General features: G+C 45.2%; 1 protein-coding gene across 1 annotated transcript; it reads right to left on the bottom strand.

The window, feature by feature from the left end:
* Positions 1 to 21,300: 21,300 nt before the first annotated feature.
* Positions 21,301 to 84,454, bottom strand: SMAD1 (SMAD family member 1). Its single transcript, XM_028520867.2, has 7 exons — positions 84,180 to 84,454; positions 56,770 to 57,365; positions 37,914 to 38,171; positions 35,338 to 35,454; positions 31,899 to 32,120; positions 26,015 to 26,271; positions 21,301 to 22,698 (listed from the first exon to the last, which is right to left on the bottom strand). The coding sequence occupies exons 2-7, from the start codon at positions 57,167 to 57,169 to the stop codon at positions 22,555 to 22,557; spliced, it is 1,398 nt and encodes a 465-aa protein (XP_028376668.1). The 5' UTR covers positions 57,170 to 57,365; positions 84,180 to 84,454; the 3' UTR covers positions 21,301 to 22,554.
* Positions 84,455 to 142,599: the final 58,145 nt, after the last annotated feature.

The raw sequence follows: 142,599 nt of genomic DNA, 5'->3' as shown, positions 1-142,599 counted from the left end.
AAGTCTTTTTTAAAAAAATATTTTCTTGAGATTCATAGATTAAGCTAGATTAATTGTCTTTAGATTAATAGGTTGTCCATGTAGCAAATCTTTTAAATCTACTGGAATTAATCATTGAAATTAGCCCTCAGGATAAGAGATCAGTATATAAAAATCAATATTTTATGTATTAGCAAGCAGCAATGAGAAAATAAAATTTTAAAATAGACCATTTATAATAGTACTCTAAATACTTAGGAATTTAATGAAAGACACGAAGGAGCTATACTCAGAAACTGCAAATCATTGCTGAAATGGAAGATCTAAATAAACAGAGAGATACACCACATTCACACACACAGGACGTGGACCAAGAAAGAGCGTATTCTGGGCTAAACAAGTCTCAATAAGGATTCATATCATGCAAAATATGTTCTCTGGCCACAATGAAATTAAAATAGAAGCCATTAAGAGGTTTCTGGAAAACCCCCAAATTTTAATCATCGAAGGCATAGGTTGTTTGGACTGCTGGCCTGAGTTCAGGTTGACACCAAAGACGTTTCCCTTTGCACAGCCAGTCGGATCGCAATGGACTTGATCATGGCCATGTTAACGCCACAGTCTGACCGGCCGCACCAATCTGGCACTGCCCTGGGCCTGGGGTGTGCTGGGAGCCACCGCAGATGGCTGTTAGGGACTTGAATGTCACACTGAAACAGAGCATATTGGGAATTCATGAAGTCTTTCCCATTTCTTTTTTTTTTTCCCCCATCAAAGTCTGAAAAAATACTGATGAAAAATCTGGGAACAAGACTGTGGGTGTAGTTGACAAAACAGAAAATCTGTTCCTGGACAGCCGTTGATGAATTTAATAAGTAGGAAGATAATGAGCACAGACTATATTTGCATAATGACATAACAAAAATTCATTAAACGATGCTAACTGGGAAAACTGCAGTTTGGAAACGGAATGCAAGATTCTGGTGCTGGCACTATTACCCATTCTATTTAGTGATGATGGATGGGTTGAGGGGGAGAAATAACCCCGCATGCTTTATTCTCACTGATTTTAAATACCGTACCTTCCATCCTATTTTTCCTAAGAAAATCATTAAAATTCATTTTCAACTAGAATTTCTAACATCCAGATTTGTCCTGAGTGTAGCTTTTCAAAGGATTCACAAAATTATACTTTCCTCTTTAATAGAACTTGGAGAGGATTTAAGACTATAAATCATTTTTAATGTTAAAGAGTTTTTTCCACCCTTGAAAAGGATTTTAAGTTGTTTTCTCCCTTAAGTATTTACTTGACTGTCAGTTATGGTTAATTTAGCCAGAGAATGTTCTGATTTTATTTTGTAAGTACAGTTTAGAAGACTGTTCTTTCGAGAAGTGTTCTTCCTTTTTTCTAAAAAAATAAAGTATTTTGTGTGTGTTTAATATCTACCTTTTGCAGTTTCTAACATCAGACTGCTCCTGATCATGCTGAAAATAATTGACCATTTTGGTGTAATTCTCTAAAACCCAGAGGAAGTCTTCTTTTCTGATATTCTTTCTGCTCTGGGTTTTAACATAAAAGGAAAACAGAATAAGGTGGTTCGTTAACAGTTCATCATAGCTGATACTATAAAACTATTTGATGGCCATCGTGCTATTATCATAATATTAATCATTCCTCTCAACCTCCCTGTGAGATAAACTATACTGGAGTCCTCATACTTACAAGGAAACCGGCCTCAGGGTGATTAACCCATGTGCCCAAGTTCATAGAGGTGAGTGGGAGAGGAAGGGTTTGAGTTCATTTATGTAATGGAACTCCAGTGTCCGCACATTTAATCATTGGTGTTTACTAGCTCCCATTTTGCTGTGCATTTACTAAAGTAACAGGATTATTTCAGATTCCCCCTCCTTTTATGAACTCTAATTTCAGTGTTTTCTCTATAGTGGAAAATGCGATATAATGGCAGCCTGTCTTAATATATGCAGCGATTTTCCAGTGTGATGCACAATTTCAGCCACATGATGGTGCCAATGAGGTGGGAAGCCTTGAGCTTCTGGTGTGACATTAGGTTCAAGCCTAAATATAAATGTCAACAGAATGTAATTAGAGGCGTTAAGAAATAAGATTTTTTTTAAGCAGCCACAAAGAATTAGTCTAGAGGGGTTTTTTTTGAAACACAAACAATGAGAAGACTGCAACTATAAAAAGGGAAGAATAATTGACTCACGAAAATTAAAAATAAAAGATAAAAGATGAGCCCTTGTATTCATAAAGAAGTATGTGGGACAGATGTCAGATACTTCCCACAGGAAGGAAAATACCAAAGGAAATGAACTAAATGAGAGCAGGTGACTTACCCCAAAAAAAGCAAGAGAGGCCAGCTGCACAGTGATGCAGCTCCAGGGTCGAATGGAGATGGGTTTCAGTAGGATTCCACAGTAAGAACGGGTGGGTGAGCAAGGGCCAGTGACTGGAGGATTGTAGAGAGCCTTTTAATAGACATCACTGCTTCCTTTTCCAACCAGGATAAGCACTACTAGTCCTTTTCCCTGCAATATCAAAGATGCAGCCTACTGAGGAAGGAAGAAGCACTGTTTGTCGGAAAATTACCGAAACACATTCTTACACATTCAGCCAATTACAGTGATTTCAGGGACTGTCAAAAGGATGGTAGAAGAGCAAGCAAAAGCTCTTCCCTGAGCTGAGGTGAAAAGCAATGCAATATATTTTTTATTACATTCGGTGATGAACTTTTATTTCAAAAAGAGAAGGAAAGAAATTTTAGAAACAAACATTCAAGTATGAGCAGTTGCCTTGAAGCATATTCAATGTTTATCAAATCCTTTGTGTATTTCTACTGAACTTGGAAAGAGTTGCTTTGGGCTCAGATGGCCAGTATTCAGCTGTTTATGATAAATATTCTTGGTCCTATTTACAGTACATCAAATTCAAATATGTTTGTTTCTTTTCAATTTCACAAGAGAGGAAGACAAGACTGAACTGCCGAATGTTGCTTTCTTGAATTTAGGCACTATTTCAGCTTCTTAGGATAAATGAAAAAAAAGTATATTTAAGTAAAAGAACTCAGGTGGCTATGTTAGCCCGTGTCCATACTGATAAAATCAGAAGGTGTGGGTTCATTTCCCCCCGACAATTTCCTATCTTACCTTGACAGCTCTTGGGAATATCAACCAATTTTTTGAAAATGGTTTATTATAGCCCTAGCTAGGGTAGCTCAGTGGATTGAGCACCGGCTGCGAACCAAAGCATCGCAGGTTCGATTCCCAGTCAGGGCACATGCCTGGGTTGCAGGCCACAGCCCCCAGCAACCACACATTGATGTTTCTCTCTCTCTTTCTCCCTCCCTTCCCTCTCTAAAAATAAATAAATAAATAAAAAATCTTTATAAAAAATTGTAAAGGGAGATTACAATTAATAAAAATTGTAAAATCTGCAATGCCTGATATACCAGTTCCATTTTAGGCTTTTATAGCTTCTACATTGCTGATCACCAGTTGTGAATACACACACACACATACACACACACACACACAGGATGAAACATTCAATCAGATTACAGTCGAGTATTGTCCAGCAAGGGTGTATTTCTTACCCCAGGGTGCTCTTGCGTTATTGATGAAATGATGCTTCATAAGCTTTTTAAATAGTTTACTCTAGTGTTTACCTGTATTTTTCTCTTTTCATATTTGGAGGAGCATCTTGACTTGGAACAAAAGCTGTGTGAGAACAGAAACCTGGTTTGTCTCGTTCACAGCCACCCCAGAGCCTAGAACAGCACCTGCAACACAGTCCGCACTAACAGTAACTACAGAATGAACCAGCGGACCTTGTCTCAGGGCCTTCCTACGCGACACGGATGTTATTATAAAAAAGGCTATGTACAAACAACCCATGGATTGTTCCCCTTTCTGAGGATGTCAGAGGAAATTGCTCAAAAGCTTTTGCCTTTGGTCTACCAATTTAAATCAGACCTCCCCACACCCACTCAGCACTTTATTTTCTCTTTCTTCTTTGTTTTCCTTCAGCGTTTTCAGAACAGTTGGCAGTTTATTTGTATTTGTTTGTTTAAAGTCTGTATCGTGAGCTCCAGAAGGCAGGGACTGTGTCTGTTTTATATAGAGACAATATCTACAGCCTACGCTATGATGTGGGCTTCATGATATTTACTAAAATTCACCTTGAATTTTATGAGCCAGAGCTACCTTGAAGTCATGGGAGAAATGACTGATGACTTGGGGACTGTGGATATCAGGATGTTGGGTGATGAGCTATTTTTGAGGGTAGACAGCTACCCCAACACCCTGAAATCATAGCCCGTGGGGCGTGCTGCTCACAGACAGACCAGGGATTGTTGCTGTTCCCCAGGCTGTCTGCAGTAGGAAGGAGCAAGAAGACAGTTAAGTTCACATTCATCTTATAATTTGAAGGTTAAGATTATTTTATGAGCCATGGCTGGTGTGGCTCAGAGGACTGAGCTCCAGCCTGTGAACCGAAAGTTTGCTGGTTCGATTCGCAGTCAGGGCACATGCCTGGCTTGTGGGCCAGGTCCCCGGTTGGGGGCATGTGAGAGGCAACTGCTAGATGTATCACTCACATGTCCATGTTTCCCTCCCTTTCTCTCTCCCTTCTTCTCTCTCTAAAAATAAGTAAAATCTTTTTTAAACAATTGTATTTTATAGAAATCACTGTGTTCCTAAAAAAGTTGTCATCTCAGCTAACATTCAGTTAATGGAGTGCTTTGCCTTGACTATTGAATTTTATGTACTGAAATGCTATGTACACCTGTTAATTTTACATTTGCATTGTGCATTATGATAGCCAATTCACAGAGCTAAATCAGGTGCTGAAAGGCAGTTACGTGTAAAAGGAGCAGTGAAAATGGTCATGCAAATGTAACAGAACAACACTGTAGGTGTAAACCGGGACCCGGGGTCCAGTGTGGATATCAAATGTGAAGCTGCATGTGCTAGACCAAGTGGATCTTGATGAATATGTGAAAATTGGATTTTATCAGAACAGCAATCAATTTGCCTCTAGTTTCTATTGCATTGTCTCTCACGAAACTTTGTTAAGGAATGGCAAGAAGCCACAGGAGCTTTTGCATTGCTTTCAAAGGACTGTGACCTTTCTGATAAACCAATTGAGTTTTTCCTGAACAAGCACAAAATAATGCTTCCTAATAGGAAATGGATAAATTTTGTCATTTGAAGGTGGAGAAGAGACCAAAACTAAAGAAACATTATTCAGAGTTGTACCCCACCCCCCCCCACACAAATAGACGTCATATTCCTGTTAAAAGTTTAAAAATCCAGCCAGAAGGTTAATGAATAATTACCATGCTCAGGAAGAAACTTTAGCTACTAGGAGCCTCACAGTCCATGTGGACTGTGGCACATCATAGGATGTTAACGGCACATAACCCAGAAGGGCAGTGTCTGTCACAAGCGCACACAAGCAGGTATTTGCTTACGTTGGGAAGGAATCACTGATGTGCAGAGCGACAGTCAACACTTGGCAGGAATATAAGAAAGGGAAACGCTCAGTGACTTACTGGTTAGTTCACGGCTCCAGCCCCATGCTAGAGGAGGCTTTTCATGCAGTTGGCAATTATTCTGTGAGCCATGATGTAGGCTGGAAAGACCGCCAGCAACAGGGATGCATTCGATGAGGAAGCCTTTACTTGTTTGGAAAGAACCGTTGTCCCTCTACGCATTGTTTCACCCCTGGAACGTTTTTGGTGAAAGTAGTTAATACATTTACACTGTGGTCAATGAGTGAGTGTTTTAAGCATGCTTGGTGAGGACATTGGCAGTAAGTAGAAGCCTTCTGGGCCACACAGAAGTAAACTGTTTCTCGAGATGAACGTGTTTCAACAAGCTTTGAAACTTAGGGATGGGATAAAAGCATTTCTTCACCCCACTAGTAACGCTGACTTTTTTTTAAAGTAGGTTTCTCAAGTAGCGTATTTCAGTGGTGTATTCTATGTTTTAGTGGCCTCTGTCTATCGGGTCAGAGTATGTGTTTGATCATTCTAAATATTGTGGCTATTAGCATTTCTGAAGACCAAGCTATGGTACAAATATCTTAACCAACACGTTTGATTTTAACACCTGATGTTTTTCATTCATTGGAGAAATCCAAGACAGTATGGAATGTGCTTATATGTCATATCCCCAAAAATAAACAAACAGAGAAATTAATCCAAATGCTGTCCCCAACACTGGAGAGAACACTTTCCAGAGCCAGATGAGATCAAAGCGGCATAGGACCCCACTTACCGTCATCTCTGAGGTTGAAACAGAGGACATTCCGTGTATTGTGGCCTGTTTTATTCTAGGGCCTGACTTGGTACTGAGAGAGAACTGGTTACACGTTTGAGCCGTATATTTTAGAATTATCAGACCGATTCCTGAACAACTTTGCCAGTCCCGATGGCCAGTAATCACGACCAGGCCTTCCGCTCTCAGCAGAAATGGAGTCGAGGAAAGAAGCGGACCGGATGTGGGCTCGAACCTGCGCCTCGAGCTGTCTGTCTCTTACCAGGTTACGGAAACCTTGGCAAACGATTGCAAACAGCATCATCCCTTTCACTGATACGAAGTATTAATAATTATTATTAATGGAAAACTACTGTGTTTTGGAGGAACCCGGAGAACATTATGCTCCGTGAAATAAGCCTGACACAAAAGGACAAATATTGTATGATTCCATGGATATGAATTACCTAGAACAATCAGCTTCATAGAGACAGAAAGTAAAATAGAATTTACAGGGAGCTGAGGGTGAGAAACAGTTTTGAGAGACTGAGCTCTTAACCTTTGGGATCTTATCCCAGCTCAAGGTTAGTGTCAGAAAGGAGTTAAATTATAGAACATCCAGCTGGTGTCAGAGAATTGCTTGGTGGTGGGAAAGAAAAACCCCACACATTGGAATTGGTATGAGAATTAAAGGAACCCTTCCTATTGTTATTTCTTTGCTTCTCACCCATGTTTTTTGTGATCATCCCACGTTATCAGTGGCTCAGTTGCTATCAGATGATCTTAACCCTTTTTGTTGCAGCCTGTTCACACTAACATTTATTGTTTTTTATTAGAAATGTAAGCCCTGGCTGGTGTAGTTCAGTGGATTGAGCATGGGCTGTGAACCAACGGGTCGCTGGTTCAATTCCCAGTCAGGGCACATTCCTGGGTTGCAGGCCAGGTCCCCAGGGGGTGCCACCTGAGAGGCAACCACACACTGATGTTTCTCTCCCTCTCTTTCTCTCCCTTCCTCTCTGTCTATAAATAAATAAATAAATAAATAATCTTTAAAAAGAAAAAAAGGTAGCTTCCTTTAAAGAAAGAAAAGTAATGCAATCTTATTGAAGAAATATTGGAAGACACAGATCAGCCAAAGAATAAAATTAAATACCCATGATCCTACTGTCAGGGGTATCCACTGGTAACAACTTCTAGATATTAATTCAGCTCTCTTCTTCTTATAAATATATACACATTTATTTACTACAAAGAGACCATTCAGCACACATTGTTTTTAAATCTAATTTTAAGTTAATAGTCTACCACAAACTTCTTCCTGTGCCAATAAATATTCACCCACAGCGTGATTTTTAATGGCTAAAAATTCTGTATTTGCTTGTGTAATATTAAAATGCAGTCCTGAACGACTGGCACAGACTTTGTAGGTTCAGGAAATTCACTGGTGCCTTCATTTTCTCTTCTGTGTTGCACTTTAATGCAATTTTTAAAAAGGGATTTGATCAGCCCTTCCTAATCTCTCCCCAGCTGCATTTTGAGTCTTAGATGTAGCCACAGCTGATCAAGGTTATGTGTGTCACTAACATATTTGCCTGGTATATATAAAAACTATATATATATATAGTTCCTAGCCGAATCCTGAAAAGCGACTCCAATTTCTAGCCCCACCTGTCAGCCGCTCACGTGTGCTCATTGATGCACTGACCGCCGCCTCCCCCGGCACTGCGGACTATAAATGACGGTCAGCAGCTGAAGCGCAACGTTTAATATAGAAAATGGGGAAGCACCTCTTCCCCAGGAAACCTCTTCCAGGAGAGGAATGTGGCTTCCGAGCTGAAATCTGCAGAGAACACCCCTCTCTCCCACAGTCGACGCTACCCAAGTGTTTCCACGTGCCTCTGAGCCTTGATTGGTAATTAACGTTCCTCTAGCGGAGCACCCCAGAATCCGCAGGGGCGGGGGACCGCATCCTGCTGCAGGAACGCTGTGTCCCAGGCGGGAAAGCATGTGTGGGTGGAGGGGACACCTCTCTCCCTGAGCCTCTTTCAGTGACCCCGGGGAGGCTCCCCCGATCCTCCTCTCACTGCCTCAGTAGCACCCAAAGGAGAGCAGCGTTACCTGTGAGTTCAGCCGAACTACACCTGAGTTCTCGCTCTGACTATGGGGAGGGGCACGGGCTCCTCTGGTGAACTAGCAAACGCCCTTGAATCTGAGGACCCGCGGGGTCACCAACTCAAAGTTCCTGGAGGCTACAGGGTTTATTTCAAAGTAGGAATTAAAATTATGAATATAATCAGGGATACTGTGAAATTAAATTGAAAGATGGAAGTGTACATTTTTATTTTTTAAATATATAGGCAATTGATTCACTGAGAGATATTGCTGTTTTGAAGCCAGAAGCATTTCTAATCAAGTATAAGAATAAGCACAAACTGCCCTGGCTGGCGTAGCTCAGTGGATTGAGCGCGGGCTGCGAACCAGTGTCGCAGGTTCGATTCCCAGTAAGGGCACATGCCTGGGTTGCAGGCCACGGCCCCCAGCAACCACACATTGATGTTTCTCTCTCTCTCTCTCTCTTTCTCCCTCCCTTCCCTCTCTAAAAATAAATAAATAAAATCTTTGAAAAAAAAGAATAAGCACAAACTGATCAATGATTAGGGATCACAAGCTTTGAAAATTTGAGAAGGAGAGCTAGCAAAATTTTTAAAACCTATTTTGGTTTCATGATCACATATAAGTTTCCCTTTTCAATTTGTCAAATCAGTCAGGCCATTTCTAAGGCTATTTCTATGGACTTAGAAAATAGATCTTGTTTTTCCCAAAGAGGGCTTTTGTTAACAATCAATAAACGACACACCATAAAATAAGAATAGAATCCTAAAAAAAAAAATAGTTCTTGGAAATTGAAACATGACATCTGAACTAAAGCATTCAACTGAAGGTATGGATGATAAGGATGAATAAATGTCACACAAAAAAATCTGTATTGCTTTCCTATTGTTGTAACAAATTACCACACATTTAGTGGCTTAAAACGACACAACTTTATTGTCGCACAGTTCTGGACGTCAGAAGTCCAATATGGGTCTTCCTGACAAAAGATCCGAAAGCTTTCCGTGGGAGAAAAGCAGCAGCTCGTCTCTGAAGGACAGACAGTCAGACAGCGCTCAGTTTCTCACCAGCAAGCCCAGAGAGCAAGCAACAGCTCTACCTCTTCAAGGTCCTTGGGGGACACTAACTTCACACTGGAATTCTGCACCCAAACTGTCCATCAAGGGCAACGGCAAGATGGGAAACATTTTCTCAATGTTAACCTTCATTTCTTTCTTAAAGGAAGTGAATTTCAGCTGCACTTCAACAGAATGAGGACGTAAACCAAGAAAGAGGTTGATAGGGAGTCCAGGAAACGTAAATTCAACCTATGAGAGCAGGGAAGGTAAAGTCCTGAGGAGGTGTCTGTTCAGGCCTCCAGAGCGACTTCTGTGGATCGGAGCTCCATTGGGAGGGCTCCAGGAAAAAAAAAAGGCTCCATATATGATGAAGACAATTGGTAAAAGTTTAAGATGTGATAAAGGAACAGAAGGTCGAAGGAGAACATCAGAACCAGATAGAGATGATGGAAGATGGAGAGATGGATGGATGGATAGAGAGAATGACTGACTGAGTACAGGTGCTGGTTCACAGGATTGCTAGGGCTGACTCTGCAAGTCTGACATCCACAGGGGAAGTCAGCGGAAAGGGAAGACCATGGCAGGCTTGAGTCCACAGGCTGGAGCTGTAATCACAGGTGGAATTTCTTCTTTCACTTTGAGGGAAACTTCAGCCCTCCCACTTTAGTCTGCCTGACTCAGAATCAGCCAATTAGGGATCTTAATTAATAAGTCTTCAAAATCCCTTTACAGCAACACCTAGATTAGAGCTCAGGAGAGGACTCTAGCCAAGCAAGTTGACATATCAAAAAACTCATTATGTACAGCAAAATAAAAGGAATCAGAAAGTACAAGGAAAAAAAAACATATCAGGAAGTTATGACCCAAATAAAAAGCAAACTGAAATCAAATGTTGTATTGGTTACATGGCAGAACACACAACAGGAGAATCCATTTGAACTTGACTCTAGAATCATCTTCCACTGAGGGGCACATGTGTACACTGGAACCAACAGAGGAGGATGCGTGAGCTGAGCTCAACCCTTGGCTCTACATGGATACTATTTACATATTTATGATTATGTAAATGCTACATATTCACTTGGAATACTTAAAATCAACCCCTGGGCCAATCACAGGAGACTTAACTCTGTGTAAGGAACACCATGTACATGCCATCAACCTTGACATTGTACAAAGAGAGGTTTGGGTTACAAGGTCTGGAGAAATTGGGGGCACACTGATGGAAACAAGAATCACTGGGAAGAGGCAAGAAGGGGGTGCAGGAGCCATATAAATTAGCTAAATCCTCCATCACAGGGAGGGAATCAATAAACGAGGTCTAAAATTGATAAATCAAGAAATAGAAGCAGAAGCTTGTTATTTAGAGCTGCGGAGATGACCACCAAAAAAACACCCCCAAACAAAAAGCAACAACAGATACAACAACGGTTGCCTGGGGCAGCACAGTTAGGAAAGGGGAAAGCAGGGTCCAGGACTTTTGCTTTGCAATGAGAAGACCTTCCGTACTCTCTGATGGTTCCTGAATCATGTGCACATGACCTTTATAAAAATTTAAGTAATTGTATTTGTAAACAAAAGTTTTAAACAGAAACAACAAAGGAAGGCCCTTGTGAGAGATGTAAGAGATGAAAGTTAGACGAAAGACAGTGCTGTAGGAACCATATTATTTACAGTGGGAATCCAGGATCACCACCCAGTCTCCTGCCTGTGTTCTCAACGAAGCCCCCTAAGGCTGGGGTTTTGGCGGGCAGCGTTCAGCACAGCAGTGTACACAGCTGGCCTGGAGATTGGGAAGAACAGAAGAGAGCGGGTCAGGCATACTGTCGTAACATAACAACTGACTCCTCCTATCACAGGGCATTTCTCCAACTGCCTGGCGTCTCGGGCCATCTGCCTTCCGTCCACTCACGCTGTCAGTTCAGAGGAAATGGCGACTGGTCTACCGTGTGAAGGAGCCTGGGGAAAGGGGGCCATTGGGCCAGCGTCCCAGTACTATTTGAATGTAAGCACGCACCATAGGTGGTTCAGGCTCTCGCTGGAATGGTCCCAGGATCACTTCCCCACTGCCACTTCCTGGCAGCCCTGCTCCAGGGCTAGATGAAACCCTGACTCCTGCCAGAAGCCCTTCGCTATAAATGTTTGCTGAGTAAATGCTCACGCACAGGAATGATGAGAAGCTGGAGCAACACGCTTCCCAGAGGGGCCTGGAGATGGCAGGGCAGCCGGTACCTAGGGTATTTTTGCAGGTGGAGGTGCAGAGCGGGAGTCCAGGAGGGTTGAAGCAGCAGAGAGCTGGCTGCTTTGCTCAGTCCGCCTGTTCCTCTGTTTGCTCTCAGCTCTGAACTGTCCTCTTGTTTTTCTCCGGTCGGCTGCTTTCTCTGCCCTGACCTGGGCTTTCTCGCCTCTTTCATGGTCCCTGCTGCCCCGCTGGGTTCTGTTCTCCACATGCTAGTACATGCACTCGACCCTCCTGCATGCGTAACACTAATGCTTTATTTCTCTGCATTCACATAACGTTCCTATCATTTTCCTACTGGCCTTTCCTACTCTGTACCACCTCGTCTTTTTTAGGATATCCGAGAGAGGGAGGACAGGTCTCCCCCCCACACCCCTACTCTCCGGTCCTCCTCTCCATCCCCCCTCCGAGTAAGGGGTCTCATAACCACGGCAATACGTGTCATCGAGCTCCTCCGCAACTGGGAGCTTGTTCCCCCTTCTCCCACCCTGCCCTGAGCACCCTGAAGGAGACTTTTTCAGCAACAATTCCAAGCTTTCAGTGTGAGGCCTACAAGAAGCTCCTGTTCTCCTTCAGGGTTATTTAAAAGCCAAGGAAATGGTCCTCGATCCTCAGTGATGGGCCATTGCTGTTGCGCTTGTCAGCAATTGCACCAAGGCAGCAATTCCCAAGGAAGAGGGACACATTCCATGGGAAACAGGGATCCACGGGAAACAGACACACAGCCTCCTTTCCCCCGTTCCCAACCCAAGGGCCCAGATGCCTCGCTTTTGAAAAGCATGAAAATGGAGTCGGGGGCAGAGAAACATGAGGGTGTTTTAGAAAGAGGGTGTAGCAGGGGTGTCCAACCTGTGGCCTGTGGGCCGCATGCAGCTCAGGATGGCTATGAATGCAGCCCAACACAAAATTGTAACTTTACTTAAAACAGTATGAGATTTTTTTGTGTGTGATCACATGTTGCAATGTATTTAACATGTGGCCCAAGCTTCTTCCAGTATGGCCCAGAGAGGCCAAAAGGTTGCACAGCCCTAGTAAAGGATGCGTTGGAATGTGAGGGAGGGTGGAGGCAGGTGAATTCACATCCTTTACACGTCTCTCTTTGTGTACCCTCTGGATAGAAGTTTTACTGATCTGAGCTCTATGCTTATAGGCCCATTTTTGCTATAGATAATTTGCTTTTCAGTAACCAACGTTTGCTGGGGGACATGGGTCACAACCTTTCATGATGATTTTTATTTTTAACCCCAGTTTGAACAAGATACCACTTCCGTGAGCTGTTCTACCACCCCAACTGCCCACAAATGTAGTTTAACCAAGACATGCCACACCTAGTGGGAAAGGAAGAGCTTGTCAAATGTCGTGAATGTCACCTTCAGGCAGCACTAGGCTACCGTCTCCGAAATGGTGAGTGTGGGGCCGTGTACGCACCCACGTGGGTTCAAATACCTGAACATTTTACTTCATCAGGCAAAGCTCCACTGCATTATAGGGTCCAGGGCTATGGGTAACTTACCTTTTACCTACCACCAAGGTGCTCTACCTGGCCTCCCCTCACCCATTCTTTCATCCCATGGGGTGGAGATCGGAGGAGGTCACCTTGTGAGAATGGGAGTGCGGGAGAGAGGCGGGCAGCAGCCCAGCGGGAGGCGGGTGGCAGGCTTCCCTCACCACTGGGCAAGGCATCTGAGTAATTACTCCGTTCAGAGAAACACTGAAGTTCGTGCATTCACTTCACTGGGCATATTTAATGGTTGACAACGCTGGTTTTGGCTTATGAACCAAAAGTTTGGAACTAATTGTCGTCATTTGTCAAAGCACGAGGATGTACGTTTTCATAAATTTAACATTTTCCAGTGCGTACAGTATTATGGCCACAACAACCCTACGACACAAAAGTAGCAAATAACGTTTGGATTAAGGACAGGCCACACAGTGTGTGCCCCAGAAACACTGCAGGTGAAGTCCATTCGTCAGGATTTATCGGTCCCCTTCAGAACAGGCTCTGAGATGTTTCCGTTTAAAAATCAATTTCATGTGTTCTAAGGGAATATGGTAGATTCCACTTTCTGAATTTTAAAACTCTTTTTTTACAGCTTTGTTGAGATAGAACTTTCACACCATAGAGCTTTAATGTCTTTGAATTTGAAGGCAGTACGGTGAATTTTCAGTAGACATATATACATTCAAATATAAACCACCCTGCCAGCTTCACCAAACATAGTAATTGCAACTCCTGTCTATTGGGGACCGACTCAGGTGACAGGTACGACAAGTAGCAGTTTGTATAGTGGTTCCTAATCTTCACACCGTAGCTGAAGACAATGCCCCCCACTTCACAGAGAGGGAATCCGGCCTCCAGGCTCTGGAGAGCACCACAGCCAGCACTCATCGGGGCGGGCACTCGGGGGGGCGGGGTGCCAGGCTTGGGGTGCAGCTCTCCGATGCGAAGTCTCCCTGCACCACCTCGCTCCCAGGCGCCCAAAAGGCGGAAGCTGGAGTCTGGAGGGTATATATACATGTAGATACCTCCACCCATTGTAAAGATAGATCACACCCATTGAGATTGGTATTTTTTATTTTATTTTTCAATTACAGTTTGCATTTGGTATTATTTTGTACTAGTTTCAGGTGTGCAGCATAGTGGTCGGACAACCCTATACTTTACAAATCGCTCCCCCCCGCTGTTTCCAGCACCCACCTGGCACCACACGTGGTCATCACAGTATCCCTGACTGCATTCCCCGTGCTGGGCTCTGCACCCCCGGGACTGCTTTATAACCACCGGCTGTACTTCCCAACGCCTTAGCCTCGTGCACCCGGTCCCCCCAACCCCACTCCCTTCTGGCAGCCATCGGCCTATTCGGCGTGTCTGTGAGTCTGTTTCCATTTTGTTTGTTCATTTATGTTGTTCTTTAAATTGCACGTGTAAGTGAAATCATATGGTGTTTGTCCTCATCTGACTGATTTTTCTCACTTACTATAATACCCTCTGGGTCCTTCCTTTTTTACGGCCGAGTAGAGATGGTTCAAATTTTAAAGCGTTTTACTGTAATATGGGGATTAGCTTCAGAGACATTTCGTAGTGGTGTTACATTTAATGCCTTGCGCTGAAGTAGAATTATCTATCCAATCAAGGTTAAATTGGCTTTTCTTGTCTCCTTCCTCTCAAAAGGACCTATGCTAATTGAAGTTTCTAAATATATTTAGGCAAGTGCAGGGGTGGTGTAGGGAAATTGGTAGGGACGTGAGTTAATGGCTTTTACTAGATACAACTGCGTTATTAATACATGGCGGCTGGCGATGGTAGGAGCTGCTGTGTGTTTAGGCAGGCACCCAGGGCCGAGTGGCTGCCGGGCCACCTAGTTAGACCCCAGACACCTCCCGAAGCAGAGAGGAGCTTTCCCTGTCCCAACTGGAGCGGAGAAAATCACTTGACCAAAGGAAATGTGTGCCTGCAGAGGGATAAACAATAATTCGGAATGTGGAATCACACAGAAAGGCAACCTCGGATGTCTCGGCGAAGGCACACGCCGGTGGAGATTTTCCGGCGGCCGTCCTTTCTGCAGAGGACGGCCAGTGTGTGTGTGTGTGTGTGTGTGTGTGAAAGTGAGAACTGGAGAAGAGCGTGAGTTCTGGGGGTTCGGCAGCACCCCAAGACGGCTGCAGGGCGTCTGTCTGGGTCTGGGGTCAGGTGCGGCGAACGTCCGAGGTAGAGGAACCCAGGGTGGAGCCAGGCACAAAGAGACTGTTTTAATGCTGGAGAGCACGAGGCTGACAGGTGTCCTGGTGAGCGGCCGGCCTGTGAACTAGAGGTGGCTCAGGGGAGGAATGTAAACCAAAAAACCGACCTTTATAAGCACCCTGAAAAGCACAATCACTTAGTAAATAGGATGAAACTTGCAATATAGTTAATGTCAAGATTATTCCGTTAAGAAGCCACACGTGGGACTCTTGTTGGAAGCATCAGGAGTAAATGGGTAAGATTTATGTTCTGTTAATATTTGCTGTGCGGCACGCTGGGCACCATTTGTTTGTTTTGTTTTGCTAGAACTCCTTGCATTTTTCTCTTTTTTTAAGATTTTATTTATTTATTTTAGAGAGAGAAGGGAGGGAGATAGAGAGAGAGAGAGACATCAGTGTGCAGTTGCTGGGGGTCAAGGCCTGCAAGCCAGGCATGTACCCTGACTGGGAATCGAACCTGCGATGCTTTGGTTCACAGCCCGCGCTCAATCCACGGAGCTACGCCAGCCGGGGCTAGCAGTTTTCTTTACCATTGCAAAATGCTTAGCATGGTTGTGGGATTCTTGCTGGGTGTCGAACCAGCCCCCACACACCAAAGATACTAAGAACTCCACCACCTCCATTCAGTGGAAGCTCACTAGGCCTGTATTTATGAAGCTCTCTATCACCATCCTGGTAGCCCTGCCACAACTGCCTTAAAACCCACCGAAGAATTATAAAACTGTGCCTGTTACACAGCCAGCAGACTCAATAAAAATGGACTTCTCAGTAAACTGCCTATTTTTTGTACAATCCCCGATTCTCCCTGAACAAGCAATGTATTTGTAACAAAGGAACCAATTAACATTGTGGCCCACAGTCCACCTCCTGTGTTGGGGGACGCGTCCTAGTAATGAAATGTAAATGTGGTGCAATAATTTGGAAAGCACTTGGCAAATTATATCTTTTTCGTTAAGTCCTGCTAGGATAAGAAAATGCTATGGACCCAACACAGGCAGTAAATGAAACCAATCTGTTCAGAAATGCCTACCGTTTCTCAATGACTCAGCTTGTATTGTATCAACCCAGAAACTACCCAAATGTCCCCGGAGCTGGCAGTGGGCAAGCAGCCTCTCAGTGATTTGCCCTTCTTCGCCGGCTGCTAGAATTCCACGCGTCTGGGGAGAGGAGTCTGCCCTCACATCCCAAAGCAGCTAGGACGGCCGAATTCTTGTCCTGCTGTTCTCTCTGGGGCATCTCACCGCCAGCCATCCATTCCCCTTGCTGGGTGTGCACCTAGTATGGACATTATTGTTTTCAAATGTAACTTTTCAATTACAGTTAACATTCAACATGACTAGCTTCGGGTGTACAGTGTAGTAATCGGGCATCTAGATCACTTACATACTGACCCACCAGGAACTCGAGTACCCACCCGGCACCATACATAGTTACAACGTTTCTGAGTGTATTCCCTGTGCTGTACTTCACACTCCTGTGGCTGCTTTACAGCGGTCAGCACGGACGTGATTATCGACACAGTGGAACCTGGGAACGCACCCAGTCTGCAGCATGAAGTGTGAGAAAGAAAGCTCCCGGGGGCCTCGGCATTCTGCCCAGGTTGTTCACCAGCCCCGTTCTCTTCCCCTGCACCTGCTCCTCTTTCCCGGGTTCCTCCTCTATTTAACTGCATCACAAACGCTCAGTCCTGAGCTAGAGGAAGTCTTCAGAAACCCTCCCCAAGCCCCGGGAACAGGGAATCTTGGAAAGACACAGATGATGTACGATCAGCGCCTGTGAGAAGCACGGAGCTCTGGGACGACACCAGCCTCTGCCACGCGCTGGGAGACGGAAGCCCCTCGCCTTCCTGATCGCTCCTGTCCTCAGGCAGGACGGGTGGGGACCCGTTCCTCTCTCTGGCTGTCTCTTCCACGTGCCTTCCCTTTCAGAGCATGTTCAGGCCATGGTTCTTGATGGTTTGTTTCTTCTCCCCCGTGCCTCTGGTGGGCCCCTGCCCTAATTCCACTGCCACCTGTCAGTGCCTTCTGCGTCACCCCGAGTGACTTCAGTGCCCATGCCACTAGACCGTATCATTTATTCATTCGATCATTCATTTGTTCCTTCCTTCCTTCCTTACGGAGTGCCTGCTATGAGTTAAGCTCTATCTGGTGATGTAATGATGAGCAAAACCACAGCTCCTCTCCACCTACGTCCTGGTTCCTTCATGCTCTCTCCTCCAGTGAATGCCCGCCACACCTCTGCACTGGATCAGCATGCTTCATGGAGGGCCTTGGTGCGGGATCTGTTGTCTGGGAGAATCCGGAATTTCTGTGAGTGAGGGAGTGAGTGAAGGCTGGCTCCGTTCACACCAGGTGCTCTTTGCTCTCCTCTCAGCGTCCCTGCAGCTCCTGCCTGGCTTCTTGTCCCTAGTTCGCATCTCAGCCTGGACCACACAGACCTTCCTTCCAGTGATGGTCAGGAGCCCCTTAGATTTCCCTAGGACTGTGTTGTCAATCCTCAACTCCGGGAATTTCATATCCCTTTTCTCTGATCCTGTCCCCAAGTTCCAGAGCCTTTATCAAGCCACACAGATTGGATCTGCTTCGAGGCCACATCAGCCAACCTCAGCCGGGTCACTGATGCTCTCCACAGTGCCAGAGCTCACTGCTAGTTGACTCCTGCCTTTACAGCAATGACTTTGACCTTCCCATTGTCCTTCAGCCCAGCCTCAGTCCCCCGTTAGTGGACGACCTCACCTGCAGGCATGCATCCTCTTACAGGTGTGTTACAGCCCTTGGTTGTGACCCAGCCTCCCTTCCATCCACTCCTCTCCAGCGACCAGGGTCCATGCCCCTGGTCGTCTTCTCCTCCCCAATAAACTTCTCTCGACTCAAGTGCTCATTGCCTCCACTTTGTCAGTCCGGGCTCTCTAACCCTCACAATGTGGCACTATATACCACCCCCCAAACTTCTAAGGCCACCACAGACGTCCTGCGGACCAAGTGTAAACCTTTTTGCAGTTCTCCTCCTTCCCAGTCCTCTGCTGGTCACCTTGTGCATCAAGCCCTCCTTGCTGACACTCTACCGTGGGCTTCTATGGCTCTTTCCTACTTTGGCGGCTGCTCTTCGCTCCTTCTCCGTGTGCTTCCCTGTCAGTTCTCTCCTGGACCCTGGAGTGTTCGATCCCTGTGAGACTGAAACTATTTCCTGGAGACACTTAGGACCCCAAATCCTACAGGGGTAAATTCCATTCCTTAGTGTAATATACACAAGATCTTTAATGACCTGGCCCCTTCCTACCTGGCCCCTCTTTCATACACCCTCACCGCTGGTTGCCCTACATGCCAGTGCAGGGTGTTACTGTTCCCAGATGTGCCAGGCTCACCCCCGTTCTGCCGGGAGCACATCCCCCTTCCCATTTTTGCCTATAAAATTCCCAGGTAGCACCTGAGCACGTAGTTCTCAGGCACCATCTGCTCTGAAAAGTCTTCAGACTCTTCCGGTCCAGTTCCAGGTTGCTGCCACGCCCTTGCTGACTCAGCGGCGTGCCACTGCCTCTCCTCCCCGGGGTACGGGCTCCTTAAAGGCGGGCCTGAGGATCTCGTCATTGTGATCGCCTCCCACAGCGGCTGGTACAGGATTGGTGCCAACAACTGCTTAACAAATGGAGCTAAGAGCCCTGGCTGGCGTAGCTCAGTGGATTGAGCGTGGGCTGCGAACCAAAGTGTCGCAGGTTCAATTCCCAGTCAGGATACATGCCTGGTTGCAGGCCATGACCCCCAGCAACTGCACATTGATGTTTCTCTCTCTCCCTCCCTTCCCTCTCTAAAAAAAAAATAAATAAAATCTTAAAAAAAAATGGTGCTAAGAAGACTAACCTTTAGACCTGAATTTCCTACAGCATGCTGGGATCTCCATGCTGAGTTGTCATAATCACCTAGTTCAAGGATAAACTAATTTAATTATCAAGGGTTAGTAGTACAGGTGACTTAATTTCTTCTTTTTGTTTGTCTTGGACTTAAAAGACCTTTAGTAATCAAGTACTGTTTTGATTAAAAGGAAGTTATCTATAGAAATGATCTATACATGGTAATCTCGTGAGATAGAATTTATTGCCTCTGGTTTTACAGATGAAGAAACAGGTGCAGGAAAGTTAAGAAATCTGCTGTAGATCGAATACTACAAACGGACAGAGTGAGTCCGCAGTAGCTGCAGGACCCTCCACTCCCAGTCCTCCATCCTGTCGTTTGAGGAGCTGCTAATACAGCTACTGGGAAATAGCTCACATTGCTGTTTTGTTGGAACTAGCTTAAGGTTTTTTTGCTAGTAATCAAACACATAGTTGCTTTGACTTTTTCATTCCTTCCGTTGAAACTTCTAAGAGACTTAATATAACCTCCTATGGCTGACGACAATGGTCTTCAGTGAGATTTTACCAAATACACAAATACCTGCACCTGAGCATAGAAGGCGGATTTATGCACCATGCTCCATGCTCCTAGGGCCCCAATCCAGTAGGTGTCAATGTACTGGATGCTCTTGGGGTTGTATCAGGTACAAGCTACCAGCATTCACTCCTACATGCAACTGGCATAACTGTCCCATCAGGCAAAAAGTAGCTGTTCACTGGGAAAAGGGTCAGAAATCCTGCCCAGAGCTCTTTATTTGTAGATGATTTTCAGTGACACCTCATTGCTGATGTCCAGTTGTTTTAATTTATTGATCTTTATTGTACCTCCCCAATTATGGTCATCGAACCAGATCCCCTGCACCAAAAGGACTTAGCAGGTAAGTGGGAAAATGGAGGACAGGGAGGGGTTCAAGAAGAGTGGCCCCTATACCTCCATGGCAGTTAGGTCTCTACGGTATTTTCACACAAGTTCCTCTTCCAGGAGAGCCTCACTTCGACTTTGTGGCAAGAACACAGCATCACCTGTTTCACAGAGGCGGAACCAGAGGTTCCCAGAGGCTGAGAGACCCAGCAAAGACGCGCACGAATTTGTGTTACGAGACGTAGGTCTCTGCGCGTTTTTTCCTGTCTGCAGCAAGGTGTCTCTGGGCACAGCCAGAGGCAGCAGACCCTTCTGCCGAGTCACAGCTTGGAGACTGAGAGGGGCCGGCAAGAATTGTGGGGAAGAGGCATAACCAGGTAAAGGAGAAAGAGTGGCATCTATTTGACCAAAGGAAAATCTGAGTCTCCTTAAATCTCCACCCTCTGTGGTCAAACTTTGGTTAGGGGAGCAGGGCCGGGGATGAAATAAGATCCCAAGCTGATAGACCGCAAAAGTCTAGTAAGTCCTCACTTAATGTCAGTGAGTCCTGTGACTTCAAGCACAACAGTATGAAAACCAATCTTACCTGATGAATTTTACCAGGTTCATTGATATAAACAGGAGTTAAGTTCCCACGGCATCCCATCGACACTACAACAAAGTGCTGTTGAACAGAACGATGTTCTTTGAGGACCTGAGGTGATTGTCTTCTCTTACTGCAGCTGTAGTTCCCATCCTGCCCCCCAATCTCACCCCCCTTCCAGTCACCTCTGCATCTCAGTGAAGTTTGGGAAGACCGAGGGGTGGGGGGTGGGGGGGGCAGTGCTTCTGGTTGACTGAACAGCATCCACCAGCAATTGCTGCTGCTGCAATTCCTCACATACAAGTGTTCATACATCTAGACTGGGAATTCTGGATTTTGTGAGTTTGCATATCTTTAATTTTTAATGTTCCACGTGTCCCTTTTTTTCTGATTCAAAGGGACGCTGCTCTCTTCATGATTCAGTGTCCCTGTCTGTGTCGGTAATTTAGTTTGTTAGTTTGGCAAATATTTAACAAAAATCCCTCAAAAGAGTAGTGAATCTCATGGGTCATAAAGTCTAGTGTGTGAAGAAAGGAAACAACACATTTTTAATCAAAGTAAGCAATAATGAGAGGTTTATTTAAAATTTCCAGTAGAGAAAACCCACTAGTTTTGGAATAAAAGTACTCAGTGTACAAGAGCATAAGTGAATATAAAAGATTAGCAGAAGAAAAATAAAACCAAACATAGTACAAAAAATTTTAAAAGTCTGAAATGGATTTCAGCAGGGATGTTCTTTAAATCCTCCAAATATTTAACAGAGTTACTAAGTTTGGCAAACAATTCCCTTGAAAATTAAAGCCTATATCTGTGCTGTAAACTCCATAAAAAATGCTTATTAAATTCACGCACTCCATACAATCAGTATTGAAAGGTTTTTGCAGTCAACTTCAGAAAAGCAGGAATTACCCATTTGCTCTCACAGTTATATGAACTAACCAGCTGCATAACTGCTTTTGGGAGCGAATGAAACAGAAGATGCCAAAAAAAAACAAAAAACAAGTAGGATAAAAATCTCTAAAAAAAATGGAAACACAGCAAAATTCAGACATCAGTTTGTTTTCAAACTTTGAAGCAACAAACTGAATTTTTACAGTATATTCTACATCTGTAGTTGTCATTTCCCTGGCCCCCACCCCCTCCAATACTCCTAAATCCACTAGTCTAATCAATTCTTTACCTCCAAATATTCTGTACATATATATTTAGCAAAGAGCATATGCCTAACATTATTCTGACAGCAGTATGGTCAGCATACGATTTTAGAAAGATTACTATGTATATCATCAAGATTAACCTTTACTTAAAAAAAAAACAAACAAAAACCATTACTAAACAAATAGTTTAAAAATATTATGAAAACCCATTAAAGAAGACACCACATGGGATCTAAACCTGATAAGAACACACTTCAGAAAGACTGTTAATGCTAAACTTCTGCCAAACGATGACCTTAAAGTGCCAAACACAGAAGAATCTCCTAGGACCGGATTTCCAATAGATAATTTGCCCCTGGCCTGGCCATCTCTCTTTAACTATACACAAAGTCCTGCTAAACATATGCATTTTTTAGGTGATTTTTTACAACAGAATGTTACAATGTAAACTAAACAGATTCTTGATATCAACAGTATGTTACCAAGGGTTTTTTTTTGTTGTTTTTTTTTTTTAAATCTCTGAATCCAACAGTTGGTCACAGAAGTCAAGTATTATCGAGGCTCCTTTGTCAGCTCCCAATCGTGTCTGACTCATCCATCCTTCAAGTACATGCAAAGGCTCAATAGTTTTCAGGAGGCAGAAGCCTGAGGCCGCTTAAGACACAGAGGAAATAGGATTATGGGGCGATCCCATCTGAGTGAGAACTTTATCCAGCCACTGGAGGGGGCCGTGCAGATGGATCTCGATCCAGCAGGGGGTGCTAGTAACATCCTGGCGGTGGTACTCGGCTCCCCAACCCTAGAAACAACAGTTGGAGATCATTGAACTTGCTTAAGTCAGTGGTTAAACATATTCAGTAAAAAGAGTTCCCATAATCAGACATGGAGATGTGGATGCTTTCCATGAGACAAACGCTAGGGCACACGCACACACACACACACACACACACTCGGTTTGGCAGGCGCTTTTGGGGGGAATGGGTGTGTCCACAGCTCCCCCAAAGCCCAGCCATGGACGCTGGATTAGTAACTCTTGGTCTTGGGGAATGAAAGGTTTAAAATACACTGTAAGTATGTTTTAATAGGCAGTTTTTAACTTTCATTTTCATCCCCATTATGTTACTTATAGTACTGTGATAGATACTATTAAATTCTCATTTTATCGAGAAAATGAGGGAAAATGAGGGAAAAATGAGGGTCTCCCGTGCATGAGACCAACAAACATTCTATGTCTCCCCTATTCAGCCCCTGAGGGTCCTCCTATCGACACAGAGCTCTTGAGCTTTTAATCTCCAAACAAAACTGGCAGGGGCACGTGCGTATCCAAAAGCCATTACGGACAGTTAATCACTGCCTTGAATCAACAGATTCCATTATTCTTTGGTACAAGGACCTAGCTGGCCAGACGGCTTCAGGTTTACTGGCTCCGGACGGACGCGAAGGCTGCAGAGGAGAGAGTCACAGTGCAGGGCAGTGGTTTCGCTGGAGGGAGTCGCCGTGCAGGGCAGTGGTTCTGCTGGGGCCGAGATGAAGGGCCCACTGGCTGGCGGGTCCTGAGGAGCCCTCGCGTCACGGGGCGCAGCAGAGACGACTGGGCTCTATGTCTCCGGAGGCAGGGCCAGATCTCGCTGATCTTCGATCACTCACACCCAGCGCCGTGATTGGGATGGAACGGGAGCTCTAGAGGTACACCCACCTGTTCGCCTGAACCGACTTGGGTTTTTCAGGTACGGGGGAGTTTACCATGCCAATACCTTACAAAAATATAGACTTTACACTCAAGTCTAAAAAGGGTCATGTTAAAAACAGGACAAGACTGGCTACTAATAGGAGTACAATGTTCTGTACCATTTCCTCAAGAGGCCAAGTGTGAGAGGGCGAGGTCTGCAGGGCTTACGACAACAAAGAACAGAGTTGCATCAACTTTTGTTGCTCACGGACAGTGAGCAGCTGCCCTTTATCCTGGCAGCGGCAGTTTTAATACAAGATGTGTTTTTCCTCCCTCTCCAAATCCAGCTTCTCAGCTATGTCCACTGCATTTTAGATAACTCCCCCATTCCCGCACTTGCCACAGTGTAACTCAACCTTTACCAGGCCAGCACCATCCTGAAGCTGGAAACTTTAGGTGCTTTTTCATCTTCGTATTGGTTCTCTGGAATAGCGCTCAAAATATTTGCTGAGGGAGTAAAATCTAATCTAATGCACATCCTTGCAATATAAACACTTTTAATTAGTGCAAAGGTTATTTTTAGGTGCAGAAAAGTAAATAATTTAAAATGTGTAAAAGTAAAACAATTAAAATTGATTGGGTAGTTGACAGGAAATGAGTTTGAGGAACACGCCAGGTGAGCGAGAGAGTCATCAATTCTTCTAGCGCGGTCCTTCAGTGATCACAGACTCATCGAGGGACCTTAGTAATGACCGCCACACACAACTCTCGACTCCATCTGTCCGCTTGAAGGATGAGGAACAGGAGGATCAGGGGAAAAAAAACAAAAAAAATCCCTGGGCCTTAACCACACGGCTAAGACGGCAGACAGAACTGGACCCTGGATCGCTTCCTCTCAAGGGGGATTCCTTCCTCCATAGCAAAAAAACAAAAAAACAACAACAACAACAAAAAAAAACAAAAAAAAACAGCAAACACAGAACACTGCTGGCCAGTCCCTGCCCTCATTCTAAAATTCACTTGAGCCAAAACGCCAAGTCAGAAATTAAACCTAAGTGTTACATAATGGATGAGAGAAAGGTCTTTGTGGTTATAGATACAAAGCATATAGGTAAACTTCCTCAAAAGGCAAAAACCTCCTTTAATACTAAAAAAGTGCCAGGCGCAGCAATGCAGAGCTGTAGAATTACGTTTCGAGAAAAACGACACGAAGAGAACACGCTGAAAACCTGCTAGCGACATTCAAAGGAGAAGGGGGGACAAAAGACATTCCGGGAAGGGTATCTGTGATCTCGAGGATGAGTAACCCAGCCAGGGGTTGGGCAGTGGTTCCCAGCTGCCCTCCCAAATTGCCCTCTGTGATAAATACGCTACAGAACAGGTTTCCCAACGAGCTGGGTGAGCTTCTGAAGGGAGGACATGAAAGGTGGTTGCATGCCTCACCCAAATATATAATTAATGCCGGTTCTCAAGGAAACAGAGGATACGAATTTATCTCTGAGAAGGCAGTGACAAGCCAGCCAAGTCACCAGAACACGCCACTGACTGACTCGCGAAATCTAAGCAGATGCTGCAGCTTGTTAAACAGTTCAATGGCATCATACACATGTTTACTTCTCGGAGGCAAAAGTGGAGGCGGCGGAGAGATCCATTACTGTGAGCGATGCCTTTAACTGCCCCCCTCCTCAAACCTTACAAGACGCTCTTAGAGCGAAGGCATCTATTTATCTTCAGGCAAAGGCCTTACTCCCTTTTGAATTCTAAGGAAATCATAGGGTTTACTGGAACCACTAAAAAAACCGACCAACTGAAAATGAACCCCCGTGTGATGAACTTTTATTTTTACCAAAAGATTACTCGCTGAGTGTTGAAACAAAAGCAAGAGCTGTTATCATGAAAGTACTAAAAACACAGAATGGGAAGAAAAGGGAAGGGGGGTTGTTTGTTGAATTGATCTTGTAAGACAACTGCGCGGTTAGACCACGTATGTCAAGTCTACAATGCGCTGCAGTGATGTCAGAACAGCTGACACGTGCTACCTGAACAGGCAGCGTTATTAAAGCCTGCTACTTACTACGGACATCCAGCACACACACTGGTATGTGCCCGTGACCCAGTAAGCCCCGACTCAGCGGTCTGAGACTTTAAGTGAAAGGACATATAACGAGACCAATTTCATCACAGGGTAATCGATACAAACAAGAGTGAAGTTTCCGCGGTATCTTGTCAATGTCATAACAAAACGATGTTGAATGGAATGACATGATTCAAGGACCTGCTGTATGTATTCTCCTCGTAACTGACATCCGTAAGTTTAAAAATGCCTAGGTAGTAAGTACAAGTTGACCTCTATGGACGCACACCAAGGACATACAGATCTCCACACGGGGAGAAAGCACAGCACGTGTGTGTCAAACCCCAGCCAGAGGAAGGAGAACTCACTCACCTTCACAAAGCTCATGCGTATAGTGCACATCTTTGTGAGCTCATAGACGGTCTCGAAGCCGTGGTTCACAGACTGAGCCAGTAACTGGGCAAACTCCTGGTTATTAAAGATTTTCAGACTGCACCCGCTCGGGATCTTGCAGACGGTAGTGGGGTGAAAGCCGTGATGGTAGTTGCAGTTCCGACTTTGCACGAAGATGCTGCTGTCGCTGAGGCATTCGGCGTACACCTCCCCTCCGACGTAGTACAGGTGCACTCCTGCGGGCAGACGCAGCACAGACTTAGTCATCGCCGTGGTTTAGAGCTGCTTCGCTACGTGAATTTACGTGCATTGGAACTCTGGCTAATTAGATCGGCAGATCATCTCCAAGTCTTGCACAACTGACAGAATCTTAGTGAACTGTATTAGTTAAAATAGGGTCCGTATGTCAACAGGCATGTCTAGGTTTCTAGGAAATAGTACGACAAAGTCTCTTAAAAATCAGTAACAAAGTACAGCAGTATCACTCTGGTAAGCGTTTCATGCCCTATTTGGCCATGGATTAAAAGCATATTCCCGTTTTATAATACAGCGCAATAAACCTGGACTTTGTCATGGGATGGATCCTGCACGCACTTATCACACAGCTCGCTGCATTTATTTTGCAGCTCAGCTGTTTGAAAACTCTTCGAGTGGGAGAAGGGAGGATCGAGAGACGTCAGAGGACGAGGAAGCCACAGGTGGAGGAAGTACTGCTGAGAGCTGCAAGATGTAAGGTCCGGGGGAAAAAAAAAAGCCTAGAAAAATAACTCATACTGTGCGGAATCTGATCTCACTGAACTGCCATCTGCCCCAAACGTTTTCCTGTGAGGTCCAGACTGCCGGGAGTGTAGGAAATTGATCTTACCCCAGCCTTTGAAAAAAGGAGAGGGGGGCAAACCATTCTGACAAAGCCCTGTACCACTCAGGGAGATTGCTTCATACAGGCCACCCAGCAGAGAGTCCCATCCCATTTGGCTTTCAACGATCTGTCTACCTTGCAGGTAACTCCTGCGTGGTTTCTTCAATGCCAAAACCACTGTCTCGCACAAAATTCCGTGTGTTGTGTTTTCGTGCACACACGATGGCTAAGACTTTCTGTAACAAGCTGCTGCTGGAGCAGAAGCTCCTTTTTCTGTCTGATGTCGAGAAAAACATTTAAGAGTGCACACTGTGTTTTTTCCTTTTTTTTTTCCTAATTGTAAAAATGAGCAATTTCCATTTTAGAAAACGTGGAAAGTAGAACAAAATATAAAGCAGAAAATATTTTCACTTCTTCGGTGACCTCCAGGCAAGAACTGCTGACACTGGGACACGCCGCATTAGGTTCTGAGTGTCATTAAACGTTCCTTGCAAACATTTAAAACACTGACATGACTGCACGGATACAGACGTTCCTTTAACGAGCCTCTCCCATTACCGGACCACCGTGTTCACACTCGTCTGCAGCTACTCTAACAATGCCATGATAGATCGCATCGTTTTTGATAATATCCTTAGGAGAGAGGTTCCTGGAAGTTAAATCACTGGATCGAACACTTTGATTCGCTTTGCCAAACGACTTTCCAGAATGCTGACATCCATTTACACCCTGCTCACCGGGAGTCTGGGGCCCTTTCTCCTCTCACCCGTGCCAGTACTGAGTCTGAGTTCAAGACAAAAACAAAACTTTCCTAATTAAGAGCTGAAACACAGCATTGTTTTAATCTGCACGTGTGGCTGGCACGATGATTTCGCATGTTTACTAGCCCGTCTGCGCTTCTCTTATGAATTCACTGTTCATATCGCTTACCTATTTGTTGCACCGGGGTTCTAGGAGTTTTGCTTTTTATGAATTGCACATATAAGGTATTCGTTTCCCCACTAGTCCTTTGTCTTTTGCTTTTGTTTCTGTGTTTTTATAACCTCCTGAAGTCTGAGGTCTTTACGTAGTCAAGTCTCTTGGGATCTTTCCTGTTGCTTTGTGCACTTAGACAGTTTCTACCACTCTGATCAAATATGTTTTCTTCTAGCCTTTTAATAGCTTGCCTTTAACAGAAAATTTCAACTCGTTCACTTATTTCCATACATGGAGTGAGGTCGGGGTTTCTCTCTGCAGGCTCACCCCAAAGCTAGCTTCATCGCCGCAGGACTACTAGAAGAACACTCTACTGACCTGTTATGCCTCACTTAACATACATTAAATTTTAAAATACAGTCTAGTCTGAGCTTAATTTATCCCACTGTTTTGTCTACACACTGATGATTTAACTGTAGCTGCACAATGTTTTATGAACCAACATCAAGTGCACTTTCTTTACTCTTCGGCTGAAAAAAGTCAGTTATTCTCACTTGCTTCTAATATTCAGAAGACGCTTTTCAACTTTCAGAAAACGTGTTGTGATTTTGACATGGATTATTTTAAGCTACAGATTGAATTAGGAAGGACGAATACCCTCAAAATGTGCTTCCAGTATCAGGCCTCCTCTTTAAGGAACACAGACCGCCTATTTATTCATTCAGATTTTCCTTCTCTTGCGGTAAAATTTGGTTTTCTTAACACAAATTCTCAAATATTGCTGGTCCAAAAATTTTATGTCTTCTGTTGCTATGGGGAATGTAATTTTCCCTTCTAGTGTATTTTCTAACTGGTTATTGCTGGATTGAAAGAAACGGACATATAATCTCTAGAACTAGAACACGGGAGGTCTCTAGATAAACCACCACATGGTCTGAGTCGATGCAGTGCCCATAAGTAACACGGGTGTGGGTGCAGGAGGAAAGGGGCTCATCAGCTTCTGGTGCACGTGGACACTGGTTCAAGCTTCCTGGAATGTGATTTAGCAAAATGGATCGAGAGCTTCTGACCTACTGACTTCACTTCAAGACTCTCTCTCCCCCCCCCCCCAAAAATCTATCCCAAGAATATTAGCAACCAATTAACAAGCCCTATCATCTGCAAATAATGATCATTTTGGCTTATTTCCATTATCTGTAATTCTACAATAGTCAAGGCATCTGGAACAATTTTAAATAACAGCATTCTCAGAATTCTTATCTTCTTCCCAATTTTCAATAGAAATGTCCCAGAGTACAATGGCTTTTTACTACTTTGGGGTAGTGGCCAAGTTTAGAACTTAATGAAAGATATGTCCCTCTGCTCCAAATGTATGCAAAATTGTGTCTATTACTACAATTTCAGAGGTTTACAGCCCACAGAGATATATTTGTATGTTATGAACCTAAGTTATAGCATCTCAACATTAAATGTTGTAGATGTTTTTTTCTTAATCACATCAATTCCTGCTTTAAGAGTTGCTTTTGAGGATTAAATGTTAAAATTTATCTCGAATGTGTGTTAAGCATCTATTAAATAATCTTTCAATTTGGTCCACTGTTCCAAATTTCATAGGTCATTTTTATAAAGATTTTATTTATTTATTTTTAGAGAGAGGGCAAGGGAGGGAGAAAGAGAGGGACAGAAACACTGATCGGCTGCTTCTCATCAGTGCCCGGACTGGGGACCAAACCCACAACACGGACATGTGCCTGGACCGGGAACTGAACCAGCGACCTTTCACTCTGCAGGACACCCAACCAACTGAGCCACACCAGTCAGGGCCACAGGTCATTTTTTAAAAACCTTTTACTCTGTAAATAGTTTCAAACTTATAGAAATAGAAAAACAGATCAAAGAACAACCATATAACCATTGTCCAGATTCATCTATTGTGACCATTCACTCCAAATGCTTCCTCATTCACACCTCCCTCCCCTCTATTCTTCTACACACACACACACACACGCACACACGCATGCAAATATTCTAACACTCATTTATATACACACTCATTGATATACACACACAGGGTGGGGCAAAAATAGGTTTACAGCTGTGAGTTCGTGAAACCCAGCTTATTCTGCCATTAGTATTTCTTAAATACTGTATTACTGATTTGTGTGGCCACTGTAGACTATGCCCCGCTCTGCGTGTATATGTGCACACATATGTACAATTTCTTTCTGAAGAGTTGATTTCATCATGGCCCTTCATCCCAAAACGCTTCAGTGTGTACTTCCTAAGAACAGGGATATTCCCTTACACCGGCCCAGCACATCAGTAGTGCAGGCACCTCTAACATCCGTGTAACAGTCTAAAAACCTGCCACTCCTATTCTGGCTTTGTGTGTTGGCCCCAATAATGGCTTTATAATATTTTCCCCCTGCCTAGGACAGGATTACCTCCAGGGTCAGGATGCATGACACGCAGCTGTCATCTCTCTTTAAACTCTTTTAATTTGGAACATTCTCACACCTTTGTTTTTTGACACTGACAATTCTGGGAGAACACAGTCTCTCCTCACCCTTTTAAATGAAACACTCCTTATTTTGGATTTGTCTGAAGTTTCCCGGTTATGAGATGCAGATCTGCATTCGCAGCTGGAATTTTCCATAGGTGATGTTATTTCCTTTGCAGGGCATCACATCTGGAGGTATATGGTATCCATCTGTCTCTCCCTGGTGATGATAATTCTGATCTCCCAGTCAAGATGTTGTCCAGTTCCTCCCCTGTATAATTACTGATCTTGATTCTCCCTTGAAACTAACAGGCTGATTGTGAAGAAACACTTGAAGACCACGCACATATCCTGATTCTCATTTAAAAAATTCTGTCTATATTTAGCATCCATGGGTGATTGTTCCCTGATGGCTACAAAATGATGAGTTTCCAACTCCAGCACTCACTGCATTTACCCACCAGCCTTCCCCATTCATGCGTCTATCTATTCACTCTAGGTGTGGGCTTCTGGATTACTACTGTTTTTCAGTGGTTTAAAATTCATCACGGTACTTATGTGGGTACTCAAATTATCCTAGAGGTGGCCAGTGAAAGTCCCTCCACTCTGGCTCCTGTGACATGCCCCCATCACTTGCACGAGCATTTCTCTGACGAAGTGTTCCAGGCTCCTCTTGTGTCTGCCTGACCCAGCCTGGGGGTCAGCCCTTTCTCCCAGGAGCCCCGGCTCCTCTGAGGGCAAACAGTGTTGCAGATGGTGGCCCGGGCACCACATGTGCTATTGCTTCTGGGTGTCTCTGCCTCTTGGCCCTTTCGGCAGACAGATCAGAAACTACCTGCAGGTACAGACACGTCTGTCTAAACACACATACACACACACATTTACATAATATACACATATTTAAATCATGACTTCACACTGACACTTCCACAGGGTGTATTTCTTTGCCCTCTTCCACACTTGCATGTCTCTTATTTCACAGTGAAAACCTAGGTTTCCCAAAAAAAAAAAAAATCACAGATTGAATATTAATCTTATAATAGAATCTGGAAATTTCAGGACTGTTTCATGCAGATAGCTACTAATAATGAATTCTACTAAAAACAGTTCAGGGTTTATTTATAATCACTCTACCCAGACAGGATATACAGCTAAGTACTCTACTCATAAGTAGTTTTGGATTAGTTTATTCTTTTTCTTTTCCCTTCGGTGAGTTATGGTATTCGTTTGAAATACATTAGCTTTACTTCATTTAATTTGCTTTTAGTTTTAGGTTGTAAGTCACTTTTAGCAGCAATCCTATCCTGCAGCTAGACCGGTGCTCCCAAAGAGCAAAGCACCATTCCTGTTAGTTACTACTAAATATTATGTGTTGGTAGCCTACAAAAAAACACTGACTGGAAGGTGAACCTCCTGATAAAACAAATTGGAAAAGTATTTATAAAGTGTAGCAAGTACATATTACCTAGCGTTTGCTGCAGGAGTTTGCTGCAGGAGTTTGCTGGAGGAGTTCACCACTGGGCAGTTCTGGGGGACCAAGGACACCACCCAGAAACAAACGCTCAGAAGAGGTGCGAGTGAAAACTCACCTTTTCCAATATGCCTCCTAGTGTTTTCGATAGTGGAATTCCGATTGACATTGGAGAGCAGCCCAAGGCAGAAACGGTTCTTGTTGTTGGAAGGGTCGGTGAAGCCGTCCACCAGCACGCTCGTGGAGGAGGCGTGGAACGCTTCGCCCACGCGGTTATTGAGCTCATAGTAGACAATGGAGCACCAGTGTTTTGGCTCCTCGTAAGCAACCGCCTGGACATCTGTGGGAGAGAACAGCTCAGAGTCAGCCGTGCTCAGTGCCCCGGGCGCGCGGAGACTGAAACTGTGTTGTCAGGTTGGCTCGCGGTCCCGGAATGAAGATGCGGCAAGGCGGCTGCTGTTTTAAGGCACAGAGTCAAATCTGCGATGTCTCAAGCAGGTACTCCCTGCTCAGTGTGACAGCCTCCTTTCACTGGAGAGCCATTCTCTCTAGGGACTGTCAGGTCCCCGAGAAGCCAGCTAGGCGAGCATACCCGCGGCATCTGTGAAACACTCACAACATGCCCCTACCAGGCCAAGGTGGAAAGGACTCCCATTGCAGACCCTGGCTCGCCCTCTGAAGGAGTGCACGGGCGGTACGTGCAACGCAACCACCAGGGGAAGAGAACAATAGCGGGCAGGCGACGTGCCAAAGGTGCTGGCACGAGAAGCAGGGCCCCTCAACAAAGCCCCGGTTTGCCTACGCTTTTTCAAAGCCATGAAAATCAGTTTCTAATTATTGATAAGAAGTGACTGCGCTTCACGTTCGGTTGCCAATAACCATCAGAGCCCCGGCTCCGCTCCGGCCCTCAGACGCAGGAAGGAGCCCTGCCAGCTGGCCGGCGCGCGCGGGGTGAATCATATCTCTCCGCTCCAGGCTCCACGCGGACTTCCTCACGCCCGCTTCCAGGCATGCACAGCAGGTGCGCTGCGGCCCCCCGCTCCCGGGGCGGCCCGCGGTGGAAATCACCCGGCTTCACTGACAGGATGCAGCTTGTTAAGTCAAATCTCTGAAGGCTAACAAACCTCCAAACAGAACGTGCTTCTAAATATTTGCGACTAGAAGGTTCTAAAGATAAGTTCCTTCTGTAGTAAAACCTCTTACACCGTTAAGACATTCCAGGAATACAGACCATATATAGCCAGTGTGCCAATACGTTAATGATCTGAGGTTTATGAAGTCTTGAGTGTACAATCATTTAAAAAAAAAAAAGAAAAAAAAACAGAAAGAAAATCCACATTGGAGGCATGAATGACAATTTTTAAGGGAAAATTACTTCCATATTCTTAACACCAACCTCCATAAATATTAACCTGCGCTTTAGAATTCGGTACAGAAAACAAGGATCCTGATCACTCATATGTGGGATATAACACTGAGAGCAACAAATGAACAAACAAGACACACAGATAAAAACTCATAGACACAGAGGATGCCAGTATGGTGGTGACCAGAGGGAAGGGGGTGGGAGGCAGGAAAGGGCGGAGGGGGTCAAACAGAGGGGGGTGGAAGAAGACTGGACTTTGGGCACACAGTGCATGCAACACACAGACCACGAATCACAGAAATGTACACTTGAAACCTACATAATCTTACTTTCCAAGGTCACCCCAATACATTTAATAAAAAATACAGAAAAAGAAAACCACATAAACATTAGCTTAATGAGCCCAAACACATGCCATCTTCCCTGTTGCTAAGTGATCATCCCGTGTCAATTTGCTGTATAAAGAAGAACAAAATTTTAGTGATCTGTAAGTGCCAAATCTTAAAGAAGGCTGCAACATTAACAGAAGGCTTTTTATCAGCTATCAGGTTGTTCAAAATACTGATCATCTAGGTCTGAGACTGACGCCCTTTTTTTGTACGAGGTTTTGTACACCATGTAGTCTCTATTCCACCTATTCAACTGTACCCTAGTACTGCAACAGCAGCCACAGATAACTAACGAATGAGCACAGGGTGTTCCAATAAAGCTTTATTTATAACAAATAGGCACCAGCCTGAAGGGACCTGTAGGCTGTAGTCTGCTGACCCCTGCTCTAGGAACACCACCAGAAACAAACTGGCAACAACAAAAAGGCCAGCATTCCTTCCTCAGGAAAACATTAACTATAAACTTATTCTAATGGGGAAAATTTTTAAAGCTATTTAAAGGAAAAGTTTTAAAACAATTTCAAGGTCAATTTCCTAAAATCAGACATTTTAGGCTGAAGAACAATAGCTTAAGGTCCATATGCTCTTAAGTGTCCATATGCCATGCCCATTCTTTCCTGCTCTCTTGTTCCCCAAATAAAAACCCCAAAGATGCGTGAAATGGGAGTTCTTTTCTCCAACCAGACTCCATCTGTTGGCTCATAATTATATGTTTGAGAGGATGTTCTACAGATCATCAGAGCCAACAAAAATGACAAGAAAATTTTTTTACAGATTAAAAAGGTGTACACTGCACAGCTAAAAAAGGTTCTTTGAGTTCATCACCCAATTTTAACGACTTCAAAAGCACAAGCAAGCCTGACAAAGTCTGAGGCATCCCCAATTTTAATTAAGAAACTGATGAGAATGCAGCAGGACACACCTAGTGATCAAACTGCATCTTAACTTCAAGTCACATAAAATTTATGCAAATTCAATGATCCTGGGCCTGTGCTGAGGGCGCAATCTGGGAAGCACTTTCCTCCAGGAGCGGTTGGCTGGGAGTGTTATTCATGACTTCTCACCAATGTGCAGAGACTTTCCCAGCACCTCGTTACCTGAGCTCCCTGTACCGTTAAGGGCCCTGAACTTGGCCCTGCAGCGGGGGAGGGACCATCCATGGCATCCTCCCCTGTCACTACCAAGGAGTTTTGCAGAGATGCACACAGACCCACTCTTGACTAGAGAGAAGGAAAGAAACGCTCAGTTCTGCTTCAAGTTCTTCTGGGTTAAAAACAGGAAAAACACGTGCCTCAGTTCCTTTTGGCAGCGAGGTCAGAAACAAATAGAAACAACGAAAAAGAAACAAATGCTATTAGTCTGTTCCAGCTGCAGCTCAACAGAGAGGAGGGCTGGGAAATAGATGGGGTTTGTGAATCCCTACCCTGACTACAAAGGAACCTTCTGGGAAAGGTTCTTTTTCTATGTAACAAGAGTGATGTTGTATGAACTTTTAATTTTGGAAACCACCAGTGGAAACCCCTCTTCGGGACTGTGATGCTCGCTGTTTCTCAGTACCCCTCTGCCCTTCGCTGAAAAACGTCCTGTAGTTGTCAATCAGAACGACCGAGTGCCGACACATGACGACATAGGGCCCTCGTGAGCGCGATCAGCGAGTGTGCTCTTTGCATCCAAAGACTGTTTCTGCCGAGCGTCTCTTACTGTGCTGGCTTCTCAAAGGCTAACGAGATTTTGTGAGAGAACAGAACAGCTGGACAGATACACCTGAGCCCCCGAAAAGGCCGTGGGCGGCGGCCCCTCACCTCCTCTGCTGATCTCCGAGGGCAGCGCAGGCGCCATCATGCTCGTGTCCATCGGCTGCGAGCCGTCCTGGGTCAGCGCGTCTTCAGGAGGCAGGTAGGCAGGCGGGGGTGTATCAGCTACAAAGAGAAAAAAAAAACGATTACTTTATCCTTAATAAACACACACACTTCAGACATATACCTTCTCTACTGTGCTGAAATTCTTGGGAGATTGAAAGTTGCCATTTCACCCTCCGTGTCCGAAGATTCGATGCTCCAGGCGCCGGACTCACACTCACCGTATGCGTTCTAAAAATCACTCCTCTCTCGTGAATGTTAGTAAAAACTCAGTGAGAGGGAAGGCACTCAGGGCCAGCTCCAGGGGCTGTCTGCCTCCCCCGGGGAACACCGCTGTCAGACAACCAGACAAGCATTGAAGACCACCTTTCACCCGGAGGGCCGGGTGAAAGCTGCACAGGCCTCTTAACCGAAGGGGCTGCAGGGCTTCTCACCCGGACCCTCTGGGCTCTTAGGGACCACCACCGGGTCTCCTTCCAGTCACCTCACTGCCTTAAACTGTCAGTTTCTTGAGACTCCGGGCAATCTGTTAGGACTACCTTCTCCACCTTCTCCCTACCCACTTGACGCATCACTAGCTTTAAAATCCCTGGTAGCAGAATAGTAAGAAACAAATCAGATTCTCACAGCTTTATCTTCTAAATTTCAGAATTCACATATATTTTCTCCTGGAAGGTCACAGCCAGTAGACAAGTAAGAAGCAAACAACACTGATTTCTGAAACGAAGAACGTAACACATCTTCTGTTTTCTTACATACAATGAAGGGCATGGGCTTGCCAGAAACGAGCTCCTCACTGGCCAGTGTGAGCCCAGGCTGTGCTTAGGACGGAGCAGGGAGCCACGCTTCACCTATGGGAGGAAGCTCCAGTAACTTAGGTAAGTGCTCCAACCGCCGGGGCAGCTACCAATGCAAAGAGCTAGACAGCTGCACTCACAGCGACTTCCGAGGCTGACTCTTCAGCTGAATCAAACAACCTACCGACCTCCCGTCCAGCTATTCCCAAGCAAGGGCTCGGTGCACAAAGACAGGACTGTGGGGACCTTCTCTGGATGCCTGTTTCACCCCCTCCCCAGCTCCCTTTAATTCGGCTCCTTCCCTGCAGCTGGAGCAAGGACTCGGCTTTCCTTCTAGCCAGGAAGGAAGACACAGAGCCTCCTCTGACCAAACTCAATACACCTCGTCAAACACGCTGGTGAAAACGTCACAGGCAACCTGCGGCATCAGCATCCCTGAGGGGGACCAGGAAACCATGCGTGGCAGCCACTACTCCCCCAAGTACCTCCTGCCACCTCCGGCAACTTTCTCCTCCTCTAATTTCCCCTCCTCCTTGGCCCATGCCTTAATCCCGGACAGCCGGGGAGGAAGTGTAAAAATCAAGCAATAACCTTCCGTATTTTCCCTCTTGGGCCCACCTGGGGTCTGCCGCTGCTCAGAAGGTTTCTGAAGTCACCTCCTCCCCACTAGCCTGTGCATCAAACCCAACGGGTTTGGGAGGGTGGGGTAAGGGGTGGACAGGAAATCAGCAGATGATACTCGTTTGATTTTTAAACTAATCAATCTCCCACCCTCATCCTAAAAAAACAAACATAACAATACAAAGTAGCCAGGCTTAAAAGACAAGGAAACAATAGATATGAAAACAGAAGATAGCAGTATCGAATGTAGACCCCTTTTCAGTTTTTGAGGACCTACCAGCACTGTTGGAATTCAAATTCACTCAAAAAACGCTTCTGTGACCCCATGAGCATGCGCGGCCACTCGCTTACAGAGAGATCAAGTATACCTCTATTCAGAGTATGTTTCTTGAGGTCTACTGGCAAGAAATTTGGTACTAATCAATTCTGTTCTCTGAGGTGCTTGCTTATTAACCTATTACCTTGAAAAACAAAACATCCTAATTAATCATTTATTCTGATAAATATTACACCACCCGTTAAATCTAAAAGAGGAGGATAATTGTTTTCTGTCTTTGCTAAGTTAAACAAGCAGATGGTTTCCAGTACCTCTGTTGCAATCCCTTTGTTGTTAAAGTATAGGTTTCTTGGGATTACGTCATCGCTTACATGAATTTAATTAAGTAGGGGACTGTGATCCCTCAGGAAATATCTTTCCTGAGGTTGCACTTGTAGCAGGTTTTTTTGTTCCACGTATGAAATGATGTTGACGGAGCCTGTGCTTCTCCCAAAAGCAAATGTGTGCAACACACTATTTCTCTCTCTCTCTCTCTTTTATCAAGAGCAAAGACTGGAACGAGGGTGCCACTCCCAAAGGGTGCAGCTGTTTCAAAACCCTTCAAAATAAAACATGAAAACGTATCCAAGCATCTGTGCCTGACGAGTAAAACAAGCCACGTGCTTGTTACTTAGCTACGGGGTCTCCTTTCCCCCACAGTCGCGTCCTGCGTCCTGAGTCCTGAGTCCTGGCCCACGGCGCCCCCATACCACAGCAGAAAGGCGTGCCAGCGTGGTAATGCTGCCTGGCTGGCCCGCAGACCATCAACCGGCATCTCAACCGACCTGGCATCTGAAAAGGGCTCCCTGGGTCGGAGCTGCTCGGAGAGTGCGGGTAGGTGCTGCTGCTGCTCCCGGGCGAGTTGGGGTAGCTGCTGCTGGGGGAGTGCGGGAACGGGTGGCTGTTGGGCTGCTGGAAGGAGTCCGGGAAGGTGGCGTTGAGCGGCATGTGAGGCTCGTTTTGCCCCAAGTTGCGGAACTGAGCTAAGAGGCTGTGCTGAGGGTTATATTCACTGTGCCTTGGAACCAGCACTGGAGGAAGAACTGGAAAAAAGAGAGAGAAAAAAAAAGACAAAAATGAGAAATGATGAAAATCTGTAATGAACGTCACAATCAAGTTGAAACATACTCTATAAGTAACGAAGTCTCTGAACCCTGCCCACGGCCCACTCAGAAGCACCATGCCAATGAAAAGCCGTTTTCCGCCCAGGAACAGACGCGGCGGAAAACACGGTCCCTCTAGAGCCGCCGGTGACCCGGGCGGGAGGAGAAGCACCAACGCCCTGCCGGGGGGAGGCTGCACAGCACGCCTGTGAGGTTGACACGTGACGGCTCCTCTATTCCTAACTTCCTCATTGACTAGAAGCCGAAGCACAATTAGGAACACACGTCACCCCGGACAAGCCCACTGCACATCCCTGGCTAAGAGTTTCCATTTCAGGGTTAATAACGCTTATCGAACGATAATGAATTTTCCACCATAAACGTCTTAAATGGACACAACTCACCTTCAACCACAAGGAAGCACAGTAAATAAAGCTGAGAGGGGGCATACAGTGAACAGTATAAAATCCAAACGCCAAGGCAGGCGGCGAATTGGACAAAACAGGATGTGTTGTGGGACGGACTTCATGTGGTGTGCTAGCGGGCACACAGTCACGGGAGCTGAACGGCAGGGACGATTCTAAGGGACGCACGGTCAGGCCACTGCGCGGCCGTGGGGACGGCCGAGAGCACCTGCACAGACCCACACGGGACAGCCGCCTCTGCAACCTCACGAGCTGCGCTCCACCTGGCTGGAGGCACGGCAGGCGCGCTTGCCCCAGTGTCAGCATGAACACGTGAGCTGTGTGTCCCTGCGACACTAAGACTGCTGGACATTACTAGGCGATAGGACCCTGTTATCTGCATTACAGTCTCACAGGACCTTGACCCAAAAGTTGTTCGGTGGTGCGTGGCTGTGCCTTAGGAACATCCTTTCTCAGAGGACCTTATTGTATTTACCCACTTTCCAGGATCCTTATCACTATCTGAATAGGTTTTAAAAAAAAGGAATAGGTCAAACAACCCGCATTTTGCCAGCTGAGTACTTAAGGCCAAACATGTTTATTTATAGCAGTAAAGGAGGAAAGAAAACAACTCAAGCCATTCCTAAAAGCTCTACATGTTAGGAACCTACGGAGTGAATAACGAGCACGGTCAGAAATCTCCAGAGGCAAAGCCACTGCCAATGCCAAGGAGAATCAAAGGCAAGGGCTGGCTCCTGGAGCCCTCACCAGGGTTAGGTCCTGCACTTCCTGCCAGGGTCCCCAGGCGGCTCTGCCCAAGACCCAGGGCCCTCGGGATCCCCACTGCTCTCGTGGCCTTGGCCAGAAAGACTCAAAACAACCCATTTGGTCAACTGCATGGGAGGAAAGAGGAAGAGATTTACAATCTGTTATTGTTGCTGGGAGTTAGGATTCAGAATTTATTCTCCCAGTGAAACAATATTCAGTGGCATTAGGAATTAAGGAGATTTTTTTAGTGCTTTCCAGGAAATTTATCCATCTAACATTTCTGTAGAAAAAGTGCTCTTACCACTTGGATTATTACTTATTCGTGAGCTAAAAAGTATCTAAGTAAAAATAGGTTTTTGAAGGTATTAAAATTTCTCATACGCTATAACTGAAATTTTACATAATGACTTCCCTGCTACATGACTCTGTAGAAATAAACCTTTTTAGTGTAACAAATAAATGTATTTCCTTGTTAGCGCAGTAATGGAATCTGCCCAAACCAAGTCATCAGAAGAGCAACCGCTCCTTCTACCTTTCGAGAGCCGCCTGAAATGTAAGCTGCTTTGTTTGCTGAACAAAACATTCCCGATGGGCACAAAGCCTCCCCGAAGGCCAACAGAAATCTCTACTCCAAAATAAACTCATGCTATGAAATAGTTCAATGCCTTTGAATTACTTCTGCAATCAAACATTCTCTTGTTCTTTTAGCTGTTGTGACTTACGTTATTGCCACGTTCCAACTTGCCTTTTTTGGTCATCTAGCTATAGCCTCCATGCCAACCGGCATCTTTTTAAAAGGGGGCAAATATTGGCCTCTGTACCCCTGCCCACCAAGACAGCACCACACGGCAATTCAATCAAGTCCCCATCTTCACCCTTCAGAGGAGCCCTAACTCCCCAACACACACACACACACACACACACACACACACACACACACACACACAGTCACCCTCTCCCCCCTCACCATATCCTGTTTTTAGCGACTCCTACTGACAAAGAAGAGTTTTAGACGCAGGAGTCTACCTCTTCCCACGGCAGCAGGCAGCTGGCACCTGAGCTGGCACTCCGTGTGGCTCCTGCAGTGACTCTGCCATGTGGGGTCTGGCTCCTGGGCACAGTGCTGCCCCCACTGGACATTTCAGGCGAGGTCAAACCCTTCAGCCAATGACCTGGGAGAAGGGAGCCACCAGCTGCGATGACTCACCTCTGAGGATGGAGATGAGCTTGCCACTGCTGACACAGGTACACGTGTCTGTTGATGAACTTAACAACGTATAGAGGTATCACGCATCTGTACTAAGGTGCACGCATCTTCTTATAAACGGGGTCGTCTAGACTGGTCTTTGGCTTCTGATGCAACAGTATGTCGGTGAGACTCACCAGTGTTGCGCAGCATCTTCTTACACGCGCACATTCCAACTTACTGACGCAGCCCCCTCGCCTAACCTCCTCAGAGGATCATCAATTCCATTTCTCCAGCTTATCCTTCCTGCTGCTTCTTGAAAAAACATGTTTTCTTATTTCAGTTTCACTAGTAAAAAATATAGACACACGCGCACGCACACACACACTCTTTTTCCCTTGGCTTTCTTCACTCACCCTAGAATTAACGCCACCTTAGTTTATACAGATCTTCCTCACTTGTTTTTACAGCTAATTGCACCATAGTTTATTCGACCAATCTCTCACGTCTGGGCCTTCAGGTAGTTCACACTGTTTTACCATCACACACAACACTGCAATGAATGACCCAGTCATACAAACTGTTCTGTTAAAGGTTTATCTCCAGGATAAACTCCTAGAAGTGGAAGTACTGGGTGAAAGGGTAAACGCAGGTATTGTCAGCTTGTGACGGCCAAGTACCCCTTACTCAGGCTGTACCCTTTTGCGTTGCCACTGGTAACAACATATGAGACCGACTTGCCCACAGCTTCCAGAACAGACTATTTTGTCAAGCTTTTGATTGGGGGGGGGGGGCATTCTGATAGGTGAGAAATGGTATTTTGGTGCAATTTTAAGTTACATCTGCCTTAATATGGTGAAAGCGAATCATCTCTCCTTGTATTTTGAGGACATTTTAACGCCTTTGTTCTGCGTGTGTGTGAATTGTCTGCTTGTGTCTTCTGCCCATTTTTGGTCTCCCCATTTTCCATTTAAAAATGTGTATTAGAGATATTAACCTATACTATGTTTGTATGTTACAAATATTTCCTCACAATTTGTCTTGAGTTTGCTTACTGCAAAAGTTTGTGTTCTGGCTGTCAAATTTATCACTACTTTCTCTTATTGTGAAGGGATTCTGATTCATAGAAAGCTTTCTCCTACACCCAGACTGTAAGGAGGAATTCACCCCAGTTATTATTCTTGGGAGTGCATATAAAGTTTCTCATTTCCTTTAGATCTCTGATCCGTTTGGACTTCAGTTTTATTTATAGCAGGAGGCCCAGATCTAATTTCGTCTTTTTTTCAAATGCTTCAACAGTTGCCCCAACGCCATGAAAAAGCCCAGCTTTGTCGCAGTGATCGGGGACACCACCTTTCTCCTAAAGTTCCATACGTGTCAGGGTCTATTTTTAGACATTCCATTCCATTCTATTCTAGCCTGCGCCCCAGGAGCGCTCTGCTTTAATTAGAGAAGCTTTATAGTATGTTTTAATGCAGACAGGGCTCGTCCCCCCTCCCAGGTCTTCCTTTTCAATGCTGCATGCGTGTTTCTCCACATGAACTTCACTTATCACCCTGCCCACCTCCAGGAAAAAAAGGTATTATTAGCACTCTAATGGGGACACTACATTTATACCCAGACTCAGTGAGAACTAATACCTTGATTATGTTGGGGTGTCCCGCTCAAGAACTAGGAAGGGCTGCTGAAGTTCACTTCTGTGCATTTCAGGAACGGCCACAGTCACGGGCTGTGTGAGTTTGCCGGGGGCGGCCACCACAACACACCGCCTCTGGGGGCTCCAATCACAGGGGTTCACTTCCTCTCAGTTCTGGTGGCTGGAATGCCAAGATCAAGGTTTCTCTGGAGGCCTCTTCTCTTGGCTCCCAGGTGACCACTTTCTTGCTGTGTCCTCACATAGCTCCTCCCCCTAGTGTCTCTCTGCATGCCCTAGTCTCCCGTTCATGTAAGCACCCCGGTTGGACTGAGTCAGGCCTACTCCAGCGGCCTGCTGTGGTCTTCTAAAGGCCTTGTCTCCAAACACAGCCACATGCTGAGGTACTTATGATCGGGGCTTCCATATATCCAGTTTAGGGGGAGGGTCACATGCTATTCAATCTATGATACTGCATAAAGGTTTAAGGTTTCTTGTTAAATTTATTTTTAAATACTTTACCTTTTCCGTTGCTATTTTAAGTGGGATTTTCTCTTCCATGATCTCTTCTAACTGGTAGTGATATATTTATATACATATATACGTGTGTATATGTGTATGTATATGATTATTGATATTCCTATGCTATTTTTATATCCTACTACCCGGGTGACTTCTTTTGCCATCTGAGTTAGTGTTACCATTCATTCACTATAGAGTTCTCCGAGTAAGCCGTCGTGTCGCCAACAAACAGATACAGTTTTAATTTCCCCTTCCATTATTTCCTCCTGTCTCACTGCACTGGCTCCCAGTGCCAATGTAACGCTGGAAAGCAGTGGGAGAGTTAACTTCCTTGACTTATTCTCAACCCTGGCAAGAATGCCTCCACAGCTGCCCCACGAGCAAGCTGACTTGAGGACTGGGGTGGGGGGGGGGTGTTTGTGTGTGTGTGTGGGGCGTGTGTGTGTGTGAGTATCCAGCTGTAACAGTGTCACTGCTCAGCAACCAGCAGGGATGCAATACTGACTCGCACAACGTGCATGAAGCTGAAAGCAACACGCTGAGAGAAGGCCGGCGAAGAGTGCAACTGTGCGACTTCCTGTGCACGCAGGCTGGCGTAAGGTGAAAGGGAGCAGGTCGGCAGCTGCCCGGGGATGAGGCTCCGGCCGGCCGGAGGGAGAGACTGCGCCGTGCGGGAGTGAACTTGGGTGGGGGATGAGTCAGGTTCACTGTCCTGACTGTGGTGACGTTTTCAGAGGTATACATCAAAACCAGCCACGTGGGACACTGGAAACACGTGCAGTTCATTCCACGCCAATCATTCCTCAATAAAACGATCAAAAACAAATGTAAAGGGGCCATTTAAAATTGCCCTTTACCGACGTTTTACAACAGCTAAAAGTTTCTATTATCCATTCCTTTTCCACGCCCATCTCCAAGGTTTGGGAACCACTACTCTGAGCTCTCAACAGTACATTCACTCCCAAGTGGAACGGTCTTGTGCTACCACCTCCACTGTGGGGGCTCTACAGTGTCCACCCCCCCACTCGGAACCCCCACCCGGGAAAGGGGCTCCAGCTCACCACCACAGACATGTCCGTGCTTGCACTGAACACCGCCCGCAGTGAAGAGCTGCGGACAGCCTCACGCTGAAGTGGCGACAACATTAAGAAACCCAATGTTTTGTAGGAGCCATTAGAAGCAACAGCAAGATGCACAACCTTTCTCAGAGACATTTCCCCAGCATTTCTCAACACTTTCCACCCAAGTAATCGTGCATTAACTTAAAACGACTGTACATAACTTACAATCGAGGACGAGTGACGCGCCAGGAAGACGTTCCACGTTACCTGGGCTTTGGGGGCGTGGCACAGCGCGGTGCATTGGGGTGGTGGTGTCTCATTTACTCGGTGTCACCATTCTAACAAGTTACTCATTTCTCAGAAAACTACAGTAAAAAACGTGGCTGGTAACAGCAAGGAGGCAGGTAGATATCAAACTAAACTCTAGAACTAGGAGGATTTATGTGGAAGCAAGGAAACACATATCAAGTTGATTTTAGCTGATCGCTGCGCGCCACAAACCTCCCACCGACACGACCGCCGGCATGAGTATTTGCTAGGAGCAAATGCTGAACACGTGACACCGCTCCGCAAGTGAGAGTGCGGAGGGGCGACTGCCTCAAGTCCCAGAGAGAGCTCCCGGAGTTGGGAAGGCAAAGCACACGACCCCTGACCGTGTGTTCTACTGCCCCGAAGGCTCCGAGTCTGCAGGGATGTGAGATGATGTTCTGCGCGGCCTGCTGCAGAGACGGAAGAACAGAACAAATCCCAGAATGCCTCTAGACAAATTATAGTTAAGGTCCCTCAATTCAAAGGTGAAAACTCGAGTAAGTTCAGTTATAAGAAGTACCTGACTCCCTGATCATGCATGATTAAATGAATCACGATCCAATCTGATTTGTGTCGCTTGACTTACAACCTGTCAGCAAGGTGCTGATGTGCCCCGGCTTGCCTGGGACAGTCCCAAGGTGTACCTGTTGTCTGATGGAATTATTCATAGGCGGCCCTTGTCACGCTCAGCAGTGTCCTGGTTTGAACGATTAGTTATATGGCGGTCCCAACAACAAACACTAACTGACAAGTTTCAGAGGAGGAAACAGCTGGGTCTGGGGCCAGCTGTGAGCTCTAGAGAGAGGCATCCACGTGGCAGAGACACACGGAAGCTAGTCAGGCAGGGCCAGGCCCACACGCACACAAGCTGCTCTAACACATTCACAAGGGCCGGGCTCCCTCCCCTGCGTGGAGCCCTACAGGACCGTGCTGCTGCTCTCTAGGGCACTTCTCTCCACCCCCAGCTCTGGTCCTTTCACGTCAGCCATATCTCAGATCGGAGGAGAGATAAGTAAGATACCTGCTTTCTACTGGTGGGCAAGGAGAGAATAAATGTCCAGACCAGTTATCTGTATTTAAACACACCTACGTTGGATTCTCATTTCTTGGGGTAGGGGTGTGGGGGCAGGTCATCGCTCAGCTGAGAGAAGGAGGATCTGGGGACCACGGGGTGGCAGCTGGCTGTTTTCCAGTACATCTGTGCCGACACACACAGGCGAGGGCCTGCCCAGGGCAGCACAGGGGACACAGTCACTAACACTGTATTAACTACTAAAAAGAAAAGAGCAAGGACATGCAAACGGGAGGCCTGACTCGGGTCAGGACTAGGGAGGAAGACAGGGTGAGGAACGTCTTCCCCTTCGCCCTGTATTTCCACGGTGCAGGCTGTTTCTCTTTTACAGAAGCAGGGCCAGGGGCGCAGGCCCTCCTGGGGCCCAAGCGCGCTTCAGTGCACCGACAGAGAGCCTCCCGCTTGGCAGCGTGGGAGATGGACCACAGGGCGCGGCTTCCCTTCCAGGGCTGCTCCTGCTGGCTCATCTGGGTGAAAAGGATCTGCTTTGAAAGGGGAGGCCCATACTGAAACCCTTTCTTTACACCCAGACATTTCTTTTTGACGTGAATCCCTTAAAAATCAGACTGTGCAAGCTGTCCCTGTGTCCCTAGGACTTCTAGCCCTGGTGAAAACCCTAAGCTCGCTCTACACTACCTCCTTGGATGTTATTCTGCAAAACAAACAAACAAACAAAAACATCTTCTGGGGATTTCACTGCACCTCCCTCCAGTCGCTTGAAAAACCTCACCCTGCTGTATGTCTTCAAAAGGAGGGAAAGTGTTCTTCCCTCCCTTTTCTGACCTCTCCGGAGGAGAAAAAAGTCAGATTTCTGCCTTTTCTCAGGGAGGCACCTCGGCTTTTCAAAGTATTTATGCATCTCTTTCAGTTAAAAGATATAAAATCCCTTTTTGGTTAGAAAAAAAAACCCAAAAAAGTAAGTTTCAGGAGAGACACTTTCATTTCAGGAAGCGAGTGTCGTCAGGAGACATTTGTGATTCCGCAGCCGGACCGGCTCTCGGCGTTGCCAGGGCACGAGGCGGAGGAATGAACAAGACACGGGGGGCACTGGACAGCGGGGCGGGGCCCCTCCAGGTCCGGAGCCTTTGCGAGGTTTGGAAGAACTGCTTGAAATTCGATCCCCGCATCGTCAGTGGTAAAGTCATCTCACAGCCAGACAGAGGCTCGCAAGTCCCCCCACCTGGGGTGTGACCCACCAGTGTTTGTGGACGAGCTTTTTTAAAAAAAAAAAAAAACAAACACAGAAGAGAGAGTCCTATAGCCAAGTTGACAGGCTCCTGCCTGTGTTTGTCGACACAGACATCATGGGAAAAAGCTAGTGGTGCCTGAATACTTTTTCATTCTGAAGACTCGGAAAAGGCATTTAGGTTAGGAAGGAGTCCAGACCCCTGAGTCCCGGCCCTGGCTGTGATGATAACTACTCCTGTGACTTTGAGCAAATCACCACTTCTCAAGAGTCTCCACTTCCTCCCACAAAAATCCAAGGGACTCTAGGGGCCCCTCCTGCTCTCAAGTATACACGTCCCCCGACTGACGACAGGACGGCCCTTATGTACATACACGCACAGCCCCAGTGCGCACCAAGTTCAGTGCCAGACTTCTCTCCGCTGGGTCTCAGGGCATGTTGCCGAGGTCACCCAAGAGTGGGAAGGTGGCCCAGGGCTCGTGGAGCATGGCCGAGAGCCAGTCCAGCTGCAGCCAGTCTCCTGGGCAGGCAGGCTGAAAGGGGGAGGAGCGGCCACACTGCCCAGGCAGCTGTGCCCAGTACGGTACCTGTACGAGACAGATGGCCCTGGGTCGTGTGTGTCCAGGGACCCAAAGGGAAACGTTTCAAGTAGAAAGCGGTGGAGAGGACAAGACCACTTCAAAATGAACACTGTAGGCATTTATGAGACAAAATTCCTATCTCGGGACATGTCAGAAAAATTTCACACTACAAAGGATTCTCAGAACCTTCGATGGAGGTTCCATTAAAAATTGGATAGATACGTAACCAAAACTCCAGGAGTGGTGTCATCTTGTCTTTTTGTCAGCTCACTGGTGGGGAGGCGATGGCGGCGAGGGTCTGAAAGACTACTGGCTGACGTTCCCTGGGCACCCCACACCCACCCACGGACACCGACCACGGCCGAAGCTCTGCGCGGGCCCTGTGGTGCAGGGGCCAGCGGCACAGCCACTGTCCCGACCCGTGTGGAGTTCACGGCAGATGCCTGGATGCTCCCGACAGGTGAGCACGCAGAAGCGGCCCAGCTCAGTGACACATCCCAGGTTGCACAGCGGCTAAACTGTGGGCCGGGGTCTGAATCAGGGTCATAACCACCAGACTGCACTGCTCAGTACTACAAAGCTGGAAAAGGTTGTGGAAACTGTTTTTAAAGTTCTTTTCCATTTTTTTGTTGGTTTTTTTTTTTGGTGGGGGTAGGTATATTTTTTAGAGTTAAGATAGTTTTGCCTAACAGTAGCAACTCTGCAGTATTTTTTTCTAGGGTTATATCACTCTTGGGCATAAATACATTAACAGAAGACAAACATGAGAACACAATTTGAATATAAGCAGAGACATGAATTATATTCAGTAACAGTATTTTGAAGCTTTAAAAAAAGCCATTACACCCCTGGCTGGCATAGGTAAGTGGATTGAGCACGGCCTGCGAACCAAAGTGTCGCAGGTTCAATTCCCAGTCAGGGCACATGCCTGGGTTGCAGGCCATGACCCCCAGCAACCGCACATTGATGTTTCTCTCTCTCCCTCCCTTCCCTCTCTAAAAATAAATAAATAAAACCTTAAAAAAAAAAGATTGAGATATCTGTTTAAAAAACAAAACAAAACAAAAAGCCATTATACTTACTTAAAGAGAGCCCAAATCAAACTCGACTTCAGAGAACCCAACTTCCTAGATCACTCCAGGCCAGAGATTCCTCCTTTGTGGACACCACAGATGCCACCCTGGAAACAGTCCCCGTCCGTGAGCTGATGCACCCTCAGCACCCCTGCTGTGGCTCCACCATCTCATCCGGATTCCTGGGCCGATCTCTCACCACCCTCCCCCCCACCAGCCGTCCCAGGCTTCTCGCAGACTCCATCTGCCAGTTTCATTCATATGCTGTGCCCTTTGCTCACATGGCCACGTTCCCAACTGGTTCTTTAACCCCTCGCTTCTAACCCGTAAAACTGAAATAACAGGACTTTTCTCAGATTTTTAAATTTAACCCTTATAAAGTGCTCCCATATGCCTAGTGCCGTAGCAAACATTAACTCATTTCATCATCCTGAAAACTCCGACCAGGGCACTCTAATTACCTACGCTTCGTGCTTCACGTCATCTGCCTTCCAGAGCCTTTCTTGGCCTCTCTACCCACCTCCAGTGAGGGTGGGCTCCTCTTTTCCTCGTGCTCCCCTGGGCGCCAGGCAGGCTTCTGCCAGAGCACCCGTCACACTTTACCGCCACCCTGACTTCGCCCCCGCCAGGCCGTAGCCCCTGACAGTAGAACTGAGCTTTCCTTCTCCCGTACCACCCAGTATCTGGCACATAATGGGGCCTCAACACATGTTTTTTCCATGAGTATCTACCTGTGAAAGTTATGTGACTATTCTTGGACTGTTCTTCTATAAGCTGATTAATATAAACTAGTCCTTTTCAAAACTCAGTGCACAGACTCGCTGTATGTGAATTAGCAAGACGCCCATTCACACAGGCGGGCCGTGGTCCCTCAACCCGGACACGGCAGCTCAGGACTCCGGTGTCGGGGTGAAGGCAGACTCGGGGTTCCTGCCTTCGCTGGTAACTCAGCGCCAGGCCTCCAGACCTATGTATCTCTAACGAGCCGTGGACCTTGAGCTTCAATTTTCTCACCTTAAGACAAATTTCTAGTGACCACCCCTTTCCCCGAGGCGCGATCACGACCCCACCTGGTAACGGTGGGTGTCGAGGTACAGGAACGAAGTGCCCTGCCTGTGTGCATGTAACCAGGGGAGACGGGACTCGAACCCAGGCAGTCTGCTTCGGAACCCGGGAGCTTCACTGACCACTGGGCTAAGGCGTCTCTCTCAGCGGCGCCCGGCTTCCTGGGCTCTGGTGAGCACAGAGAGAGAGAGTCCCTAATGCTGGCTGGCGGGTCCGGGACGCCTCACCGCCTGTCAGACACCGCTGATGCGGGAACGGCCATCCCCGGGGGCCACGCCAGGCAGCACGGCTTCCCATCCAGCTGCGGCTGAATGGACGCAGTTCCCATTCTGAGTTCAAATCTGATTCCGAAAATATATTCCACGAAAACAGACACAAGTTATTGATGATGAAACAAAGCCTCCATTTAAAAACTGGAAGCCCAGGTGTGGCCTCTCCCCATTTACCAGCACCAGCCCAAAGTTCATACGTTTCAGAGCACATGCTCTGCTACTGGGACCTGTGGGTCCCTGTCCCCTCGGTGAAAGAGGAAAAACTGACTGGGCGGTGGGGGGAGCTGCTTATTTGGGAAGCAGCACAGTGTGGTGGTAAGGCGCCTGGATTTTGAAACTGGACTTGAATGTGAACGCTGGCTCTCCAGTTCCAAGTCGTGTAACAGCTTAGCTGCATCTTGGTGGTCCTGCGAGCTCTCCCCCGTCTCCCAGCTATGCTCAGGGTTAAATGAGGGCATGTGGAAAGCGGTACCCACCGTGCCTGGCACACAGTCAGCATACAAAACTGCTGTTTTAATTTGTATCATTACTATTATTTTTACTGTAGCTATTCTTAGTTTTCTGATAATTTGTATAGTGAAAACTTACTTAACATTACAAATTTTGTTTTTACCTACAGATGTGCACAGAAGTTACAACTTGCATTTTACTGTTTGGGCCACATTTTGTTTCAAGAACACACAAAGTCTTTTCACATGCATTATTTAATTTAATCCTTCCCACCACTCTGGACAGGAGGTGTATTTACTACGATGTCACGGGTTAGCAAACACAAACCCAAGGAGGACAAGAAATTGGCCAAAGGTCGAAGATATCAAGGGCCAAAGTTTTAACCCAGGCCCTCTGCTCTGAGATTCTCCCTGGCCGTATTTTAACCTTACAACTAGAGAGAAATAGACATCTCTTTTAAATGACTTTATTTGTTCTGAATTTCCTAAAAACTCCACATTTACCAGTTGGCAGCCAGCATTCTACTGTGAGCAAGAGGACCCCCTCCACCAATTATTTATTATCAGCAGGGATTCTTGTTGTGACCCCTCCACAGTTTATAATTCATTTCTGTTCTTTTTTGTTGATCAGATCATCTGAGGGAGCCAGGGGCTGCCCCTTCAAGCTGACACCTGTGTCCTTAATAACATGCTTCTGTCAGTTTTTGTTTTTTAAAAAACAACTCATTTTAAAATTAGTTGTTCTTTTTCCTGTTTAAAAGTTACAGGTTATCTATTTCAAAAGCATTTACCCACAACTGCTTCCTAACTTGGTCTTCCTTAAATACCTATCTGGTACACTGCTGTACCCTGGATACATTTACTTAGATGCTCAAAGAAAGATACAGTCACAGGAAAAAAAAAAAAAAAACACTGCTAAGTCGGCTACCCAGTTAGATATAATTTGGGGAAATTACAGGGAAACATAAAGGAAAAAACCAGACTAGGCAACTCTACTTGGTTGTCACATACATGTTTACTTTCTGTTTACAAGCGTCTGCCGGAATTTCATTTATAAAAATCACAGACTCTCCTCCCGCCTGAGCGTGACGGAAGATTCCAGACAGGCAAGCGCGCTGGTGGCCAGGGGACAGTGGTGTGACTGTACACGCCAGCCCACTAGTCAGACAAGAAATGGCTTTTTCATGGGAAAGAGCGAAGAACTAAGGACAGCAGCCTCTCCTGGAGAAGCTGTCTTAGAACCAAGGCTGCAATGTGGGCGAGTGTGCACCCCACCTTCCATCGCAGGGTCTGCTAGGATCCCAGAGCAAAAATGGCGATTCAGAGAACTGGAGGGGAAAACTGCCAGACACTCTTCTGCTGACCTGGATCTTTTGGTTTAAACATAGTCCGGATTTCTTTCTGGGCTCGGGATCTTTCATCGGGGAAGTCACTTCTGGTTGCATAAGCCGCATGGGCTGCAGCAGTTTATGGGACGCAGGTCCGCACTCGAGCGGCACAGGCGGGCTCCCGGACTGAAGGTCAGGGGGACGGGGCACCGAATGCCCAGGCATCGGCTGCCCAGGGCACCGACTGATGGAAGTGCAGCAAGTGAGACATGAGCCCAGAGCTCGTCTCCCCGTCTCACCCCCGGGGAGAAACTGCCGCTGACCCAGGGGAAGCCCTGGCAGACAACACGCAGGGGAAACAGGCATCTGCAGCTTTTCAATCTACCACGTGCAAACCAGTTTCTAGGAACCGCACTATCCCCCCAGCCTAGCCGGCAGATTAACAAAATGTGGGCTTTCTAGCTCACCCATGCTTCAGGCCCTTGGCGACTGTTAACACGCCCACCTCTTTAAAATGAACATCCTCTCTTCCCTATCTCCTTCCCAAACTAATCTGGTTTTCCCAGATACCGGGGCAGAGGGCTGATGATTTGGCTAATAATACCTGATTGTCAGACATGATGCTGAGTCTTTGGAGAGAACATATGCATTTGGAAGTAGAAAAAGACAAGAGGTGGACATATATCTCAGGGCAAGAAATCTCGTCTTCCGTTTGAGCCTTTCTAGTACCAAGGAGGCTGGAAGCAACACTGAGATAAAGCAGCCTGAGATCATCACACGCATCCACCATGCCTTCCACATCTCCCCCTTCTCCAAGTGTCTGCCCAGAACAGAGGGCACTGGGGACACGGGGCAAGTCCCCTGCAAATCCACTCCCACCACACAGAACACTCCCAGACCTTCCAGGAGTCACTGTGGGCAAGACAGGCCAAAAGGCACAGCTCACAGGTCTCAGTATGATGTCACCCAAAAGCCAGTCCTGGAAGTATGAGTACTTTCACACAAGTGCAAGCAGTGTGTATATGCTACTTCTTTCACTTATTATGACAAATATTTTTCTATGCTTTTCACACAAGTGCAAGCAGTGTGTACATGCTACTTCTTTCACTTATTATGACAAATATTTTTCTATGCTTTTCAACACTGTTCTTTCTCACCGGCCAGGCTTTTTCATGTTCTGTCTGTAACTCGAGCCAGCTAAGGTTCCTTCGACCCTACAACTCGCAGTGGTAGATGGGAGAGCGCTCAACTTGAAATCAACCAGTGAGATCTGAAAACAGCGTCTCTTGCCCACCTAATGTTGTAGAGACGGGAAAAGAAGGAAGCAGAGGACAATGGTCCTCTACCATTACTTTATGTAACCTAGAGTGTACAGTCTTCAGATTTCAAATTGGAGGGGATGTAGCAACCGAAAAATTCGACTCTAAGACAAATCATGTAATTGTCTAGATGTCTGCTTCCATGTAGGTAATTTACGTTAAAGTAACATGGAGTAAATGCTAAAACTTTCCATGTGTTCATCGATTAATACAACACACAGAAGCCGTGCCCTATTTAATGTGCTATGAATCAGAATAAACTTCACATTCTGCCTCAGATTTAAGAATATGGAATCCACTAAAAACGCTGGGCATAAATCCTACTTGTGATTGTATCACTTCACCTGCTCTAGCGTTACTGTAAGTGACAATGATGAAATGATCCAACGTAAGCCAAATACCAATCGCAGCATCTAGGAGAAGGGTTCACCATCTAAACTCCATGTCCGCTTGGCTGTGTGTCGAGCTGGGACAGAAGCACAAGCAGTTACTAATTGCTTTTTCAAGATGGAGCTTCTTCAGGGAGAGAGACTGGAGCTCGGGGGGGGGGGGGGGGGGGCTGTGCAGGGAGATGGCACAGGCCGGGATGTCTCCCCGCCCCCCCAGGCACCTCTCCAGAGGTAAGGTGCCCACCACCCGCCCTGAAGAGGCCTGCGCCTGGACTTGTACCTCTCCGAGTTCTTAAAATAGTCTTCCTTCACCTCCATGTTCTATAGCGATGCACGCCCCATACCAGAACTATCAGCAAACCACCTGGACTAGGACCAGAAACCGTGTCGAGTCCATGCAGGGCAGTGTGTCTGCACCACAGTAAGTTCCTAAGGAACGCCCACGGGCTCCCGTTCCTCTCAGTCTTGACCTTCCATCTGAAATTGCATGCCCTGGCCTACTTTATCAGTAGTGGTGTCTACTGTACTGTGTGTCTTCTTATAAGCTGACTGACATCCTCGTACAATGAAAGAGACACGTATCGTCTGCACCACCATGCGGACTGGACCACAACATACAGACAGTGAGCACCAAGTGAGCTTTTCTGCGGCCGCTCTCACGCAGGCGTCCAGGTGAGAGCGAGCCGCGTCCCCGTCCACGCTCCCGTTCTTCCCTGCGGCACCCACCAGTGCTGCGCTCACATGCCAGTCTTTCCCCGGCAGACTCAGTTCCTGGGGAGCTGCATTTGCGCCAGAAACGTTTGGAGAGAAATTTAGATGTGGACGAGCACAGAAGGATGGTTCACCGTATGTGTCAACGTGACTGGGCTGGAGGATGCCCAGACGGCTGGTGAGCGTTACCTCTCGGTGTGTCTGAGAGGGTGTCTCTGAGTCGGCGGACTGAGTCAGGAGGCTGCCCGCGCTACTGCAGGAGGCAGCATGCAGTCTGCCGGGAGCTGAACAGAAAGTCAGAGGCATCGGAGGTTCATTTTTTTTTTTTTTTTTTGGAGCTGAGAAATCTATCGCCTCCTGCCCTCCGCCGGGGATGCCTGGGGCTTACACCACCAGCATTCCTGGTTCTCCGGCCTGTGGACAGCAGACCGTGAGACGCCTCCTCTGATATCTGTCTGTCCGTCTGTCTCCCTGTCTGCCTGCCTGCCTATCTGGATCCGCACCTGTGTGTCCGTCTACGTCCTGTGGACTCCGTTCCTCCGGAGAACCCTGGCCAATACGTGCGTCGTAACGCTTTACTTTAATTTTCATGGTTCACATTGTTGTGAATTGACCCCCAATCTTCAAAACACTTGCAGTGGCCCTATCGTGGCACCTGCTTCACAACTGCAGGTATCAGGCGCCTGGATACTACCCCTCCGAGGAGCCTAAGCACAAGTCAACACTTCCCCCACCTCCGCCCTCCCAACGGGTACACGAACGTAAGACTAACAAAAGCTTGAATGAGGCCGCCATTTCTGTCACCACTCAAGTAAAAACACTCACAATATAAAGAAACATCTTTTAAAAAAGCTACTGCCCTGGCTGGCATAGCTCAGTAGACTGAAGGCGGGCCTGCGAACCAAAGGCTCACAGGTTCGATTCCCAGTCGCGGCACATGCCTGGGCTGTGAGCCAGGTCCCCAGTGGGGGGCATGCAAGAGGCAACTACACATTGATGTTTCTCTCCCTCTCTTTCTCCTTCCCTTCCCCTCTCTCTAAAAAAAATTAAAATAAAAAAAAATAAATTAAAAAGATACTAATCTTTGTTTTTGAAAAACAAAACCCTATGTGTTTCTGAAAAACATTAATGTACGATCGTTGATTAGGTTGCGATCCTTGAGCATACAACGTCTTGTTACTGGTCTGGGTGACACCGAAGCGAGAGTGCTCACGGAGCACCTCTGCTGTGTGCGCATCCGAGCCCCTCGGCTGCTGGAGGAACCTCGCGGGCCTGGCGGCTGGAGTCCTGGGCTGAACGAGCTTTCTCCCGAATCAGCATTTTTTACATTGAGGTCGTTGTAGGTTCACACGCGGCTGTACGATCTCACACAGGGGAGTCCTGCCTACCCTTTACCAGTTTCTGCCGACGGTGACATCTTGCAAAGCTACAGCACGACACCAAGAACAGAATCTTGACACTGATTACGGTCAAGAGGGAAAATCTCCATCAGCCCCAGGATCTCTCCTATTGCCTCAGAGCCACACCCACTCCCCTCCCTCCTCAGCACCCCCGCCCCCAATTCCCTCTCTGTTTCTATCATTTGAAGACGTTCTTTTTAAGGGAGTCTCGTCAATTGATCAAGTGATGTGTTACACGGTGACTGAGGCAGCCAGGGTCAGAAGCTCGCACTCGGGCAACAGGTGAAAGGGTTTCAGGCGCATTCTGTTCCCCAGCAGCTGGGAGCCGTTATGCGGAAAATGAAAGCACCTGGACGCTGACTGCGGGGTGTTCCTTTAAAGATCAAAACCGAAATCTCAGAATTTCCAGCTCAGGTTCAATGTGGCCTTTCAAGCTGATTAAGTTCAAAGTCCAGAAGATAACTCTCAAGACCCATGTGAAAAACATAAAAAAAAAAAAAAAACACCAGCCAAACGACAGGAAGTCTCCATGAAGGCATTTGAACAGCATCAGATAGCAACTGAATGGTCGTCTCCAGACCACGGTCAGGTGACCGACTTGACCGCTGTCAGCATCTCCTTTGGTGAAGAAAAGAAGACCGACATTTAACCCAACCACTAATAAGTAGCCTGGATGCGAAAGGCTACTAAAAGTCCGAGCAAAGAGTCACCTGTTACAGCGCCAGCGGGGTCACGGTCTTCAGAAGCTGCACGAACTTTCTCTTTCCTGTGAACTGTCCACACATTTGCAGAAAGAGAAATTCTTCACATCATGAACCTAAGTAATTCTGGGCCGCCCTTAACGGGGACACGTTTTGAGAAATGCACCGGGAGGCGGTTCTGTCACCGTGTGAACGGAACAAACCTATGCAGACCCAGATGCTACAGCCTACGACACTCCTAGGCTGCACGGTCCAGCCTGCCGCTGTACGTCTGTACCTCCTGCTACTGTACAAACCGGGTAGGTCAGACGTGTAAGAACTAGAAATGTCTAGGTAGTGGTATCAAATGATTCCACAGCAGATCGTGATTCGTTTATATCCTCTACACAGAGTATGTCACAGCAAAATTCCAGTGAAGGCGACAGAAGGTGCAGCTCTTAAGGACAAAGGGATACAAGCCACTGACAGCTGCCCTTGAGATGCACTTTTCTCAAGAGGGTGGACAGCAACACCACGCTTTCCTTTGCTAATTTTCTTCCCTTGCAAAAAAAAAAAAAAAAAATCACAGCTAAATTTGCCTAGAGACATGCACAGAACCAATGGGAAACATAAAAAATGAATTTAGAAAGAAAACAATTTATTAACATTCCAGGTATTAGTGCCACTATGATAACTTCATCCCCCTCTTCCCACAGAAATCAAGTTAACGAGAGAGGACTAAGTTGTTAGAATGCATGAAACAGTCAAGGGCTGACAAACATGTTTTCCCCCTTATGTTTAAAAGTCACAACTGAGCCCTGGCTGATGTGGCTCACTGGACTGAGTGCAGCCTGCAAAGGAAAGGGTCGCCGGTTCGATTCCCAGTCAGGGCACATGCCTGGGTTGTGCCAGGCCAGGTCCCCAGTTGGAGGTGCGTGGGAGGTAACCACACATTGATGTTTCTCTCCCTCTCCCTCCCTTTGCCTCTCTCTAAAAATTAATAAATAAAATCTTCAAAAAAATAAATAAATAAAAAAGTCACACCTGAAAACACAGAAAAGGAATGACTACTTGGATATTTTAACCATCATGAACCTGCTAAACGCAGCAACACGAGAAGACTCACTCACCGGGGCTTTCTACCCTCTTGTAGTGGTAGGGGTTGATGCACACCTCCTTCTGCTTGGAGCCGAAGGGAAACTCGCAGCACTCCAGGGGCTTCAGTTCGTGGTGGCTCTGAAGGTCGGGCCAGCGCCACACGCGGCAGTAAATGACATGCGGCAGTCCCTTCCGGTGGGACACCTGCAGCCGGCCGTCCAGGGAGCGGGGAATGGTCACACAGTTGCTGGGCTGCCCCGGGCAGCTCAAGGCCTTCTCCAGCTCCTCCATGGCCCCTTTCTTCTTCTTCAGCTTCTTCACCAGAGCGTCGACCGCCTTCTCGGCCCACTTCTCTTCCTCGTCGCCCTGTTTCCACCCAAGGAGTCTCTTCACGGCTGGACTGGTGAAGGAGAATAGACTTGTCACGTTCATGGTGCTGGCGCGGGTCACACACACACACACTCCTTCTTGCTGGCAGATGGCAAAAGGAAGGCGTCTCCAAATGCAACGGGACGACCGCAGAGCCTTCCCTTTGTTTACAGAGGATTCTCTCTAGCTCTAGTCTCGAGATGCTGCAAGGCAGAAATGACCATTCCTTGTATTTCAAAAGGTGACCCGAAGTTAGCACCTAGAAGAGAAAAAAGGGGCGGGGGAAAGGTGTTTAAAATCATCTCTACCACAAAACCGCAATTCATTCAAGCATTACTGTGGGCCCAGCAGGTACCATTTTAAATGCTTTTTTGTATTATGGTATGATGGGGGCCAAACTGTGTACCCCGTAAAACTCCTGCTGAAATCCTAACCCCCAATGCCAACATATTTGGGGATGGAGCCTCTCAGGAAGTCCTTGAGGTTAGATGAGGTCGTGAGGGTGGGGCCCTAATCGGATAGGATTGGTGGCTTTATAAGAAGGAGAAGGGAGAGATCTCTCTCTCTCCTCTCCCCCATGCGCTGAGGCAAGGCCGCATAAGGACACAGAGAGAGAAGGTAGCCATCTGCAAGCTCAGAAGAGAAAACCAGACACCGGACTGTCTGGAACCTTGACCTTGGACTCTGTAGCTCCTAGAAGTGTGACAAACAAATTTCTGTTATTTAAACCCCATGATCTATACTACAGTAGGTCCTCACCCCACAATTTCAATAGGTTCTGCAACTTGAAGCAAAATCCCGTATAAGGAATCCAAGTTCACCATAGGCTAACTGATACAAACAAGAGTTCTATGGCATCTCGTGAGTGTTATAAGAAAACACTGAGCAAAGAGGCGTTCTCCAAGGACCTGCTGCATAATGTTACGGCAGCCCAAGCAGACTAATACATGGGATGTAGTGTCTCCTTTTAGCGGGGCAGTGAAAGGACTGTCATCTTACAGGTGAGTACCCTGAGCCACAGTTTAAAAGGAATGCTACTTTTTACTTGAGTTCTGAGATAGAAGCAACAGACACCTCGGCACAAAAAGAGTTTAGGTCTTCACCAGATACTGTGTTGTCCCTTTAGACTCATTTATAGTACTAACAAAGTGTTTTAAGACACACTTCAATCAACAAAAACTGAAAGCACCAGGAAAAAAAAAGTAAATGTTTTTAGTTTGTTCCTCGAGTATTTCTTATGCTAAACGTGGAGGCAGGTCTAGTTCTACCACAAAAATGTAGCCGCATGTTAGGGTGTTTGCTCAGTGAACAAGCCTGCGGGTAAGGCAAGAAATTCATTTTGCACTTTTTCACATCTGCTTTTCACAGACATGGAGGAAGGGATGTCCGCGAACACGTACTTCATTAAATTCTCCAGCCGTGTTGTCTCCTTTCAACCCGCTAGTGGCCCCTCATCACACGCAAACACGGAAGGCGAGAAAGATGAAAAGAGGGTAACGTGACGCAAACTCCGCTAAGATGCAGTAGCGTGTATCAAACCAACCTCCTCCTAAAAACAACTACGAAGGCGGAAAAAAATGCAAGCAAACCAGGGCTGGGGACGGAGGCGGGGAAGCGTCACTTTTTAAAGGCATCAAAGAGCAACCAAGGTACTCCAGTGGAGAGGGGCCAAGACAATGGACAGAAGGAAAAGGCAACGAAGTGAGCTGAACATTACTCACTGCTTTTCTTCTCAAGGCATTTGCAAAGCCCAGGCTACGAGCAGCAAGAGGCCCAGCAGCCAAGCTCAAAGAGGCTAAAGAGCCAAGCAGTTGCTTCGGCAGATTTGTAATACAGTGGAGTGGAGGGCCTGCTGAGGAGGAGGCCCTGGTACTACTCTAGGCTTTCAGTGCAGATCCGTAAAGGCAAACGTGACATGGACCAGTTTTATACAGAACCACGGCCTAGAATCATCTCAATAATAAACTGGATGATCAAGGTGATGAGACGAGGAGGAAAAACTGACTGAGGCAACACTTGTAGATACCGGCCAAGGCCGTTCTAACACTGACAACAGACATCTATCTAGCCACAGACTCACGAAGCCCTATAAATGCCAAGAAGGATAAATATAAAGAAATCTACAAGTGCTTCAAAGGCATTATTCTCCAGTAAGTATGATAAGGCTGACAGCCAACATTTTGACAGAAACAATGGAAACAAGAAAACAATGAAATAATACGTTAGCAAGCCAAATGTAAATAAATGGCTGGCAACTTAGAAGTCTCTACTTGGTGGAAAAATCATGCAAAGAAATTCCTGTGAAGTAAAGATGCTGTCCAACAAACCAACCCCGAGAAAACTGGCTTCCAGCAGGAATTCGTCAGGCAGAAGGGAAAAGATCCTCAAAAGCAGCAAGGAACTGCAGAAAAGAAGGAAGAGTGAAGAATTCCAAGAGCGTAAATAAGGGTAAATCTAAATCAATACTGCTTTTACAAAACAATAATGGGAATCTCTTTGGTGTTTAAAAATACAATTAAAATGCGTGACAAAAAAAAAGGCAGAAAGGACTAAATGAAGTTGGTGTTCTAAGGTCCTGGTATTACCCAGGCTATGGTAAAAATTATATTAATATTATTGATATAAGTTTTGAAGCCATGTCATAATAAAGCAACCTCTGAAAAAATAATTTAAAAACTATTAAAAGATAATAGGAGTTTAAAGATATGGAATTATTTTTTTAAAACATCACTAATAAAGAATATAAGAAAGGGGGGAAAGGAGCAAATAATGGATGGGAAAAATTAAAAACAATACAGTTTAGTCCTAATCCCCAAAGTATCAGCAATTACTTAAATATAAACAGATTAAATTAAGTAAGAGACAGGGTGAGGATGGGGAGTACCGCCTCACGGCAGTGCACTTACCAGAGACACAGACTAAATACAAGGACAGAGAAAGGCAGACAGAAAAAGGTGGAAAAGGATACCTGTCGTATTCTAACTAAAAAGCTGGCAGAGCTATCCAGTCTGACAAAAGAGACTTCAAAAGAAGAAACATCATCAGCGGTAAAAAGAAAGATCCCATAATGTTAGAAGAGTTGATCCACCATGAATACATCACTGTCCCCATCATGACTACCAAATGTTCATGCACATATAGTAACAGTCTCAAAATTCATAAAACAGAAACAGACAGAATTAAAGTTGCAAAGAGACAAACCCACAATCTAGTGGAAGATTTACACAGTAACTGATAACAGAACAAAAATCAATTGCTATAGAAGACTAGCAACATGCTGAAAAACTCGATCTAATTCATGCGCATATCTCACTATACCCAACAAGAAAATATACCCATGTGGAATGTCTACCCAAAATGACCACACGACAAGGCATGCAACAAGTCTCTATACATAGCAAAACCATACAGAATATGTCCTTTGATCATAGTATAACTAAGAAATAGAATTTTTGTTATTAAAAATAATTATACTTTTAAATAACCTATGGATTAAAGAAGAAATTACAGGAAATATTAGAAAACCTATTAACTTAGTGATTATAAAAATATGACACATGAAAACCTGTGAGATGTGGCTGAAGCTATACTTAAAGGGAAGCGTATGCTCCTAAATGCATATATTAGAAAAGGGGGAAAAAAAGCTGAAAACTAATGTTCTACATATCCACCACAAGAAAGAAAAGAAACAGTAAGTTACTTCCAAAGAAAGTAGAAGAAAATGAGAGCAGAGATTTAAAAGAAAAAGAAAAGCATAACAGAGAAAACCTATAAAAATCAAAGTTGATTCTTTGAAAATACTAATGAAATGGAATAAACCTCTAGGAAAACTGGTTAAGAAAAAAGAAGGTACGGACTACCAATAATGAATGAAACAGGGAAATTACTGATCCCCAGAAGTTAAAAAAGGTAACAGTGATGGACAGCTGTCACAGGAAGTCTACTCCTGTCTCTGTCTACTCCTGCTCTGTGGTCACTGACACATCTCTCGTGATAAGAAAATGGGGAATTCAATCCTCCCCCTTCCTGCCTTTGAGTCCAACCCCGTGCCTGGCACACAGCAGATTCTCAATAAATGTTTAAGGAATAATTCAGCTCCCTGAAGAAACCAGAAGACCAAGCGTGGAGCTTCAACTTTATTCAGTATGAAGTATGAATGTTATTAAATACAAATACTATTCAACAGACTGTGTAGGGAGTTGGTCATTTCCCTTTTTTAGAGTAAAGAGGTTTACCCCAATTTACCGGTTCTTTTCAAGCTGCTGTTATTTTCATTTCACAGAAAGGGAAACAGGAAATGAAATTATGCTAGTATCAAAAGTCGCGCTTGGTCAGCGTGTACCTACTGAAATGACCATTCACTAAAGGTTAGTTTTGCAACAGAACCAGAAAGACAACTTCTATCTGGTCCTCTCTGGTCACCATTTATGAAGGGAACAGATTTGCTCTTATTCTATATGTCATTTCGTTCTGCTCCAAAAGCTGCTTTTTTACATATTGTAGCCAACGATTTTCAAAGAGAGGGGGGGAGAGTACACACAGTCACCAGGGAACTGGTGAACTCTGCGAACTCTGCCCTGATGGGTTTGTCACACGAATAAGTAAGCATGTGGAGGGGCAGGGAGAGATTTAGAACCAGCCTTTCAGACCTGCGTTTCACCTGTTCACAGGGACACTCACTGGACGACACTGCCCTGAGCGCCCGCCCAGCACCTGGCACCATGCGGCACCGAGGTCCACGTGCTGAAAGAGCTCGAATTCTCATGCAAGAGTCAGTGTGTACCTGCAATACCGTGTGACAAATGCTCTAACATGGGTATGACTAATATACAGAAGCAGAAAAAGAGACAATTGCATGGATTTCAGGAAGTTCCCCCAACAAGGACCTACCAAACAGGCGCAAGAGGATGCATAGAATTTTGTGAAACAACAGCGCTACCATTTCCAGTGACCACTGCCTGACAGCCTGTCCCACACACTTCGCAGCTGTAGAGGGTTGAGTCTCTGCAACAAACCCTGAGAAGCGAATGCTACCACAGCCTCTTTATTTTACAGGGAAGGAAACTGAAATGTACGAAAGCTGAGTAGCTCGCCCCAAGTTTACACACACAGCGGTATGGCAGAGCCAGGGTTTGAACCCAGGCTGGTTGGCTGTGCAGCCTCAAGTTTTCAAACCACTTTTCTAAATTGCTCGTTTCGACAGACAGGTTCAAGGTGGTGGCTGAGGTAAAGGGCCAGTGACCCACCGTGTCCTGCAGACGAGTGGCTGGGTTTAAATCAGAGCATCGGCATGATTAGATCTGTTTTAGGAAGAGAGCTAAGGTGATGTCCCCGATACGGGAAGTCTCCTCCACACCGAGAACAAAAAATAAAAACAAAAGCTACCGCCTGCGAGCACTGCAGGGGCCAGTTGCTGGGCGTGAAGGTCCCGATGCCACTCACAAAAATTAAAGCGACAAGACCGCAAACCTCTGTCCACAAATGGGCACAGATGAAACAAAGGTAGGATGGTCACTAATTTTTGCTTTACTGAGTTAAGCATTTTTTAAAAAAATATACAGTCAAAGAAGTCATCTGCCTCCCATTAGGAATTCAAATGAGCCCATGATACCGTGGCCTTGGCGAGACAGCTCCTTTTCTTCCTGCCCCTTTTTGTACTTCCTGCTTTAGTTTATGTCAAAAGTTAAGTGGCCTTATCAGTTTAAAGTGCAAAATAAAAACATGAGTCAGCAAACAGAGATTTCCTTCCCTCTTCTCCAAACACAAACATTTCACACTGACAAAACACAGCATTCATCTGGGCAAGAAGCCTTAAAAATATTGAGATCTTTGTTCCAGAAACTTCACTTTTAGAAACCCACTCTAGGGAAATATCCCGAACTAGAAAAGGTAGAAAGCTTTTGTACAAAGGTTTTCATCAGAACATTATTTATTATAGATAAAAATTAATTGGAAAATGGTTACGTAAGCCGTATATGTACAATCCACTCAATAGACTTATATAACTGTTAAAAATTATGTTCATAAAAGCTACATAATAACTTGGAAAAAACCTTAAGCAGAACACAGGATAAACAACTATGTAAATATAACAAAATATTAACAGTGGCTGTGTTTTGGAAGGTTACTAATATCTCTTTCTCCTACTTCTACAAGCTTTCCAAACACCCTTTAATAAAATGTATCACTTAAATTTTTTAGAAGCCTCTATATGTAATTCACTAATTACAAAATAACTCAATTTCACGAGCTCAAGCCACACACAAACTCCACTCAGACATCAGGTTGGCCTTCTCCCCTGGCTGGGAAGGGCTTCTATGAGCACTGCCAGGAGCCAAGGGGGCACAATGTGCCTTTGCACTTGGATATTTCATTTTGTAACTGATGTGGTATTCCTTGATGTTAAAAGGAAGAAAGCAAAAAAAAAAAAAAAATCTAAACTACCTTTCACTGCTGTGTAACTCGCTTTCCATGTAAAGGAAGCCCAGTTAGCCAACTGCACGACAGGGGGCATTTTCTCCCTCTCCACTTCATCCAGTAAAGCGGCATGTGATTACCCAACCGTGTGCGTATCAAGGAAGTACCCTCTCTGCCATTCACTGCCCTTCCAATTTCCCACATGAAGTTTTAAAAGGAAATTATTCTGATTTGTATCTGAAGATACCTGTTTTAAGAAGGCAGGAGGGGAGGGCAGCCACCGAGTGTTACTCCCCAAGTCCCCTTAATAAAGGGCTGAGAGGGGAGGAGACCGATAATGACCGAATGAAGCTTCAGACGAGGGCCATTTCCCAGTCTTGCACTGGCATGGAATTCAGTGAGCTAGACAAAATAAATGGTCCCATTAAACATTGAGAATAATTAAATTATTCAATAAACATATAGTATAGGCTCCAAAAAGTGCCTGGAGGAAAAAATTCAGACTCCTAGTACCTTAAAAAAAGTAAGTCATAGAAGATAAACGATCTATTTTCAACAAAGCAAGCAACTCACTTCTTAAAATTCACTTCTTATTCTTTGGTTCATTACTCTACCTTCATTCGAGTGGTAAAACATCAAAGCATAAAGATCGAAAGAATCAAGGAACTAAAATCACAGGTTTCACTTTGAAAATGGTTAGCAGTTGGATGAGTTATTTAAGAAAAAAAAAAGACAACTTTATAAAAAATTATCATTCTATAAAAATGTTTGATTCTACCCTGGCTGGTGTGGCTCAACTGGTTGAAGGGTCCTCCCAAAAACGGAAAGGTCATGGGTTCAATTCCCAGTCAAGGCACATACCTAGGTCACAGGTTCAGTTTCCAGTCCAGGCACATAGGAGACGCAACCAATCAACGTTTCTCTCACATCAGTGTTTTTGTCCCTCCGTCTCCCTTCCTTCCCCTCGCTCTAAAATCAGTGAGCATCCTCCAGTGCGAATTTAAAAAAAAAGTTTGATCCTTTTTGGGCAGATAAGTATTTCCAAGTAAGTAAATAAACTATGTGCATATTTCTTGGCTTACATCACTAGCTTTCTTCTTAAACAGATGATCTTGTAAATAAAAAGTAAGACCTGAGAGCCCTGGCTGGCGTAGCTCAGTGGATTGAGCGCAGGCTGCGAACCAAAGTGTCGCAGGTTCGATTCCCAGTCAGGATACATGCCTGGGTTGCAGGCCATGACCCCCAGCAACCGCACATTGATGTTTCTTTCTCTCTATCTCCCTCCCTTCCCTCTCTAAAAATAAATAAATAAAATCTTTAAAAAAAAAAGTAAGACTTGAGCTTCCAAAGAGAGCCACAGCAGGGTTTCAGAGAAACCATGAGCAAACTGTGATTTTTGTGGTTCCGTATTTTTGTATCTAAAACACATCGTTGTCATGCCACAGAGATGTAGAAGACCCCAGTTCGTGTTGTAAAACGTTACCGGTGGCAATATTAATCAGGATCGTGAAATGGTGTATGTTATCTCTCCTAACATCCAATTTTAGACACGCGTTAAGCCTGGGTGAGACCTCAGGCCTCCTCTGAGATGCATGGCTAAATTAAAATATCAAGAAGGGCCCAAAAATGAACACTCCAAGGGATCTGTCAGGTAATGTTTCATTATTCCAAAATGGACCACTATTTTCAACTCACTCGATTTCATTTAGGTACCATGCTGACTACAGGCACTCCTACTGTGACAGATGAATAAAGGAAATGCTCACTGAAATCAGGGTGGGACAGCAAAGGTGTGCCGGGGGGCTCTCTTGCACACACCCCTCATTCTCACTCATTTTATACATCCCAGCAGGAGAAAGCTTACTTTTAATACCCTAGAAAGAAGGAGGAAGATTTTCTCCTGGCCCAGCAACAACTCAGCCAATGGGAAGCCACCACAACTCCAAACTCTAGCTCTCCTCCAATGAACTTCTGCTCAAAACTGCCCCTCCCAACTTCCTCCCTTCCCATATAAAAGCACCCTCCTCCCCTTTGTTCTCCGGATTAGCCTGCGGGTCACCATAGCTTGCTTGTCCTCACCTGTTCCTTGATAACCTCCGCTGTTTATTTTTTAAGGCTGACACTAGCGAAGGCAGAATTGTCAAAACAGATCCTGGTTTGCATGGAGGATAAAACAAAGATTCCCTAAAAATTCCTGGCCTATGAAAATACAAAGACTCACAGTAGACACTACAGATTAGGGTTTAAAAAAAAATGCTTAAAAAGATGAAGGCCTCAAAGAAAAACATTCCAGATAGTCAATGCCAGTAAACACTTTAAAACAAAGAAAAATCCGTCATTAAATCAAGAACTGCAATGAACTTTACTGTAAGAGCAAAATGGAGAATTCACAAAATAGAGAGTGGGGATCATAGCCATACTCATTAGGCCTGACTAAAATCAGACTACAGAATCAATCCCAAGTCCTGAAGAACTGGGAACTTGCAAACTTTGATATATCTACAGCGCCTATTACCTAGAAGTGACCATCAGGCAACCCACAAATCGGATGGCCAAAGCAGAAGCCGCACACACAGTCACCTTTCCAGATGGAGAAGCAATGCTATGAGAGCAATGGCCGTGAAAACCAGGACAGGAGTCCCCACACCCCATCGACTCCAATAGTTACCACCTGTGGTGAGCCGTGGCCCAAAAGTACTAGGCGGAACATTCCAGACAAAAACAATTCACGTTTGAAGTTGTGCACTGTTCTGGGCAGCGTGATGAAATTGTGTGCCTTTCTGCTCCATCCTACCTGGGACATTACAGCTCGCTACCCAAGTAGAATGCCATCACAATGACTAAAAACAGAGACGGGTTTTCTCTAGCTACAAGGTATCTGAGTCTCAGAAAACACCCTGAAGTAACAATGCTCTGTGATTGGGTTTCAATAAATGATCTGTTCAAATGTTTCTTTTCCCCTGTAATTCCAACTAGGAACTAAGTCGGTTCTGAAATATCTGTATTGTAGGAGGAAACAGGGGAAGTGTCTCTGCATTTCCTTCCCCTCCTCCAAAGGAGCGGTGAGCCCCTGACTTCCAACATGCCTCCATTTCCAACGGGTGAAATGTAGTCCGGGATAACCAAACGTAGCCCACCGCCAACCAAACTAGTGTGTGTGTGGGGGGGGGGGGGGGCGGGGGAGATCTTAGAACAAGAAGAAAGTGATGCTGGATAAAATCCCTCTCCATTTCTTTTATAGACTCGAAAGCACTTTAGACACAGCCTACTTGACTGCTTGGGAGTTGGGCTAGAAGGAACTCGACTCTGACGGAGTCCTCAGAAAAAGGAAATGCAAACAGCATTCCCATGCAGGAAAGCAACATGAAGACCCACTGGAAGTCACAGAAGAATTCTGCCAATAACCGAAGAGAGAGAGAGAGAGAGAGAGATCTCTCTGTCTGCTCTTAAGTCCTGCTATCACCAACGCCGAGAAGTCAAATTTCACCTTACAGAGCCTCTTCCCAACTTTCTAAACATGTGATTGATAACACAAGAGTTTGCCACTTTCTCCTTAAATATTTTTCAAAGATGAATCCCCCAAGTCTGGAAGAATCGGGGGTTGGAGGTGGAAGAGTGGCCAAACTCCTGAAAGCCTCTGTTTAGCAATGCAAGGAGGCAGCTACTGCTGCCTTTAAAACATGTCTTCCTGCCTGTCCCTCAGGTGTGACTGAAGCAACACGCTGGCAAGAGTTGCAACGTGGTCTCCCGACAGTGTTAAGTGAGTGGGACTCTCAGGAATCAGGGTGAGAAAGGACCACCGCACTGACTTTTAATGCTGGCGTAGTACCACTGGTAAGTCTGTGGTGAACGGTGACCCTTCGGTCCAATGAGTTCAAAAGTAGCATCCCCTTGATGGAAGTGAAGCAGGGGATGTACGGATTCAGAATTGCACGTGTCTCCAAGGACAGCGCTGCATGCAGCTCCCAGATTTAGTTGAGCTGCTGAAGGCAGCTTCGCTGTGTTAGAAAGTTCCTTCAGACACATTCCTCTGGGTCCTGTCTGCACACACAAGTCCCTCCTTCCGCCCTGACAAACCCGGGCTGCTTGGAGGGCAACTGGGGTGTTTTTCTTAGGCACCGAGATTCTACACAGAACAGCAATGTCCGTTCTGTTTTGTTTCACCGGGTAGCTATTTGTTGAGTGAAGCAGATTGAAGGCACTTCCAGGCTTGCTTACTGTTCTCAACGACGTCAACAGACCAACTTGGCTTCTTTCTACATCTCCCTGCCACTTCTTCTAGAAGCTGTACAACAATTCCTTAATCCCACTTGAGTCCCCGTTCTTCCAGTTCACGCTTGTCACGGAGGACTGTCCGTCAGCACACAGTGGCCTTTCGGGACAGCCTGGTCCTAATTACCTCACCCCGATAAACTTTTGAGTCACTCCAACTCAAAAATTGTACTGAGTCATTAACCGGTAAGTGCATTCCTCAAACACAGAAACCTGGAGACCAGAGGCATTTTAAGTTTTCGTTTTACTGACTACAAGAGGGGAAAAGCCTACAGGAGCTGTCCCTTTGAAAAAACAACTCTCTCTGCGTCATCGCTACGTCGTAGAATAGCAATTTTACAGATTGCGAAGTGTGGTAAATTTCCACAAGTGGTCAGTTATGAATGATTCATCGTTCACAAAGGAATGAAATTAGTTTGAGCTATTACCTACGCAAGCATTCTATTGTTTGTCTTTACAAACATCTTCCTGGCTCCTTGCAGGACAGTTCCTTCAAGGTACGCGTCATTATCTCAAGTTCACTAATGACCCTGAGGATCACAGGTTAAAACAACTTCCTCGAGACCCTATGCTAACTAGCATGTGGTAGATCTTAACATTTTAAACCAGAACAGATACTAAAGTCTATTAATCAGGTTAAAAAAAAAAATCAGATGTGAAATTCACAGATGAAAATGGACGAGGCCATAGGAAGGGAAACCTACCCCCTTTGTTTAAAAAAAAAAAAAAACCTGCTCTATTTCATCTTTGGAACGTTTTTCTCTTGCTCCTCTGATCTCACAGGTGCTGTTTATGACAACAAAAAAAGCACATCTGTCGGGCTGCGCCGACCAGCACGAGGCAGGACAGCCTGAACCCTCTCCCTATATTTAGATCCTTCGGCTCGGAGCTTAATTGAATAATTTAATCTGGATCCTCTAGAAGGGAAACACATCCATATCCATCACAGGCATCAAAGGAAACATCTTTACAAGTTGTATCCTTTTACAAACCAACATATGGTCTCACACCATTCTCCCGATTGTTGAACTCCTCCTCTGGGAAGAGCATGGAATTTTATTTCTTTTTATCACTTGAAAAAATCACTTCCCTCCTAATTCAGTGAAACTGGGTGGAGGCCACTTCCTGCACAGGTGAGAGAAATAAAACTTGTTGCTCTGTCATTGTCAGGAACTTGCAAGTTAACCATTTACTTCGTGTACTTTCAAAATGGAAACAAAAGGCAGACTAAATCTGGAGTCAGAAATCGGGGCCGCTCTCCAGGCTTTCAAAATAAAACCCCTCCGAGTTCTCCGTCCTGTGGAGGTGTCTCTGAATGAGAAAACAAGAGTCCTCCTCTTGGAACAGGAGGCGGGTTTGAATGGCGACTTGCCACTCAGTGGCTGTGCCACGAACCAGCACTTCTCGGAGCCTCGATCTGCTTTTCCACAAAGTTTTGATCCCACTACCTACCCCCGCGGGGCTGTGACGAAGACTAAATATAAATATGTGAAACTGATCTGAAGACTGTAACATGCTCCAAGACATACTGTATTAGAAGAGCAATTTCACAACCAAGAAAGCTAATTTTACTATTACATATATACAAAAAAAATGCACACGTTTTCTGGCCTAGTTTTTATCTGTTCAGTGAATATCTCACTTTATTTTTTAAAAATGAGAAAAAGAAAAGCCGATAAGCACCATGGTCATTCCATTCATTTGACAAGCACTTATGCTGTGTCAGACACTGTTCCCAGCACTGGGGACACAGCGCTGAACAAAAGAGACAAAACCAGTAAGTTTTAGCTCTGACCGGTGTGGCTCAGTGGGTTGGGCATTGTCTGGCAAAGTGAAAGGTCGCTGGTTTGATTCCCAGTCTGGGTTGCAGGTTCAGTCCCACGTGCGAGAGGCAATGGGTGGACGTTTCTCTCCTCTTTCTCCCTCCCTTACCTCTTAAAACACACACACACACACACAGAGTAATTTTTAGAAAGTCCGTGCTTTCATGAGACCTACACTCCAGTGGTTACAGAAGGCACTTGAATGCAAACCTGGAGAAGAGAGAGTCCAAGCCACGTGGGCTCTGGAGCAGCTTGCTGCAAGCAGACCTCAAGGGCCAGGCCCCGAGGCGGCAGTGGGGCTGGAGTGCTCAGACAGCAAGGAGTCCAAGGAAGAACAGGGCGGAAAGGGAGAGCAGGGAGCAGTGGGAGGCGAGGTCGGAGAGGTGCAGGGGGCAGGCGGGGGATGGGGGCCAAGGGGACTTGCCAGCTCTCACTCTAGACCCAGATGGGAGCCACTGGGGGGTGTGAGAGGAAACGGACGTGGGACCTGGCCGACAGTTTAAACAGGACCACCGGGGCTGGCTGGGTTGAGGACAGACAGAAAGGATGGGAGGAGGAAGCAGCAGAGAGACCCGTGAGGAAGCTACATACAGCCACTGACGCACTTGGAGGGGACGAAGGTTTGGATGGGTGTGGTGGAAGGGGTCCGATTCTGGATGATGCATTCCGAAGGCAGGGCCACGAATAAATACACTCTCCAGCATGTGTAAGGGGAGAAAACAATGAACCATCATCTTGGAGAACTCTGCTCAGTTTTTAGAAATGAAAAATCCCACACTACAGGACTACAAGACTGAGTATGTGGGCTGGGGTCAAAGGTTAAGGACGATCCCAGGAGCAGCAGGGAGGGCATGAGGACCAGAAGCTGCGGTCCTGGAGGAGGGAGGGTGGGTGATGGCAGCGAGTGAAGGGAAGTGACTGGCACAAGCTGCCTGACAGTCAAAGCTGAGTGTTCTCATGGAGGCCGGCGGGAGGAAGGCTTGGGGTGACGATGAAGAGGACCCCTACACCTCCTGCCCTCTGGTATGAGGTTAGGAGAGGAAACAGCCAGGACCCAAGTGAGCTCCAGGGAAGCAGCGCCCTCTGCTCAGCCTCGTCTGGTCTCGCCATGATTCACGTTCCAGATAACCCAGATGTCTGACAATGAGGGAATGATTAAATAAATTATGGTACATCCGACAATGAGGTAACTGTTACAAAAGAGAAAAAAAAAAGACAGACTTTCATGTCTAACATGGAAAGAAAAGCATACCATAATTGTTCAGCTTTTTTAAGATTGCAGAACAATACACGGAGTGCGACCTCCTTTTAGAAACACAAACAGAAACGAAACCTGTGCATGCGCGTTATGGGTGCATCTTTAAAGGCCCGGAAGGAACAAACAGAACCAAGCAAGTGGTCGTGGTGAAGAATGAGCCAGGAGGCGGGGAGTGCAAGACAGCAGACCCGTGTTTTAAATGATCAATTACCACTTTCCATTTTAAAACCCCAATGATAAAAACAAATGAAAACTGAATGTAGGTAAAAGATTTAGCCCTACAAGGCCTCAGGAGACAGTATGATGACTAAGGTAGCAAGATTTAGTTTTTATAAAGAAAAAAATAAGTAGAGGGAATTTAAGGGGACAGTGGGGAAGGGTTCACAGGAACAAACTTAAAGGACACATGGTCATAAACTAAGGGGAGGGTGGTAATGGGAGGGAAGTGGGGAGGGGTGGGAGGGGGGACTGGATTGGGAGTAAAAAGGAGAAAACTATATTTGAACAATGATTAAAAAAAGAAAGAAAAAATAATTGAAAGTGTTTTTGTACAGAATGAATACCACTGAACTGGGATTTTCAGAGAAATGTATTTCTGTATACAGGGTTGAAATAGATGACCTAATTCTGGGTGAGTATGGTATGAGTAGGAACATACTTTTTTATTAAACACTAAAACTCAATTTTACAAAACGCGGTAACCTAACAAAAAGCAAGCTTCCTTCCCCTTCTAGTCCCCTTTCCATTACCAGTTCAAATATCCTTCACGTTTTTCAGTGAATCCTACCCAAAACATGTTTCGTACTACTCAAATAACTCAAGACCAGTTTGGCCCTGTCCGTTTCCCAGTACACAAAAATCTGTTATTTAGAAAAGTAAAATAACTTCTAAAAACCGAAGTTTACACAATCATTCTCCCAATGATGAGAGAAATACTTTCTAGCTGAGATGATACAACATTGATAACAACAATGTGTCATGTTGCCGCCGCCCCCCTATCAGGAAGAGTGCTTCTTCGGGGCGGAAACGACATCCATTTATTTCTCTGTTCCTCCCAAAACAGGGCTCAGGGCTGGCCTCGCTGTAGGGAGGCACGAAACACCTGCTGAACTGATTAAAATCAGCTTAATAAAAAGCAGAACCCCCACAGTGGGGGAGCACCTTTTTAAAAGGATGCTTTTGGCAACATAAACCAACATCTCCACCTGTGCAACTTCACATGACAAAGCCCTTCATGGTTAAGTGCAAATACATGCTGGCCTGCGCCAGGCGGCCCAGTTGGCTGGAGAGCTGGTTGTCACCCCATACTCCAAAAGGTTGCAGGTTCAATCCCCAGTCAGGAAACACACCCGAGGGGCGGGCTGATCCCCAATGGAGGCAGGCGCACACAGGATGGTTCTCTCACATCGATGTTTCCCTTTCTCTCGCTCTCTCCCCCTCCCTCTTCCTCCTTCCCTCCCTCAGTCCGTCCTCCCTCTCTAAAAATCAATAAACATATCCTTGGGTGAGGATTAAAAATAAATAAATGTGAATACATGTTGTACATGGAGCTTGGATGCCAATCATTTAAATAAGATAATTTTGTTCACAGTTAACAGAAACACACTGAAAACCACTCACACATTCCCTCAAGCCTGAACAAACCAAACAGAGGCACACAGACCCGAGTACCGGGGAAGAAGAGTCATTATTAATTACGCCGGACTGCAAAGCCAGCGATGGACAGCAAGCAGAACAGGAAGCTGCGCTGGCCGAGAGGCAAGCTGTATACAATCGGCTGTCCTGGGCCTGAACAGGGCTGAATGTGTATCATTTCTAAAGCGGTGCTCACGGCACCATCATGACTCCTTTCATCTTCCCGGAGCTCATCTTCTCTCCCCAACTCAGCTTAAAGAGTTTGGGGGGTGGGTCTGAGCGGAGCCCCCCAGAGTAGGGTCCTGACTCCAGTCGGCCCAGGGAGGACATTAGAGTGGGGGGTGGTAGTGACAGGCTGCCATGCTGAGCCCTCCTCGTGCCACTCGGAAACATTTACAGACCGTGTGAAAGAAAGAAGACGGTGAGGCAGAAGACGCCGACAGATCTGAGTCTGCCTGCTGGCTGGGCAGGAGCTCACTCACTGCTGGGGAGACCGTGCACTAGGCACAGGGAAGGCCCCACTAGTCCCCAGCCGACTGTTTAACGGCAGCATAGGGAGAGCCTTTTGTATTTTTTTTTTAATTTTATAATTTATTTTTTTTAGCCTCACCTGAGGATACACTTACTGATCTTACAGAGAGGACATGGGAGGGACAGAGGGAGGAGGAAGGGGGCGGGGAGATATCAAAGAGAGAGAAAGAGAGAGAGACATCGGTTGGTCCCCTCTTGGACGTGCCCTGACAGGGACTGAACCCGCAACCTAGGCCTGCGCCCTGGCCAGAAATTACACCCATGACCTTCCAGTTTGCAAGGACAACGCTCTAACCAGCTCACCGGCTGAGCCACACCAGCCAGGGCCGTGAAGCCTTTTTACACACACAACCCTGACCGTTATTCTTAAGAGAAAACCTAGCAAATTAAATGCTGATGCCTAACTTTGTAAATGGTTCTCGATTTGTAAGAGGTTGTACTACATGGGAGAACTTTTCTCACTCGAACAACTCATAAACTAGTCCACCTCAAGCACCAGATCCACACTCCAAGGCCATCACTGGGTCTCATAAGAGTACGAAAATGTCACGATAAAGCAACTGCAGTACTGCCACTCGGGTAGGGGACAGCGAGGCTCACTTCCACGTGCCGTATTAACCACCAGTGTCGTCGAGGTTCCTCGTTCGTGCCAGCTGACTGAGAAACTGCACATAACTGGTGGCCCTGAGGGGTACCTCCTTGGAACACCCGCTTCTGTTAAGAGGCAGGGAAATTTTGGCTTCTCTTCCTGCAATGAGAAAAGGCCAGTTTTCCCAGACTGGGACCTTCCAGTTCACAAACAGTAAAACAAGAAGGTAAAAAGAGAAGACAACTTCAACCCCATTCCACTGAAGAGTAGGATCCAGGACACAGCAAAACATTTTATGGCTATTAGCAGCTTGCATTTTGTTTGTTTGTTTGTGAATTGCTTGTTCACATCCTTGACCGATTTTTCTACAGCAATGGTGTTCCTAATTCACTCAACAAATTTCTTACAAAGAACAGTCGCTTGCTATAAATTTGTTACCTAAAAGATTATGTTTGTGAGTGTCTACTTGGTCATTTGTGGTCACATAAATGCTGTCAAATCTGTACGTTTTTCCTTTCTGGCTTCCTCTGCCGCGGGAGTCCCGTTGAGAAGGGCTCTACAGCTGGTGATTAACACTTACTTCCCCACCTCTTGGGATGGCACAAATCAACCCCCACGTTCCTTCTGACACTATGGCAAGAATCCGTACCGGGATCTTTCTGCACTGAGCATATGTTACTCCAATAAACAGAAAAGTTTTTTAAACCATAACGAACGCTGTAAGAAAAGCCATTGATAAATTCAGAACGCTTACTTTTTTAAAGCGCTAGGCCAGTGATTTTCAACCAGTGTGCCACCAGAATTTTTAAAACATGCAATACTTGAATATTTAGTCAGGGACCTCCTTTCCCTTAGATTGTCAAATTAAAAAAGTGACAACAACCAAAGCAACAATAGCCATCCAGTGTGAATCAAAATTGCACCTATTTTTTTGTCGGTCTGACACTGTTTTTTCAGTGTGCTGCAAAATTTTAGTAATGAGTTTATACGTGCCATGAGATGAAAAAGGTTGAAAATCGCTTCTCTAGGCAATGTAAATAACTTTTTAAAAGCATTTTCAGGCATTCTTCTCTTAGTTCAATTTCTACACTTTTCCTAAAAACCTTCATCTACAACTGTCAGGGAAAGGCTCCAGCTACAAATTCCCAAACTTGGTATTTCACAATTTCATTACCGGCATCCCCCTTGCTTAACTCTTCTTCTCAATTCATTCGGTCCATTAGACTCCTCGTGACCTGTGACCCCCTTATCTAGACTGGATCCAATACTCTCTCATTAACATTCTAGGCTCTAAAATCACATTGATTTTTATAAATAGCTAACATTTTTCCGAGTGCTTGCTGCATGCCAGCCCCCATGCCCCGTGCAGTCGGTACTCAGTGACTGGAAGACGCACCTCCTGCCTTCACCTCCAAAACCAGGACACTTGTCATCGACAGCCCGGCACGTCTAACCGACCGTTTTCCCATCAGGGGGTCATGAAATAATGCCTCACGGTTGGCAGCATCTTAGATTTGACAAAATGCAAAAGTGTAACTCATTTCCTTTGCAATTGATCATGAGGCTGGCACTGTTACCCCTCTTTTTCAGATGAGGAAAAAGGAAGGTACGGATGTTAATGGCAGGTAAGCTTTCCCAAGGTTACGAAAAGCAAGTTGAGTTTTGGGGGCTCGGACTTAAACCCAAACATCCAGGTTCTAGGGCCTCACTTCTCAGCCGGTTTCCCGTCCCTCAGCCAGCACCAGCTCTACCGACATTTCCCTCCCATCTGCTCCCACGCCACCGGGTCACGCCGGGAGCTGCGGTTCCCTAGTCTTGTTTATGGCCACGTCAAGCTTCACCCCAGGCCTCCCCCTACCGTTTTGACTTTGAAGTCTCCAGCAGTTTTTCCAAAACTCCATTATTCCAATCTTCCAATACCATCTGCCGATTCCCTGGCCTCCCCAGCCCAACGAAGAGCCCTGCCTCCTCCCCTACTGGGAAAATTGGCACCAACATGGGCTCTGCTGTCTGCTTCTTTGTCAATCAGCTCTCCAGCTCCACCATGGCTAGTACTTCCTCACCTGGGGACCACTGACTCCACCAATCTCTGTTTCTGTCCATTAACTGCTTCCCCTCGACCTTCAAATACCGACAGGGCTCACCTATTTTGAAACAAGTCACCTGAGGGAATCGGAAGAATCTAGTCCTCATTTCTCAGCACACTAAGTCTCTTTGCCTCAACTGCATTTGCCTGATTACCCTGGCCTTTCCTCCTTCACCTTGAACTTGCTGTTTCCCTTCGGAACTAGTCCTGGAATCTCTCTTCCCTTGACTTCCTGGTTTAACTGCTCCTCGGACTCCACACCTTTCTTCCAGTTCCTTCTTTTGTCTCCCTCAAACATACCACTCCCTTCTCCTAATTCCCAAGTGTGGATTTCAGTGGAAGAGTCAACCGTCAGTTCTTTGTTTCTCTGTTCATGATTCTCTCAAAATACCCGCCATTCTCAGAAGTTCAACCATCATTCCCAAAGTCAGTCACGGCTGGGAATCTATACTTAAAGCCCCAAGCCCTTCTCGAAGCTTCTGCTCAGTCTGTATCTCCAACCTGCCTGCAGACACCTAGACACCCCCTACCCCACCTTAAATTCAACCCGTCAGTTCTAACATCATTCACACAAAGCTTTATTCCTTCTACAGGTAGTTCTTCCCTATTCTTAAGTAAAAGCTTTATTACTTTTCTAGGCACTCAGGTTGCAAGCTTAAGAATAATCTCTGCCTTCTCTCTCTCCCATTACCTCTATAGCCAGACAACCAGCAAGTATATTTTTACTCACAAAACCCACCTCATACGATACATAAATCAAATAGCTTTCTTATAATCTCCTGGCATATGGACTCTACCCCAGCCAATCAATCTAAACTGCATATTCAAACACCTTCAGTGACTTCCAATGTATCCTTATTCTGGTACTCTAAGGCCCCCCAGAAATTGTCACCCCATCTTAATGTTGCTGAATCTCTCCCCCATCTCACCACACTGGCCCCTCAGGAATATCTACTGTGGTCAGGGAGAGCTGCTCACCAGCCTGTTGATCTATGCTGTCCAACAGGACAGCCACAGGTGGCCATTTCAACATAAACTAATTAAAATCTAAAATGCAGTTCTCGGCACGAGCCACATTTTAAGTGCTCAGTACCCACGTGTGGCTCGTGGCAGTAGTGTCGGACAGTGCCAGTCCAGAACACGGCCATGACCATGGAAAGTTCTACCGGACAGAGCTTCCCTCCGGAGTCCTTACCTCGGGAGCCCGCCACGCCAGACTCCGCCCGGAACATCGCCCCCCCATCTCTGTGCACACCGACAGGCCCTCCCATGCCACAGTGGTCCTCACGGCAGCTGTCTGTACAACTCGCTCCTTGGTTACCTTACACCAGCTGTTGCAATGTAGTTGCGTTTAATTTTTTTAGATTTATCTTTAAAAAGAAAATCCTCACCTGATAATGTTTAACTGATTTTAAAGAGGAAGAGAGGGGGAGGGGAGCGGGGAGGGGGAGAGGGGGAGAGGAAGAGACATGGATGTGAGAGAGGAACATGGGTGGCTGCCTCCCAAAGGTGCCAGACGGGGGATTGAACCACAGCCTTTGGGGGCTCAGAATGAAGCTCCAACCAACTGAGCCACCCGGCCAGGGTGCATTTAGTCTTTCACTTTTGTGTCTTCTCGCCAACGACTCAGCCACTCAGAACTAATAAATATTCATTGAATAATGAAGCATGTACTCATTAAATACTACATCAAAATTATCAAATAAGAAGGTTTAAAAGCCCTTTTCCATTAACATGACACATTTTCTTTCAATCTAAACAAAAGATCATGCATTTACCTAACTAATTTAATTTAATGCCTAATTACAATACTTAAGATAATTAGTTCCCTTTTCCCTGTGTTTGAAACTGAAAGAAAAAGACAAAGGTCTGAAATGCTTCCACTTTGCATAATAACACTGCAAAGAAACCATAAAAGACAGACAAGGGAGGTAAATAAATGAAAAGTCTGAGTAACTACACTCTATCTCAGACTGTAGGGAAAAAAATGTATAGCACAGAGGCCCTAAAATTAAGGGGAAACTACAAATAAAGCATTAAAATAATGTCTATAAATATACTTTTGCCTCAAAAGCTAGACTACTCTGTCCTCCTCTTCCCAAACACGACACACTATCCATCTACTTGCTTTTTGAGCTCAGACGCAAACAGATGTGTAACTAACTGCTGCCTGTGTATGTGTTACCTTAAATGCGGGCTTGTTGCCACGAAAATTACTTAAGAGCCAACCTACCACACCACGGACTCAGCTCTCCCGAGGGAATCAGGCTCTGGGTGTGAACCCGAGGACCCAAGCAGAAAAGACATTAGGTAGAATCGCCAGGTACCGATTCCCGGGAACCTCGGACGGTTTGTTGCTTTATTTCCAAGAGGGACTCTTCCCTAAAGTCCTGATGTTCGCTTGTAACAAACATTACAAAGACGCTAACCCGCTCACATACTGCAGCTCCCAGGACCTCCCTAAAAATCTGCTGTAGTCACGGGAGTTGGACCATTTGTGAAACTGCTGGCCCTTCCCGTCTGAAAGGTCGCTTCCCTTATGCTAATGACTGCTCTGCGGAGCTTGCTGGTTTCGGCAAGTCAGCCTGCAGTCGCTGTCAGCCTTAGGTTTTCGCCTACAGAACTAGTTGTATACTATCCTAAACAATGTACACCGAAATGAAGACTTTAATTTAGATGTTCAGGGAGGACATTCGCACTCCCTAGCTTAGCTGTTTTTCCTGAAGGAAGCTACTCCAGAAAGCGGGTTAAAAAAAATATTTTCAGGTGTTTTTGTGGCAAATCAGAAGACAGACCACCAGACTGGACCGAACAGTTGCCCTGCCAGGTAACAGCAGACAAGGGCTATACAGAGACAAGAGGTTTCAGCTCGGGGCAAACGGAGACACCTCCCTTCGTTACCAGAGCGCGCCCTGCTAAGGCCAGTAGCAGAAAGTAAAAGCAGGGCTGCCGGGCTGGGGAAGACACGCAGGTGTGTGGCAGGTGTGGTGGCAGGCGTGGTGGCAGCGGCAGGCCTGGAGAGGGCAGGGACGCTCTGCCCCTGCTCCAGACCTCGCCCTGGGCATCGCTTCCGTCTGGCTGTTCCTCGGGGGCATCCTCTATAATACACCAGTAATGACTTTTTTAAAAATGGAAAAAGAGAAACCACGTACTCCAAGTACAATCACAGAGAACACTTCAGCAGCCTCCATGTCATTCCATACTTCAACATCCAACTGCTCTACCTTGTTTTATTTACCGTTTTTCTCCTCAGATCTTTCTAATTCTTTCCCTCATCACCCCCCAAACTTCAGCTTTCGGTTAAGGGTGCGACTTGTTTTTGAAAGTCAGGCGGGAGAGTCGTATAGAGCTGCCCGACTTAACGCGAACTTCGTACAATCCTGAACCACCCATTTTCCGGTAACGTCCCACTGATTAAATCATGCACCGGACATTTCTTTGCTATCTCTAAAACGGAAAAAAAAAAAAAGAAGAAAGGCAAACCTATCTCCGAAGTTGTCGGACTTGATTCCTACTTGGCATAAACAACGTTAAGTACAAAAAGTCAGCAGCATACCAAAAATTCCGCATTTCTCCCCTCCCCCAATTACAGTGTGCTGGGGGTGCTCGAACCGGCTCCAGCAGCACGGCAGGAAAATACGGCGGGAAAACACGGCAGACCAATGGGAACTGAACTAGGGGAAGAAGGACCCAGGACCCAGGTCCTGGCTTTTCCCCCCTGGCGATCGCAGGAGGAGTGACTTTTAGACCCCCATCTTCCCTGGGCCTCCGAGTGCTCAACTTGATAGGAACCCACTGAATGAGAAAGTCCTCAAAGCAGCTTTTCGGCATTAAATAGCTCTGTCCTCTGTAAAGGAAATTACAAATCTGAGTGTTTACAAACGAACTTGGCAAGACGGGCCCTTGGTGTCCTTCACCTGAAGTATCGTGTGATGTGTGGACTTCAGCGAACCCACGGGCTTATTACCAGGGCCGCCGCCGAGCAGTTCTGAATGGGAGGACAGGGGTGAGAACGTACTGGATCCCTGATGTCATTGGATTCTTAAACAACCCTGTCCAAAAAAACCAAAAAAGTTAAAAGCAACTGAACTACAAGACTATACCAAAGTAGACATTAAATGTAAAAATTTTTTTTGAAGGAATCTGCAGTGAACTATATTCTCTCAAGGTGCAGTGTTTACTGGCTAAGGGAAGACAAATTTTGATGAGACAAACCGAACTACTAGAACTTTCTTCTGCGGCACCATCAGCATGTGGTTATACAGGAAAAACATGAGGGAAAAGTGCTGGGAATGATGGAGAAAAGCAGAGATCAAACTAATTTGGCTTTGAGACCCAAGAGTTTTACATCAGATGTGTCCTTCCAGTTATGTCCTGCTCCCATACAAATTAACACTGTGTTTCCTGTCTTTCAAACACTTAAAAGGAGACAGCCAAGGAGAACACAACAGCACAAACTTTGTCTGAAGGCCTAAAAAATAAAAGCCAAGTCATGCCTATAATCGAGTAATTAAGTCCAGCAGAACAATGATCATTTGGGTATTCTAGACAAATATGGGTGTGTGTGTGTGTGTGTGTGTATAAATATATAAATATAAACACATAAATATATAAACATAAACACATAAATATATAAATATATAAATATAAACACATATACAGTTACAAGTTAAGACTCTTATAATCACTAGCTATGTAGCCTGAGGCAAGACAGTGAATCATTCTGAACTCGGTTTCTTTACTGGTAAAATGTGACTTACAGAAGTACTTAGAAAAGTTCTGAGGCTGAAATGAGACGGGAGTATTAAAAACAAGGCAACAGCACTGGCTGGTATGCTTCAGCTGGCTCAGGTGCGAGGCTGGGGAGCCAGGTAGGGGCACCATCTCCCACGGTGGTGTTTCTGGTGGTGGTTCTCTCCTCCCTCCCTTCTCCTCTCTCTAAATCAATAAGCATGTCCTTTGGTGGAGATTAAAAAAAAATACAAATAAAAAAAATAAAAACGAGGAAACAGTAAAAACTCAGGAAAAAAGCTAGCGATCATTATGTCTCTAAATCAGATGAGAACCCACGACACCCATGAGAAATGTAACGCACAGAAAAGTCAACCTCGTTTTACGCAGGAGCTTCCCTCGGTAGATCTAAACAAGGAGCAACGATGGGTTTCGACCCCACAAACTCATCGGCAGAGGTAGCAAGCAGAGAAGTAGCTGCATGATAAGCAGAAAAGGCGGACGAAGAGAAACAAAATCCCAGAGCAGCACTGTCCAAAGGAGCCTCCTCCCGTGTTCTGTACAGTATTGTCCAATATGGCAGCCACAGGCCACACGTGGCTGCTGAGCACTCGAAAGGTGCCTGGTGTTCCTGAGAAGACGGATTTTTATTTTTATTTAATTCTAATTAATTTTAGTTGAAATACCCACTTGCGGCTAAGGCAACCTCACCGGACAGCGCAGCCCTAGATGACCCACGGACTGAACAGGGACTGCCAGAAACCTAAGCAAAAAAACTGGGGTCTTTCCCTGAAGTGTCCCTGCGTTCGGTTCAATTATCTTTGTTTTCAGGGGAGGCCTGGGAACTACGACTAGTTAAAAAAAAAATAACACGTCAGCTGATACATCAATCCACGGCAGCTCAGCACTAATAAAAGGATCAGAGATAAGAAGTAGGTGGTCCTCTGATATTTTAGAAGGTCCCAAAGGCCAAGTTAGATTCAAGCGCACAGGAGGCATGATTCCGTACAGGGGCCAGAGCTGCAAAGGTCCTAATCAGCAGCTCCCAAGCATCTGTTTCTCCACTGCCACACGGAAAGCTGCTTACACCTGCAGACTGAACACCCATGCATTTATCGTCAGTTTTTTCAGAAATTCAGTGCTGTAAGCCTTCTAAAACACCAGCATTCCTGGCCGGTTCAGCCTTTCCATCGTAAACAAAACCTATGTACCACCCATATCTGAGGTATAATGCCAGACTCCTGCTTAGCTGCCCCTGTAATATGGTTTAATTATGATGACTGAACTAATAGGCTGACATCATAGACTTTTACAGGCTGACCCCATGTCATCCTGATGTATCATTTTGCGCCAGTTCAGTGCTGTAAATCAATTTAAGATCTCGAGCAGGTTGAAAAGGCTGGTAATGATGCTTTCTCTGCTGCCTCTGGAGACTCCACATTATACACAACTTACATTATTTATAAAGCCTCAATGATGCCTCCATTAGCCTTGTAAGACTACACAAATGAGATCTTCTATACACACACAACTTGGCCCCGATCATGTCGGCGACTGCGGCTTAAATACACTCGTCTAATTACACTCAAGTTCATTCTTTCTCCAATCTAACCAAGTTATTAAGTTTTATCTTGAACCCAGAATTACTAGAAATCAAAATCACAATCGGAAATTTAGTTCTGAACTAGTAAATGTATTTGGAAGATGAGACTTCCTCTTAATGCTTTAATGAACTTAGTAGAAAAAAAATGAAATTTTGAGAGGTGTAAAAGGTTAACATTTTCAATTGCCTAAAACTGTCATTTTTCTAATGCAGAGGTCATCCGCTCTTCAAGGGTATATAAAACCAAAGGATGATGCAAAAAGGAAAAATGGGTTTGGTTACATACCTATGGTTGCAGGGGACAACACTAACGCAAGGACATATCCCGACCCTCAGAAGAAACCCGATCCAGCCTGGATCCCTGGGAGGCTCCCGCGTCGCCCACCTTTAGAAAATCATCTCACGACCCTGGTTGCAGTTTCCTAAGAACTGCAGTATCACACAAATGTACACCACCTGCACAGAAATATCAAATAACTGCAAATGGGAAAGAGGGAGGGGGCGGGGAGGACACACACACTTAAATCAGTACAGCATATGTAAGCCCGGCGCCTACATCGCAGTAACATGGATGCAAAATATTTATCCTAATTGAAAATGCTGGGGCAGGAAACCTTGCTTCAGACTCGGTTCCTTTTCAATAGTAGTTCCCATACAGCTCCTCTACCTCCAATAAAACGTGAAGTGGTAATCATCGACAGAGCGAACAATCACCACAGGCAGAGAACACTTTCCTCATTGTGTCACTGAATGTAATAGGCATGTTATCCACGCCAGGCCGGCAGGCAGAGCGAGATATGTTCCGAAATAAAGGCATGTGTCAGCAACAGGAAAGACATACAGAAATCGTGCAACTTCAGAATCATTCCACCTACTTGGAAACTTCCGATACAATGGAAATCAGAGACCGCCAGGAGGAAGAAAAAGGCCGGTTGTCACAATACTCGAGGAACACGGTGCTTTCTCGGGAGCAGGTTCTCAGACGCGCCTCATTTTCGGAAGGGAAGCGCCTTCCCGGTTATCTCGCGCAGTGTATTTAAAAAATCGTGCGCGCCTCCCAATAAACAAAAGCCGCAGCTACTGCAGTTGTGAGATCCGGCAGGCATCTGTTCCTCCTCCCTTCCTAAGGACATCAAGGAAGCGCTCTGCCTTTAAGCCTTCATATTTATTAAGCAACTAGAAAAACAAGCCCACATCTCTCTCTGTCTCACACCCACCACCCCCACCTTCTGCAGAAACAACCCCGAGAAACCCTTCCAAAGCCGGGGAGCAGAGTAAATGAGCAGTTGTTCAACAGGGAACTCACAAATACACTTGCAGTGAGGCAATCGAATCCGGTCAAGGGAAAGGAATGAGACGACACTTGGAGGCGCAGGGGGGTGTAGGCGGAAGAGAAAAAAAATTACGTGCAGCCGCCGCCGCCAAATCTTTGAATAAATTAGAGGGAATTTCGGTACGAACTTTCTTTGACCTCTACCCAAGAGGTTCGTTAGGGCAGTGAAGGGCACAGGTCTGGGATGCAGAGGGGCCCAGGGCACTGGGTGTCCCCCCCCAATGTGATCGGCTCCGAGCGCCTAAAGGGCAGTGCTGACGGCCGCCCTCCAGCTCCCGCAAGGGTGGCCCGGGCCAGCGCGGGACACAATGGGCCCGCGGGCGGCGAGGACGGGCCTGAACTGGGCTGCAGAAAGGGAAAGAGAAACGGGGAGCAGGCAGAGGGGGAGGGGGCCGGGGAGGTCCTGTGCCGGTAGGGCCGGGGGTAAGGCTGGGGCGAGGCTCGGGCCGGGCCGAGGAGCCAGGCTTCCCCACCGCAGACCCAACAAAGACGCGAGGGGGATCCCAGGCGAGCCTTGCCCAGCTGGTTGGGGTGAGCGGAGAAGGTGGCAGGTTCGTTTCTCCCAGTGGCCGGGAGGCGCCATCATGGGGGGGGGGGGATTCCCGATCCGCCCCACGCGGGAAAGAGCCCCCTCCCCACCGAGGCTAGCACCCGACCCGGGGGACCGCGGCAGTCCTGCGGGCCGATGCCCGCCCCAACTGAGGCGGCGGCGGCACTGGAAAGTCCAGGGTGCCAAGGGGAGACAGCGGGAACACAGCAGAAGAGAAAGTTGGGTTCGGGTCTGTTTCGTTTTACCGGGTTGGCAGCAAGCGGGTCCACGGGGCGCACGAGTGGCCTGGAGAGTGGGGTCCTGCGGCCCCAGTCGGGGCAGCCGGGCGCTGCGCCTCGCTGCGATCGTAGAGTCCTTCCCCACGCCTCGGCCAGGCTGAGCCGCTCGGCCTCTGCTTCCTCCTCCTGCCCGCTCGCTCCTGGAGCCTGGATTGATCTGGTCGCGCTGGCGTCAGGGAGTCGGAGCCGCCCAGCCTCCACTCCTCCGCTGCCAATACCCGGCGCACTCGCCCGCCCGCTCGCTCGCTCACACGCGCACCCATGCGCCGCCCGCCGCCGTGCGACCAGGGATCCTCTCCAAATTCCTGGCCCCGCCGGCGAGGGGAGCGGCCCCAGGCCCGCCCCCCCCCCCCACATTGATTCCAAAAGGGAAAAAAAAATACTCTGCGCGTTCGAACTTCCCTCCCTCCACCTCCTTTAGTACTGGTGAGCAGACTTGTCGCATTATCTGCAAGTGAAGTTCTGTGTCTGTTTATTTTGTGAAATGCTCATCCACGCGTCCACCGCTCCCACGGTGCCCACCAGAACGTACCATAAACGTAGAGTGTATATATGCCAATTATCTTTCCAGAGTATCCCATTTAGATCTAGCTTTCATTGTCCCTCACCTACTCCGCAATGATTTGCAAGCCCAAGAAGTTTCACGTACCCAGAATTGAATAGCTTAGTAACTATTGCATGTGCTTATACCAAACCCTGAATCAATACGTGTGTTTTGTGCCAATTCGGGATCTAATGATTCCAGTAGGCAACCTCTTTGCTCCAGAGACAGATGCCACAATATCACTCTAAACTTTTGATCCGATTTCCACAATCTTGCAGATGTCACCCCTCCCAATAAAACAAACTAGCTCTCATCTACCTGGTCTGCATAGACACTGAAAATACTTTTTTGTTAAGAATTAATTTTTCCCTTGGTCAGCTCTCTGGGAGGTGGCATGAGATCTTGGATAATTATCATAATGTCAAGTTATGTTTAGAGACGAAGAATTATTCTGAGGAATAAATTTTATATGAGCTACAAGAATCATTCCCACCCAAATAAAGAAAATATCAAAGACTTCTGTAAAATAATGGCACTCTCCAGTTGTTCAATACATTTCCGTGTCCACATTCCATTTGAAACTCTTATTTATTAACCACTTCATTCTTATTGCATTCTGTGTTTGATTATCCAAAGAAAATGCAGCAAATCCCATAAAACGCCAAATACCGTTTATAAATTACAGATCAGAATATGTCTGCTAACTCCTTAGTTAAACTAGTCGAGCACTTCCTGGTCAATTCTTGGGCCTCATCTTATTTTTCCTGAAAGCAGCGTTTGACACAGTTCATCGTCCTCTGCTCCTCGGAACAACAGCTGGAGTGAGCCTCGTTAGAGGGTCACTGGCCCTGTTCAACACCCTCCCTGGATACACAGAAGGTGCTATCTCCATGCAGTGGAACATTATTCAGTCATAAAAATGAGTTAAATACAGACACATGCTACACGTCCAAACCTTAAAAACACTGTGCTACGTGCAAGTCTCCAGAAACTGTATGCTTCCACTCGCTGTATGTGCAATACCCAGGACAGGCCAGTCTGTAGAGATGGAGAGAACAGTGGTTGCCTGTGTTTCAGTGAACAGGGGAAGTTGGGTGGTGGCAGCTAAAGGTTATGGGGTTTCTCTCTGAGGGGAATGAAAATGTTCCAAAATTAGTTTGTGATAATGGTTGCATAATTCTGTGGATGTGCTGAAGAGCCATTGAATTGTACACTTTAAATGGGTGAATTATATGCTGTGAGAATTTTAGTTCAATAAAGCTACTTTTTTAAAGCGTGATATCCAAATGCAGTATGTGATCCTTGATTGGATCGTGGATTGGGAGGCTATAAAATGGCATTATAAAACCGTTAATTTTTTAAACCGACAGATGACCTTTCTTAGTGCAATCCTAGTGGCCCCAAATGATCATTATTAATACTACACATGTTATGAAATTTGATTTTTCCCATTGTGAAAGTAATTTTTAAGTAGTAATAGAAATTGGACTTTTTTATTTTTATTTATTTTTTTAAGATTTTATTTATTTATTTTTTAGAGAGGGAAGGGAGGGAGAAAGAGAGAGAAAGAGAGAGAGAGAGAGAGAGAAACATCAATGTACAGTTGCTAGGGGCTGTGGCCTGCAACCCAGGCATGTGCCCTGACTGGGAATCAAACCTGCGACACTTTGGTTTGCAGCCTGCACTCAATCCACTGAGCTATGCCAGCCAGGTGGACTTTTTTTTTAAAAAAAAAAAAGAACATTATTGGAACAATTGTGAACACTTGAAAGTGAATTGTATGTTAATATCATTGTATCAAAACAACAAAATTGTCCCCCCCCTGTTTCACTCAAAATGTAAGTTCTCACAATGTGTACAAGACCCTACACCATCTTCCTTGCCCACCCTCTTTGACCCCTCTGCCCTGGTCTCCAACTCTCTCCCTTGCTCACGTCCTTGAGTCACCCTGGCCTCCTCACAAGGCCCCCAACAACCTGGGCACACTGCTGCCTCAGGACCTTGGCACCCGCTGTTTCCCCCGCAGAAAGCCCTTCTAACAGATGTCCACATGGGCCTCTCCGCCTCACCTCTCTCAGGTCTTACTCCAATGTTGCTCTCTCAGTGAGGTCTAGCCTGGCCACGCTGCCTAAAACATATCACATGCTCCCCGCACACCCCTCCCAGACACATGCATTTCGCATCCTCTTTCCCTGCTTGGCATGGATGTCTCACTTCTCACTACGCACCTCCTTCCTTAGCCAGAGGAGCAGGGTTTGGGGGCTGTTCTGTTCGTTGCTGTACTGACCCTCGGTGCCTAGAGCAGTCCGGCACCTAATCGGGGCTCCTCAAACATCTGTTGAATCAACAACTCAAGGACTGTTTAAGGCACTGGGGATACGGTAGCAAACAAAACAGTTAAAAAATCCCTGCTTTCACCAAAGAAGACAATGAATAAATACATCGTGGACCAGAGAGGGGCACTTCAGTCACTGAAGCACTGCGGGTATAACTGGGGGTCTCGGGGGATTATAAGGGAACTGAAAAATTGCTCTTGCCTAGTGATGTCATAGCATGTGTTTACTCGTGTGTTTGTGGTGACCGCCGTGGGCAAACCTGCCGCACTGCACTGCCGGTCACTCACAGTCACGCATGGTCCGTAACACTTCATGACGGTAATAAACGGCTATGCTACTGCTTTATGCGCTTACTACGATATACTTTCTATCATTACTTTAGAGTGCACTCTTTCTACTTATGAAGAAATAAGAAGTTCGCCGTAAAACAGCATGCGATGTGGCTCCCGCAGCAGCCTCATACGCCTCATGTTTACTGAGTCTCTTGATTACATCATTTTCTCTTGTGCTTGATTTAATCTCGTGTTGTTTTGTACAGTGGTGGGCTGTACGGGCTTGTAGCCCAGGGGCGACAGGCTAGACCATGTAGCCTCGGTGTACAGTAGGCTATAGCTCCTAGGTCTGTGTGCCTGTGCTCTGTGATACCTGCACGATGATGAAATCGCCTAAGAATGCATTTCTCAGAAAGTATTCCCATTGTGAAGTGGTGCACGCCTGTACATCAACGTGCTAGGTAGTGGTACGCAGGATGGAAGCGGCGGGATTCTAGGGGTTGGGAATGGGGCCGGGGGTGATGTTTCTATAGGGGCAGGGGAAACCTCACTGACAGGAGATCCTGAAGAGAGGGGGAGTGCCACAAGACCAGTGAGGAGGTTTGCCCGTCTCCCCAGCAGAGGGAAGAGCAGGGCTAAAGAGCCTGGAGCCGACTCTCCTTCACCCACTCACCACAGAGCCGGGAGGAGCCAGCCAGCGGGTGGAAGGCAGAGTGTGTGGGCCCAGGTGCGCCGGGGCTGCAGAGCTGGAAACACAGGGCCGTCTCTTCTCTCTGCTTCTCCTACCTCGTGACATGGCCACAGGCCAGACTCCCTGAGATCCGGGAGGGGGAAAAGATGTTGGGGGTTGGAAGAGAGAGGAGCAGATAGGAAACAGTTATCTTCTGGGAGAGTTTGAGAGCCCATGAACTTGAGAACGTGGTCAGATTGCCTGGCAGCACTTTCAAATGCCTATTTGAGGTTAGTGGTCATGAATTCAGAGCAAACCAGTCAGCACGGCTGTGGGTTTTTCTCCAGCCCTTCTAACCATCAGGGGCAGAGCTGGGCTTGACCAGGGCTGGGGGTTTGCAGAAGGGTGTGATGGAGCAAAAGGGTGTCAGAGGGCAGAGGGTGTGGGGGACTGTGGTAAGGAGGGAGCTGAAGACACTAACGAGTGAGGACAATGGAAAGGTGACGGGATCAAGGTTGGAAGGTCCCCGTGCGGCCCAAGAATGGCTGGAGTTGGGAACAACTCCCAAAAGCTGGGGAACAGACTGAGAATAGGATGCTTGAAATTGGAATTATGGAGCTGGGACAGTTTGAGGCAATTCCAAAATCTAGCGGTGTGACCAGAGAAAGCTGGGTGTCTGAGGTAGGCAGAGGGCGAGACCCTGGCACCCAGTGTCCCTCGGAATCTGACTCTGACCCCCGTCTCCACCTGGTCTCCTTCATACTCCCACACAAACCCCAGCCAACGTGCCAGGATGTCCCCCCAAAACATTTCAGTATAACATCCTTTGTTCATCGTTTGTCCATACTTGGTATAAGATCCTGACCTCTCCAGTTTTCAAACTTTGGCCTGTTCTTTAAGGCCCAAGATCACCACCTAGATATTAAACAAACAAGCAAAACTACTTGTTAAAGCTGGGATGGGTGGGCTTTTTGAGCTCAGAATTCTCATTTTAACACATGGGGGAAATGAGGTCTAAAAAAGTGAAGTAATTTGCCCAAGGTCAAGAAACCGGTAAGGGGCAGAACCAGGTCTCCCATCCATAGTTACCTCTTCTCTGTCCTAAAGCCTCATCCCTGAGGCCTCCTCTGCTTCCTCCCTCCTGCCGTGCCCCATACACTGCATTTGTACCTATGGCATGTCCCACGTCACCTGTCACTTAACCCATGAATTACACATTATGAAACCCTGTGAGCACATGACAACGATGGCCAAGCAATGACTAGCCTTCCCTCCCACAAAAAAGCTAGTTTTTTCCCTTCACTGACACAATATTTCGGCACATGTCTCACTAAAAGGGCCTCCTTGGAGTGCTGTCATGTACCAAGCTCATCATAATACCTATCAAATGCTCAATAGCTAGGGTTGACTGAGCGTCTACCTGGCACGATGCTAAACACCTGAGAGGCACCTTCTTTTTCTGTCTGAGAACCCGCTTGTGAGATAGACGCCATTATCCTCATCTGCTGGTAACATCAGTGCCTACCGAATAGGGTTTGTGGGGAATAATAATGATAATAACAATAATAGTAATAACAAGAGTAGTAGCGAATACTTATTTAGTGTTTACTACTTGCCAGGCATTGTTCTGAGCACTATTTACCCTTCAAAACAACCCTATATTAGAGTCATGTTACTGGCACTTTACAGACAAGGAAACTGGAGCACCGAGATGTTAAGTAACTGTCCGGAGGTCACACAGCAAGTGTGCGGATGCCTCTAAAGTGTGTAATATGGTATCTGGTAGGTTGTATGGGTTCAATAAAAGTAGCCACAATTCCTTTCACTGAATGTTCACAGTGCTGTGCTGAGAATACAATTTCTGCCTCCAAAGTCAAGCATTTGAGGTACACTCACACTGATAAAATGATTTAGTGGACTGTTCAGTTTTTTAAAAAGTTTAATGAGTATAGAACTTCCAGGGGAAAAATTCTTCAACAATTTTGCTCGTGGTAACAATTTCTCTTCACTAGACCTGCCTTGGTCGGCAAGCTCGCCTAAGTTGAAGGACCGGCTTCTGCTACCTTAATACAGAGCGAGAGTGGCTTAAGCGAATAGGAATTTCTTTTATCTCTGGAAAAAAGGAGATCAAAAAAAGGAATTCCAGGAATGGTGAGGCCACTCAAAGATATCAAGGCCCAGGTCTCTGTGACTGCCTGGCCTCTCCCTCACTGTTGATTATAAAATGGCTGCTATAGTTCCAGTCATCACATCTGCATTCCAGGCAGGGAAAAGAAAAGGAGAAGGACAAAGGAGTGAACTGAGACTAAAACCCCTTTGAGGAACACACTGCTACCAGCACCATCCACCATGACATCTGCCTGTTTCTCATCATTAAACACTGTCTTCTGCCCTCTCCCTTTGCAAAGATGGCTGGGACATGTCATGCTTTTTTTTTTTGTTTTTGAGCTTAGAAAATTGCCAGTGCAACACAATGGAATTCCTGCTAATGAATAAGGGGAGGATGAATGCAGTGATGTGCTCCAAATGGTTCACTCTGGCTTGTGAGAGCTGATGGTCCAGTTTTTAGGGTTTTTGCGAGGTGGTTGTTAAACATATTGGTAGTCTGAAACTGGTCACAGCGGGAGTATGTACGCCACAAAAATTGGCAAACACCACAAATTAAGGCCCTTTGTTTCCCCCCTTTAAAAGCCAGTTGTTAAACATTTACCAGCACACCACTGAATTCTGGATAGGTGACTGGGAGTCCTTGCTGCAGAAGGCTTTCCCCTGTCCGTGCGATAGTCCACATGTCTGTGTCTCTGCCACGGCGCTAGGGACCCGGGGGCGCTGGGCCAGGGAATCCTTCGGAGTACTCGGCATATTAATAATCCCCCTCTCTTTACTCCATGGAGATGCTAGGCACTTTCATTTATACTAGGTTTTAGTATTTCCCCAGAGAATGCACAAGTGGTTTTGTGATATTCAGCTAGGCGTGTCACAAACTATTGTAAAGTTTTGTTCGGGAACTTGAACTAGTTTTACGTAAAGATGTGCTGTTCCTGCGAGATCCAGGCCCGTGCAGGCGCAGCCTCTGCGTCTGTGTTGGAGGCAGCTGCAGCCCGACGCTGCTGCTCACTCAGACCACCTTTTCTAAGTGAAGGTACCACTTTCCTCCAGTACGAAGAATCCTTTAAAATAATTTCTCGTCCCAAAATGTATTCCTGGAAAATGAGGAAAGTGGAACGTTTTTACCTCTGGCGAAAAGGAGGAATCGATGGTTTTTCACTCATAAGGAGGCGACGCCCTGGGTGAGTCTTTCCGGTTTTTCTTTCGGGTGCAAACAGGCACTTGAAGACACAGCACCGATGGGGCGAAGGACACCTTCCCCTTGGCCTGCGGGGAGGCGATGAGAAGAAATTTCAGGGGCTGGGCCAGAAACGGAGAAGTAAATCTCATGGGTTTGTGAACGTGACCCCACCTAAGAAGTGTTGCCTCCAAAAACAGAACTTAGGGCACTTGGAAATGAGCACCAAACCCTGGCCAGGTAGCTCAGTTGGTTAGAACACCATCCCAATACACCAAGGCGGTTGGTTAGATTACCATTCTGGGCACCTACAAGAATCCACCAATGAATGCATGAATAAGTGGAACAACAAGTCAATGTTTCTCTCTCTTTCTCTCTCTGTCTCCTCCCTTCTTCCCCTCCCCTCTCAAATCAATAAAAAAAAAATTTTTTAAAGAACTGAGTACCAAAAACAAAGTCTCACATCAATTAGAGTTGGATACCATACAGTACATTTTTCTTTGTGATAAATAAACAAGACTGACCAAAAAAGAAGCCTTTGAAATTTTGCATTACACTTTAATTTTTTTATTTCTTTGCATGGCAGGACTTTTTTTTTTGTCACCGTTAAAGTCCATTGTATAAATATAGTAAGTCCTTCTTTTTGCCTGAAAGGTTTGCTTTTACAAGTCTTGCTTTGAGTGATCCGCACGAGCCGCACCACCCAGCTGCAGCAGCACCGATGAACAGCCTCACCTGGACACACGACAACGACGGTCAAATAGCAACAGCGTGTAAGGCTTGGCCATCCCGCTGCAGCAACCAGCAACCAGCAACCGCGTCCGAGCACTGTCTCAGTCGGGACTTTGGGGAGGAGGGTCCGTAAATAACACCTGCTTCCTGTCCTGAGTGTGGGGACAAAGAACCAAACCCAGACGTCATCCACACAGAACTCAAAACATCATCTTTACGGTCTATAAAGTAGGTTGGAATATTTAGCTTTTGGATCTGTGGCCAAATTGGCTTGCCCATACTTTACCTCCACACTAGAAATTCTCAGGCACCAGCATGGTGGGACAGCCAGAGGCTGCAGTTCCCTTGAACTGGAGCCTCAGAGGTCACCCCCCCTCAGAGAAGGTCCTCCCTCTGCTTCTCCTGAGTGGTGCTCCCACGCCACATCAGCACGGACCCTGAGTCGGCTCGTCTTTCAGAAGAAAGGCTAAGCCTGTGCTTTTCCACTGGAGACAAGGTGATTGGGTTCTTTTCCAGTTAACCAAGGGATATGCCACTTTGCCTAAATAAAGCCCCCTAAAGTTTGCATTTTGTTCTTAAGGAGTTCACACTCAAATTTTGCCCCTTTCCAAGTTTCTGCAGTTGTATGGACTCCCAATGGCATAAGTGCTTTGAAATTGAAATGCTTTGTGTACAACCAAAGGAGAGAAAATAATAGATAAAAAGGTGGGAAGATTACTATAGAAGGTCCTGGAAAAAGTCACAGAACAAAATGAACTCTGTCACCAAATGTATATTGAGGGCCTACTGTGTGCCGGGCACAGTTTCCCTACATTGTCTGTGTCAGTAAGTCCTCACTTAACACCTCCGCTAGGTCCTGTAAACTGTGACTTTAAGTGAAAGAACATAAAACAAAACCAATTTTACCAAAGACTGATAGACAGAAAGGAAAATTAAGTACCCACAGCATACTTCTGTTCACAAAAATATCCCCAAACTTATCAAAAGACCCAAAACACTTCTAATATTAAACACTGACATAAATGTGAGCTATACTGCATTGAATAAAGATGAATCAACACAAGTAAGAATTATTTTGCAAGCTCCTTGTTCCAGTTCAGGGTCCAGGTGTCCGGAGCCTCTCCCAGGAGCCCAGGGTGCAAGGTGGCCATCAACCTGGACAGGACACCCTTCCATCCCAATGTGCTCCCACATGCACACCTACGCCCACTCGGACTGGGGTGAAGTCCACACATCCGTTCACCTCACCCGAGCTTCTCTGGGGTGTGGGAAGGAACCAGAGAAAACCCATGCAGATGGGGGAGAATGTGTAAAGTCCACACAGACCATGGCCCCAGAGAGGAATCAAAAAAAATTTTTTTCTCACCAACATTATAATGAAATGATATTTGAGGACCTGCTGTACTTCCCGCACCCATATTACCCAATGCCAACTAACCCACCAGGGAGGCAAACAGACAATCTGAAGCAGGTCTTAAAGGCTTATTGTCTCCTTTGCCCATCACTTTTAATGTGCTGGGGTGTGCAAGCCTCAGGCCCAGAAAATTGAGATTTACTTCCCCTTCTTTGAAGCTCTCCGTTTCCTCTCGGTAGGGATCCCCATCAGTAAGCAATTGTTCTTCAGCTCGATGTAGCTTAAAGGGTCCTCACGTGAAGCCGCTCATCACACAAGCTTTCTCCCCAGTGCATTTGTGTTACCATGTTCCTTCCTCCCTCCAAGCCTCTCCCAGAAAACTTCTCCCTCCCTGATTGTGTTTTCAATGGACAGAAATGACCCCTCAGCCATCTTCACTCCTCCATTGCAGTGTTTGGATACCTTCCTGTCCCTTCGTGCACAAGACTCATTTGTTCAATAAATATTTGCTGAGCATCCACCAGGCCCTCTTACGCGTCCAGGAGCAATGCTGAACTCTTGCTTTCACAGAATGGCCAACCCAGTCACTCTTGCCAACGTCCTGCAAGAGGGCCTGCAACAGGCAGCGTGCTAGTGCGTAAGGAAGGAGAAGAGTGGAGCACCAGACCAGCACACACAGGGTTCCTGTTGTCAGGGCCCTCGTTACATTGCATTAAAGGCCGTTTTTCTCATAAGCAGGCTGAGTGCTTTGCTACTTAACGTTCCCAGAAACGCTGGGCGAACTGCAGGTGCTGTGGAAATACATTTAAGAAATTTCAAAAAATGCCATAAGGGAAATGACTCACTTTGCAGAAATCTGTGTCAATAGTGTATCTGGAAAGGTCCTCCTTGCTTAGGCTGGGGTACAAACACAATCACCTCACTTATACGGCTCCCTGCACCCACCTGCCCTCCGTGTCAGAAGTCCGCTTACTTCCCAAGGCCTCCCCTGAACCCCCTATGTGGGCAGGGACACGAGGGACTCACTCCATTCAAAAGACATTGGTCCTGCTGCAAAAAGCCAGGAAGAGAGAGAAAGCCAGGAAGTGTGACCAGTTCACGAATGCTGTGGCTTGGATCTCTGCCACAGGAGGTTACAGGTGGGTCCTACGCATTCAGACATCAGGAAATTCGCTGGTGGTTGCTATGATACTCCTGTTGATTCAGCTCTTTTCTTTCCATCAGCCCAGCAGCATCCCCCCCCACCCCCTGAGCTCTGAGGCCACATCCCTTTTAGGTCACCCTCCCAAGCTCAGCCATTGGTCCCAGTGCCTAGAACAGTGCCAGGGGGCCCATAGCTACGGAAGAACTCACAAGGAAGTCTTCCCCACGAAGCCTGGTTCAATCCACACGGCACCTGCCCTGCCATCGGGCCAGCTCACGACATCCCAGCAGGGCATCTCCCTGTTGCACCGAAAGGGGAAAGGCAGATGTTGCTAAGCAACACACACACACACGCCCGCCTGTTTTGCACACCTACCCCTACATCTACACACAGGCTAGGATTGCCTGTTTGCTTTAAATTCTCATAACTTGGAGGGTGTTTTAAATGATTCTCTCCAGAGAAGCAGCATCTTCCGAGGGGCTACCCCTCCCTGGCTGTGCGCTGGAAGTGGCACCCCATTCCAGCACCAGCTTTTCATAAAGGTCTGCTTCTAGGGCTACGGCTTTTGGCCGCGGCCAATAAAAATCGGTATTCAGCACCTGAATGCTCCCGATCCGGGGAGGGAGGCAGTTAATTAGATCATTTTCAACCCCCGCCCCTTAACATCTAGTAGTTTTACTGAGCGTTAATATTTTATTAACGGAAGAAAACGTTAAGGGAAAATGTTACTGCGTTATTTGTGTTGCTTTTTAGAGAATGTGGTATTACAGACCAAGGAGGAGGATAACATTCAAGACGCTCTGGGGACAGAACACCCACTTGGAGGTTCGGCTCTGCTCCTCCCTCCTTCCGACACCTCATCCTCCTCCTGCTCGCCAGGTCACCACAGGGACTACAGAGTCAAGTCCAAAATCTGCAGCCAGGCACTCCAAGTCTTTACACCCTAGGCCCTCCCCACCTGCTCATCTTAATTTGCCACTGTTTTCTTAACCCCATTCTGAGCTTCTGTTGTATGTGTTTACTCACTCCTTCATGAACTCCCCATGAGTATTTTTAAAGGTAAACTTGAATTTAGAACCATTTCAGATTTTCAGAAAACCCTCGAAGATGGTACGGAGCTCCTCTGTACCCCTCACCTGGTTCCTCCTAGCGTTAACCTCTTTCCTGATCGCGGTGCATTTGTCAAAATTGAGAAAAACAACATCGACGCATGACTGTTACCTAATCATCAGTTTTCCTACTAATGTCCTTTGGCTGGTCCAGGAGACAAACCAGGACACCATGTGGCATTTAAACCAGGCACTTTTTGGTTGCTTTTTTTGTTTGTTTGTTTTGTTTCTAGCTCCTGCTCATCACATTTTCCCTCCCTAGGATGTCATTTCCTCTCTGACTTCTTTAAGTCCTACTTACCCTTCAAGTCCATTCGAGTCCATCTCTGCCACATCTTTCTTAGTTGTTCCCGTCCTCAGTGATTTCCCTAACCTTCAAATTCCAGAAACACCTTGGTCTGGGCCACATACTTGGAATGTGGCATATGCTGACCTGCACTGTTATGTATCGTTTTATATTTTGCTTGCCAATTAGCATTTAAGGAAAGGATAATATCTCATTCATTTTCTGGCACATGTGCAAGCATGTGTTCTCCATAAATGTTTATTCGTAATGAATTTATGTTATTTTAACATTAGCATACACAGTACAGAGTAGGCTGCAAACAGTCATTGAATTCTTGGAGGTCCACGGTTACTGCCTTTATATTTGAAAACATAATAGATATAAATGTAATTCGATGACTAATACAGATGTTTATTGAGTGCCAACCCTATGCCAGGCATCCTGCTAAATGTTCATAATTCTCATGAAGCTGAACGGGGCAGATGCTATGGTTGCCCCCAGCTGAGGCTGAGTAATCTGTCCATGAGTACACGCCACTGAGATGGAGCCAGGACTCACACCCAACACTGCAGCTCCAGAGCACACACTCTTCCATGCTTTTTTACAAAGTGCTTTTGGTCCCACCGGTGACTCCAGATGAGGGCTTTGCACTTAAGACGCCACCTTTCCATCAGTGCCCCATCTTTCCTAAACTTCTGAATCCCGTGTCTCCAGTAGCCCAGGGACACTGTTGTTGAAGGTCTCTAGTTACCTCTGTCTTATCAGTTCCAATGGCCTTACATCCTAGCCCCTGACATTTCTACTCGGTCTCCTGGGTTGGAATGTAGAAGCTATTTCCCGTCTCTACTCCCCGAGGGCAGGGCTGTGTATCCTCGGGCCCGGCGCTAGCCTTTGAACTCCTTTGAACTCCTTTGAACTCCACAGAGTACAACTACTGTTTTTCCTCTTTGTGGCCATATTCTGAAGTTCTTGAATTTTTTAAGTCATAAAAGTTTATATGCAGGAAGAAATTATAAAGTATTAATATATATATATATGGAGTAGTGAGTGAGAGATACCTTCTTTCCTTGTTCTCAGGGATAGACGGTTTAAAAATGGGGCTTGGACACAGAGGTTAAAAATGCTGTAAATAATGCACCAGTGTTTTTAACTATAAAAATTATAGGCTCATGATTAAAAATGAAAGCCTTTCCTACTTTTCAGAGGAAATTGCTCTTAAAAGTTGACTATTATAAAACCTCCAGGCGTTTTCTATATATGTAAGTTTTGTGTGTTTCATTTTCTAGACACGAACCAGTTCTCCTCCTTTTCAGCCTCCTTCTTTCCGACTGCAAACAGTTAGTTTGTCCGGGACATCCATTCCTTCTCTGAATGTCTCCATCCTTGGAGAATTTGTCCACTCTCCAGGCCGGCTACGGCCTTCTCTCACTCTGTTCTCCGGCTGCCAAACTTCTCTTCAGATGTTCTCAATCCACACTCATTCCTCAGCCCCGTGCGATCTGCCTCACGTTTGCCACTCCAGTAAGTTACACTGGATGGTTCCGGAGACATGGCTCGTGATCACTGACATGCTCTCAGCCGCCCCCCTGCATGGGCTTCTGGGTCCTGTTTACTCGCCTTTGGCTCAAAAGCACTTCCTTCTGGCTTCCGAGCCATTGCAACATCTGAGTTCTCCCTCCATCTTTAGGATTGGAGCCTCCACTCCCCTCCTGTCCGCCTCCCCCTGCCCCAGGTCTTCCCAGTGATCTCCATCTCTCCCAGCATCTCCTTGAGGGATGTCTTCCCCTGCCACACTCTCAAACATCACTCACCTCCGCATACCCAGCAAGAACTACCCTCTCTCTCAAACTCCAAGTCCACGTGTCCAACTGTCTGCTGGTCGGATTCACTGTTTCACCTCAAGGTTGACATGCCAAAGCTTAACGCCAGGCCACCTAAACCCAGGCCCTCTTCCTGGCTTCCTTATTTCTGTTAATGGTACGGCCACTCTCTTGGTCAATGAGGGGACAAGATACTGGTCATTTTTATCTCCGGTGTCCTGGGAGTCCCATCGGTCGTCTGTGTCATGAATTCTACTCCCATAGGCTGTGCCTGCTTCTCCCATCTGGCCCTGCCACCTCACTGCTTCTGGCCGCACTCCTGTAGGCTTCCGACTCCTTTATCTTCACGCCCCCATCGTTGTCTATCAACCCCCAAACTGCCAGATAAGTCTTCCCAGGAGCCTGACTCTAATCTTGCGCCTCTCTGCTCAAACAAGGCCCTTCAGTGACAAGGCGCTGCCTGTGAGTGACACATTCTTCAGCACGGTTTTAGAAATCCTCTCTAGCAGCGATCCTCAAGGATTTCTGTGTTCCTTTTCACTCTCCAAAATTATTCACCCCAAGAGCTTTCATGCGTATGGGCTTACTGTGTTAAAACTTATGACAGAATAAAATTTTATAATATGTACCAATATACTTTAAAACAACCAAACCCACTGCATGTTAACATAAATACCACATTTTATTTAAAAAAAAACAAAACTATTTTCTAACACACACAAAAAAATAGTGCAAAGAATGGCATTGTTTTGTAAATCTCTCGAATGTCTGGCTTAAATGGAAAGTAGCTGTATTCCCCAATCTGCTTCTGTAGTCAGTCTGTGGTGATGTCACAGGAGATGTAACCTCTGGAAAATTCCACCGTGTACTTAGGAGTGTGAAAAGGCAAATGATGGCTCAGTGTGAACGGGCAAAGCAGCTTTGGGCTCACAGACCCTTTGGAGGGGTCCCGGGTCCCCAGACCACACACTGAGAACCCCTACGGTGCCTTCTCTCTCATCCCTGCTCAACCAACCCTCACATGCCAGTTACACCAATAGTCTTCATCCTCTGGATATACTCACATTTTTTTTTCATGGAAATAAGTATTCTCTGAAATAAGTTCTTTGGTAGATCATTTATTGGGAGTGCCCTATGGCTTGCCAGGATACAGGGATTTAGTGGGGGGAAAAAATGAGATGTTTTGCCCCTCTCGTTGGCTGGAAAGCACTCCAGACTAGGATCAAGGAACTTAAATGCTAGTGACCATTTTGCAACTAACATGTTATGTCACCCTGAACAAGCCGGTTAACTTGATTCACTTTTTGGTTCTCAGTTCTTCCCTTTCTAAATAGAGGAAAGAGAAGAGTGGTCCCAGTTCTAAAATCATCAGTGACTTGGAATTAAATCACCGGAAGTCTCTTCTGAATGAACAGGAAACATGGACCACTTCTCATCTTTTGTTTCTCTGTCTCCAAGTACAAATGGCTGTCTTTTTATGAGTGCATTCAAAATCAGGTCCTCTATGATCTCAGTGTCTAAGGACTGTCTGGAAGGGCTTCAGAAAAACCAGCCCCCCTGCCACCACACTGGAACTTTGGTTGATTTTTTTAAAATTAAGGTATGATTGACATGTAACATTATATAAGTTTCAGGTGTACAACTTAATGATTGGATATTTGTGTACTGCAAAATGACCACAAGCCTAGTTATCCATCACCACACATAGTTACAAATATTCTTCTTGGGATGAGAATTTTTTAAAATTCACTCTCTTAGCAACTCTGAATACAACACAGCGGTAATAACTATAGGCACCGTGCTGCACATCACACCCCACAAGTCATTTACCTCGTAACTGAGTGTTTGTGCCTTTTGACGACCTTCACCCACTTCACAACCTCACACCTGCAACCACCAATCTCTTCTCTCTGTGTCTGTGAGTTCGGGATTTTGCATTTTTTTTAGATTCCAGATGTAATTGAGATCATAGGGTAAATATATTCCCTACCTGATTTATCTCACTTAGCGTAATGCCCTCCAGGTTCATCCGTGTTGTCACAAACGGCAAAATTTCCTTTTCTTTGTGGCTGAATAATATTTCATTGTGTGGGAGTGTATACACCACATTCTCTTTATCCATTCATCCATTGATGGATACTTAGTGAGTTTCTTAAACTGCAGGTAGTTTTAATTAAATTGAGAAAAAATTTCAACTATATTTCATGAAATCGAGAACATTGCTTCCTTCCTTGACCCTCGCCTGCTGAAACTGTAGTTGCCCTGTGTGTACAATGCTCTGTTCTTTTCCCTCTTTCTCTCTGCATTTCATTTTGGATAGTTTCTATTGCTGTCTTCAAAATTACTAATCTTTTCTTAAAACAGCGTCTACTGTCTGTTAATTCCATCCAGTGTGTTGTTTATCTTAAATATTGTATTTTTTATTTCTAGCAGTTTTACCTGGGTCATTTTTTTTATCTCTTTCAAGTCTCTTAACATGTTTGTATTTTCCTCTACTTTCTAAAGCATATGGAGTATATTTATGATAGCTGGTTTAACATCCTTATGCACTAAGTCTATCATTTATTTCATTGGGTCTGATGTATTGATTGATTTTTCTCCTCACTATAGATCATATTTTCCTTCTTCTTTGGCATATTTTTCTTCTTTGTGTGCCTGGAAATTTTGATTGGCTGCCAGGCATTGTAAATTTCAGGTTGCGCACAATGGGTATATTTTTATTCCTTTAACTATTCTTGAACTTTGTTCTGGGATGCGACTAAGCTACTTGGAAACAGTTTGACCTTCTAGGAGTTTGCTTGTAAGCTTGTTTAGGTGGGACCAGAGCAGCCTTTAGTCTAGGGTTAGTTTGGCCCCGGTCTCAAGCAATACCCTTTTGAGTGAGTTCTCTGTTGCCCTGTGTAGTACGAGGTTTTCCCATTCTGGCTGCATTAGCCCTGTGTGATCTCCGGAGGTTATTCCAACTGCTCCTTTCGGACGATTCTTCCCCTGGCTCTCAGCATGTGAATGAGCTGATCGATCTGCAGCATCCGCTGAAGATCCAAGGGCAACCTTCTGCACATCTCTGGAGCTCTATTCACGTGGGTCTCTCCTCTCCTCACAGCAATCGTTCTGGTCCCCTGCCCAGCAATTCCAGCTGCCTCGGCCTCCCTGACTTCTCAGCTCCTTCTCCCTAACTGTGGGAGCCACCAGGCTCTGTTTGAGTCCCTCCTCCCTGCAGTGCAGCCTGGAAACTCTCTTTAAGCACCAGATTGGGTTCATTCCAGGGCTCACTCCATGAGTTTCCATTCTCTCAGGGATTGCTGACCTGTGCTGCCTGATGTGCAATGTCTGAAAACAGTTGCTTTGTGTCTATGTTAATTTTTGGTAAGTTTTAAAGTTTTGTCTCTCACATCTAAGTCCTCCATCAAAACGGAATCAATTTTTAAAAAAAATAAAACTAAAGCTGAGTCACGTTGCCTCCAGATTCATATGTTGAAGTGCTAACCCCCAGTGGGACTGTGTTGGGAGATGGGGCCTTTAAAGAGGAATTAAGATTAAATGAGGTCACCGGGGTGGGGCCCTCATCCAACAGGACTGGTGTTCTTAGAAGAAGATGGAGAGATACCAGGATAGCACGCACACACTAAGGAAAGGCCGTGTGAGGACACGGGGAGAAGGCACCATCTGAGAGTCAAGGAGGAGGTCTCATCAGAATCCAGCCCCGTTCACACGTTGATCTTGAACTTCGGTCTGCAGAGCTGTGGGGAAAATTAATTTCTGTTGTCTAAGCCACCCAGTCTCTGGTACTTTTCATAGTAACCCTAGCAAACAAATACAGCAGGGATCTAACTTCATTTACAGATCACCAGTTATCCCTAACATGTTTATTGACAGTCTCATCTTTTCCCCACGGAGCTGTAGTATAACCTCTGCCATATATCACGTGTCCTGTTTCTGAGTTCTCTATTCTGTTCCACTGGTCAATTTGTCTCTGCCTGCACAGAAAGAATGCTGTCTTAATTATTAGAGTTTCATAACGTTTTACTATCAGGTGGACAAGTGCATTCATCTTAGTCCTCTTCATTAGGAATATTGGTGATTCCTGGCACGTTGCTTTTTGGCATGCATTTTAGAAGTCGTTTGTCAAGTTACACCAAAAAGCAATGTGGGAATTTTAATTGGGCCCCATTGAAACTGTCGACCAGCCTGGGGAGTGATGACATATTTACAATATTGAGTCTTCCTGTTCATGAATTTGGGATCTTCCTTAGTTGTTTAGTGCTCCTTTAATGTCTTCTGAGAACATTTCATAGTTTCTTTGTAACAGCCTTGCACATTTCTTGTGAGATTTGCTCTGAAGTACCTTTGTTGTTGCTGCCATTGTAAATGGGTGTTCCGAGTGCGTTTGTTCCTTGGGCTGGTAGGTGCAAATACAGTTGGTTTTTGTAGGTTGACCTTTTGGTCAGCCTCCTTGCCAAACACAGAGTGCCAAGAATTCACCTATGGATTTGTTTGGGCTTTCTATGCATGTGTGCCATCTATGAAAAATGACTGATTTTGCTCCTTCTTTTCCTTCCCTTGTATCTCTTACTTCCTTCTCTTGACATACCGTGTTGCCTTGGGATACTTAGTGCAACGTTGAATAGCAGGTGCAACTTTCTGCGTCGTTTCTGATTTTGAAGGGAATATTTTCAATGTTCTCTATGTAAAACAATAGTTTATGTAAGGTTTTGGTAGTTATTCTTTATCAGGGAGAGCAAATTGTCTTCTGTTTCTAATTTAATGGGGATTTTTTAAAATCCAAAATGAGTGATACATTTATACCATTTTTATTCTGCGTCTGTTGAAATGATCACATGGTTTTTCTCCTTTAATATATTTATGTTGCAAGTGTCATATGCACATTTTCTAATATTAAACTATTTCTTGCATACTTAGGATAAACACACAACTTAGTTATAGTATATTTTGTTTTCTTGAACATGCTAGATTCGGTTTGATGATATTTTATTTATAAATTTTGCGTTATATTCTAAATTAGATAGACCTGTAATTGTCTTTTTTTGTACTATTCTTTTCTAATTTTAGTATCAGTTCAAATGTCTCCAAGAATGCATTCCTAAGTGTTTCCTCATTTTACATTTCTCTCTAAGTTTGTATGAGACTGGAGTTATTTATTTCATCAAGTTTGGTGAAATTTGCCCAGTACACACATATAATAAACACAAATTTACTTTGAGTCAGTTTTGGAATATATTTTTCTACGTGTTTGTGCATTTTGTCTTTATTTTCAAGTTTATAGTAACATAAACTTGTTCATAGTACTCTTAACACTGTAACCATGGCTACCAGAGAGATGTTATGCCTCCTTTTTCTGTCCCAGGGTCAGTCACTTGGTCTGTCTCTGTCTCTCTATTCCTTGATCAATTTTACAAGAGATTGATCTTCTAATATATATTTTTAGAGAACCAACTTCGGTTTTGTTGATTTTCTTTTCTGTAATTATTTTCCAGTTTGTTAATTTCTGTGCTTCCCTTTATTATCTCCGTCACGCAGACGCAGCCTGCTCTTCTTTTTAACTGATTCCTTGGACACTTAGCACATTAATTTCAATGTCTAGTCTTTTATACAACATGCCCTTAAAGTGCCATTTTCACCTCATTCCATAAGTTTTGATAGGTTCAAGTTTCATTCATTGCTAGGTGTTTTAAATTTTAATTTTGATTTTTTTCAAACCATGAATTAGTAGTCTACTTTTAATTTCTGAGTCTATGGATTATATTTATCTTTTTGCTATTGATATTGTCCTATAAATTTTTAGGATTGTTATTTAATTTGGGGAAACCTCAATCTAGTTTCTTTTGTGCATGAGCTGTAAGAATTCGAGGCACTTCAAGGTTTCTAGTTTAGGGCAGACTTTAGATAGTTTTTCAATTGTTGACACTCAGTAAGTAGTTTGTGATGGAAGACTGATGTACTTGTTTAGCAGGGCATTACAAATTTTGTGGGGTTTTTGGATTATACCAGAATTTTGTCAAATCAGCAAAGAATTTATATTTTTTCCATGGTTTTTCAATGCATACGTTTCTTCATTAATTACATTACCAGATAATCAAATTACCTATTCATTATTTCTGTTTGAAGTGGATCTATTTTTCTTAATGAGTTATGACTTTTGGTATGATCTGAAAACATTTTTGTTACAATTTGCTTTAAGTCAAAATAATTCCTATTGATTTCATAAATCATCTTTATCTCTTGCTAGTGGTTTTAATTGAGTATTCCTTCTGTTGTCGAATACCGTATATAAATCTATAGATGACAAAAGAAAATACTCTTCATATGTGTTCAAATCAGGCATTTTTAATATTCCAAATGTCTGTGCAAATTGCAGTTAAAATGAGATAACTGGCTGTATCAATTTTTGAATAAACATTTTTCAAAGAGAAAAATGGCTTTTAATTTGGGTTTCTCTTTCAAATATTCGGAAATATAGATGATCCTTAAAGAGAAAGACTTGAACAGGCTTGCAGGAGGCAGACCATCTGGATACATTTCGTTTCATTTATTTAAATACCTTTGGTGTGACATCTACAAGAATGGACTATCTGTTGTCTGGGTAATTTATTTCCTTTTATACATATTTGCTGTTTCCTTTTTTAAAATTTTTTTAAAAGATTGTATTTATTTAATTTTAGAGAGGGAAGGGAGGGAGAAAGAGAGAGAGAGAGAGAAACATCAATGTGGGGTTGCTGGGGGCCGTGGCCTGCAACCCAGGCATGTGCCCTGGCTGGGAACAGAACCTGCGATGCCTTGGTTTGCAGCCCGCGCTCAATCCACTGAGCTACATCAGCCAGGTGCTGTTTCCTTTCTAACGTATTTTCACATTGTTTTTGTTAGTGCTTCATATACTATTTGGATAAGTAAGTCACATCGTGTTTTTTTTTTTTATTTTGACACACTTCCATGTGCTCACCAGGGGGTGGGAATCAAGTTCAACAAGTGGCCTGACACAGCCCGTGAGAGGTCCACTGCTCTACGCATATTACATTGTGACCTCGGCAAGGCAGACTTTTTTGACTTAAAATGAAGTAACTGCAACTCATCTTTTCACTTTAAAATAAAACTGGATATTCTACCTGGTCTACTCATCTATCTAGTGCATCTTTATTTGATTTATGTACAATCCAGGGAAACTTGTTCCTCCTACTGAAGATTTCAGCAACATCAGAATAGTTGACCCACCTTCTTGCAGTTCCCTCATCTGGGCTTTCCTCTTATCTCTGGCTACCCTTCTTCAAACTCCCTGCCCAGATTGCCTTTTTCCACATGACCTCTAAGTATTGTTTTTCGAGGGCCTACTCTAAACCTCCCCCCCCACACCTGGGTTTTAAAATCCCTCATAACCTTTCCTTAGCCTTTCTGTTTACCCGCATGTGTCACGCCAAGCCAAAACACACCCTTCGTGCTACATGTCGAATGCCTCGTGACCTGTTAGCCCCCTGGTGCTAGTTCCCACCGCTGAAATTTGGCTCAACAATTCTTTCCTCGAATGCCCAAATTTCCCCCTTCTAACCACTCATGCCATCCTACAGAGATCATTAGATGTCCCAGGACCTGCTTGAGGTTTCCCCAGATGTTCTAGTGCACTCCCGACATCTCCCATCTCCAAATCGCCCTTGTAGTCAGAATGAGCTTCTTTTGATGCACTCACTCCACGTTTTATTCTTGGTGTGTTGGTCTAAGCTCATTGAGAGCAGCAGCCAGATATTACTTCATTTATACCCCTGTCTCCTGCAGCGTTTTCACTTTTTATAAGAGGCTCTCATCAACTGCTCCAGTAATTGAGCTAGATTTAAAGCAATATTTCTCAAACCTTTCTGATCAGAAGCCTCAATGAAAATGCTTGTTAAATACAACTTCCTGGAACCCCAACATCTCCAGAGGAGAACAATAGAAATCCTGTGGCTTTGTTATTGTTGCTATTGAACCTTAGGTTCCTAAGAAGACGATCCATCTACTACTCTCTGGTCTGTGCAAGTCCCACTCTTATGCTACTTAATCCTCTCTCATTTTCCTACCCCCCTTCCTGTCCTCTCTTGCCCCCATAGGCAACCACTCCAAAGTTTGTGGTACGTTTCCTTTTTGTTTGCATGTATGTTTTCATTGTAAGTATTATTGTCTTGTGTGCACGTATTTTCAAGTTTATATAAATGTTATTGTGAGATATATATGTGTGTGTATACATACATATTCCTTGGTATGCATTCACTATCCAGCAACAGACTCTCGAGTTACCTCCAGCTTCCTGCTACTATAAACACTGCAGCAACAGACAACCTAATTCTCCTGGAAGAGCCTAAATCATCCTTCTCCCTTGATGAGATTGTTATTTATTTAATGAAGGATGAGTTGAGCAAACGAGTATAATCCTGTGCTGCATAGCGACATTTCAGCCAACAATGGACCATAGTGATGACAGTGGCCCCATAAGGTGATAACAAAGCTGAACAATTCCTACTGCCTGGTGACATCGTAACCATCCTAACATCACAGCACAATGCATTACTCATGCGTTTGTGGTGCTACTGTCCGTACAGTAAATAAGACGTGGTGACGATGAGAGAAGACTGTGCTCCAGGCTGATGTAGTTGCCATGCCGTACTGTTATTGTTGTTGCTTTAGAGCACACACTTTCTTCTTAGAAACAAGTTTACCATAAAACAGACTACACTGCACCAGCAGTAGCCTCATACATCTCACGTTATGACTTGTTCGCATCATATTACCTTGTGCTTGATTTAATCTGTGTTGTTTAACAGATTTTGTGTAGCCTAAGTATACAGTGTGTCTGAAGTCTACAGCCATGTACAGTATGTCCCAGGCCTTCACATTCACTCACCACTTGGTCACCGACTCACCCAGAGCACCTTCCTGTCCTGCAAGCTCCATTCATGGTAAATGTCCTATAGAGACGTACCATTGTTTATATTTTATACCATATTTTTACTCTACCTTTCCTATGTTTAGATATATAAACACTTAGCATTGTGTTAGCAATTGCCTACGGTATTTGGCATAGTAGTACGTGGCATGGGCTTGCAGTCTAGAAGCAATAGGCTAGACCACAGAGCCCAGGTGTGTGGTGGGCTGTACCACCTAGTTCTGCGTGATTAGGTAAGTGCACTCTGCAATGCTCACACAACACCAAAGCTGCCTGGTGATGCATTTCTTTGAACACACCCCGGCGTTCAGCCACACCTGACTGCACACACAAAAAAGGGGCGAATCTCACACTTTCTGAAGGGCTATTGGCTGCCGATTCTGAAAGAGGGCTAGAAACCCAATGATTTTCTAACCAAGGATGATAAACACTACAAAATGAAGTCTATTTTCACGATACACACTTACTAAAGTCGGTACTCCCAACAAATCCCTGGTAATTTATAACAAGGTTTGTGAAAAGGCTGAAGGTTCTTAGCATTAAGCTTCCCTTTATTTGAAGTCAATTAGGAGAACACGCTGGCTACACCCTCCAGACAACCCCACCTCCAAAGAAAGTTTTGCAAACAACAGTGATCTCCCCAAAGCTCTCCTCCTGAGGGCAGCCCAGGCTGAATATCAACAGGCCCAGCTCGGAGTCACCCGGGGCACCTAAGAAGAAGCCAGTCGTCACACGCTGTAGTGTGGGTATTTTTCAAAGCGGAGCACAGCAGAGGCTCCCCCATCAATTCTGGCTGCCCTCAATTTGTTGCCTGGAGCTACACTGCTGAACCTCTGATGCGTTGCCAGAGGGGTCACTGGAGAATTGTGTGTTCGCTCAGAGGTACTCTAACCCTCTTGTCTTTGCCCATAAGTCATAGCACTGAAACACATGAATTGGCAAAACCTACTCCAGCTGCCCAGGGCTTTTCATGACAAGTCCTTCAGATCTTCTGCCATCATATCTAACAACATGTGGAAAACGCAGAGATACCTTTTTTTTTTTTTTTTTGAAATAATGAGCAGAGCACCAGGGCTGGGGAACCTGAAGGAATCCAAGAGGTGAACAAGAAGTCACGGCAACAGCCAGAGGCAGCAGAGTCCTTCGTCTATAGGCTCATCCCTATTCACCTGGCTGCAAGAATTAAAGCTGCTTGTTGTCAGAAAATATAAGGGGTGAAAAGTAAAGGTAGGTGGAGGTTCCCCATGTAGATTGTGTCACTGGGGTGCAAATGATACCCAGATTACAGCCTCTCCTCTGCCCAGCTCAGGGCTAGAGAGGAGGCACATTTTTCTAACTGGCCAAAGGAGGACATATTTTTGTCAACCTCACCCAAAGGAATTGGGATGGGAATTCCATCTCCCCTGCTGTGTCATTCATATTTTAACACTCAGGGACAAGCGCAGCGAATGACACATTGATAAACACTAAAACACAAATGTATTGAACTAGGATCTGCAGCTTTAGCATCCTGGTGTCTGCCTCCAAGAGTGTACTAGGGATAAAACTGATAAATCCAACTTACCTGCCTCCCCAGCCAGATGGGTGGCTGGCTTTTTGTGAGTGGGACTTGGTGTCTACTTCCTTTGTGATTCCCAAAACTAACGCGCATGGTGTCACGCCCAAAACCGGTATTTAGTAAACATTGGCGAGTGGTTTGTCCGGATGAAATACGAGGGTTGATTTAGGGCCTCTGCCATCTGAGGGCTACTGGAGCTGATCTGCGGAGACTCTCTGCTTGCATGCAGCTTTGACACAGAACTTTGGGATCCCTGAAGGCAAATTTTAATTTAACCAAGTGTTCTAAAGGGACTACCCCGAAGGTATACAGGTGTTTCTGAACACAGGTGAGTCAAGCCTGGCAATAGAAACAAAGCAGTTTCTGAGTTTCTTAAAGAGACAGTATGTATAGGCAAAGAGGTAGAATCCCTCTTTTCCTACTTCCTAGAGCTTAGCAAAAATATAGACTTATCACACTTATAGGCAAATTAAACAGTCTAGCTGAATTTGAATCCCATCTAACCTTCCCCGGAAAGAACGGAACCAAGCATTCACCAATAGAAACGGAAATAACATGTTAAATAACTTGCTGACCCTGCTGCTCTTCCCCCATTTTCCAAGATAATTTATTTAAATAAAAAAAGAAAACATTCCAAAAGGTTAATAGTGGCTTTCTATGGATGGTGAAATACTTATTTTCTCTTTTTTCCTCCTTGTCTAAAGTTTCCACAATTTTTATAAGTGACAAATTTTTATGTGGAAAAATGTTTTGTGAAAAAAATAACACAGCATCCTGCTTCCCTTGAGCAAACGGGTGAGCACGTGACCTACTCTGGGCCCATGAGAGTCCTTGGTGTTTGGTATTCCTCACACAGCCCGGCTGTCTGCAGATATCAGGGAAGATATTTCCAAGGAGCTACATCTTCTCATACTCCCAGCTATGGGGCTCTAGAGAGAAGACCCCTTCTTCTCCACCTCTGAATGAAAAAATCCTGGGGAAGGACTCCCATGTATTTACCTAAGAGAAATGAAAGCATTCTGTCCACGTGTGCAGAGATGTTCATGGCCGCTTTATTTGTACTAGTCCAAAACTGAAAAGGCCATCATGTCTACCAAAAAGGGAACAGATAAACAAATTACGGCATAGTCATGCAATAGAACATGAGCCCGCAACACAGAGGAATGAATGTGACACATGCCACACCAGGAATAAACCTGCACCCCCCAATACATACAGTACACATAGTCTGTATGTATGAAACTGCAAAAGATGCACACTAACCCAGAGTGACAGAGAGTGGACCAGTGGTTGCTTGGGGAAAGGAGGAGCTCGGGGAACGGCCAGAGGGAGGGGCCAGAGCAGGGGCAGGAAAAGAAATGTAGTGGGGGTGGACATGTTCGTTCGTCCTCCCTGTGCAAATGGCACCACAGGTGTTTATGTATGTGAAAACTTATCAAAGTTTACACCCTAAATAGATGCAGTGTATGCATGTCAATTATACTTCAATAAAGCTGTTTTTTCTTTAAATACAAGGCAATAAAAATGAAGTCTACTTGTATGCTCTTTCAGGGGCTATCGTCACTGATAAAGCAGGAGAAGCCTGACTGTGTGTCAGCCTCACCAACCTCTCCGTGGGCGAGGCTTCCAGAGGAGCTGCTGGGACACAAAGTTACATCTAATCGCCTATTCCAATGTGATCACAGTGACAATCTCCTTTCAGTTAACCAGCCGAGTAACATGCCACTGGAGGCAATCTTCCTTTTCTTCCTCCCAGATTTTTGTGCAAGAAATGAACCTAAATTTCGCCTCTGCGATAGCATGCAAGACATGCTAAAGAACATCAGAAACAAAAGAAAAATAGTTCCGTTACAAAGAAAAAATCAAGGGATAACTGGATAATATCACTTTGGATCATTTGGAGCTTGTCACCCTCTTTGTGTGCTGCAAACCCTGTCCCCATGTTCTCAGGAATAGGGTGGAGGATTCCACGCATCAGAAAGGAAACCAGTGTCTTTCGCTTTCTTGTGATGCCCTCAGCACGCACGAGACAGTGCAGTGACTGAACACAGTGGGTTGTATGATCGACGGCTGTGGAAACTGAACAAGTTACTTACCCTTTCCGACACCCAGCTTCACTGTTTGCAAATTGGAGCTAGTAGTTCTCACCTGGCAAAGTTCGTTTTGAGGCCTAAACGAGAGGCCTTCTTCAAGCAACTGCCATATAAATACATTCTGAGTTCTAGATGTTTGAGGGTAATGCATCCTTATTAATCTCCATGACAGCCTTGCAAAGTACGCATTATCATCCCCAGTTTACAAATTAAAAAACTGAAACTCAAAAGTTAAATAGTCAAGATAATAAAACTGGTGGCCAAGTAGATTAATCTGTTTCCGAAGGCCAACATCTTTTCAGAATGCCGTATTATTTTTCTAGCATAGTTAACACATGTTTGCTCATTGATTTGTATGCAAGACATGCCTTTAAAAGACACCATAACATAAACATCCAAAGTGTGTGTGTGTGTGAGGGTTCTCAACAGGGGACAGTTTTGCTATCTGTGCTCAACTTTTTTTAAATAGAAATTTCTTCAGAATCTGTAGCACATTTTTTAAACATGCTTGATGATGGCAAAATCCTATGATGGGTGGGATAAACGCAAACACGTTAAATACATGGGTGTGGGTGACTAATCAAGGTCGCTATATTTGGGGTAGAAGTGAGATGATCATACTGACTCTGCTTTTTTAAATAGTTTTCAAAGACAATTTCAACAGAAAAGAACCAAAAATTCCCCAAGCAATGATGGTGTCAATTGAAATAAGTGTGTAGTCTTTTTTGGTGCCCGCTTTAAAGGGTCAAACACTAATTTTAGTACAATCTGATGCTTACGTGCAAAATATCAGACTCATTAGAGCACAGTCATAGCCCATTTAGCCTTGACCCTGCCCTGCTTCAAGCTGTGATTCAAGGGCGGCAAAACACTTAAGCTTCTTCTCAGGTACGTTTGTCTACATAAATAATACAGTTCAGTGTATTGTTGAGTATTAGCCGGTTAGTTGTCTTTGAATACTGATTTGAAATAATTTAAAACTCTGTTACATAGGTACGATCCATGATTGTTCAGATATTATAGGTTTTTCACTAATGCGACTCTCTAACATTGAAAAAGAAAAAGTAGCTGTTACATGGTTATTCTAACTAACTTCCTTTTAGCTGGGTTTATAGATAAAGTTAATTATGAGAGCAATTCATGGATTTACTGCCACGAGACGAGAGAGAGGCTGAGCGAGTGCGGAGATGCCTGGTGGTGGTTCCAGCTGGGGCTGCTGTGTGACTGTGGACAAAGACTTTCTCTGATCTATCCTCCTCTCACTTTAAAACGCTAAGTGATATGTCACACTTCTTGTTGATGGCAGCACCTCAGTGTTTTTTTTTAATTTTTTATTTTTTTAAATTTTTTATTTTTTTAAATTTATTCACTTTTAGAGAGGGAAGGGAGGGGGAGAGAGAGACACACACACACACACACACGCACATCAATGTGCGGTTGCTGGGGGGTTATGGCCTGCAACCCAAGCATGTACCCTGCCTGGGAATCGAACCTGCGACACTTTGGTTCGCAGCCCACGCTCAATCCACTGAGCTACACCAGCCAGGGCACCTCAGTGTTTTTTTGTTTAAAGATTACTAGTTTAAAGGGTTTTTTTTTCATTTTAAACTCAATTTTTAATGAGCTCTGGCACAGCAATGAAATGTTTTGATAGCAAAGGCTCTTCCTTAACTAATATTTGAAATGAGTAGGAGTTGAAGGGGGTGGGGGATAACGTTACCCAGCATGAATCAAGTGAGTGTCATCAAGAAGGATGCAATCGGGAGATTTTGCACAGGTAATGCCAACATTACCAAGGACACGTATCCCGCCAGGAGAAAGAAGCTATATACCTTAAGTAAAATATACAACTTGATCAAAAATAAAGCATCCTATAAAACTGAGTGATACATGTAACAGACGATTTGTCATAACTGGAACACAAAAGCCATTCGGTTCCTTCACACCTATGGCCTAGAACACCTAGTGGAACCACGCTTTCCATGTGGAAAGACCAGTCAGCCAATTTCTCAAGCCATCCAGCACCTTAATGGTAATCTTTTAATAGCCACATAGCTACCTAGCTTCATTGCTTATTCCCAAAGCACACAAAACAAGGCATAGTCTAGGTCCTGATCAATACCGTTATTGGAATTCTTTGTTGTAAACTATTTTCCAAACGCCACACCTACCAATAGGATTTATGTCGTTCTGGCCAGTTGGTGAGTCTGGAGCCGAACAAGATGACCATCGATAATCGATGCCTATGTCTGATGTCTTTGGACGGCAGCCAGACCACACACACACACGCACACGCACCGGCACGCACGGAAAAATAATTAACGGAACATCTGTTATTTTCTTTCGGATTCGGGCTTGGTGAAAAGGACACGAAGTACGCAGCAACGCCAGCTGCTGGCAAGCAAAGTTCGGCAAATATTTTAGGTCTGTGCCAAGCTGTGTACTTCCTCTTCCTCTGCAAAATTTAATGGTGAAATACATACCTCACTCCATGTATAAGAAAGGCTCCTGATTGTGGAATGTAATCTTAATTAAGATATGCTGAATTTGTATGCTGCTAGGAAAACACGTGGTAGTAGAATCAAGTTTTATATTCAAAGAAAACTATTCACCTCTGGGAATTCTGTCTGATGCTAGCAGCCAAGACTTTTTCGATTTTGCATCTAGACTTTGTATAGGCCACTGCAGAGGGCCCCTAACCAACACATTTTAGCTATATAACCTTTACCACCTGAGGCTGTAATTTATCCTTTTTATTGCCTTTTAACTTTCAGGCTGCTCAGCTGAAACTGTAGGAATGAACAGGTGTGTATCCTCTGAGAGATACCGGCAAATGAGCCAAGGTACTCCTTGCCATCTTTGAGCATAAACAGCAGTCTGTTCGCTTATTTATGCAAATATTCACAGCACTTGCTAGGTACCCAGCGTGTTCTCTGTGGATACAACTATGCACAAGACATTCCTTTCCCCAAAGAAGTTACCATACAGCAAACGCTAAGCCAGTACTTTCATCTCAAATAACCAAGTAATAGGGCTCTGTGCAAAAGGGGAAGATTTTTACAGTTCCCCTTTTATTTGCCAGTTTGAGGATATACCTACAGATGTTAAGCATTTGCTAGACACTACCCAGAGTCAGGAAACTATCTGTGGGCTTGCAGTAGGGAAACTACGCTAGGCATTTGCAAATGAAAATGCGAACACCTAGCACCTAACATTAAAAGTCCTTCCAGTAGTACAGGTGTATTTCTGGGGCATACAGAAATTCAGGTATAGGGAATGCCATCACTTGTTGAGAACTGAGTAATTGTCATGGTGCATAAAATGAGAAAAAAAATAGTGATATAAAAATGTTTTACAGATTTGAGGACAAAAATTTAGAACCTTCAAGATGTAGCCCATTTCTATTTTCTAACTATGTCATCATAGCTTTTGCCTAATTACATTCAACATCAGTTTTCACCAAGTTGGACTAAACTCAATGAGAAGTTTTAATATTTTCCTAGTTAGTGATTTTTGCCCACACCCCAAAGACGTAAGGCAAATAACTCTCTTCAACAATTGTCCCAACAACATTAAAGACCTCGGCTTCTAAACACAATTGAATAACAAGGATCAGCTTTATTTTTCGACCTTAAAGAAATATAAAGCTAGACAAACATACAATTGCACAGAGGACTGTTTGTAGAAAAGGACATTAAATCATCTATAACAATGCTAGATACATTTTAAAAAAGTAGAGAAAAGCACAAATGTGAAATGGCAGACATTAAAAAACTCAAATCTAACTGTTGGGTATGAAATATATATTACCTAAGGCAAAAACCCACATTGTATGAAATTAACAGCAGCTTAGATACTGCAGAAGAAAAAAATAGTGAACTTAAAGACTTTGCAATAGAAACCAATGAAACGAAACAAAGAGAAACAAAAAAGATGGAAGAAAAGTGACCGTCCATAAGAGGCATCAGTGCACTGTAGAGCACAGTCATGCAGCTCACTGTATTTGTAGCTGGAGCCCCAAAAGATGTAGGTTAGGGAGGGAAACAGAAAATTTATTTGAAACCAGAGCCACAATTTTTAAAAGTTGATGAAAACTATAAACGTACAGATCCAAGGAGCTAACCTGTTTTATGTGTTTAAATGTATGGTGACAATAACACAAAAGTTGAGGTGTGGAATGGACATGCACTGCTATAAGGTTCTTATACTACAGATAAAAAAACAATATGTCACTTGAAGATAAACTGTAGTAAGTCAAAGATACACACTATACGCTCAAGAAGAACCACAAAAAATTTGAAAAAAATGCCAATGACAGAGATAAAATGAAATAATAAAAAACACAGCCCAAAAGGAGGCAGAGACAGAAGAAAAAGGAAACAAAGGACAGGAGGAAAAAACAAAACAAACAGGAAGATGGCTACTATAGGCTGACGGTCTGTGTTCCCCCAAAATGTGCGTGTTGAAACTCAATGGTCCATGGGATGGTAAGTGGAGGTGGGTCTTGGCAGCTAAGTAATGAGATTATGAGGACGGAACCCATGTTCATGTGACTGGTGCCCTACAAAGGAGGGCCCAGCCGTGACCTTGCCCTCTGCCACCAGGTGAAGACACAGTGAGAGGACAGCAGGGTCTGGACCAGAAAGCGGGTCCTCACTGGACACATGGATACTGGGCTTCCCAGCCCTCAGGAGTGTGAGAAATAAACTCCTTGGTTCATAAGTCACCCAGTATTTTGCTAGAGTGGCCTGAACCAAAAGGATGGTAGACTTAAAACCAACCATATTGATAATTCAGTGTAACTGGGCTAAACGCTCAACAGGAAAGGCAGGGATCATCAGATGGGATGAAAAGCAAGACCCAACTGCATGCGGTCTTCAAGAGACCCACTTTAAATATAAACACACGGAAGTTACAGCACAAGGCTAGAAAGATACACACCATGCTAACACGGGTTTACAAAAGACAAGTAGATTACAGAACAAAGAAGATCAGGAGTCATTTCATAAAGGTAATCAATTCATCAAGACTTAAAAATCCTGAATAATAACAGAGTTTTAAAGTACAGGACACAAAACCTGGACCCGAAAGGAGAAATAAAGACCGTGATTAGAGGTACAGATTCCAAGTTCCCCTGTCAACACCATCCTCCCTTTCTGCTTGACAAAGTTGCGTACACGTCATTCTGGACAGTGTACCTTCGCTTCCACTCAAGTGCTTGTACAAGTAACAAACAACGCTTCCTCTCAGATATAGCATGTTAGAGATGCTAAGGAGAATAAAAAACAGAAAGGAAGAAAGAAAGGAGGAAAGAGAAGAAGAAAGAAAGTAAGCTCAGCTGGAGGGATAAGTGGGTAACAGAGCTTTGTGTAGGAAGCAGGTTGTCAGTCTATTTTTGTGCTATGACACCCAATTTCTACGTTTTTTGACATGACGTTTTAAGGATTCTAGGAGTCATGAGCAAGGAGACCAGAGTCTTTTTCTGTGACATCCAAAATGCAAACATGTATCGGGTGAGCTATAGAGTAATGGTTAATCACAACAGCTTTAGATATTTTTAAAAAATCGAGTTTGACGGAGAGCTGTGGAACCTTCAAAGTGACTTAATCTCTCTGGCAACCAGTTTCACCATCTGCAAAACAAGGGTAATAGTGCTACATCCATTCCTTACGGCTGCCATACAAATCACCACTAACCAGGTGGCTTTAAAAAACGGAAACTTATCCTCTCACAGTTCTGAGGCCAGAAGCCCCAAACCCAGGTGTCAGCAGGGCTGTGCCTCCTCCGAAGTCTCTGGGGACGGATCCGTCCTCACCTCTTCTAGCTTCTCGTGGGTGTCCCTTGGCTTCTCCACCGCTAGTGAAGTTCACCTACAGACACACTGATTCAGTCTTTTGGGGACAACATGAATACATTTAGGGTGATGCTCTCTACACGGCAATAAATGGCAGCCAGGGACCCAAAAATCTGTAGTGTAGCCATGTGACGTTTAAGAAAACGAACTTTTTGCCCTGGCTGCTGGCGTAGCTCAGTGGATTGAGTGTGGGCTGCGGACCAAAGTGTCGCAGGTTCGATTTCCAGTCAGGGCACATGCCTGGGTTGCTGGCCACAGCCCCCAGCAACTGCATATTGATGTTTCTCTCTCTCTCTCTTTCTCCCTCCCTTCCCTCTCTAAAAACAAATAAATAAAATCTTAAAAAAAGAGAACTTTTTATTATAGAGCAAAGCTACATATGCTAAGTGTCTATAATTTGCCTCATTATTAGGTCAAAACTCCTAGTGTATCGTGCTTAGGAGAACTTCAGGGACTCGTGGAAGGTCGATACATGAGGAGCGTCATCGACCACTTGCTCTGTCACAGTCTGTGATAGGGAGCCCAACTGCGTTTTTAGATGCTTTCCAGCTGGCAACATGGGAGCCTCAGCCCCGCTCCTGCCCCACGTCTGAGCGAGGTGCGGGGGTGGGGGGAGCTAATGCTCGCTCTGTTGGCACCAGTGGAAGATTCGAACCACAGGAGCTCCTGCTGTCAGCCTGCCCCGCCTGTCTCCTGTTCTCTCAAGACATCTTTGGATCAGCCTGGGAGGACTGCCATGCTCTTCCCAAAAAGCCTCATTCGAGTCAGCCTTCCCACACCCTCCCGGTGTGTGTGGAACGTCGTCAGTCCGGACGCTGGTGTTCAGTTTTGCATGGGCACCCACATACCATTGCTATGGGATGGCCACCACACAGACACTCACCCAAGCATTTCCTGTGTCCCGGGGGTGGGGTGGGGGGACTGAGAAACCAGGCAAGTGGCTCAGGTCACACTGTGAGCATGCTGTCAACAAAGACAGCACTCTGCTGACCAACGCATGATGACAGAGGTGATCGGCAGCATCGTAATGATGATGTAAGTCTTTGCTATTCAAAGTCTATCACAAAGACACAGGAGGGACATCTAAAGGCTGTTTCAGAATATCAGAGAACAGCCTTGCCTTAGTTATCTCGCAATTCAAGCTGCTGTTCGGTTGGACTAATACATGAAGCAATGAGGGTTATGATTCAGCTCTAGAAAGCTAAGCCTGGTCAGTTTGGCACCAGAGAGAATTGTTTCAGGAATGTCTCCTTTTGACCGTCTCCTGGTATTAGGTGGCCCCAGCAATAGGCACAGTTTATCTAGATAAAGATACAGAGGACTCTATTTCACATGTCTTTCCAAAAGAGGCGGATGACCCACAAATGAAAGAATGTGTCACATAGTTACAAGGTCGATTCGCTGTTATGGAAGTATCAAATGGGTAAAGGATCGTGGCGAAGCCTTCCTGGAATTTTGGCAGTCGAAGGAGCTAGATGATGTGGGATCCTCTGCACTGGAACTGAAACAGTTAAAAATGCATAAAAAGCAGAGAACGTGCTTAAATTGCCCGGAGGGGGGCAATCAGGGGTTCCTTTGGGAGTAACCTCTAGTTTTTCTTGATCTCTTACACTAATATGATAACATTTAAAACCAAAGTATACAGTAGTGGTTTATGTGTCCGTAAAGATGTGGTAAAGGTCATTTAAAGGTACTTAACCAAAAAAAAAAAAAAAAAAAAAAAAAAGAAGAAGAAGAAAATGGATTGAACAAAGACCCAAGCAAGAAGGAGATAAGAACATCAAAATAACCATGTCTGACATGTTTGACATCTTCCTATTTTTCAAGTAGGCGAAGTACTTCACATGCATCATTTCACGTCACCCCGATAATCACCCTGAGAAGGAGATACAATTTTCATGTCAGGGATGAGCAAACTGAGACACAGACGTGCAGGGTCTCACTCAAGGGCACTCTCCTCACAGTCGTGAAGTCCCAACTGGACCCAGGCTCCGAAGACCACGCCCCGCAGCGCCGCCCCTGAAGCTCCGCCCACTGGTTACTTCCAAAACCTGGGTGGGGACCAGGACGCTCTCTGGTTTGAAGATCCAGCTTCACCTCCCCCATCATTTACATTTAAGATAAACAGCTTCCTTGATTGGCTCATCAATAAACACTAATTCTTAAGTAGACCAGTAGTTTATTTCCAAGTATTTCTTAAAGAGTGTTTTACACACTGCCTTCACGTGCTCGAGTGTTTATCTGCATAATGTTTTCCTTTAAATTAACTGTTTCTTTTTTATTGTAGCTTCTTGCTAAGTTGTAATAGTCATCAAGTCTTAGGTTTGCTACGCTAACATTTTTCTAATAGTTATTAACCATATACAATTATTAAAATAAAAATATCCATCCGGTTCCAGAGTGATTTACATCCCACCATCTGGGAAACATTGTTCTCGAACTTGCGAGTGGAGAGAATTCATTGACATGCACCCTCCGCCCCGCCCTCCATGCCCACAGGGCAGAACGGATCTCAGAAGGACCACCGCCCCTGCTCCCTAAGGTGAGTTTTTGTTTCAGCTTCCCCCATCCTAACGGTGGGGTGCCTTCCCAGTTTCCACATTCTAAAACCTTCCGCCCTCACGTGGTAGAGCTCCCCAGCAGATGACGTGGAGGGTACGGTGCCAGGGCCCTGACACGCCCCCCTTATCTTTCTCTAAGTTCTGCCCACCTGGTTCAGGTCTTCACACTTGTCCCTTGACTTGCCAGGCCCCTGCCTCTCCTGCAGCCCAAGCAGGGTCCCCAACTCACCTTCAGAATCTCCTTTAACCCGGAGCCATTTCTCAGGCACATACAGTACAGTTGGCTCGTCTCATTCACGGCAAGTGTGGGATTAACCAGTGAGTGCCAGCCTCTCCCAGGGGAAACACCAGCGCGGGAATCGGTCTTTTGAGAGGTCGGAGTGTGGCTCCGAAGGCAGAACCCCATGTCTTTGTCCAACAGCCGTAGATGAGGCCTTCCTGCAACAAGACTCCAGATCGTCGCATCAGGCACGTGGCCAAGCAGTCCCCTTCCACGTGGTCCGACGCTGCCTACTCCGGGCCGGGCGTCCTGGGGCTGTTGGCAACGCGGCCAAGCCTGAGCCTTCACCCGTGTTGTCCCTGAGGACTGGTCTGGATCTCCTTCTCTCCCCAAAGCTCCCGTCTTTTAATACAGTATTTCCCCCTCTGCCCATTTCCAGAAGACACCACCCTGTTTGTGAAAATTCATCCTTCTGTTCACTGTTTTAAAATGCACTTCATCATCATCGTCAATATGTAAAAGTACTTGTAAATAATAATAATGTATCACCCCACAAAGTAAAGTTTATTTAGCTTTGATTTGATGATCAAAGCATAAACCTTTCACTCCTGGGCATCTTGTAGACCCAAGTTTTATGCTCGCTGATCGGAGGAAGAATGAAAGCATTTCCTCCATTCATCTGAAAGACAGCGGCTGAGGCCTGCACTAGGCCACTCACGTGAAGGGCAAGAGAGTTTTATATTTATTGTGAGAAAAAGGAGTAAAATGATGGTGAGTAAGATACGAGATATTGAATGCAGTTGGGGAAACATGATACATTGCTATCTATGTTCTTGATCTTCAGATTTGCCTTTATTTACGTAGCTGGGGCTCAGCAGCTGCCTCCACACCTAACCGGGGAACTGTTGGTATGCTCACTCCCTCTTCTTCTTCTCGGAGGGTGCATCTCCTCGTCCACATGTTTCTTGTTTTGTTCTGCGTTGCTGCTAAAAAAAAAAAACCCACGAGGGGTGCGGGAGGGCTGACCAAGGAGAGTTGGAGTTGGCCCAAAGCATTTGACTATTTCTTGGCATCTGAGAAAGGAAGACATTTTTTTATTATGAAGAATAATGTCCTCACTGTTCGCTAAACGTATGCTCTCCTGAGCAGCTGTGTGTCCTGGGAGCCCCTTTTGTTACCAGGGAAACCCTCTCAATGTGGCCTGTCCCCTTTTCATCAAGGAACTCAAATATTCCATCGGGTTTTCTTCCTTCCCGGCTAAAACCGGACGTGTGGGGAATTGTAGACCTTGCTTTTAGGCAAGTCTTTCACTAAGTATCAAAGTGCCCCGTTCCTCCCAACTGTAGAATTTATTCTCTTCCTTCAAATGCCAGCGTGGGGAAATGTTGGCAAAATGGGTCATTATTCCTCGAGCCCTCTGTGTGAAAATCACACGTTTGTGGCTTAAATAGGATCCATTGGCATCATGAAAAGCAAATGGGAATTTAAAAGCCTGTGGTCTCATTCTTCATGAACATAATTGAAAATAATCCCCAGATATTTTTTTCCAAGGCAATTCTCCTCACATTTTAATGTTTGAGTAACTACAGCTTTCCCACACATTGGGATTCATCAGAAATAATTAAACCCAAATTCTTGTGTCTCTAGGAAGAGCAAAGAGGCGGCCAGCTTCTCTCTGCTGATTTATCCCACGACGTGTGATGTAATGACAACTTCCCATCAACACGTGCTCTTGGCCTCGGAGGCCTTTCCAGATGTTGTCTTGGCGGACGGCAAAGGCTCTCTTGTTATCTTCCTCTTGTAAATATGGAGACACTGGTGTTTTTGGAGCTCATATGCTATGCCTGGCACTGTGTCAGGCACTGGGGATAAAAGAGAAAAGAAGGTACAGCTCGAGTTCTTAAAAAGATTTCTGTACCCCCCACCCCAAGCACAGAAGTACATGTCCAACGAGTCAGTTCGTAGCGTGAACAAGTTCCGTAAGGTAAGCTGCAGGGGTGGCTGGAAGGAGCGGTAGCGCAGGAACAGGGTGTGGAAATGAGATGCGTGCATCCCCATTCCGGTTAGGGAGGCCTAATAGCCTCTGCTACACTTGAGTGGGCCTGGGTAGAGACGGCCCTGGAAGGTGAACCATATGGAAGCCGTAGTTGTTCTTCAGTTTGTTTTTGCCACAAGCATTGCCTAGAGATAAATGAAGCGAAAGGTACCCATTACTTAAGCTATCACCTCTGCCTACAGAAAGCGAGCATTGCTGTTGTAAGAGATATTCGACTATCTAGTTTCTATCTATTGTCCTCAACTTCAAGCCTCTGCTTCTCCTGTGTTTCCCAGAGTCCCGGACACACCTGGAGGGGGCAACACTGATAGCTGTTCCTTTGACCCCCCTCCGCCCCAAAATTCCCTGGGGAGGCTCACAGCAGAGCTGGGACTGGGCATAGCTTTCTTTTAGTTGGGTCTTTAGGGAGTATCTGTATCTCACCCTAAAATGGTATTTCTCAAAGGATGAGTCAGCTCGGGGTGGATTCTTGTTAAAAATAAAGATTCTTGGACACACCCAAGTTTGCTGACCGTGAATCTCTAGGAATGAGGCCTGAAATCCACAATTTTATCCTTTTTCTAAGGGCATCCTTTGTCATACTGAAGTCTTGGGGGGAATCCACTAAGAAGTACTCTGAAGAAACTAATTTAGGTTCGAGGAAGTCAGTGAAAGTATTCAATATTTATAGGAGAATTAAGATGCTTTGAAGAGTCCCAAAGTCCCCTAATAAAGGCGGATCTTGTGGGTGACACAGACAAAATCCTTCAGTCAGTCACACCACTTGAAACTCGTCTATCAAAGTCTGCATTTCATTAAATAAGCTTACCTCTTTCCATTTGCAATTTTCTCTGGCAGATTCCAGGAGGAGGCATCAGTCAATTATATTTTGGTGTGAACGGATCTTATTAGATGTCTTTTCTTTAAATAATATAATGGGATTTTTTTTTAAAAGAGAAGTGTAATCCACTTAGTGTATCTCTCATAGCTCAATTAAAAGTGCAATTAAAAAACTGTCCATGATGGCCAGTTTTATGTGGCAAGTTGGCAAGGCTACCGCGCCCAGTTATTCAATGAAGACAAATCTAGGTGCTGTTGTCAGGGTGTTCTGTAGCTGTGGCCAAATCAGCAGACTTCAGGTAAAGGAGATTATCTTAGATACTCAGGTTGGGCCGTATCCCGTTAGTTGAAAGACTGAAGGTTCCTTGAGGAAGTAGAACTTGTGCCTTAAGACTGCAAACGTCAGCTCTCTCCCACAGAGTTTCTGCTGGCCTGCCCTACAAATTCCAGACTGGCCAGCTCCTCCGCAATCATGCAAGCCAGTTCCTTGAAATAAATCTTTCTCTACAGATAGATACCTTATGTACATATATTCCATAAGTATAAATCCATATCCATATCCCACTGGCTCCGTTTCTCTGGAGAAGCCTGACTGTTAAACCATCTTACTTCTCTCCTTCAGTCTTACCAGCAGGGAGGCAGCAGGAGTGGGAGGCGGGGAGAGTGTGATGCTCAGGAAGGAGAAGAAGGCCACATCCGGGGACATAAGTGCCTGCCTTAGAGGAAGAAGGCGGGGGTCAAGAAGACAGAGTGAGCTCCTGCTCTAGTAGAACAACAAGGGTTCTTAGGTTGAAGGGCAAAATAGACTCACTTCCAACAGGCCTCCCGAGATACCATCTGATCCTGACGGAAGTGCCCTTCCCACGCTCTGCCTAGGCCTCAAAGCCACCTCCCCTGTGTCCTCCCATCCCCCCCCCAAACCCCCCATGCAGAGTCCCCCAGGGAGGACGGGGCGAGCAGTCTGCCAGTAGACCGGTGGGCATCCAGTCTTTCTGCTTTGCTCCCCACTATAACTCCACTCCCCTAATTGTTCCTAACATTAATTTTAAAAAAGAAACAAAACACAGAAGTGTTCCTGGTGGAGGGCCAACAATGGTCTATAAAATGTCTTCCCTTTGAAAGTCTTCCTCATAGCAGGTGAACAAACCCTCAGAGCTCCGTCCCGCCGGCCCATTAATAATAACCTTAGAATCCAGAACTAACTTGTTATTTGTGGCTTCCTGTGCTCGCTCCCAACAACATACCCCATTAAAGGCTCGCCTTATTGAAACGGCGTTGGATCAAAGCTGTTGCCTTTGTTTGCTACACCTGTTAGGTGCCTGGAAGTGCTGACACTAGAGAAATATTAGAAAGAAGGAAACGCCACAGGTCAGCGGTTATTTGCCCGGTCGAGGTAATTCATCTTATCAAACACCAAGTATGGTGTCCATTCCCCAGCCCCTACTGCCTTCCTGGGCAGATGAGGTCATTAAGGGATTTGGCATTTGACGTTTCAGCAGTTGCAAGAGTTGGCAACAATGAAAGGAAATAAAAGCTGATTCTCAAAAATCATCCTAGCAAGCAGTGGTTTCCTGCCGTCAAGAATCTCTCCTCGCACCCCTTCACAGCCTTTAGATTTCATGTTGAGATACGTTTTGGGCATTGCTCTTTCTACTTAAGAATTTAATGTAAGGTTTCACGTAAGAAAGCTACAAAAGGGCTTGGCACTGGCTTCTGAAATGTATCCAGAACACAGCGTTTATTGTGTTCCACGGCGATTTCTCTGGTTAACAAGAGCAACAAGCTCGTAAGGGGCAGAAACAGGATTTGGGCCCCGTCTCTGCTCAGGTTCAAAGTCTACACACCTTCTTTCATTCACCTCTTTGTACAGAGCCGTACTGATCACTTACTGAGCGCCCGAATGGTGTTGTAAGTCACACAGTCTGGAAAGACAACCACACATCAAGGAGGAACGGTGGCGGTGCCTTGGTACCTGCCCAAATCTGCCTCCCACCCACTGAAAGTGACAGGAAGGGACAAATCACCTCCTCAGGCTACGGCAGAGAAAGAAAAATCGGTGATCACACCTACTCACAAATAAGAACCATCATTCAGAAAGTGTATCCCTTCCCCTGTTGTTACAATGTCACAGCCCCAGTGTACTTCGATGTTCTACAATGAAATCATTGGGAAAAACCCCACTTTGGGGTGAAGTAGGTATCCTCATTGCATCCTATCCAACCTTTCATGTACAATACACTGGGCGAGCCATTTAATTTCTAGTCATCTGTCTTTTAAAAACAATCCAGAATAGGGTGAATCTCCCATACATGAAAATATTTACCACTATGTAATTTATCATTAAAAATTGGGAAAGGTTGGCTCAATGGTGGTATGGTTGGTGAAATAATGGTATTCTGCAGTCATTAAAAAAAGAAGAATTTTATAGAGTACTAATCACATGAAACTTGTTATGAAACAATATTAAGAGCAAAAGGAAACCTAAACTACTGTGTTGTATAGGAATGGCATGATTAAAACCAATTTTTTTTTTGGAATATACTCCAAAAAGACCAAAATGCACCACGATGCTAAAAGTGGTTGTTTTGAAATGGTAGGACATGTATTACAATGGTAGCTTTCCCTTGTGTTTTAAACATGCTTTGTAGACAAAAGACAAAGAAAACATCAGCTACCCCCAGAACAGACAGGACACACCACGCTGAGGGAGCCCATGGCAATCGCTGTTCTGTCGGTTTAGGGTGGGAAGACGCGGGGCGGAGGGAAACCGACCGCAGGGGATGAGCAGGGCAAAGTCTTGCGTAGCCATGGTTACTATCCTCAGAGCTCCTCCTCCACACGGGCACACCACTTCCATTTTATTGCAATTTGTTTCTCTTGTTGTGCTTTCTGTTTTATCTGAACGCGGCGATGAGAGAGACGCCATTCCTCGCCAAAAGCAATCGAGATCTAAAACTCTTTCTGCTAATGAAATATCTTATCTGCCCGAAACCAGAGAACTGGGCCAAATGGTTTCTTGGATGCTCTTCCAGGTGTAGAGTCTGGGCTTTGGTGATTTCACTTCTTGTCACTCTGCTGGCCCCGGCAGACCTGCCCTGACTCCGCACCATTTCAAGGAACTGGCTGACTAATCAAAACAGAGCTGGGAATACTGCGAGAGCCCCGGGGACATGAGCGAGAAGCGGGGTGCTATTTATGTTGGGGCTGCTCCTGTCAGAAAGCTGGAAGAATGACAGGACTTTTCCCTAATGAAGCCCTAGCTTTCCACCTGGCTGGGCAAGGCGCCAGTCCTAAGAAATCGCGTTTTCGAGAAGGCCGAACAATGGGCTGTGTAACAGTTGGAGAAACGTGGGCCAGAAATGTAGATGTCACTTTTGTCCATCTCCACTTAGGAGTTGTTTCATTTTTTATATCTTGGACTCAATTAGACACTGTTAATAAGCAAAATGTTAAAAACATTCTGGACCCTTGAGGTGAGAATTCATCTAAAGGAGACAATCAGATAAGGTGGAAAGAAATATATGTACTAGACAGTCTCTTTGTCTAAAATAGCAATATCAACAGCAAGAGCAACAATGAACTCTACTAGGCAGGCTTCCTGCAGAAAAACGCAACAAGCAGGACTGTAGGATACTGAGCAGGACAGGATGCTGAGACATCCCTGGTCCTTAGGGCACCTTGATTTTAGCCTAGCGAGACCCATGTCGGCCTTCTGGCCTCCGGAACTGTACTATATAATAAACCTGTTGTGTTCACTAAATGTGCGCTAACTTGTTATAGTGTTACAGAACACACAAGGGGGGCAGGGGGCCTGGGATAATATACTATTATTAAAAGAAGGCCCCGGTCCGTTATGTCCGCCGCCCTAGGAAAGACGTCTCTCAATGCCAGAGATTTGTGAAAAGGAAAGAAAATGTTTATTTAATGCTATACTAACTTAAAGTAGTGACCTAATGTCTTCACCAAAATCCCAAAGTCCCTTAAAAACACCCACAAACAGACACTCCTTCCTTCCTTCCCCCTTTGCCCAGTCCAGAGTACCGTATCTCAGGAAAGGAAATAGAAGTCCATGGCTCAGGCAGTCTTCTGGTTCTTCCCAGTTAGAACTCCATCTCGACTGGGAGACCTCCCTGGGTTCCCGGCACCCTCCGCTGAGTCACCGGGATCTCTGCTAAAACCAGGTGGTGGTTCCCCCTTCTAAAGCTGTGGGGGTCCCCACTCTGCCAGGCATGTGGTCTTCTCTCTCTCAGGGCTGCAGGAAGGGAGAGTCCCCACTCTGCCAAAACTGCATGGTTCTCTCCTCCAAGGCTGCCACGTGGTTCTCCCTCTCTCAGGGCTGCAGGAGTCTCCACTCCGTCAAGGCCGCGTGGTTTCCCCCTCTCAATGGCTGCCCTGTCCGTGTTTAAATCCCCCGCGCCAATCTTCTTCTGCAGCCCCATTTCCGACTCCTCCTACACTTGGGCACACTTGCCCTCAATCTGCTGTCTTCTCCAGCTTTTCTGGTCGCCATCGTGGGTCTGGGCAGGTGTCACCCCATGTCATGGAGCCAATCTTCTCCCAGCTCCCACGTAGGCGCTGTAACTCAGGGGACCTGCCTCCCAGGTCCCATCTTGGGGGGAAGGTCCCTTTCCATCCCCCTGGCCTTGAGCATGGCCATAGCTATTTAGCATATCTAAGTGACCAGCCAAAGGCTATAGGTATGCTAAATGACTATGCCATGGATTAGCTGCAAAGCTGCCCTGCATGTTCTTGCTCTGTGTGCCCCTTCCCCCAACTCACACCTGTGGGGGAAGGGGTGAAGACACCTTAAAATCTCCTGGACACCTTGAGTTCTGGACCCCATTTCAAATGCCTATTTGGGGTCCCCCCTCTTGGCTGCACCCTGTAACAATAGCAGCCACAGGAAACTAATATGAGAGCTGAGGAAACATTATGGTAATCCATATGACGGAATGCCATGCGGCCTGTACAGGAGAATGAGAAAACTCTCCACCGTAGAACAATCTCCAGAATATACAAGCAAGAAATGGAACAGGACACACAAGGGACTGGGAAGACTAGTTACTTTCAGGCAGAGGGACGAGGAGGAGGGGACAGAGGGGGCAGGCAGAAAGACACTTTTCACCACGTATCCTTCTGTAACTTTTAAATACATACTATTTTGTTTAAAAACAAAGAAATGTGGTTTGAACAAGGAGGCTGCCCTTGACCCCTCAGAAAGGGTCAGCCTTTTGCATGATGCACCTGGAAACTTTCTGTGTTCTCCTTCATAACCAGATACTATTATAACCTTAACCTCATACTTTGTGTAACAATACAATATACTAAAAGCAAATAAGTTTTGGTCCCAGAGTTCTTATTTAATGTTTGTCTTACCCGGTAGATTGTAAGTTCCATCCATGAGGAGAGGGACCAGTTTGTTTTTGAATAGTACCTAAGACAATATCTGGCACTTAAGAGGACTTGAATACACATTTATTGAATGAATGGATGAATTCATTAGTGAAGGTAGCCAAGTAAAAGAGGGAGAAAGTGTATACTTGAATCAATTAAGGTTTCCAAAAATAAACCTAATTCATCCTAAAATTAAAAAACAAACGCACATAAAAAACAGTATTATTCAGATACCTACATGTCTAGCTATACATGACTATCCTTTTCACACCGAACTCCATTAACTCACAGCTCAATCTGGTTCTCTAGCTTTCTTTACCAAGAGAGAAAAGTTTCAACTATTTTTCAACTCATGGTGTTAAGACCCCTGGACCGTGTTCACAGATTGAAGCCATTTAGCGCAGGGTTTGCCTCGTTCCAGCTGTCTGCAGTTTCAGCTGTCAGCTGAGCGGCCTTTAATTCGCAGGCTCTCCCTGTCTGCTCTCCACCTCACCGTGTCTGCTTCTCACAGCTTCTGCTGCTCGCTGCAGCTCACGGCTTCTTCTCTGGTGACCAGAACATAGAAGCTGAGAGAGAGAGAGAGAGACATCGTTTTCCTCTCGCCCTGGGGGAACCCATGAGTCCTACAATCAGGAAGAGTGTATCACATTATAACCATCCTTCAGAGAGAATGCTGTTTGTTTACCCACATCTTTTTTTTTTTTTTTTTTTTTTTGGCCTCCTGGGCATCCAGCTAGGCTGTATTTCCCAGGCTCCTTTGCTGCTGCATGGAGCCATATACCTGAGTTCTGGCCCATCAGACATGAGTCGGTCATGGGTCTCTCTAATGCTATGCCACTGTAACACCGACTCTCCCACACCCCTTTTCCGCTTTTAAGGACCCTTGTATTCACTGGGCCCCCTGGATAAACCATGATACTCTCTCTCCATCTCAAGGTCAGCTAATGAACAACCTTAATTCCACTTATAACCTGAATTCCCTTTGTCACGTAACATACACCAAAATTCTGCATCCCTAGCTCTGTGGACAATTGGCAGGGGTAAGGGGCATTGTTATGCCTATGACAGGCCCTATTGATTGACATGTATGTTATTTTTAATTTTTAATTTTTTGAAACAGTGGCAGAGCAAGTATATTCTTGTAAACATGTCATATTCCCATACAGAAGTTCTAGGTCAAAGTAGCTATTGTTGGGCGCCATTTCATATGTTAACCGCTGTTTGTGTTGCCTTCCTGTGACCGTCTGTTCAGACCCTTTGGGTGATTGTCAGTTTTTTTAAATGTATTTCATTTTCTTTATGGCTGGTAGAAGTGCTTTACATATTAAAGAAACTCTCCTTTTATAATAAGTATTGAAATATTCCCCCCCAAAACTGTTTATCTTTTCACAAGTTTTATTGACTTGTGCTATGTAGAAATTTGGAAAATATATTTATGAAGATGAAATTATCAATTTTCTTTAAGGGCTTCTGGGTTTTGTTCTACTTCCCCACTTTGAGATTATTTTTTAAATTTTCTCCTTTTTCTTTTAGAACATAGTAATTTTTTAAAATATTTTATTTATTTATTTTTTAGAGAGGGAAGGGAGGGAGATAGAGAGAGAGAGAAACATCAATGTGCGGTTGCTGGGGGTTATGGCCTGCAACCCAGGAATGTACCCTGGCTGGGAATCGAACCTGGGACACCTTGGTTCCCAGCCCACGGTCAATCCACTGAGCTACGCCAGCCAGGGCTTAGAACATAGTAATTTTTGATTCATTTGGAACTTATTTCGGTTTCAAACACTTTTTCCCCTTGCTCTGGAACAGCTGAAATGGCGTTGGAATTGTCTGTTTTTAAAAGTCAATGGGATTCCTCATTGAAACCATCTTGACCTGGTGTTCCTACCCCTGTTGGTTCCTTCCAGTTTCTCCTTATACTTCCTCTTCCTTTTACGTTATCTGTATCAACGTTACACATATTATCCCTATCCTGTGCTCTCAGGTGTCTTTCCTTCAGTCGTTTCGGGCACTAAACTCCAAACCACTGTTTGTTTGCTGTGTGTCGGGATGCTCTCTGCCCATCCTCTTACGTCCGACCTTTCCAAATCGCTTGGTTTCGGACCTGCCTCACGCTGTGCTAGTGATGCCAACACTTAACTGAGCTTTTACAATGTGACAGGCACCGTTCTGGGTGCTCTTGACATGTATTAACATGCTAAATCTCCCCAAGAACCCACTGAGTTAACTTTAGTTAATATCCCCATTTGATCAATGAGGAAACTGAGACTCTGCAAACTGAGGTAAGTTGCCCCAAATGACATAGATTGAAATCGAAGCAACTTGGCTCCGCAACTGTTAATAAACTCTCCTTTATATTGCCTTGGATCCAGGGTGTAATTGAGGTTGTTTTAAAAAAAATTCAATCAGATTTTTAAAAAATGGGTGATACAAGTCCACCTGTACTTCCTGCTATCATAGCTGATATTTGGGTTTAATTTTGCTCTTTTTTGTGCTTCCTGTTTTCTTGCTTAAAATTTTTTTCATTATTTCCTCTTCTTGTGTGTGTATGTGTGGGTAATACTTCTGATTACATGGAAGATTTATGTGTTTGTTTTAGTGGTTATCTTTAAGTACTATAATTTTGTATAAAAATTTATATATTTATTTACACACAGAGAGAGAATTAAATTATATACACTTAAGAATTATATACACTAAATACAGAATTAAGTACTTTAGGTTTATTTAGTGGCTTCCTCCTCAACAGAAGCAGACCGATTCACTAAAAGTAAATTTATCCAAAGCTAATTCACTGTTCCACTTCACCAAAAGTCAATTTGCTCTAAGGCCAATTTGTTGAACGACTTTTAGAATATTGGCTTGAAACCACTTGTGAGTAATGGCAAAATTAGCATATTTCTTATCTCGCCTTCCTCACCTCCTACTGTTAAAGAAAAAATGACTTACAACACTTGTTAAAGACAGGGAGGCTGACTTTATCCAGAGGGACTATTACAACAGGTTTTGTAGCAGGGGAGAGGGATGGAGCTCAACCCTGAATGCAACAAGAAAATGTCGGAACTGGTAGCCAAGGAGTGGCACAAAGGGTCAGTGGATGGAAAATTCCTGGGAGGAGAGATTACAGGTAGGGGGATTTTTGCTAGGCCAATTCAACAGGATTCTTGCTGAAGGTAGGCCAGGGTGATAAGATACCAAATATGAGGGGGTGAGGAATGTGATCAGATATCCAGGGTGTAAGTTTTTCCCAAAACTGACCCAGCAGGATTCTTGCTGAAAGAGCTGAAATGGGCCACAGAGTCCAAGATCAGGGACTAGTCTAAGATCAGAAGAGTCTGATTCAATTCTGATCAAACGAGAAAGTGATTGTGTTCTTTTTCTCAGTGTTTATTGTTACACCTTGAAGTAAAGTTACACCTGCATTACTTGATTCATCTTTATCTTTTCTCTCTTGGTCATAAAAAAACTAGGACATCTGCACATTTATCTTTTATCATATCTCCCTTTTTCCTCCAACTTTTTTAGTTAATTAATTTATTTATACTTCGTTATGCTTGATAACATTTGTAGTCTGTTCTGGATGTGTATACTCCTGATTTGCCATTAGATGCCATTGGCATTGCCATTACCATTGCCATTAGATGCCATATGCCATTGGCATTCCACCAATTAGATGGATGGAATGTCTTCCTGGGGTGGTTGCACTTGTCATTTGATTGGCTGAAGATTGACTTCCTCAAGAGAGTTATGGGATCTTTATTCGCTGAGATTTTATATGTTCAAAAATATTTGGGAAAGGGGCAAGAACCATGATTTCACTCATATGTGAAATATAAAACAGGAAGCAACAAGGGAACAAACAACACAAGCAAACAGACAAAAACCGCCACTAACACAGACAACAGAACGGGGGCTACCAGAGGGGGAGGGGTTGCAGGGAGCCTGAGAAGAGTAAACATATGGTGACCGAAGGGGACTAAACTTAGGGTGATGCGCACACGGTGCAAAATACACGTGACGTATTATACACTTGTATATTTGAAACTCATAGCATCTTTTTAACCAGTGTTACCCCAGTAAATTCAATTAAAAGCATTCGTCTGTTGCCTTTCTACTCGAAAGACAGTTTAAAAGGGAATACAATTTTGGATCGCAGTTCCTTTCTTAAACATTAGGTGAGCACTCTCTACTTCCTTCTAGTATTAACGTTGACACGAAGAGGTTTAAAGTCATCTGTTGGTTTCTTTTTATGGATGGCATATTTTGAATCAATACTCCTCACTTTTTTCAAACGATCATTTTTATCTGTCCCATCCAATCCCTATTCCCCTTACCCCGAGGCAGGAACTTTCAACTCTCAGATTTTTTTGTATGTATCTCTGTATGAATAAGCGATGCTGTTTCACAGTTTTTAAGACATAGATATTATGCATCGATTTTCTACAACGGAGAGTTCAGCCCTTTTACAACCCAACCGCAGCCTGCGTCATCCAAGTGTACATATGACTACACCCACCCTCCTTCCCTCTTCCTCACCACATGGAGTTCAGTCAGCATTCGGTGGTCCTAGTATGACTATGTAACTATTTCTCAGCTGAGCGACATAGTATATAATGATTATATTTTCTTTCTTGAACAATTTTTTTGTTTGTTTTTCCTTCTGTCTGGTTTTCTGGAGTTAACATTTGCTTCCTTTTTATATAGTTTTTCACGTGGCAGTCTCAAACCACTACCAGAACTGAAAGCTTCACAAAAGTATACTTAAACATATCAAGTATCTTATACACTTGATGGTCTTGGACATGTGTCTCCTGTATCCCGCATCTGTCTGCTATTGGATGGTGCGTGTCCCAGGGCCCGGTCAGCTCTCCGTCGAGGACTCCATCATCCATCCTGGGAATCACTTTCCTGTCTGGAGCCCCTACTACCTGCACGGTTTCTTTGCTCTCCTCCTGCTCTTGTCAGGTCCCATCTCCTATTGGCCTCTGAGGAGGTAGGCTTGGGAGCAAAATTTTGAGACCTTGCGTTCTCCATTTACCTTTGTTTCACTCTCACCATTTATCACTGGGCTGGATACGAATCCTCAATGGGAAATAGTTGCATCAAAATTTTTAAGAAATTGCCCTGGCTGGCATAGCTCAGTGGATTGAGTGTGGGCTGGGAACCAAAGTGTCGCAGGTTCGATTCCCAGTCAGGGCACATGCCTGGGTTGCAGGCCATGACCCCCAGCAACCGCACATTGATGTTTCTCTCTCTCTCTCTCTTTCTCCCTCCCTTCCCTCTCTAAAAAATAAATAAATAAAATCTTTTTAAAAATTTAAGAAATTGTTTCTTTGTCTCCTAGTGCTAATGTGAAGTCTTGCCAGTGTGATCCTTAAACATTTGTATGTTCTCTCTGGACACTCTGGAAACTTGTACTTATCTTTGAAGTTCTGGAAACTTGCAACAGTTTAGCTCAGGGGAGCTCCTGTTTTCTCTTCAGTCTGGAAAACCATGTGCTTCGATAGTGAGAAAAATAATGTAATAGTTATAGCAGAATTTCCTCTCTTCCACTTTCTCTTTATTTACTGGAAATCCAAATATTTGGGTTGGATGCCTAACAATCTATTAATTTTCTTTCCCCAGTTTTATTTTTTCCCTTTGTAGGAATTTTCTTCAGTATTCTTTTATTTCTTCTTTTGGAAATGTTACTTTCTGCTATCTGATAATCAATTTGAGTGAGTTTCTTGTTGTACCGTGAATGTTTTCTGTGTAAATGTAAATGTTCTTGTTTCATAGATATAGCTAAAATACAGAAAACACTTGTAATAACTATATGAATGCAAAGGCAAAAAATTTAAAGAATTAAAAATGTACAGAAAAGATAATAGATATGGAAGACAAAGATGATCCATTATGAAGATATCTTTTGAATTAGAGAATCCTGCAGATAAACACAGAAGATTCATGATATAACATAGAAAAATTTCCCTGAAATAGAAGACATGAATATGGAGACTGAAAAGGTACACCAAATTTTAGCCAAATTTGACATGTAAAAATCAACATCGGATCAATTCAAACATAACAAAAATTCTTAGGCATTCCGAAAAGCAAATTTAAATCATCTGGAGGTCATCTTCCAGCTAACGTGGCCCTGTTCCCGAGCCCAATACTCTTTTGACAGCTCTCGTGGGTTGTCCCACCTGTTAGAGGTCTTTCCACTGTGGCTGGTGGGAAGATGAACTGTTCCCAAATCTGTGTGATTTTCAAGAATTGTTCCATCCGCTTCTTTTTAGTAGCTCTTTCCCTGACATGAAATGATCAGTACTTAGGTAAGGATTCAAGGGAAACCCTGGTAGAGGCCTCTCTCTCTGAAGATTTCTCTCTCCTGGGACTCTGTCTCATGAAATCTACACACCTTGACCTCCCTAAGCAATGAACTCTGACCTCTCATCTCAGAAAGCCTCCTGGGCTCTGTTTGGGTCCACACTCTGTCCTGAGACCTGGAGACCCCCTAGGAAGTGAGGGGGGACAATCACAGGGCTTTCCTTATTCCTGTTCCTTGTCTCAGAAGTCACTCTTCTGTGCTACCTGCTGCCTGGTGCCTAAAAGCTATTATTTCACTGATTGCATTCAGTTCTTTTTCAAGCAAGGAGGATAGATCAAGTCCCTGTTATTCCATTTGAGCTAGAAGCAAAAAAGGGAAAGCAATCTTCTCTTTTTTTCCCCACCTTTAAAACTGTAGAGGTGGTTTTATTTTTATTTTTTTTTAGGAAATAGTATTCACATTGGTTAGAAAACATCCACCTAAAGTTCCTCAATTTCTTCAGTTTCATTTTTATATATTTATGGATTTCAAGTAAAAATAAACTGAGTAGTTTGATTTTCTATCAAATTATATCTGTTTGCTCTTTCTATGTGCAAATATGAAGAGGCATCTGAAATAATGGTCATATATGTTATCGATGGTGATTCTAGGTGGCAGGATTTTGGGTGGCTTTCTACTCTTTTTCTACTTGGATATTTGTATGTACCACTTTTTAAAATGTTAAAAATATCTTGTGATATTTTTACGGTAAACAGAAAAAAGGACAGGGAAAATGTGAGAATGATTTTTTTCAAGGATCATGGAATCTTAAGGAAAGGTAACTTCAGAGGAGGAAGAATACCTATTTTCTCAGAGATAAAAGGATAAAAAGATGATTGCAGAGATCAAAAAACGAATCCATGTTAAGGGATAAGTTCACAGCAGATCTTCAGATAAGCGCCATCATGTTAGAAAGTAAAAGATGAGGTCATTTCCAGTGAAACCATTTCTTTTTTCTAAGAAACCCATCAAGGAAAGCATGACCCGCAGGTTGTAAGGCCCTTGAACCTTCCGGTCTGAGAACTGGGTGTGTCGGTTTCCTGACTCCACTGCTCCCTGTCTAGATGATAATGTAGTTGAATAAAATGTGAGGGGTGAAAATATTAATAGGCAAGTGGGGACATGGCGAAATGAAGGGGAATAATAGCAGCAGTAGTTGCAGGAGCAACTACCTTTTATGGAATGCATGGTATGGGCCAAGAAGAATGGTAACTATGTCCCCTGCATTTGCTCCCCCTAGCAACAGAGTTTTAGAGAGGTTAAGAAATTGCCCACGGTCACACAGCTAGCCAATGGCAGAACTGGAATCTGAACCCAGTCTACCCGACAAAGCTAAGTCTTCGGTTTTTGAACAAGAATTTTTACTTGTCTTTTCTTTACACGCTGACTTCTCGAACAGAGATCTACTTTTTAATCGCTTTAGTGTCCTTATTGAGATTTGTGTTTTCTTCACTATATTAAGAGAACGCATTCAAATGCCCTCCAAGTGTTCTCACCTTGGCATGGTGAAAACTGAGTTTCCTCTATCTAGCTTCTTGCCTCTTAGGTTACTTTCATTTTTGCAAACTCAATTTCTTCCCCAATCATTGGCACGGCTCCTTCCAGCTCAGCCTGGATAGAGTATCCATCTTTATCTCCCCCTGTTTGGTAACGTGACACCCGGATGTGGGTCCAGGACTTCAGTTTCAGGGCCGACACATTCCCTCTTTGACCCTAGCCGATCTTTTCGCTTCCTCGTCCTTACACGCATGAAGCCTGCAGTGAGAATTGCATTTATATTCAAGGTGCAGAATAGTCTTCAAGTGTTGGAAAGGTCTTTGGCAAAACATTGAATAGAACTGTGAAGGATTAATGAGTGAACATTTTCTTGCTTCAAAATAAGGTCATGTTTGCTGACGTATTAAAACGACCTACGAATAATTCACTAGTCTGTAGAATTCCCGCTGACCCACCCCACCTTACAGCTACAAAGCAGTTATGCTCACTGACAGTTTGACTTGAAGATGGCCAAAGACAGTAAAATGTGTCCTCCCAATGGCTGCCTACATTGGTTTTTATTTGCCCTAATTTTTTTCATGTCCTACACTGGAACCAAGGGCTATAATTTCAACTCATCCACAATCAAGCAAACTCAAAAAACTTCAGAAGCTCCAATCTTTCTCCAGATTTTGGGGCTGTGTTTAAGAAAAATGGCAACAAATACACCTATGGCAGCCCATCCTGTGGTCAAGGCTATCAGAGCTGAAACTTAGGAGGGAGAGAGCAAGACCAATCCCATTTCTTGGAGAAAGAAGACAGGACGTTAGAACTCCAGCATGATAATGGAGTACTTTCCTTTTGTGAAATCAGAGCACTTCACAAACTGATCTTCAGTTTGTTCACTAAAGAATGGTGCTAGTTAGGTGGGCTTGCTAAGATAAGAAAGGGAGATTGAACTCTTCCAGGCCTTACTGTAACAAAAGCAGAGAGTGCATAAAGGTATGTGATAGTAACTTAACTATTCTGAATGTGTTGACTGGGGAGGACTCAGCTACCTGTCTTCTGTTCAGAGGGGATACACTTTCCCTGGCCTCTGGCGTTCTTTGGGCTCACAGTTGGCATTTGAAGACTTCCCTTAAAGCGGGGCAAGAAAGCCCTCGTGAGGAACTGGCAAAATGACAGATCCACTGTCTCTGTGCTCTGGCTCACGTTGGAAGCAGTGGCAAGACCCACGAAGCAGGCAATATAAACCACATCTATACATTCTAATCTTATGTTTACATTTATATCTATGATTCGTTTTGAATTCATTTCTATGGAAGGTGTAAGTTCTCTCTTTATTGTAGATTTTTTAAAATAGGAACGTCTTGTTGAAATAACTGTCCTTTCTCCAGTGAACTGCCTCTACTCCTTTGCTGAAGATCAGTTGACTCCGTGTGTGTCTGTTTCTGGGTTCTCTGTTATGTCCATTTTTTTTTTGCCCTTGCCATGCTTCTTTGATTAGTGTAGCTTTATGATAAGTCTCACAGTTGGAGAGTGTGTCAGTTCTTGACTTTGTTCTGTTTTTCCAATATTGTGTTTGCTATTCCAGGTCTTTTGCCTTTCCATGCAAAATTTAGAATCAATTTGTTAATACCCACAAACTACTTTGCTGCCATTTTGATTGGGATTGCATCGAGCTATATAGATCAAGTTGGGAAAAACTGATACCTTGATGATATATTGAATCTTCCTATCCATGAACATGGAATGTCTCTCCATTTATTTAGAACCTTAATTTTTTTCATTAGACTTTTGTAGTTTTCCTCATACAGTTTCTAGACATATTTTGTTGTTAGATTTATATCTGAGTGTTTGATTTTGGAAGTGCTACATTTCCGGTAATACATTTTTAAGTTCAAATTTGTTTTGATTTTTGTTGTTGGCATATAGGAAAGCAACTGACTTTTGTATGTTAGCCTGGTAGCCTGCAAAGTTGCTATAGTTATTTATTAGTTCCAGAATCTTTTGGCCATTTTTTTTGGGGATTTGCTACGTAGATAAGCATGTCATCTGCAAACAGTTTGATTTGTCCTTTCCCAGTCTATGTTCCTTTTACTTGCTCTTCTCGTCTTAATGCACTATGCTGGACTTCCGGTGTGATGCTGAATAGGAGAGAGGACATCATTTATCTTGCTCTGATCTTAGGGTAAAATCATCTGTTTTCCATCATTAAGCATAATAATAGTTGTAATTTTTTTAGATTTTATTTATTTATGTTAGAGAGGGGAGGGAGAGAGAGAGAAAGAGAAACATCAATGTGCGGTTGCTGGGGGCCGTGGCCTGCAACCCAGGCATGTGCCCTGACTGGGAATCAAACCTGTGACACTGGTTTGCAGCCTGCGCTCAATCCACTGAGCTACGCCAGCCAGGGCTATTGTTTCAATTTCTTCGGCATTTAGAATGTGATGGTTCATTTTGTGTGTCCGTTTGGCTGGGCCGTGGGGTACTCAGGTAGTTGGTCTAACATCATTCCAGTGCTTCTGGATAAGATTACCATTTAAATCTGTGGACTTGGAGTAAAGTACATTGCCTTCCCTGTTGTGGGTGGGCCTTATCCAACCAGGGTGAAAGCCTGAATGTAACACAGCACCGGCCTCCCCTGAGCAGGAGAAGACCCTCCCCCAGGCTGCCCGCAGGCCTCAGCGGCAACACTGGCACCCCCAGGTTCCACAGCAGAGACAGCCGAGGCCGGAACTGCAGCGCTGACTCTCCTGGGTCCGCGGCTGCCGGCCACCCTGCCGATTCTGGGCGTTCCGGTCTCCGTGATCATCGGTGCCGATGCCTTCTAATACATTACACATATGTGCAAATTGTACATACACACATCCTACGTGTTGTTTTTCTGAAGACCCCTGACCATATGTTTCTCCTTGTGTTGATTTGATAGTTAGTGTCTTTCAAGGAATTAGTACATTTCATCTAAGTGATCAAATTTTTTAGCAGAGTTATTAATATTATTTAATTGCCATTTTAAAGTCCATGGGATCAGTCATGATGATCCCTCTTTCATTTCTGATATTAATATTAATAAATTGTGTCCTCTTTTTTTCTTATAGGCTAGCTAGAAACTTATTGATTTAAACTAGTTTATTTCTCTTTTGATTTCCCGTTTTTAATTTCATTGATTCTTGCTTTTTATTATTTTTCTTCTGCTTGCTTTTTAAGCTTAAATTCCTCTTCTGTCTCTAGTTTAAGGTAGAAGCTTAGACTGCTGTTAGATCTCTTCTATATAAGCATTTAATGCTATACATTTCCCTCTCTTGTTTTCACTGCGTCTCATGAATTTTGATAAATTGTATCTTTTATTTTCATATAGGACAAAATATTTAGTCCCTGTCAGTGACTGTTCTATGTGAGCCACCAGCTCAATTTTAATTAAAAAAAACTTAAAACAGATCCAAAATGAATTTATAAAATTAGTAAGGTACAATGGAAATTGAAGCGAGACTAGGGAAGAATGAACAGGATTTAGCATGTTATTACTTTAGCTCACTACCGTGATAAAATACATTTCCAAACTTGACTTACCACATACCTGTCCACTCATCCATGTACACAGCCTTTTGAAATATTTTTTATTCAGATTGTTCCCAGCTGAGATGCCTGCATCCGAGACCCTAAAAGGAGGAACTGCCCTCCTCTAACCTGCCAGTGACATGGTTGTGTCCTAGTGTTGCTGGGCCGCCCTAAGACAGCACAGTGTACGCATTAGGCCCACAGGAGTCAAAGCTGAAGGCCGTGTTTTCCCCGTGGCTCTGCAGGCACATGCCACACGTACCGCACACACAAGTAAACACCACGTGTTGCTGACACATCAAAGAAAGAGCAATCTCTTTGTTGTCATTAATGGTTTATTTTTTGGGTTGGCAGTAACAGCTGGTAGGTGTCTAGTACCCCTGTCCCCAACGACACTTCTGCCAACAGAATGGTGACAATGATGAGTACAGTTTAGTGGTCAGGTACGTTGGAGGTAGCCTATTTTTTCCCCAGGACTTCTTATCTCGACTGCATTCCAGTCTTCCAGAAGGAGAAGGTTCCGGCAGCAGTAATTCCACCTCTGGCTCCATTGGCATCAGGGCCAGGTTCCAGAGGGTCTGGCTCTCCTGGCTGGGCCTTTTGATCTCCAAGGTCTCTACGCCAACGCCCACCAGCTGGGCCATCCCCTGGGGCCAACTCGACACTAGAAAAACAGAATTAAATCTCTAATGCGGGTCCCGTCAGAGATTCCACAGAATGGTCTTGGAATCTGTTTGAGACGACTTTATTAAAAAGTGAATCTCAGTCTGTGAGACTTGTAGCTACTCCTTGTTGCAGCTGTTTGTTTTTTGTAAGACTTTATTTATTTATTTTTAGAGAGGGAAGGGAAGGAGAAAAAGAGAGAGAAAAACATCAATGTGTGGTTGCTGGGGGCCGTGGCCTGCAACCTAGGCATGTGCCCTGACTGGGAATTGAACCTGCAATGCCTGGTTCGCAGCCCGCACTCAATCCACTGAGCTACGCCGGCCAGGGCTCAATCTGTAAGATTTGTAGATGTTCCTCATTGCAGCTGTTCATGAGTGGAAGAGCATCACACATGGACCGTTGTACCACATGTCCCCTGAGCCCCCACTCCAAAACTGAAAGCCGCTCCCAGCATTGGAACAGTGCACATTGGGGATAAGGAGGTCAGGCCGGTGGGAAGCTGCACCCAAGTGTCTCAGCACTGGGGGGACTGTTCTGGTCACAGAGTGACAGGTGGTAGGTCACACTTACCCCGGCCCTCCTTCCAACCTCAGCGTGGACCAGGTTTAACATCTTTCCCCAAGGGAAGCCTTTATCTTTAGGAGCCAAGACAGTAAGCACATTCTTCAGGATGAGAAATTACGTGAACTGAGGTAGGTCATCTAGCACGGATGAAAGACGTAATTTGCGGGATAAAAGACCCAGGGAAAGCAGAGGATAGTTGTTTCCATGTCCCCATTATATATTTGTTCTCAGGTTTCTGCCATTAAATTCCTGGCGCTGCCAACCTGGGAAGAACCTGTGTAAGGGCCAGTCAGTGATGGGGCGTCATCGCACTGCTTAGGGACGGCTTCACGGTGTTTGGCTCTCCTGAGAACCCGGGTTCACGGGCACAACCAGGCCGCAGCCTGGGCTGGACCGGGCAGAGGTGCCCTGAGTTCACAGTTTGGCTTCGCCCTCTCACAGCCTTCCCCGGGCCTCGGTTTCTGGGCCTCTCTAATTGCTTGCTTCCAAACCTTACCGTGGGGTAGAGTACAGTATTTCACATTTCACAAAATGTGGAGTTTGTACAATGTTTCCACATACATTTAAGCCTGGTGACATGTAGAAAGGAGCTATTATCTTTCTATAAGAGCAATGAAAACAAAGGAGCCAGCGCATGTCTCACCCCAGGTCCTACAGCTCGTGGAAACTGAGCCGGGTTTGACTGCTCTAAGGACCTCCTGTCGGTGGAATCCTGCAATAGCCGTTCTCTCGGGACGGGCTCACTTCGCTTAGCATTCTCTGTTCCCTGTCCCTAACTGTCCGGTCCTCCGTGTTCCCAGCGCATAGCCACGTGCTCGGGGTACTTGTACGATCATGTTTCAGCTCGTGGTTTCTCTGTCTCTCCTCCTCTGGGCTGGACCGCCCTCAGGACAGGCCCTGTCTCGTTCATTTCTGTCTCCCTTGTGCTCGTCCTGGTGCCCAGCACATTTACACATGCTCAAAAATTACTAGCCAAATCAAAGAATAAAATCATATAAACAAATAAAGACATCGACGTTGACGGCAAGGGCATACAAATCCTCCCATGGGACGCAGGAGCCTCCTTCCCCTTGCAAAAAGTTAACGCCCCCGTTCTCCGCCCCTGGAGACTGTTAACATCACGCTTCCTCCCTCCACTCCCCAAAGTCCTAGACACGAACAGGGACTGGACACGAGGAACGTGTTGATTCAGAAAGGCTGACCCCCGGTTTGCAGGGATTCAGATGTGATGCACCACGAAAGCAGCCAGCGTGTCCGTGACAAGTGGTTGGAGCCAAGGTGTCCGTCACGACTGAGGGACAGAGACCGAAAAGGGAGAGATGTTCTTCCCTGGTCACCGTGAACGGGATTGGTGCGGGAAGGAGATGGAGAGGGCCTTCAGGGGGAACTACCCCTCAGTCCCCTTTCTAAGTAGCTGGCTAATGGTGGACTTCACTACAGGGCTATTGCACTCAGCTGAGATTCTCGCACACGTGGTTATCAATCATCAAACACAACTGGCTAAAGACTAGCTAAACAAATCAATTTCATTAAAATAAGAAGGTGTCAAAAATCCCAAATGGTAACCCCCAAGTCGCAGGGACCCTGCTGGCATCCTTTGGAGAGCTGCTGCCCTGGTGAGTGGATTTCAATTCCCAAGGATTACCCGTGAGTCAGAGAGATGGGGTGAGCAGGGTGGGTTCCCAGGCCGGCACAGCAACGCCCATTTTATCTGCGCAGTGAAACCCTGAACGCTGTGGCCGAGGGAAAGAACTCGGGTATCAGAGGTGGCGGCCAGACTCCCTTAGCTGCGGATGAGCAGTGTCATGAGGAGAGAGCAGGGGTGGGAGTGAGAAGACGGGGGGCGGCACAGTCTGGGAAACTTCCCTGCTGCTTCCTCGGCCCTGGAGCCCAGGGTGCAGAGGGAGGCTTGGGTGTCGCTGCTCTTCTGGGCTACATCAGAGTTGCCTGCATGTTGAAAAATAAACAACAGTTCCAGGGCCCTACAGGGTCAGAATCTCTGGGATAGGGTCCCCAGCCTTGGTGCGTTTCACATAGTGGTTTGGGAGCTATTCTCTAACCTCTGCTCTTTCTCCTCCAATTAACAGGCTCTGGGGTGATCAAAGAAGAGGAATGGGAAGGTGGGAGCCTGAAAAACTCTGGGGAGTGGCTGAAACAGGGAAGGGATGCCCCTCGTTTTGTGGCCAGGAGGGAAAGGAAGTTGTGACGGCTCACCATGTAACTGATGAGCAAGCTGAGCCTTACCGCGGTCCCAGAGAAGATGGGGGAGCTGAGATTCTAACCCAGGCCCCGTCTCATTCTCACGCCCGATCCCTCCTCTGCTGTGAATTTCCGCCTCTGCCATATGGTGAGCAGATACACTTCAGAGCCTGCCGGTGCTAGTAAACCGAATGCCTGAGAACGGTAAGCTAACAGTGATGCCCAGGTGGCCCAGGATAAAGCTGGAGGCAAGCCCAGACCAACCACACCCAGGAAAGCCCACAGAAGCCGTCTTCCAAGTCTCCTGGTTGGCCTCTGTGGGTCGGTGCCTGCCTTTGCCTCTCTCTCGGTTCCTCTAGCCATAAAGGATGGTGGTAATATTTCCGTATCTTCTTCCCAGCACTGCAGTGAAAATTAGTTCACGTTTACTGTGTCCTTTGAAGATGAAAAGCTTGGTGCATGAACTAAGGGTCATTACTCCACGTGTCTTTATTCTCTTTGACAGATCTAGAGCTCCACATTCTGCAAGACTTTCTCC

Source organism: Phyllostomus discolor, chromosome 8 (genome assembly GCF_004126475.2).
Source record: "Phyllostomus discolor isolate MPI-MPIP mPhyDis1 chromosome 8, mPhyDis1.pri.v3, whole genome shotgun sequence".
Lineage (NCBI taxonomy): Eukaryota > Metazoa > Chordata > Mammalia > Chiroptera > Phyllostomidae > Phyllostomus > Phyllostomus discolor.
The sequence above is the reverse complement of the archived record's forward strand: the minus strand, read 5'-3'. Positions and strand labels throughout refer to the sequence as shown.

Excerpts from the sequence above, each read along its gene's own strand:
- SMAD1 (XM_028520867.2), bottom strand. The coding sequence starts at position 57,169 with ATGAACGTGACAAGTCTATTCTCCTTCACCAGTCCAGCCGTGAAGAGA. Across the intron at positions 26,272-31,898 it reads TAGGAGGCATATTGGAAAAG|GAGTGCACCTGTACTACGTC; the intron begins GTGAGTTTTCAC and ends GTCTGCCCGCAG. Across the intron at positions 22,699-26,014 it reads TACGCATGAGCTTTGTGAAG|GGTTGGGGAGCCGAGTACCA; the intron begins GTGAGTGAGTTC and ends TGTTGTTTCTAG.